This window comes from Triturus cristatus, chromosome 7 (genome assembly GCF_964204655.1).
Source record: "Triturus cristatus chromosome 7, aTriCri1.1, whole genome shotgun sequence".
Taxonomy (NCBI): domain Eukaryota; kingdom Metazoa; phylum Chordata; class Amphibia; order Caudata; family Salamandridae; genus Triturus; species Triturus cristatus.
The window spans coordinates 1,244,956,273-1,245,100,451 of NC_140590.1; positions in this window are offsets into that span (position 1 = coordinate 1,244,956,273).

Sequence of the window (144,179 nt, forward strand, 5' to 3'; positions counted from 1 at the left end):
TCCTGTGCCTTTGGCCTGTGGTCCTCCTGAGGGTCTTCTCCTGCTTCAGTCGACTCCCCTGCTTGCTCAAGACCTGCTTCAACTCTCCTGCTGTTGGTGAGTCCCTTCGACCTTGCTGGTCCCAATGTTACTCCTTTCTTGTTCTCCACGTCAGTTGCGGCTACCAAGGCTTGTTGGTGCTCCTGCCGGACACCATCCACCTCGTCACCGACACCCGACATGGGACAGCTCGTGCACGGCTCTGGGTCTTCCTCAGCATCGCCTGGTCCCCACAGCTGCGGCAAGTTCATCGTCAACTCATCTGAACCATCCGACATCGGTGGGCATTGCTCTTCCGTGCCTCCTGGTCACTCCTGAGTGCCATAAACCCTATCCCCTCTGCCTGCAGGTTCTTCACTTCCAGAATCCACCCTTGGATTCCACCGAACGTCTTCACCTTCTTCCCCAGAGGCACTTTTCTCCAAGTCTTCCATTGTCATCTACAGAGGTTTCCCTGGTGTAGGTAACCTGGTCTCCAGGGCATCCATGGGTGGGGTGGCTCTCCAACCTCCCATCCTGTGGTCCTCTGGAAAGGGTCCTTCAGCTGCAAAACTGCAACTGCGACTTCTCCATTGACTTTCATTGGGCACATAGCCCCCCCTGGGGTTCCTTGGTACTTACCTTGGGTGGTTCCTTGTGTCCCCAGCTCCTCTGGGTCTTCTGGTGCAAGTCCCGTCCTCCTTTGCAGTTCGCATTCCACTTTCTTAATATATGGTTTGGTCTCCCCCTAGAGACCACTGTTTTTTGTGCTACTTACCTTATTGCAATTGAAGTATTTTTGTGTAGTGTGTTAATATCTCCGGGTAGGAGATATACCAATGTGTTAGTGAGTGTTGTGTAATAAATATAAGGATTTTTATATGAACACTGTGTGGTTCTTTTTCTTTTAACCTACATTACATGATTAAACTGGTAAAACAAGCTGCTTAACACTCCTTCAAGATAATCCTGAAGTCTGCTCTCCACTGCTACCACTTTGAGAGTTTTCTATGGCTATCAAAGACCACTAAAATCACTATAAGGGTTGCCTGGATTAGTGCAAGGTGAATCACTTAAATAAGTGTGCACCATATACTGAGCCAGCTTCCTACACTCCCTATGCCACTTTTTTCCCAGGAAAAGCTGTTGTTACTGACCTGAGCAGCATTCTTATCAAAGGTGGTGACTCCTTTTTACGTTGGAGAACACATCACTCTTTGTCCATCTTTGTTCAGCCTCATCCCCTGAAAGAGGAAGGAAGAGAGACTCCATTGCTAGACCCCAAGACAGCACTAGGCTTTTACATCAATGGTACCAAGGAACACCAGGTGGAAAATCAGCTGGTGACATTTTCTGGTGTAAAGAAGGTCGGTGGTGCCGAAACAGACCATCTCTCAATGGATAGTTCTCTGTATCAGAAAGCTGTAATTTCGGCACTTATTCCATCAAAGATAGATTACTGTAGTGCACTCTTTTTTAATATTCAATCTACATTTTTAAATAAATTACAGGTCCTTCAAAATACTGCTGCACGCCTTCTGCTTGTCATCCCTAAATATCAATCGGTGTGGCATGCTCTGCCAGTATTGCATTGGCTGCCAGTTACAAGGTGAATTGAATTTAAGTCCCTCTGCATTGCTTCTAAAGCACTAGATGGATTTGGCCCTGACTATTTTAAACATAGATTTATGTGGTATGTTCCAGAAAGGCAGCTTTGCTCGTCCTCATCTTTTAATCTTGTAACTCCAAGGGCAAAAATTGCTTCTTGGGGGGGAAGACGCTTTGTGGCAGGCACAGTCAGGCTATGGAATTCTTTGCCTTTGGCACTTAAGAAAGAAAATAATCTTCTCGTTTTTTGCATGCGTTTAAAAATCTGGCTGTTTAAAAAATAAAATGAGGTTCTCAACTGGGTTGTTTTCATTTCTTTTAATTCTGCTCTCTTTAAAAATCGGAATATTCGCGCCTAGACACCCTGGGGTATTAGTGCACGTTATAAATCATAATTTAATTTCATTTTATTTCTGTATTAAGAGCTGCTACACATTGGCAAAGCAACAGCTACACTGGTATGCCTAGAGCCAGTCCTGGAATTTTGTTTTCAGGCTGTTATGAGGTTACCATCACTGCACCTGTTTAAAAAAAACAATACTGCCTTGACAGCCAGGTCTGACAGAAAGGGCATTTTGCCCATTCAGCCCTGCAGGACTTTTTGATTAGAGCCATTCCACAGACCCACTACCTACGGAGATATTGCTTTGGTATCTATTCACATGGTGAGGAGTCTGCAGTCAGAAGTATGCATCAGAATACGTTTTGTACTTTAGTAATGCTTTTTATGGTGGATACTCTATCTAACCACAGTTTCTTCTTTGCCCTCTCACCTCCCCATTCTGTGGACTGGTCTTCTTTTCCATCTAAAAGGGTTCTAATGTAGGAATCTGCACACTGTTTGTTTCAATCTGCTGTTGAGCTCTGTCTTTGAGAGCACAGACAGGCATTTGAAAGAAACTGTCATCAGTGCACATTGGTCCTGCTTATCTGCAGCTCCGTTCATCATTTCTAGAGTGGAAAAATGTCAGTGCAGAGCTGCCAGGCACTGCTTTTTTGAGCTTCTGGAACCAGTCTGTCATTTGGGGATATTCGCAACGTGAGAAATCTGTGGTTAGATAGAGTATTCACCAGAAAGAGCATCGCCTAACATAAATAACTTGTTAGTTTGGAATGCATGTGGATCAATAGATGAACACGAAGACTGAAATTGAGAAACTGAAGCATATAGGCCTGATGTAAAAAGAAGGGATTAAAAACACTGTAAACCCATCAGGATGTATTAAAATACCTACACAGGTTCAAACCATAAAGTGGCACCAAGAGCGGCATCAACAACCAAAGCAGCTTTGGAAGATGTTTCTTTCAGCCATATCTCAATGTCTAGCTTTTGAAGAAGGGCTCTTTGCAGTCAGCTACAAAACACCTCTAATCTACCATCCTGCTGCTTTTGTCTCTGCTATTCTCCATCAGTGATCCAAAATCCCACCTATAGCTGGTGGACAGGTGTCAGGTGGCGAGAACCGGTAGTACGTTTCCCAGGACGCCCGGCAGAACACGCCCCACGTGTTCGGCGCCGAGCGCGACAGCGGTTAAAAACCGCCAACAAACACCAAACGGTGCCGATGATTCCAGCCAGTCCTGTTCGTGCTCTTGTTTCGGAAACAACGTTCCAGCCTTGCGTCCTCGGCTTTACCCTCGTCCTTGTATCCAGACTCTCCGTCTCCAGCAGGTTACCTCGCCGCCTTCCCTGAAGCTAAGAAGACCGCGGCGAGCTCCCAAGCTTCAACGTTCCAGACTCCAGGGAAACCCCATCAGCGCTCCTCTGCCCAAGGATTACCGGGTCCAGAGTGGTAGCGCGAAGGTGAAAACCTCGCCGGTGAGCCCCGACGCGGGTACGCGTCGGAACAACCTGCCACGTTCCTGTTTTCTTCCCTCATCCATTCCACGCGCTCTTCTGCCCACGGAGTTCCGGGTACAGAGTAGTAGCGCGGACTGGTGCGCTCCTCTGCCCACGGAGAACCGGGTCCAGAGTAGAAGCGCGAACTGGGGCGCTCCTCAACCCATGGAGTTCGGGGTTTAGAGTAGCAGCGCCCGTTCCTTTTTTCAGCACTGCACAACTGTGAGTACTGTTCTTTCCTTTAGCCTTCAGGGAGGCGATTTCCTCGTTCTTTTGGGAGTGACCCTGATCCAGGACGCGCTCTGGGGGGCATCAAGCACTGCTGTTCAAGTGCTGACTTTTGCTCCCTGGGGGGAGCAGCGTCCCTCTGCCCGTCCGGTACAATCCCAAGGGTTCGCCCGGGTGCTGCGGTGATACGTCAGTGCTAACCTCAACTGAGCGTCACGCAGGCCAGAGGACCCTCAAACCCCGGGTTGGAAAGGGACAGGTGAGAAACCACTGCAAAGTGGGAGGGGGGAGGCAACAAGTGGGTCCCTACTGACGGGTGTCTGACGGTGTGCTTATTTCGTTCCAGATCCCTTTCCCAGCTGCTCCTTCCCTTCCTTCCCTCGTCCACCTGTCTCCATAGTCTGTGTGTGTTACACGTTCTCCGGACTGGGGACGGATGGGAGGTGGACCCCATTAACTTCAGCGTCATCCTGAGGAGAGAATTCCCCGGCCATCGTGACTGAATCATCGGCCCACGAATTACCGCTCCTCCCGATCACGCTGTCATAAGGGATGACCACCTTAGAGGACGTAGTGGCGGCCCTGGCTCTTGTCCAGGGTGAACTAGCCGACTCACGTCAAGAAACCGCTGCCCTACACTCCCGGATGGACAGTATCCAACGGAATCCCTTTGATGCCGGGAGTATCGGTCCAGCCTCCACGCCCCAGGTAGTGGTAGAGATGCCCGCACATGTTCCCCTGGCCCCTCCTGAACGGTTCCATGGGGATATGCAGAAAGTACAGGTCTTCATGACTCAGGTCCTCCTCAACTTCCATTGTAAACCCAAGCTGTTCGCTACTAACCAGGCTAGGGTAGCGTTCCTCATCTCGTACCTGTCAGGAGAAGCGGCCCAATGGGCGGTTCCTATCGTCAGGAGGGACGATGCCCTGCTCTATGAATGGGATACGTTCCGCGAAGAGTTTGAGAAAACCTTCGACCGAAGAGCCGATACCTTCTCCGCGGATCGCGATCTTCTCGACCTCAAACAGAGCAGTTCCGATTTTCTCGGATACCTCAACAGTTTCAGGAGGCTGGTAGCGGAAACTGACTGGCCTGAAGCAAAACAGTCAGCCATCTTTTACCGGGGGATGACAGAAGAATTGAAGGACGTCATTGCACAAATAGATCCCCAACCACGCTCCTGTGCCGCGATGATGGAACTTGCCTCACGGTTGGAATACCGCCTCCGAGAAAGGAAAGGAGACCACAGGAGAAAGGAAAGGCCCCCTCCGTCCTCGGATCCGGCACGAGCACCTGATCACGGGCCGGCCCGAACCCATGGAGATAGGGGCAGTGAGAGCGTCCCTCACCTCGAGTGAGAAGGATTACCGCCGGAAGCAGGGCCTCTGTCTGTACTGCGGCAAGAAAGGCCATTATCTCAGAGAATGTCCCGTTCGTCCTAAGGTCGGGAGGCCTCGCGCAGGCCAAGCCGCGGCAGTGACGGGAGAAGTGGAGGCAGGAAACGCCCGGGCTTGAAGGACCTCGAAGGGAAGCCTTCAAGCCACCACTCCATCCCTTCGGTGGAAGCCGATGCTGAGGCAGAGCCGGACCACTTCTTCCTCACGCTTCAAGTCGTGATAGACCATACCACTCGGACCATTCGGGCCATGATTGATTCTGGGGCCACTGGATGCTTTTTGGACGAGACCGAAGCCCAGAAGCTGGGGGTCACTCTTCTCCCCAAACACACGCCTGAACTCGTCTATGCTGTAGATGGGAAAGAGTTGGACTCGGGGCCCATCCGTTATGTTACCCCAGCCCTCTGGATGACCATCGGGAAGACCCACGGCGAATGGTTGGCCTTAAACATCATCAAAGCTCCCCGGTGCAAACTCATACTGGGGCTACCCTGGTTAAGAAAACACGAACCTACCATAGAGTGGTCCGCGAACACCATTTCCTTTTGCTCCACCTTTTGCCGTCAACACTGTACGGTGCCTGACTCGCCTCCACCCGCTCTGTTGGTCTCTCAGCAACATATCGCCACGGCGGCGGAGAAAGACGTAGTGCTCCTGGCTTGGTATAGCGCCTATGCGGACGTTTTCGACAAATGGAAGGCCGAAGAGCTGCCACCCCATCGGGCATATGACTGCCGCATCGACCTGGAACCTGGAGCTGTCATCCCCTGTTGCCGTGTCTATGCTCTCACGGGACCCGAAATGAGCCACCTCCGAGAGTATCTGGACACATACCTCGCGTTGGGTTTCATTCGCCCCTCTCGATCGCCCGCAGCCTCTCCGCTCTTCTTCATCCCAAAGGCCAACGGTGAGTTGCGTTGCTGCATTGACTATCGCGCGCTCAACGCAGTGACAATAAAGAACCAATACCCCTTGCCGTTGATCCCGGTGCTGCTCGAGCAGGTCAGGGAGGCAGCCCTGTACACCAAGCTGGACCTCCGTGGGGCATATCACCTGGTTCGGATGAGAGAAGGAGACAAATGGAAGACGGCATTCAAGACGCGGTAAGGGTTATTCGAGTACCTCGTGATGCCCTTTGGGCTCTGCAACGCCCCTGCCGCCTTCCAGTTCTTCCTCAACGAGGCCTTAAGAGACTACCTGGATAAGTCCGTCATTGTCTACATCGACGATATCCTTATCTATTCGGCCAACGCGAAAGAACACGTCGTCCACGTGAAACAGGTCTTGCAAGCCCTCCGCGCGCACCGTTTATACTGCAAGCTCACGAAGTGTGAATTCCACGTGACGACAGTGGAATTCCTGGGTGTTCTCCTGACTCCCGCCGGACAAGTCATGTCGGATCGGAAGGTGCAAGCAGTGGTGAAGTGGCCGCCACCTACAACTGTCAAGGAAGTGCAAAGCTTCCTCGGCTTCTCCAACTTCTACCGGCGCTTCATCCATCATTTCTCCCAACTGGTGGCACCTCTTACGAAACTGACTCGCAAAGGCGTTCCGTTTTCCTGGCAACCCGAGACACAGAGAGCGTTCGAGCAGCTCAAGACCGCATTCACCACCGCTCCGGTCCTACGCCATGCCAAACCTGAACTCCCGTTCATAGTGGAGGCGGACGCTTCTGACATCGCAGTCGGGGCGGTTCTGTCACAGCGGCATCCAGACACTGGCCACCTCCATCCAGTGGCCTACTTGTCCAGGAAACTCAACCCCGCCGAAAAGAACTACACGATCGCCGAAAAGGAACTGCTAGCAATTCGTGAAGCCTTCCTGGAATGGAGACACTGGCTGAAGGGGGCACAACACCAGGTCACGGTCTATACCGACCATCGCAACCTCCAGTTCTTGCGGTCTGCTAGGCATCTCACCCCCAGACAACAACGGTGGATGCTCTTCTTCGCGGAGTATCACTTCCTCGTCACGTTCCGACCAGGAACCCAGAACCAAAAGGCGGATACATTATCCCGCCAGGGTATGACCTGTCTCCCTTTGGCAGACGCCGAACGTGCCATCATTACCCCCGACAACGTGGTGGGGAGAGTGGAAACCGGATCGTTCCTCGACGGAGTGAAACGGGGTATTAAATCGTTCGCCTGGTCGTCATGGTTGCGCAGCCACAAGGAGTGGCGTTTGTTGCAAGGCATCCCCTTGTGCGGCTCCCGAGTTCTGGTCCCTACACTCCGCCTCCGAAAGCTCGTGTTCATCTGGTGTCACGACGCCCCCAGCGCCGGTCACATGGGTGGCTCCAAGACCCTGGAAAAAGTACTGCGACAGTTCTGGTGGCCGTCGGTTCGACCGGATGTCCTACGATGGGTCAAGCACTGCACCGTCTGCGCTCAGATGAAAACCGACCACTGCAAGCAACAAGGCCTCCTACGTCCACTACCGACCCCTATGACTCCGTGGGAAAAGATCTCCGTCGATTTCATAGTGGGACTGCCGAAAGATCAGAACTGCACGGCTATAGTGGTCATCATCGATTACCTCACCAAAATGGGGCATTTCATCCCATGCAGACAGATACCCACAGCGGGGGCCTTGGCGAAACTCATGTTGAAGGACATCGTAAGGCTACACGGCCTTCCATTGGAGATCGTGTCGGACAGGGGATCCCAATTCACAGCCCGCTTTTGGAAGGTCTGGTGCACCGAGCTGGGGATTCAAGCGTCCCTGTCCACCAGCTTCCATCCCCAATCTGATGGTCAAACCGAGCGCCTCAACCAAACCCTGAAGCAGTACCTCCGTTGCTATGTGAACAAAGCCTCGGAAGCCTGGGTGGAGTGGTTATGGGTGGCTGAGATAGCTTATAACAGCACCGTTCATGCATCCACAAAACACACTCCCTTCTACCTCTCCTCTGGGTTTCACCCCCGTTTCACCCCTTTTTTGCTCCCTCGCTCTGGCGTCACTCTGCCCGATCTCCAACACCGACTCGCGCAGATACGCTCGACCCTCACAACGGCCCGCGAAAACCTCCGCATAGCAAAGGACAGGTACAAAGCGCAGGCCGACAAACACCGTAGGCCCAATCCCGTGTACCGTAAGGGGGATAAAGTATGGTTGTCCACAAAACACATCACCTTCAAGAAACCCAGTGTGTTCAATCCCAAGTTTATAGGCCCCTATACGGTGGTTCGCCACGTCAACCCCGTGGCCGTACAGCTCCGCCTCCCACCACACATGCACGTACACCCCGTGTTCCACGTCTCGTTGCTCAAACCCTCCTTTTGTCCTGTGAAACGTGTTCCTCCTCCGGTTTGGGTGCAGCATGAGCGGGAGTACGTGGTGGAGAAGGTGCTGGACTCCAAGCTGGTGCGGGGCAGGGTGTGGTACCTCCTGGCGTGGAAGGGGTATGGGCCGGAGGAGCATTCCTGGGAGCCTGCGTCGGCGATCCACGCCCCCCGCCTGGTGGCTGCCTTCCACCGCCGCTGCCCCGGGAAGCCCGGTGCTCCTCGCGGCGCTTGACTCGGTGGGGAGGGGGGTGTACTGTCAGGTGGCGAGAACCGGTAGTACACCGCTCGCATCCCCGCCACGCGGGGGAACTACGTTTCCCAGGACGCCCGGCAGAACACGCCCCACGTGTTCGGCGCCGAGCGCGACAGCGGTTAAAAACCGCCAACAAACACCAAACGGTGCCGATGATTGCAGCCAGTCCTGTTCGTGCTCTTGTTTCAGAAACAACGTTCCAGCCTTGCGTCCTCGGCTTTACCCTCGTCCTTGTATCCAGACTCTCCATCTCCAGCAGGTTACCTCGCCGCCTTCCCTGAAGCTAAGAAGACCGCGGCGAGCTCCCAAGCTTCAACGTTCCAGACTCCAGGGAAACCCCATCAGCGCTCCTCTGCCCAAGGATTACCGGGTCCAGAGTGGTAGCGCGAAGGTGAAAACCTCGCCGGTGAGCCCCGACGCGGGTACGCGTCGGAACAACCTGCCACGTTCCTGTTTTCTTCCCTCATCCATTCCACGCGTTCCTCTGCCCACGGAGTTCCGGGTACAGAGTAGTAGCGCGGACTGGTGCGCTCCTCTGCCCACGGAGAACCGGGTCCAGAGTAGAAGCGCGAACTGGGGCGCTCCTCAACCCATGGAGTTCCGGGTTTAGAGTAGCAGCGCCCGTTCCTTTTTTCAGCACTGCACAACTGTGAGTACTGTTCTTTCCTTTAGCCTTCAGGGAGGCGATTTCCTCGTTATTTTGGGAGTGACCCTGATCCAGGACGCGCTCTGGGGGGCATCAAGCACTGCCGTTCAAGTGCTGACTTTTGCTCCCTGGGGGGAGCAGCGTCCCTCTGCCCGTCCGGTACAATCCCAAGGGTTCGCCCGGGCGCTGCGTTGATACGTCAGTGCTAACCTCAACTGAGCGTCACGCAGGCCAGGCCAGAGGACCCTCAAACCCCGGGTTGGAAAGGGACAGGTGAGAAACCACTGCAAAGTGGGAGGGGGGAGGCAACAAGTGGGTCCCTACTGACGGGTGTCTGACGGTGTGCTTATTTTGTTCCAGATCCCTTTCCCAGCTGCTCCTTCCCTTCCTTCCCTCGCCCACCTGTCTCCATAGTCTGTGTGTGTTACACGTTCTCCGGACTGGGGACGGATGGGAGGTGGACCCCATTAACTTCAGCGTCATCCTGAGGAGAGAATTCCCCGGCCATCGTGACTGAATCATCGGCCCACGAATTACCGCTCCTCCCGATCACGCTGTCATAAGGGATGACCACCTTAGAGGACGTAGTGGCGGCCCTGGCTCTTGTCCAGGGTGAACTAGCCGCCTCACGTCAAGAAACCGCTGCCCTACACTCCCGGATGGACCGTATCCAACGGAATCCCTTTGATGCCGGGAGTATCGGTCCAGCCTCCACGCCCCAGGTAGTGGTAGAGATGCCCGCACATGTTCCCCTGGCCCCTCCTGAACGGTTCCATGGGGATATGCAGAAAGTACAGGTCTTCATGACTCAGGTCCTCCTCAACTTCCATTGTAAACCCAAGCTGTTCGCTACTAACCAGGCTAGGGTAGCGTTCCTCATCTCGTACCTGTCAGGAGAAGCGGCCCAATGGGCGGTTCCTATCGTCAGGAGGGACGACGCCCTGCTCTATGAATGGGATACGTTCCGCGAAGAGTTTGAGAAAACCTTCGACCGAAGAGCCGATACCTTCTCCGCGGATCGCGATCTTCTCGACCTCAAACAGAGCAGTTCCGATTTTCTCGGATACCTCAACAGTTTCAGGAGGCTGGTAGCGGAAACTGACTGGCCTGAAGCAAAACAGTCAGCCATCTTTTACCGGGGGTTGACAGAAGAATTGAAGGACGTCATTGCACAAATAGATCCCCAACCACGCTCCTGTGCCGCGATGATGGAACTTGCCTCACGGTTGGATTACCGCCTCCGAGAAAGGAAAGGAGACCACAGGAGAAAGGAAAGGCCCCCTCCGTCCTCGGATCCGGCACGAGCACCTGATCACGGGCCGGCCCGAACCCATGGAGATAGGGGCAGTGAGAGCGTCCCTCACCTCGAGTGAGAAGGATTACCGCCGGAAGCAGGGCCTCTGTCTGTACTGCGGCAAGAAAGGCCATTATCTCAGAGAATGTCCCGTTTGTCCTAAGGTCGGGAGGCCTCGCGCAGGCCAAGCCGCGGCAGTGACGGGAGAAGTGGAGGCGGGAAACGCCCGGGCTTGAAGGACCTCGAAGGGAAGCCTTCAAGCCACCACTCCATCCCTTCGGTGGAAGCCGATGCTGAGGCAGAGCCGGACCACTTCTTCCTCACGCTTCAAGTCGTGATAAACCATACCACTCGGACCATTCGGGCCATGATTGATTCTGGGGCCACTGGATGCTTTTTGGACGAGACCGAAGCCCAGAAGCTGGGGGTCACTCTTCTCCCCAAACACACGCCTGAACTCGTCTATGCTGTAGATGGGAAAGAGTTGGACTCGGGGCCCATCCGTTATGTTACCCCAGCCCTCTGGATGACCATCGGGAAGACCCACGGCGAATGGTTGGCCTTAAACATCATCAAAGCTCCCCGGTGCAAACTCATACTGGGGCTACCCTGGTTAAGAAAACACGAACCTACCATAGAGTGGTCCGCGAACACCATTTCCTTTTGCTCCACCTTTTGCCGTCAACACTGTACGGTGCCTGACTCGCCTCCACCCGCTCTGTTGGTCTCTCAGCAACATATCGCCACGGCGGCGGAGAAAGACGTAGTGCTCCCGGCTTGGTATAGCGCCTATGCGGACGTTTTCGACAAATGGAAGGCCGAAGAGCTGCCACCCCATCGGGCATATGACTGCCGCATCGACCTGGAACCTGGAGCTGTCATCCCCTGTTGCCGTGTCTATGCTCTCACGGGACCCGAAATGAGCCACCTCCGAGAGTATCTGGACACATACCTCGCGTTGGGTTTCATTCGCCCCTCTCGATCGCCCGCAGCCTCTCCGCTCTTCTTCATCCCAAAGGCCAACGGTGAGTTGCGTTGCTGCATTGACTATCGTGCGCTCAACGCAGTGACAATAAAGAACCAATACCCCTTGCCGTTGATCCCGGTGCTGCTCGAGCAGGTCAGGGAGGCAGCCCTGTACACCAAGCTGGACCTCCGTGGGGCATATCACCTGGTTCGGATGAGACAAGGAGACAAATGGAAGACAGCATTCAAGACGCGGTATGGGTTATTCGAGTACCTCGTGATGCCCTTTGGGCTCTGCAACGCCCCTGCCGCCTTCCAGTTCTTCCTCAACGAGGCCTTAAGAGACTACCTGGATAAGTCCGTCATTGTCTACATCGACGATATCCTTATCTATTCGGCCAACGCGAAAGAACACGTCGTCCACGTGAAACAGGTCTTGCAAGCCCTCCGCGCGCACCGTTTATACTGCAAGCTCACGAAGTGTGAATTCCACGTGACGACAGTGGAATTCCTGGGTGTTCTCCTGACTCCCGCCGGACAAGTCATGTCGGATCGGAAGGTGCAAGCAGTGGTGAAGTGGCCGCCACCTACAACTGTCAAGGAAGTGCAAAGCTTCCTCGGCTTCTCCAACTTCTACCGGCGCTTCATCCATCATTTCTCCCAACTGGTGGCACCTCTTACGAAACTGACTCGCAAAGGCGTTCCGTTTTCCTGGCAACCCGAGACACAGAGAGCGTTCGAGCAGCTCAAGACCGCATTCACCACCGCTCCGGTCCTACGCCATGCCAAACCTGAACTCCCGTTCATAGTGGAGGCGGACGCTTCTGACATCGCAGTCGGGGCGGTTCTGTCACAGCGGCATCCAGACACTGGCCACCTCCATCCAGTGGCCTACTTGTCCAGGAAACTCAACCCCGCCGAAAAGAACTACACGATCGCCGAAAAGGAACTGCTAGCAATTCGTGAAGCCTTCCTGGAATGGAGACACTGGCTGAAGGGGGCACAACACCAGGTCACGGTCTATACCGACCATCGCAACCTCCAGTTCTTGCGGTCTGCTAGGCATCTCACCCCCAGACAACAACGGTGGATGCTCTTCTTCGCGGAGTATCACTTCCTCGTCACGTTCCGACCAGGAACCCAGAACCAAAAGGCGGATACATTATCCCGCCAGGGTATGACCTGTCTCCCTTTGGCAGACGCCGAACGTGCCATCATTACCCCCGACAACGTGGTGGGGAGAGTGGAAACCGGATCGTTCCTCGACGGAGTGAAACGGGGTATTAAATCGTTCGCCTGGTCGTCATGGTTGCGCAGCCACAAGGAGTGGCGTTTGTTGCAAGGCATCCCCTTGTGCGGCTCCCGAGTTCTGGTCCCTACACTCCGCCTCCGAAAGCTCGTGTTCAGCTGGTGTCACGACGCCCCCAGCGCCGGTCACATGGGTGGCTCCAAGACCCTGGAAAAAGTACTGCGACAGTTCTGGTGGCCGTCGGTTCGACCGGATGTCCTACGATGGGTCAAGCACTGCACCGTCTGCGCTCAGATGAAAACCGACCACTGCAAGCAACAAGGCCTCCTACGTCCACTACCGACCCCTATGACTCCGTGGGAAAAGATCTCCGTTGATTTCATAGTGGGACTGCCGAAAGATCAGAACTGCACGGCTATAGTGGTCGTCATCGATTACCTCACCAAAATGGGGCATTTCATCCCATGCAGACAGATACCCACAGCGGGGGCCTTGGCGAAACTCATGTTGAAGGACATCGTAAGGCTACACGGCCTTCCATTGGAGATCGTGTCGGACAGGGGATCCCAATTCACAGCCCGCTTTTGGAAGGTCTGGTGCACCGAGCTGGGGATTCAAGCGTCCCTGTCCACCAGCTTCCATCCCCAATCTGATGGTCAAACCGAGTACCTCAACCAAACCCTGAAGCAGTACCTCCGTTGCTATGTGAACAAAGCCTCGGAAGCCTGGGTGGAGTGGTTATGGGTGGCTGAGATAGCTTATAACAGCACCGTTCATGCATCCACAAAACACACTCCCTTCTACCTCTCCTCTGGGTTTCACCCCCGTTTCACCCCTTTTTTGCTCCCTCGCTCTGGCGTCACTCTGCCCGATCTCCAACACCGACTCGCGCAGATACGCTCGACCCTCACAACGGCCCGCGAAAACCTCCGCATAGCAAAGGACAGGTACAAAGCGCAGGCCGACAAACACCGTAGGCCCAATCCCGTGTACCGTAAGGGGGATAAAGTATGGTTGTCCACAAAACACATCACCTTCAAGAAACCCAGTGTGTTCAATCCCAAGTTTATAGGCCCCTATACGGTGGTTCGCCACGTCAACCCCGTGGCCGTACAGCTCCGCCTCCCACCACACATGCACGTACACCCCGTGTTCCACGTCTTGTTGCTCAAACCCTCCTTTTGTCCTGTGAAACGTGTTCCTCCTCCGGTTTGGGTGCAGCATGAGCGGGAGTACGTGGTGGAGAAGGTGCTGGACTCCAAGCTGGTGCGGGGCAGGGTGTGGTACCTCCTGGCGTGGAAGGGGTATGGGCCGGAGGAGCATTCCTGGGAGCCTGCGTCGGCGATCCACGCCCCCCGCCTGGTGGCTGCCTTCCACCGCCGCTGCCCCGGGAAGCCCGGTGCTCCTCGCGGCGCTTGACTCGGTGGGGAGGGGGGTGTACTGTCAGGTGGCGAGAACCGGTAGTACACCGCTCGCATCCCCGCCACGCGGGGGAACTACGTTTCCCAGGACGCCCGGCAGAACACGCCCCACGTGTTCGGCGCCGAGCGCGACAGCGGTTAAAAACCGCCAACAAACACCAAACGGTGCCGATGATTCCAGCCAGTCCTGTTCGTGCTCTTGTTTCGGAAACAACGTTCCAGCCTTGCGTCCTCGGCTTTACCCTCGTCCTTGTATCCAGACTCTCCATCTCCAGCAGGTTACCTCGCCGCCTTCCCTGAAGCTAAGAAGACCGCGGCGAGCTCCCAAGCTTCAACGTTCCAGACTCCAGGGAAACCCCATCAGCACTCCTCTGCCCAAGGATTACCGGGTCCAGAGTGGTAGCGCGAAGGTGAAAACCTCGCCGGTGAGCCCCGACGCGGGTACGCGTCGGAACAACCTGCCACGTTCCTGTTTTCTTCCCTCATCCATTCCACGCGCTCCTCTGCCCACGGAGTTCCGGGTACAGAGTAGTAGCGCGGACTGGTGCGCTCCTCTGCCCACGGAGAACCGGGTCCAGAGTAGAAGCGCGAACTGGGGCGCTCCTCAACCCATGGAGTTCCGGGTTTAGAGTAGCAGCGCCCGTTCCTTTTTTCAGCACTGCACAACTGTGAGTACTGTTCTTTCCTTTAGCCTTCAGGGAGGCGATTTCCTCGTTCTTTTGGGAGTGACCCTGATCCAGGACGCGCTCTGGGGGGCATCAAGCACTGCCGTTCAAGTGCTGACTTTTGCTCCCTGGGGGGAGCAGCGTCCCTCTGCCCGTCCGGTACAATCCCAAGGGTTCGCCCGGGCGCTGCGGTGATACGTCAGTGCTAACCTCAACTGAGCGTCACGCAGGTCAGGCCAGAGGACCCTCAAACCCCGGGTTGGAAAGGGACAGGTGAGAAACCACTGCAAAGTGGGAGGGGGGAGGCAACAAGTGGGTCCCTACTGACGGGTGTCTGACGGTGTGCTTATTTCGTTCCAGATCCCTTTCCCAGCTGCTCCTTCCCTTCCTTCCCTCGCCCACCTGTCTCCATAGTCCGTGTGTGTTACACGTTCTCCGGACTGGGGACGGATGGGAGGTGGACCCCATTAACTTCAGCGTCATCCTGAGGAGAGAATTCCCCGGCCATCGTGACAACAGGGTTCCCATCATAGGGGCAGTTCTCGGAGCTGTGGCAGTCAAAGCCTTCCTGCAACAAGTCCGTGACATTAGGGTTTGATCCTGATGTTTTGAGCTCACTCCAGATTGCGCTATGGACTCAGTAGCTGGGTCCACAACCTACATATGTGGAGATTGAGCAGAACCAGATGAGTGGCTTTGGCCTCTCTGTAGAGGTTATGAAGATCATCTTAGAGGGACGCTGTCTTCGCATAAAGTCTATTTACTGTGCCCGAGGTTTGTGGCCTGGAGCCAGGACCATCGGCACGATCTGTGGCAAACTAAACTATCTGATATACTTCTTATCCTGTCTTTGACACAGCAAAGTCTTGCTCTGCATGCGGTTCGAGGTTATCTGTTGGCCCTCTTGCCCTTTCTACGGTGTTCTGATCAGCCCTATCTATTAAAATCATTCGTTGCGATCTGTGTCTTGAAAGGGCTAACATATATTTTCTCCTACGCCTTTTATTTTGCCATAGTGGGACCTAATTGTTGCTTTAATTTTCTTAATGTGGACACGTTTCGAGCATAAATTCATTGAGAATTCTGTCCCTTAAGACTATCTTCCTTATTGTGATTGCTTCCATGTGGGGTGTCAGTGCACTGCAGGCACTATCACTACAACCACCATACACCACATTCTTTCCAGAACACTTGGTACTTCGTACCCAGACATCCTTTCTGCCTGTGGTGGTGGTCTCCATTCCATGTGGGGCAGTCTATCACCTCCTCCACCACAACCCTGTCAAGATGAGGAGAGGTTTTATCAATCGGACCCTAACAGAGCCCTTAGCTTTTAGATCGAGTGAACTAGGGAGCACTCAGTGGATGTCCCAATCTTTGTAGAGTTTTCTGATGCAAAAAAGGGGAAGAGGGTCCCTATATAGACCTTATCCAGATTAATTGTCCTCTGCTTAAAAATGTTCTATTCCTTTGCTAAAAGAAACAGCCTCCTGACGGCCTTTGAGCTCATTCTACTAGAACTAAGGCCACCGCTTTGCCTTTAGCCAGGAGTGTTCCAATACTGGACGTTTCCCAGCAGTTTCATGGACATCTGTCCACACTGTCCAGATCTTTGCTGCCTTGAGTTGCAGGTTCACAGAAAGGGCTGTTTAGCCCATTCGGTCTTATAGGATTTCCTAGTGTGAAGTCCATTCCTCAGACCCTCCACCTTTATGGGGGTACTGCTTTGGTATCCATTCAAACTGTGAGGCATTTGCAGTTAGAAGTAATTATCATAACAATAAATTACTCACCTTTGATAAAGCTCTTTGTGGTGAATGCTCTGTCTAACCCAGAATCCAGCAGAAAGAGCATTACCAAAGGTCACTTGTTCTTCTAAATCCATCTTTTGAATCAGCACATAAGGCATTATTTCCTGATTTAATCTGAATGAATTTGCCCACAATTGAAGGAAGAAATGTCTTTGTGATAAGGTGGACCTTCCACAGCTCTAGAACATATATATGCAGATGCTGCTGTGATGTGGACCCATGCCCCCCGCGCCGTCATGTGGCCCAGATTGGCACCTTTGCTCTGTGAGGTGTCCATGACTATGGTAGCCTATGCCTGTGGAGGGCTGAAGGGAGGACTCTTCACAAGGTTGAAGGGGTCCAGCTGTTACTGCATTATCTGGATGAACAGACTGGAAGGCCTGCACCTAAACTGAGAGGCTCCTTTGATGCTGAAGCCCCCTTTTCTCCACCACTGACAGGCTCTCCCACTGGCAGGTATGTGGCACCAACTGGATGCATGAGACCATGAGACCAAGCTAACATAAGACATGCAGAGCCCAGATCTGTGTCTGTGCCCAAAAATTCAGAATCATCTATCAAATATCGACAACCCTCTGAGGAAGAGGAAAATCATTTATGGGGGTATTGTCCAGCTCTGCTCCTACAAATGTTAAGCTCTGCATTGGAGTGATGTGAGAATTCATCCACTGAAGGTGTTCCTCGACCTGCGCCGGGGACTTTTACTGGCCAGTCACCTGAGTATGGAAAAACATGGACACCGCAGTGAAGCCACCAGAGCTGCATGGAACAGTAGTCAGAATGGTAAAACTGTGAACTGATAGCGCTGGAATCTCATGGTGAGGCTTGGTTAAAGTATGTAGACCAGGAGAATTGGAGCAGTAAAAATCATTCTTGGAAGTCTAGGAACGCCAACCAATCCCCTGCATTCAGGGCGAACAACACTTGGCTGAGTGACAGCATCTTGAATTATGTCCTGCCTATTGAACAAGTTTGTAAGACAGAGATGGAGGAGGGGTCTTGCACCTCTTCTTTCTTATGGAACAAGAAGTAAAGTAAGTATAAACCAATGCCACTTTCTTCTAGTGGCACCAACTCAGTGGCCCCTTTATTCATCAGTACAAGGACTTTAAACTCCCACATAGAGGTGTGTGTGCCAGAGAGCATGTTGTGGTGGAAGACGGTTGGTCTAAAGGGAACAACAGGAAGGGTAAGGCATTGCCCTTGCATTTTAGGGAGGAGTAAAAGAGATTTTGAGGCAGCGGAGAGGGCAAAGGGTGGCAAAGGTTTGAACTGATGCTGCTTTTGATGAAGTTCCCATCTCTGCCACAAAAACAGTAGTATGGCTGGTGGGTTGTCAGGAGCACCTGGGAAGGTTGCCTCTCCTGGATTGTCCTGCAGTAGCCTTGAAACTTCCTCTATCCTTACCAAAATTGTCTCTCTAGAGAGACCAGGCCCTGCTAGTCAGCTATAGCTCTTTCAGAAAAGCCTATGGAACATATCCATTGTGACAGCCGTACCTATGGAATGAGCAACACTATCTGCAGGATTCAGGCCCTACTTCAAGGTCTGTTTGGAGCCATCCAAACCATCATTTACCAGGTCCATGAATTACTTTTTCAAAAGGTCGGCCAGGCTGGTCACAGTACGGTTTGGCAAATCCCCTAAGGCAAGAACAAAAGACAGGCTGTATTAGCTTTGAGAAGGGTGAGGCTGTCAGAAGCAAAAAACATTCAACGCTTAAATCTGTTTTGTCGACTATTGGAAGGAGTCTCGGGGTAGACATTTGGATTTTGCTTCAAAGACGAATCCTGGAAGGCCTGTAGTGTCTGGCTATTCTCTATTGACTGCTGGGCCCAAAAAAGATTGTTATCCCATGCTGCCATGATACAATTTAAGAAACATTAAGCAAGCCTCTGTCGGTGAAAGGGAAGGATGTAGGTGCTCAGTCACAATGTTAACCTTCACCTCTGCAGAGGGCAAGGACAATTTCTAAGGCTCAGCTGCTTGTTGTGCCACAGTTTTAAATGAGGGAACGTCTGAAGCAGGTCCAGAGGAGTAAGGGTTGCTCACTTCTGCCAACATACCAAGCCCACTTTCGTCAAAGTCCAGACACAAGCTAGTTTCAGTGTTAGAGTGGAGAGGAAGGTTATCTGCCTCCCAATTGTCATCATCTGTGCAGCCATAATCCTTGTTGGGCATTCTAACTTCTGAGGAAGAGTCTGCCATTGAAATATGCCTTTACTTTATCCTTTGCCACACAGATAATCTTAGCTGAGTTTTAGTGATATGTCTGTATCAGCACCGAAGAAGGCTTGAATGAAACAGGATACCTCTGGGTGTGTGGTGTCAATAGACATTTGAGTTAGAGTCGTTGGAGTGAACAAGTGTGCTTTATGGTGCTCAGCCTTGGAGAGTGGTCAAGAGGGTATATTGGGTGCCATAAACAAGACCAGCTTTGCTGGATGGAAAGACTCGACCTGGGCAGAGTCAGACGATGGCGCTGAGAACTCTGGTTTCAGCTTTTACAATGTCAGGATCTCCTCTGACCATGATGAAGGCTCCAGCATTGAGACTGAACAGCCCCAGGAGCAGAACGAATTTCCTGAGGAAGAAGAGGACTTCTACTTGGCCTACCAAACTTTTCGGGGACTAGTGAGAGGACAAAAATGGGTGACACTTGGAGCAGTTCTATAGTGTCTGTATATCTCTATAAGAAAGAAGAATGCTTCTTCCTGGGCGCATTTGTTTGGGAGTATGTGGTGCGTTCTTGTAGGAGAACTTACCATGTCAGGAGACTTATACGAGGTGGATCGTGTTGGGGGATCTCTGCAGCCCATAGCCAATAATAGCTGGGCCTCCCACTCCCGAAGGCTTTAGTGTGCTTCCATCGCAGATGCTCTGAGCCTAAATTCCCCCTGCATTACCAAGCCAATAAGGATATTTTAATGCAGCATCAGGATTTAAACCCTGAAAGTTTTAGGCGAGGCATTTCATCTTGTTTCTACCCAAATATTGTCAATGTAGCAACAAGAGTGCTCCAGAGTCGCATCCTTGAGGCGTGGAAAACAGGAACTGACGCAGGGTTGCCGCTTGCTCTGACATCATACTTGTAGTCAGGCGCGCAACACCCATTGGGCTCACTGGGCTTCAGCCCCCTCCCCCCCGCCCCCTGTCATGTGTGTCAGCCCGGCTGAGACAGCCTCGCGGGCTGGCGTCCGTCAAATTGCAGCCGGACCCGAGTACTTCACAGGTCTTAAAAGACCATTTACTCGTTAATGTGGCTTTTGTTGTGTTTTCACCCCTTCTGTAGTGTCCCAGCATGGACACGTTCTAGTGTTCCAGCATGTATGTATTCCACTGTACACCCACCCACCACAGACGTCACTGGGTCAGGTGACGCTGTTAATAAAAAGGCCGAGCGCACGTGCTCGTGGCCATTAACCCACTACCCCAACCACGTGTCTGCATCTGTTATTCACCTAGCATGAGGGCCTAGGGCCCAACATTACACTGGCGATGAGGCGGGTACTCTACCCCGCGTGTGCAGCCTCGCTCTGCGCACCGAAAAAAAACAAGGATGGAGAGAGGATTGCCCCCAGTGAGGACACCCCCCCCTGTGAGAAGGCGCGACGCGCCGAGAAGCCTGCAGGGCGAGGCAGAGCCCGCAGCGTGTCCGGTGGTGACTGGGAGCCCACCCCGCACCTACAGAGCCAGCAGCGCCGGAGAGAGCGGCGATCATCGCAGCGGAGCCCACCCGCATCTGCCATGAGGCTGGGACCCTGCAGGTGGAGGTCGGGTGCCCACCCCGACCCCGTCAAGCCTGCCGCCGTGCCTAGTGGTGAAGAGTGGTCCGAGCGGAGCCCACCCGCGTCGGCCACGACCTCCCCAGCTGGAGAGAACCATGCGGAGCCCACCTGCGGAAAGAAAGAGGCCCACCGGAGGATGGTGAGGAGCGGCGCGGCGCGAGGGAGAAGCCTAAACGGAAGACAGCGGGTGCCCACCCCGCTCCTCCATCCCCGCCACCAAGCGTAGCCAGCCGGGAGAATAGTGAGGTCTGCGGGAGCCAACCCCGCATCCGGCCGTGGAGAGGAGGTCCGGGCGAGTGAAGCGGACGGGAGCCTACCCCGCCGCGATAGCGAAAACAGTAGTGGCACCAGCAGCCCCCCCCCGCGGTCCGTGAAGTTAAGAGACCGGCTGCGGGGGCGGGACAGGTCCAGGTCAAAGGCGCATCGAAGCGCGAGGGCAAAATAGGCGCGAGGCGCCCCCCAAGAAGCGGACGCGACGAGCAAAGGTCCACGCCCCTACCGGCACACGTGCGAGGAAGTTAATCTCTGCCACTGTCCTGCAAAAGCTACGGCGTAAACACCGGAGGCGGAGCCCACCCGCAAAGGAGCAGCGAGACAAATGGAGCCAGCGGGTGCCTACCCCGCATAGGGACAAGCATGTCGACCCCCCCCCCTGCCGCGCGAGGCAGGGCGGGCGATTCGAGGATAAGGGATGGCCGCTGCCGGCCACGAAGACATGCCCCCACCTCACAGGACCCCCAGCGGCATTCAAGAATGAAGGTACGCGGCCAGCGCCGCAGAAATAAACTTAAACGGTGTGCGCGATGCCACCATGCCCCACAAAAGTCCCGAAGGTGTCGGGAAAACCCAGCGTGACCTCAGAGCAGTTTTTCCCCAATCCGCACACCAGAGGGATGCCTGACGTTCAGGGCAGCTCCCTGTCAATGCCTGTGCCCTCCTGCCTCCAAAAGAAATAAATACATGTAAAAATACTTACCTGCTGGTGTCCTGCACTCCACTAGTCTGCCTGGCTCCAGCTCTCCTACACAGCCCGGTGAACCCTGAAAAGGAAAGTGAACAGGGAAGAAAGTTCTGGCAGCAAAGAGGGATGCTGCTGAATGGAAGTGAAAAGCAACACTGCCATCTAGTGGCCGGTTCCAGCAACTGCAATGGAAGGAATGCAAACAGCATGGTGAAAGTCTGCAAACAAGGGGAAGACATGGAGGAAGACGACAGTGTGCCAGAGGGACGCAGTGCCATCCCACAGCGACAAGGAAAAGGGAAAAGGTGTCAAGCCTCATCCACCCCAGCGAGGACTGCGCTGTCGCCGCATCAAGTGGAGCGAACCCTCAAACGAACAAAAGGACTCAGCGCAGATGTACCCCGGACGCGGAAGGTACACAGCAGCGCCTACAGGAGAAGTGCCACTGAAGAGGATGAGCGCAGCAAGTATCCGACACTGGTGGGCAAGGATGCAGAGGCACACCCAGTGGCGCCAAGAAGCCACCACATCACCAGAACACGGCGCAAGGAGCAACGCGACACTGAAGATGTACCGCGACGGTACGAAGAGAAGCGTGCACCAGCGCCTGACAATTCAGCGAACACAGGTAGTCACACGACGTGGCGCACCTCGTAAACACAGGTAGTCACACGACGTGACGCACCTCATGAAGCCGACCAGCCAAATGGTCGCACCACAAAGGCCAAGCCGACCAGCCACATGGTCGCACCACAAAGCCAACCCGCCAGGGGTTGCACAAGGAGGTGACCGACGCACGGGTCAGCGAATCTACGACCAGCCAAATGGTCGCACCACAAAGCCAACCCGCCAGGGGTTGCACAAGGAGGTGACCGACGCACGGGTCAGTGAGTCTACGAAACAAAGGTCTGACGGAAGACCGAAGGTATCCTGCCAGTGATCGGCAGCGCGGACTGTCCAGTGGTCCAAGAAGCTCAAGAAGATCGAAGAGGACCAAGAGTATGGCCCCACGAACTTCAACAACCAAAGTAACTGGTGAAAAGGAGAAGACGAAGAGAAGGTCACAACCCTAACTCGGAATGCTGAGGAAGATGGAGAGAGTGCCCTCGGACGAGGACAAGACCAGGGGGAACACGTGCAGAGTGCGCGCGCTGCATGGAGAAGCCTGGCCAGACCAAGTGAGAACAGAAATGGTCCAGAGTGGGTCGTGAAGCGAAGGGATGAAGATATCGGAGTGGCACGTTTGCCACTACAAGAAAAGAAGGAAGATGACATCAAAGTGGCACGTCTGCCACTAAAAGAAAAGGGGAAAGGAATAGATCTGAGTGGCACGGTTGCCACTGCAACAAAAGAAGAAGTCAGAGTGACATGACACCCTCACGGAGAAAGGAATCGAGGAAAGAGAGAAGGGTGTGGCAAGACTACTCACACCTCAAGGACAAGGATGGTGACAAGCGGCAGAACACAGTGCGCAAGTCCTGAAGAACACCCGTGGTACGGTGAGAAGACCATCTGTTTTACGATGCTTTCAGCACACCTGGGATCTGCAGAGGTGAGCAGGCCGGACCATTCGGAACACCCACCTTTGGGGTTACACGGACACTGGACAACGCCAGCCGTGGTGACTCAGGGGCAAAGGCCTCAGGGATGCCAGTGAGAGAGAGTATCCCCGCAACGAGAGATGGTCATCAGCCGCCCTTCAGCAAAGGTCCCAGGAGGATGAAGACATTGCGTGCAAAAGGACAGGAGCCAACAGCTACCCTCCAGGTCTGACTGCGGAATCTGAGGTGAGACTTGTCGTCTCCTCCGCACCCGCACTTATCGGCATGGGAGTAACACGATACAGGACACTCAACCCAGAACAGATCTGATGAAGAGGGCCTCAGGGATATCCCGTGGCAGGGGAACACCTGCGAGAGAGGCATCATGGTGAGAGGGGTGTCTTGCAACCAATCCGTCTTTTACAAAACAGAACACACGCCACAGATAAGGAAAAGGACAGGACTGAAAGATGAACGGCAACATCTAGCGGTGAACCACAAGAACTCAACTGCGTTTGTCGCCATAGAAATAGAGTGTAGGAAAGACTGCGAGGACAACTTCAAGGCAGAGTCGTCAACAGACTATATCCATCGAGCACCCATGACTGGTGCCACAGTGAACTGGTGATCGTCCGCGACAGGAAGACCATCGTCCGCGACAGGAAGAACATCGTCTGCGACTCCAAGGAGCTGAAGCGTGAGCGATTCTGCAGAAGTTTGGTCACTGTATTACAACTGTGTATATCTTTCTTTTCTCCCCCAGGTTGAACTTTGACTTTGGGTTTTTGTTATTAAAAATTGGGAGGGATGTAGTGTCTCAGCATGGACACGTTCTAGTGTTCCAGCATGTATGTATTCCACTGTACACCCACCCACCACAGACGTCACTGGGTCAGGTGACGCTGTTAATAAAAAGGCCGAGCGCACGTGCTCGTGGCCATTAACCCACTACCCAAACCATGTGTCTGCGTCTGTTATTCACCTAGCATGAGGGCCTAGGACCCAACATTACACCTTCTTACAGCCACTCTGCCTATGGCTGGAAGACTTAGCCCCCCCCCCGAAATCTTTTTCAGTGCCCCCCCCCCCCCCCCGCAATTTGGCTCTAGTTGCCCGCCTGCTTGTAGTGAGCCATCCGGCCACTGCAACATAATGTATCCATCTCATCCCTCTTCCCGGGCGCGGACCGGAGGCTATAAATAAAACGGGTGACAACACAACATCTCGTGGCTGTCGTCACCCACCACTGTTAGCAGGTGTTTGTTTCTGTTTATTTCCAAGTGTAGGCCCCGTACACTGGCACTGCCCTTTTCCCCTCCCGATACCTGCCCACTCCACAATACTGACCGGTGGGTGTGGCAGCTGATACCATATGATGCCACTTGGTGGCGCTAGAGCTCCATTACGTGGGAAAGGTATTCCAAACCAGTTTTATGCCTGCAAGTATTTTCACAAGGTGAGGAATCTGTTGATATATCCGTCAGAAGCCCATACCACTAAGAAGAAAGCGGATAAAACGACTAAACAAGGAGATGTCCCATTTCAGAACACCCTTATGTAGAGTACATAATTGCTTGTTAATTCTTCTGCTTCTTATATGGAATGGACTAAGGGTTGCCACAGTGCCGTTTTGTTACTGGCGTGCCCAATATTTTAATGTCTCAGAAAGTACAAAAATTAGGAAAAACACCGAACGGCAATATTTTTTTGCCATATCAATACATACTTTAAACAATATATCTAAAATGAAAATACTTTTAAATGTGCTCGACAGCTGCTGTTTTGATCCCTGACGGACAATCTAATCAAAGTCAGAAAGGCCATGTTAAAAATGAATACAGACGATTTTCTATAACATCCTTTTTAAGTATCCCGCCTGGATCTTAAAAGGTGAACAAATGCCGTTTTTTTCTCAGGGAAATGAGGCAACCTTGGATGAACTTGCCATTCTAATCAGTGCTTATAACTATTACTGAAGATCTCCTAGTTCTGGTACTAGGTCTTCAGGAGAATCCAGTGGTGGCTGGGAACTCTTGATGGTGAGGCATAGGGTACTTGCTTGCAATTTTTAAGCACAAACTCTACCCACAGTATTGGAGCGCTGCACTTTTCCATTATATTACACAAGACAAGACAAGGCATATTATAAAAAAATAAACTCAACAATTAAACTACAATCAACTTTCCTCAGCAGATCTTCAAAACCGTGGCCCGACTCCTTGAAATCCACACCCCATGAAGAGCTATGCGATGCATGCTGGTTGGGCAAAGTGAAATGAAAACACCATGCATCTCAGCCAATGAAAGCACTGCTCTCATGCTCTTTATTATATGAACCAGCATAGAGCAGTGCGAGGATTGGCTGGGACAGGTGACCACAATGCTCCATCTGAGACCGATGAGGCTGTGATGCTGCTTCCCCAGCTCCCTGACAGCTATGTCTGGGGGAGCATAAACTGTGCATGTCGGGTTGGCCATAAGCAAAATACTGGGCAACCTGACATGCACAGTTCAGTCAAACAGCACTAGCTGCCGGTCGCACTAAAGCCAGACCTACTGTTTGCCAGGAGAGGCAGCTCCATGTGGTGGCATACATACAGTTTGTATGTATGGTGTGATGCATCACTGCATGTAAGTAATGGCTGCAGTTGGGGGTCAACACGCTCCTCTATGTAAAAACCACTGTGGGGGAATCATTTTTAATGTCGTAAGAAACTCTCCCTCCTTCCCACAGAGAAAAGAAATAGGTGTTTTAATGTCATAATACCCAGGATCATACCCAGGGGATTCGTTTTAGGGAGTGTTTGGGGGTGCAATACCCCCCAAATAAATGCATTCTTGGCTTGGTAGTTTGGTCAGGAGCAGTGAGTAGGGTCTGCTATCTTTGGGTTGGTTTTTCTCATCGTCACCTAAGAATGAAAGACGAAACAGAGAGAGAGAGAGAGAGAGGCACTATCCAGTTGGAGGCTACATTTCAAAATGCAAGACCAGATAATCTGAAATCAAATCCAGCTTCCTTGCTTCTCCAGATTGTACTACCCTAGGCAAATATTGTATTTCACAGAATCTCCTTTTTTGTTCTCACATATGATTGCACATTTAAATACATGAGTTCAGCATGTGCGCTGTACAATTGATGGAGCAGGGTTTTTACTTTAAAACCGAATACCTGTTTCATTTTCGCATGTTATAACTAAAAGTACTACTGATTAATTATTAAGTATTAAAAGTTTGTCAAATATTGTCTAATCAACCTTATTAACAAGAGAATTACACGTGGGAATGCTATTGCATGGCTACAATAATAAATGAACTAAGTTGGTGGGCAAACTGACAGAAATCGATGTTGCTTATGTGATGTTATTGTGTTTGCGCTTTAAATTAATATGCATTAATGGCTTTTTGATGGCTAGATAAATACACACACATAAGGGTATTAGCAGGGGAATAACACTGTATAATAATTTCCGTGCAGTAATTCTGTTTTATGTTTATTTTTGCTTAAGATGACTGATGTGGCCTACTACAAAATGGCTACCACCCGCAGCCTGCATTCAAGTAAATGGAAATTTTACAAAAAGGCTTCTTACTGCCTGTGACCTTGCACCTCCGATGAACTGAAAAGCCATGAGCATGATGACAAGTCCGGGAAATCTGCCAAGTGCCCCTGGAAGAAGGAGATGTTGCAAATTTGAAATATTAAACTACATGAACTTATTATGATCCCACCATTTGATACAAATACACCCAGTAGAAACATCCGTAGATGTATCGAAATTAGTCATGAACATTCAATTTGTCTATTCATTATTTGGGACAATCTATGTGTGAGAAAATCTCGCACAATATCGAAAATGTACCAAGATGACATTACTTCCGCCATTCATCCGTTCTGAACAAAAAATTGTAACTTTATAGAATATAAATTTTAGTATAAATATTAGTAGACTAGAGAGGTCTAGCGCCACTTCTTCCCGAGCTGATGATCCGAGGTCCCTATGCTGACGGAGAGGACGGTGACTCTACATGACTGCAGAAAACTCTGTTTCTTCTACTGAGGACCGGTTCTGACTTAGGATCTGACATTTAGACAGAATAGGTAAATATGAGAGAAATGAATTTGCATTCAATTGGCTTTTCCTACAATTTTAGATAAATGAACAATCTGTTTGAATTTCTGTCTCGGGTGGTTATTTCTTGTCATGTTTATTGAATTTATTTGCATATTGTGTGAAATGTTCTCGCTAGATTTATAAGCAACTAGCTGGGCACATTGACCTCAAGGTATATGCAGATTGGTTAGGTATATTGAAAAGTGTTTCCCCTATGCAAGGCACGGATAAGGTGGTTTAGGTTTGAATGTTGGTGTAATGGGCCCCACCAGCGTGTGATGTGTGTATGTGCGTGTGACTGTGAAATCACATTTGCAGTTAGAAGTAATTATCATAACAATAAATGACTCACCTTTGATAAAGCTCTTTCTGGTGAATGCTCTGTCTAACCCAGAATCCAGCAGAAAGAGCATTACCAAAGGTCACTTGTTCTTCTAAATCCATCTTTTGAATCAGCACATAAGGCGTAATTTCCTGATTTAATCTGAATGAATTTGCCCACAATTGAAGGAAGAAATGTCTTTGTGGTAAGGTGGACCTTCCACAGCTCTAGAACATATATATGCAGATGCTGCTGTGATGTGGACCAATGCCCCCCGCGCCGTCATGTGGCCCAGATTGGCACCTTGGCTCTGTGAGGTGTCCATGACTATGGTAGCCTATGCCTGTGGGGGGCTGAAGGGATGACTCTTCACAAGGTTGAAGGGGTCCAGCTGTTACTGCATTATCTGGATGAACAGACTGGAAGGCCTGCACCTAAGCTGGGAGGCTCCTTTAATGCTGAAGCCACCCTTTTCTCCACCACTGACAGGCTCTCCCACTGGCAGGCATGTGGCACCAACTGGATACATGAGACCATGAGACCAAGCTAACAGAAGACATGCAGAGCCCAAATCTGTGTCTGTACCAAAAAAGTCAGAATTATCTATCAAATATCGACAACCCTCTGAGGAAGAGGAAAATCATTTATGGGGGTATTGTCCAGCTCTGCTCCTACAAATGTTAAGCTCTGCATTGGAGTGATGTGAGAATTCATCCACTGAAGGTGTTCCTCGACCTGCGCCGGGGACTTTTACTGGCCAGTCACCCGAGTATGGAAAAACATGGACACCGCAGTGAAGCCACCAGAGCTGCATGGAACAGTAGTCTGAATGGTAAAACTGTGAACTGATAGCGCTGGAATCTCATGGTGAGGCTTGGTTAAAGTATGTAGACCAGGAGAATTGGAGCATGTAAAAAAAATTCTTGGAGGTCTAGGAACGCCAACCAATCCCCTGCATTCAGGGCGAACAACACTTGGCTGAGTGACAGCATCTTGAATTATGTCCTGCCTATTGAACAAGTTTGTAAGACAGAGATGGGGGAGGGATCTTGCACCTCTATCTTTCTTATGGAACCAGAAGTAAAGTAAGCATAAACCAATGCCACTTTCTTCTAGTGGCACCAACTCAGTGGCCCCTTTATTCATCAGTACAAGGACTTTAAACTCACAAATAGAGGTGTGTGTGCCAGGGAGCATGTTGTGGTGGAAGAAGGTTGGTCTAAAGGGAACAACAGGAAGGGTAAGGCATGGCCCTTGCATTTTAGGGAGGAGTAAAAGAGATTTTGAGGCAGCGGAGAGGGCAAAGGGTGGCAAAGGTTTGAACTGATGCTGCTTTTGATGAAGTCCCCATCTCCACCACAAAAACAGCAGTATGGCTGGTGGGTTGTCAGGAGCACCTGGGAAGGTTGCCTCTCCTGGATTGTCCTGCAATATCCTTGAAACTTCCTCTATCCTTACCAAAATTGTCTCTCTAGAGACACCAGGCCCAGCTAGTCAGCTATAGCTCTTTCAGAGAAGCCTATGGAACATATCCATTGTGACAGCCGTACCAATGGAATGAGCAACACTATCTGCAGAATGAATTCAGGCCCCACTTCAAGGTCTGTTTGGAGCCATCCAAACCATCATTTACCAGGTCCATAAATGACTTTTTCAAATGGTCTGCCAGGCTGGTCACAGTACGTTTTGGCAAATCCCCTAAGGCAAGAACATAATAGCACAAAAGACAGGCTGTATTAGCTTTGAGAAGGGTGAGGCTGTCAGAAGCAAAAAACATTCAACGCTTAAAGCTGTTTCGTCGACTATTGGGAGGAGTCTTGGGGTAGACATTTGGATTTTGCTTCAAAGACGAATCCTGGAAGGCCTGTAGTGTCTGGCTATTCTCTATTGACTGCTGGTCCCATGCTGCCATGAGACAATTTAAGAAAAATGAAGCAAGCCTCTGTCAGTGAAAGGGAAGGATGTAGGTGCTCAGTCACCTCTGCAGAGGGCAAGGACAATTTCTAAGGCTCGGCTGCTTGTTGTACCACAGTTTTAAATGAGGAAACGTCTGAAGCAGGTCCAGAGGAGTAAGGGTTGTTCACTTCTGCCAACATACCAAGCCCACTTTCGTCAAAGTCCAGACACAAGTTAGTTTCAGTGTTAGAGTGGAGAGGAAGGTTATCTGCCTCCCAATTGTCATCATCTGTGCAGCCATAATCCTTGTTGGGCATTCTAACTTCTGAGGAAGAGTCTGCCATTGAAATATGCCTTTACTTTCTCCTTTGCCACACAGATAATCTTAGCTGAGTGTTAGAGATATGTCTGTTACAGCACCGAAGGAGGCTTAAATGAAAGAGGAAGCCTCTGGGTGTGTGGTGTCAACAGACATTTGAGTTAGAGTCGTTGGAGTGAACAAGTGTGCTTAAGGTGCTCAGCCTTGGAGAGTGGTCAAGAGGGTATATTGGGTGCCATAAACAAGTCCAGCTTTGCTGGATGGAAAGCCTCGACCTGGGCAGGGTCAGACGATGGCGCTGAGAACTCTGGTTTCAGCTTTTACAATGTCAGGATCTCCTCTGACCATGATGAAGGCTCCAGCATTGAGACTGAACAGTCCCAGGAGAGGACGAATTTCCTGAGGAAGAAGAAGACTTCTACTTGGACTACCAAACTTTTCGGGGACTAGTGAGAGGACAAAATTGGGTGACACTTGGAGCAGTTCTACTGTGTCTGTATATCTCTCTTTAAGAAAGAAGAATGCTTCTTCGCTGGGCGCATTTGTTTGGGAGTATGTGGTGCGTTCTTGTAGGAGAACTTACCATGTCAGGAGACTTATATGAAGTGGATCGTGTTGGGGCATGTCTGCAGCCCATAGCCAATAATAGCTGGGATTCCCACTCCCGAAGGCTTTAGTGTGCTTCCATCGCAGATGCTCTAAGCCTAAATTCCCCCTGCATTACCAAGCCAATAAGGATATTTTAGTGCAGCATCAGGATTTAAAACCTGAAAGTTTTAGGCGAGGAATTTCATCTTGTTTCTACCTAAATGTTGTCAGTGTAGCAACAAGAGTGCTCCAGAGCCGCTTTCCGTGAGGCGTGGAAAACAGGAACTGACGCCGGGTTGCCGCTTGCTCTGACATCATACTTGTAGTGAGCCATCCGGCCACTGCAACATAATGTATCCATCTCATCCTTCTTCCCGGGCGCGGACCGGAGGCTATAAATAAAAGGGGTGACAACAGCTCGTGGCTGTCGTCACCCACCACTGTTAGCAAGTGTGTGTTTCTGTTTATTTCCAAGTGTAGACCCCGTACACTGCCACTGCCCTTTTCCCCTCCCGATACCTGCGCTAGAGCTCCATTACTTGGGAAAGGTATTCCAAACCAGTTTTATGCTTGCAAGTATATTCACAAGGTGAGGAATCTGTTGATATATCCGTCAGAAGCCCATACCACTAAGGAGAAAGCGGATACAACGACTAAACAAGGAGATGTCCCCATTTCAGAACACCCTTATGTAGAGAGGATACTTACTTGTTAATTCCTCTGCTTCTTATATGGAATGGACTCAGGGTTGCCACAGTGCCGTTTTGTTACTGGCGTGCCCAATATTTTAATGTCTCAGAAAGTACAAAAATTAGGAAAACCACCTAACGGCAATATTTTTTTGCCATATCAATACATACTTTAAACAATATATATAAAATGAAAATACTTTTAAATGTGCTCTACAGCTGCTGTTTTCATACCTGACTGACAATCTAATCAAAGTCAGAAAGGCCATGTTAAAAATTAATACAGACGATTTTCTATAACATCATTAGGTCTCGCTGAGAAATTTTGTATGTGAGTTTTCAAAGTGCTGCTGTCTAGCCTAGTGTTTGCGTGCACGTGAGCGTGCACGCACGCAGCCGCCATGCGCTAGGCCAGCCAGAAGCACTCAGGAACGCCTTTCTGCCTTACATACTGTTTCATCTTCAAACCCAGACCAAGCCACAGGAGTACTCGTGCATCCCTTGCGTGTTTTAGCGCGTCATCGCGATCACTTTTGCTTACACAGCGATCGTGATGGCGATGACTTTCGTGGCCAATGCTTGTTTAGTTTTATTTATTCCAGTTCGCATGTCGCCCCTTTCTTCCTTTGCCCAACGCCTGACCCAGCGCTTGGGCGCTGGTCTGGCGAGACCTTAAGTGAGGGCTTCAAAAAATGCTACCACCGGCTACAGCTTGCAGTGCATGTGCTTGGGCGCGCGCATGCTGTGGCCGGCGGTAGCATTTTTCCCACCAGCTTTTTAGATAGCTTGCTAGAACGCGCAACAAGCACGTGCCCTTGCGCTCGCATCCCTTGCATGTTTTAGCGCGTCATCGCGATCACTTTCGCTTTCACAGCGATCGCGATCGTGATGACTTTCGTGGCCAATGCTCGTTTCCTCCAGTTTCCTCCTTTTTAGTTTTATTTATTCCAGTTCGCGTGTCGCCTCTTTCTTCCTTTGCCCATCCAACCTCTGTTTTTGTTCTTCCTTTTTCGTTATATCTCCTGCCCCCTTTCCACCTAGTGTGCTTCCTTTCCCTCCCTTGTTCCTCCCCTCCTTCCCGTGTGCACCATGCAGTCCTTCCGCGTCTCACCTCTTTCCCCACATTTCTACCTGCACCGCCTCTAATCCTATAACCATCCTCCCCACTTTGCTGTCTCTTTCTACACGTGGTCTGTCTCATTTCCCTCATTCTCTGACTGCCTTTGTCCCAGTACCTCCTGATGCACACCACCACACTTCCCTCTCTTAACCTATCTCTCACGCTCCTTCTCTCCTACATCACTCCCCCTCATTATACCATGCCATTGCACCTACTCCTCTACCCCCATCTCAGCCTACGTCTCACTTCTTCCACATCATTACTTCCCCAGGCCTCCCTTTGCTCCCTCTCACCACCTTTACGCATCTTCAGGTGCACACTCTTAAGTGTGCACACACCCTTTTCATGCCCTGTACTCCCTTTCCTTGTGTCCCCTCTAGAGCAGCACTCTCTTTTAATGTTCTGTCCTCCATTTTCTTCCTTCCCATCACTTCTCTTTACCACCCATTTCTTACAATATCCCACCCTTGAGCCCCCTCCCTCACTTTCTTTTCTTCCCTTATTACGCTTCCACATTTCATTCTTTCACCTCTTCCCTCTGCGCCTCACGGCCTTCCTCTTCTCCTCTCCACTATTCCCTCGGAAGCCTTTTCTCTCCCTTCTCCTATGCTCGCTCCCCCACACTTCTCCCGCCTGCCACGCCCTTCACTTCACCAGCCTCCGTCTCATCCTCTCATCCATATCTCATTGTTTTCGTCTCCACCGCCATCGTCTCATCTGTATCTCGTTATCTTCTCCACTCTCGCCTCATTGTCCTTATTTTCCCTCCCTCTGCTTATCTGTCCTCATCTCCTTCTATTCTCCCTCAGCCCTCTTTCTCATCTTCCGATGTTCTTTTCTCGCCTTGCAGCGTCCTTCTACCACTCTACCTGCGTAAAACCCTTCTCTTCTCCACACCTCTTTTATTCTCTCCCTGCTCGCTTCTAGCACGTTTTCCGTCCCCACCGCCACATATTCATCTACTCTCCCCCCTCTCCATCCTCCCTTCTCAACTCTTTCTGGCTTCACCCCGACCTCGCACCTTTTTTCCTTCAGGACAGTCTGGATGCTTCACAGTTCATCTGGCCTCGCTAACCCCCCCCCCCTCCCCAACCTCCTCATCTCTTTCTTGCCCCCTCTCCAGCCTCCCTCTCCTCTGGTCTCGCTTAACCCCCGCCCTCCTTATCTATTTCTTGCCCCTCTCTTCTCCAGCCTCCCTCTTCTCTAGTCTCATTCCACTCCCATCTATTTTTAGTTTCTTTCTTCCACCTACATCCTCACCCTTATCTCAGCCACTCCTCGCTCTTCTCTCCACCTTCCATCCTTTTCTCCTGGTCCTTCTCTCCCACTCTTTATTCTCACACCTCCCCATCTCTTTCCTGCCCCCTCCCCATGCTTTCCATTTCTATTTTCTTTTCTATCCTTCCACAACTTCTGCTCTTTCTGTACTCGCCCCTCACGATCCTGCCTCATCTTATCACCTTTTAGGTCTCCACCCTCCATCTTCCTCTTTTCCCATCGATGTTCACTCGTCTCCCCCTGCCCTTCTATCATCTTTAGATCCCATTTCATCTCCTCTAGTATGACCCCACTCTCCTTCCCCCATCTAGTCCCCTCCTAAATCCGACACCTTCCTACTGCTGTCCTCACTTCACTTCCCCTTCACTTTCTCTTCTCTCACATTCTATCCCCACTGAACCTCCTGTTCTCTTTATCTCTCTCTTTGCCTTCCTGGCACACTTCTCACTCATTTTACATCCCCTTTCCTCTTCTTTCCTCCTTCCATTCTCCTTCCCTACCTCTGCCCTCCCCAATCCCCCCAACCACAACCACACACACACAACCACAACCACACACACAATAACACAAACACACAACCGCACACACCACCACACACAACCACAACTACACACACAACCACAACACACAACCACAACCACATGCACAGAACCACACACACAACCACACACACAACCACAAACACACACACAAAACCACAAACACAACCACAACCACTCACACACACACAAAACCACAAACAAACAACCACAACCACTCACACACACAACCACAACCACACACACAACCACACACACAACCATACACACACACACAACCACAACCACACACAACCACACAACCACACACACAACCACACACACACAACCACACACACACACCCCCCACACACACAACCACACACACACAACCAGACACACACACAACCACACACACAATAACACAAACACACAACCACAACCACACACACACAACCACACACACACAACCACCACACACAACCACCCACACACACACAACACACACACACACAACACACACACACAACCACAAACAGTTTTTTGGGCTGTCAGCATAAATACGCTGTCACCAAACACGATGAACACCTCGGGAAAGTTTGGGAAGTGACGTGTTGCCGTGCATTGGAACACCCTTTGCAAAGCTGAACTGGTCACCTTTTTGTTGCTTATTGCTATATCTGGGTGTTGAACTGGTACTAATGAGGTTGAACCAATGCCCATACAGTGTTACCAAGTTTAACAAGCATTGGAATAGCCAATAGGTCTCGCCTTTAGGACCTTATGAGTGTTTAGCCATGTAACAGTTAATGTTGTTGCACAAAGGATATTGTGCTGCATAACTAAATACTTATAAGGTCCCAAAAGCGAGACCTATTGGCTATGCCAATGCTTGTTTTTAAGTATCCCGTCTGGATCTTAAAAGGTGAACAAATGCCGGTATTTTTCTCAGGGAAATGAGGCAACCTTAGATGAACTTGCCATTCTATTCAGTGCTTATAACTATTACAGAAGATCTCCTAGTTCTAGCACTAGGTCTTCAGGAGAATCCAGTGTCGGCTGGTAACTCTTGAAAATGGGGAGGCATAGGGTACTTGCTTGCAATTTTTAAGCACAAACTCTACTAACAGTATTGGAGTGCTGCACTTTACCATTACATGACACAAGACAAGGCATATTATAAAAAAAATAAACATAAAAAATATAAAAATTGGTCTTGGCAGTTCAACCATGTTAGGAAACGTCTGGCGGTGGTTTCATCAAAGAACAAATCCGGATGGCAACAAGGAGCATGACAGGGGCCTTAACCAGCAAGAAATGAATCTGGTAGTCAACCTTACAAACCACATTCTAATACCGGCACAGATCAGAGTCCTAAAAAAAAGACCAATTTTTGAGATTCACAAGCACTATCTCAAATGAAAAACTTGTCTTCCTTGATCTAAACATATATGCAAAAGAGGGAAAACTAACAACTACTACTAATTTCAAAGAAATCTCCCAAAACTGCCTACTATTGTACAATAGCTTCCATCCTCGACATCTCCGCGATAACCTCCGTTATGGGCAATTCCTACGCCTACGAAGGAACTGCACGGAAATCGAAGATTTAAAAAAAAATCAAACGATCTGAAAAAGAAAATGGAAAAACGCCAATATCCTAAAAAGGTGATTGATAATGCATACAAAAGGGCACGCAACAGTTGCAGAGACAGCCTTTTGGAACCCAAAATCCATAAGGAGGAAGAGAACTGCCCAGTATTTATAACAACTTTCAACACAAACTCCAATGGTATCACAAAAATAGTAAACAAACACTGGCAAATCCTCAACAGTGGAAGCATCAATCTACCAAAACCGATCTTCTCTCATAGAAGAGGTAAGAGTATCCGTGATTTGGTGGTACACACCAGACCAAAAGAAAGAAGAGAAGAACAGACAATGCAAACCACTTTAATGCCCCCAATCTCTGGGCATCATTCATGTGGAATGTGCAATGTGTGCAAACTAAGAAAAGCAAATAAATCTTGTTCCATGATGGAACCAAATGGGACCAAAGAAGATTCACAACATGCAATGCAAAAAATGTGGTTTATCTGATCACGTGCCCGTGTCTTTTGGAATACGTAGGAATGACCACACGCCCTGTCAAGGTAAGGATAGGGAACACAAAAGTAACATTAAATGCAAAAAGAGTACCACTAAAATGGCAGCCCATTTTTGGGAAAAAGGCCATAAGTGGGAAGATCTCTCATGGACAGTAATCGAACAAATCCAAAACGAAAGGTATTTGTTCGAAAAAGAACAACGGTGGGTGTTTCGCTTGAGGACTCATGAGAAAGGCCTGAACGATGAGATTCCTTGGAACTAGCTCTGATGTATACAAAATCTAACACAGGAATCCCCTGGCAACTAATGATCAACCAAAAAGTTGCCAGACTCATAAGGAGTATACAGTACTACAATCACCCCCATAACTAATACTGAACAAATAGGAGGTTTATGCCCTTGGAAACTGGGTTTCTTCCTTTTTCTTTCTTTTTTAGAGAAATTATAATTTTTGAAACCTGAGTGTACACACACTCTATTTTTAAATATACATGTTTTTTTCTTTTCAATCCTTATTCTCTGACAGGAAAATTTTTCCAGTTAATATTTTTCCAGCCTCCAGCGTTCTACTGCTGGTGTTTATTCTTTACCTTTTTTTTTTTCTCCATTAGGTTTTCCATTTTTCATAAGTTTGGCCCCCGTGTTTTTTCAAAAACCCCTCATACATGAATGCACGTCTGCGATGACTCCATCAGTGCATCTCTAGCGCAACAATTTGTTTTCCTTTTTTGTTTAATGATTCCTTTGAATTCAACCTCCATTTTGCTGCCTTTAGAAAATCCTCCAAAATAAGCCTCAAAACAAACAAATATATGCTTGCTTTTTCAACCGATTCAGTGTTAGTCGTTCCAACAGGAAGTGGATCAAAATGAACCCTGTTTTGGGTCCATTTACCGGCGGCCATCTTTAAAATTTCAAGGTCTAGTGTTTCCAGCCACACCTGTTTCCTATCAAGCATGCCTCCTTGCACTTTAAAAGACCGGGTTCTGGCAAAACTCAGTTAGGCACCGACGAGCCACGAGAAGGTACTTCCTTTGGTGATCGCGCTCCTTCCAGCATGTAAGTAGGACAATGGTATGTCCTTAAAAAAGCCAAAGAGACCACGCTTGTTTGTTTAAAAACCACTTTGGCGTAAAAACTTTGTTTCTCCTTCTGTTCTTTTAAAATACCCTCAGTGTCTATTTGAAGGCACCCTACACCGCTCGTGTGAGCTCATGGAGCGATAACGATTAAATTATAAAGTATGTATTATTATGGCACGTCCTTTTGAGAGCATGAATACCATTTAAAAAAAAAAGACACACCATGAGATCACAGTTTAAAAGGATGAGTGCACAGACTTTTACCAAACATCTCCCATTTTTTCCAAGGCTCGTCATGGGAATATGAATGCGAGTGCTCGTTTGCTGTGAACATTAATCTGTAACCTTTTGGGGCACAATAGGAGTGTACAAATACTTCCTTTATGTATGAATGTATTGTAACATAAGATGTAACTTGCTAGGAGATACATATGTGTGAAGAAGACGGGGACGAAAACGATCGGAAGCCCGCAACAGAGAGCGGCGGACGGAAAGAGGTTGGCGGTCTAGCTGCAGCCAAGGCCGGCCGGAAAGAGCGCCTGGAGCAGTGTGGCGGCAAGCAGAGAGGAGATGAGCAGTGTGGTGGCAAGCGGAGAGGAGAGGAGCAGTGTGGCGGCAAACGGAGAGGAGAGGACCAGAGAGACAGCGAAGGAGGACGAGAAGAAGAAGGAGGAGGAGAGCAAGAGAGTTGTGTTGTACAACGCGAGCAAGCCTGGCGGCCAGCAAGGGAAGGAGGATGCCCCGGGTTCCTTCGCCATGGCCCTGGATACGGGTCGTGGCTCAAGGCAAGTTCCTTTGCAAGGGTCACTCTGGTGGGGGTGGTGAAGAGGCACCGGGGATTGAGATACACATGTGTTTTCTTTTTTTTTTCCTATAACACACCACGTCGATTCTTTTTCCCTCACGCTTCCCTTGCCCTCACTACCCAGCCGGCATCTGGTGATGGTGGCACGATTTTAGAAAACAGGGAGAACATAATAAGTTATCCTGGCCATATTTCTGTTTCCTTCCCCCCTGAGCTATGGACTGTGGGAGTGTTCGGTGAACACCCAGAACCCCAAGCCTGAAGCGGAGTGCATTAAGAACTGGAAACAGTGTTTTGCGAAACTGACGATCTAATATCCTGCATGACAACTGTACCTATTCATACTGAAGCCAAGAAGGGAAATGTCGCTAGCCATTATCGCTGAAATCAAGAGAGGAATAGCACTAAAATAAACACCTTGCTACTGAAAAACCTTACGCATTGTCTTGATCCCTTCTGCACAAACACCACAATATGTATGAAATAATGTTGAATAAATGTGATACTGGACACTAGAAATCACAAGGAGTGTTCTTTCAGATAATTTATGAGTAGAGGATATTTACCAAATGGTACCATTACCTACAACAGAGTTGCACAAGAGAAATATATCACAAAAAAGCTTAAAGCTTTCCACGGGATGGTGATGTGAATAGATAAAGATAAATGATGAAAGCCATGATTTATCCAAAAGATTTTTCTTTTCAGGTTCTTAAGATACACAATTGGTATATTTTTCTACTCCCATAACAGGGAACAAAGGACATTGTTTGTGACCATCAGGCATATGTACATTTATTCTATCACCCATTGAGGTGTAACAGGGATCGTGTTTTTTGGTCCTGAGGAAGAAAGCCAAGGGGATGGCTTCTGAAACATGTCGACCTTGTAGGAGGTGACTCATTATAGTACACCATCTACACCTCCCCACTTTTACTATTCTCAGCCAGGGAAGACAATAAAGTATTTTCATTCCACTAGCCAGAGAATTTTTAACCATCTCACATTTTCTCTTCACGATCCCACGCACTACACATACTCACCAATCACTGAATAAAGTGCTCCTGCATCTACGTAAGTCGTAGCACGCCCCGTCCCATAGAAGGGCGGGAAGACCTCAATGATGAAGCATGACACTGAATCAGGTTTCAGTGTGTGAGGGGTATTTTACAATTTTTTGAAACATCCCCCTTCCCACAAATTGAGAGAAGGAGCTCTGATCCTTTTGCACCATTTTTCATGTATGGCTAAACACTTCAAATAAATATAAAAATAGCAGCACACACACGGGTGCATAAATATTCACATAATACATGGTAGAATCCCTATGTTGGATAACAGTATCAAGAGGAGGACGATTCTACCTTTTTCCTCTTAACTCCCTCCTTTGATTTTTTGGTCCGTCTTATTGCAGCCGTACCCGAGTACTTCCCAGCTCTTTAAAATACCAAAATACCATTTACTTGTTAACAAGGCTTTGTTGTGTTTTCACCCCTTCTTAGAGCCCCTGCATCTCCACTCTGCCTATTGCTGGAAGAATTAGCCCCCCCACCTCCTCCGAAATTTTTATTAGCCCCCCGCCCTCCCCCACCCGAAATTGGGCATCAAGTTGCGCATCTGCTTGAGGTTATCGTTTCTCTACACACCGGCGGGGCTCCGTTTTCCTTCGGTGCCTGCACTTTTAGGTACTTCATCATTTGGTATCTTCTGCCCTCTGCTGGCGAGTGGAGGAGTGCAACCATAGTTAGCCATAAACTGTTTTTCTGTGTTTCAAGATGACGATTTTGAGGAGAAAGGTAAATAAAGAAAGAGCAGATAGAGACATTTTTGCATGAATGAGAGTCAAATGATCAAGATATGGCTTCTAAATAGTTTAGAATCAAGTTGGTGCATCAAGTTCTTGCAGATGATAACATTGTCTTAAAATAGTGATCTCGTCATCATAGCCCTACTTTCATTCCTCTTTCCTCACCTTGTTTCAACAAGCATTGCCATAGCCAATAAGTCGTGCTTTTGGACTTTTTTTTTTTTTCATAGCCTTTTACATAGCACGAACTTGACCCGATTCGGGTATAAGAGCGCTTTACATAGCACCAGTTGCGTTACATTAGGACACATTCATTTTTGCTAGGCACGGGGAGATAAGGGGGCATATGTATGAAAGGAAAAATTAGTCGCAAACGCTGCGAATCGCAAAAAACAGCGTTTGCGACTGATTTTTCGCTATTTCATATGTATGACACACTTACAAATTGAAAAATAAGAAATTGCTAAATTAGCGATTTCTTAGGCTGCGAAACAAGAAAACAGCGAATTTCCTAGCGAATACTTAATTTGCGATTCCTTAGCGTTGCGAATATCGCTAACAAAAAATCGCTAGCTAAGAAATTGCAAACACATGTATGAAATTGTCGCAAATTGCGATTTTACAAAATTCGCAATTTAAGAAATCGCTATTAACACCAATTGCTTGCAGGTGGTAAACTGGTGCAAGGTACAAAAACCAGCCCACAATGCAACAAACACACCCACAATGGCTGCAATGTACGTGATAGCCAGGAGGCTGCGTATTCGGGCCCTTGCTCACAGGAGAATGAGACAGGAACGTATCTTCAGGCTGGGCATCACCCTGTTCCAGAACACTGAAGAGGAGATCTATGACAAGTACAGACTGCACCCACAGACCATAATGGACCTGATTGAGGAGCTGAAACCCCACTTGGAGCACCCTACTCGCAGGACACAAACAACTCCCACACATGTGCAGGTCCTGTGCTCCCTGCACCTCCTGGCGTCAGGGAGTTTTCAACGGGTCATAGCGGAGGTTGGTGGGGTGTCACAGAGTGCACTTTCGCGCTTCTTCCATGCCTTCCTAGATGCAATGCTACTGAGGCTCTCACATCACATTTACTTCCCCACCATCCAACAGGCATTACAGCAAACGATACTGGACTTCTACCAGATTGCACGTTTCCCCCACGTCATTGGCTGCATTGACGGGACCCATGTGGCCATCACACCCCCAGCAGAAACTGAATATGTCTACAGGAATCGGAAATGCTACCATTCCCTCAACATACAGATTGTGTGCAACGCTAAGTATCACATCACAGACATCGTAGCCAAATACCCCGGCAGTACACATGACTCCTTCATCTTCCGACACAGTGGAATACACAGACGTCTGAGTGCTGGAGAGTTTGGGGAGGGGTACCTGCTCGGTAAATACATTGCACACATCAATACATCCACTACATCCACTTGAGGGGGGGGGACATTGACTCACCTATTGTGTTTTTTTCCATGCAGGTGACAGTGCCTATGCAGTGCGCGACTTCATCCTGACCCCATACCTGGATCCTGCAAATGCAAGTGAGAGGAGCTACAACAGGGCACACAGATCTACACGCTGTGTCATTGAGCGAACCTTCGGAATCCTGAAGAGCCGCTTCAGGTGCCTGCATAAAAGTGGAGGCGCACTGCAATACAGCCCTGAGACCTGCTGTAAAATCGTGGCAAGCTGTGCAATGCTACATAACATGGCAATGAGGAAAGGCACCAGAATTGATGTGACCGATACAGACACATCGGATGACTAGCGCCCTGCTCCCCCTGCCAGACCAGCACCAGGAGTTGGGGCAGCTGCTGGACGCCAGAGACGGACTGAGATCACACGAAACTACTTTTAGGTGAGTATTGAGGAAATGAGACTACAAAGCCTGATGATGTGTCAAGTGTTTAATCACACTTCATATGAAAGAAATTGTAATTGTCCCCAGCACATGTTGTACACACAGTGCAGAGAAGGCACAAGTAATAGGGCAAACAGCCTTTTCGGGTAAATGCACCCGTGTTGCAGTCAGTGTCCCCGCAGATGATCACCTCCGTCGGTGCCGTCCAGGGTGAGTGCCCCCCATGGTGCGCCCTTGGCCTGCTACCTGTCTGCCACTGCGGCGTCTTTCACCTGGCAAGGTTGGAGTGATGCTGCTGCGACTCGATGTGTCCTCACTCTCAGCAGAGGCCATTAGTGCGCTGCCACCAGCATTGGCTGTCTGCAGCTGTTCCACAGCAGTGGTTACCTGCTCTAGCCCTCGTGCAATGTCCTGGCAGCAATGTGCCATGTCCACCTGCATGGTTACGCTTCTGCGTGTGAGTGCGCTGGTGGTGGTGCAGAGGCGGTTGACTGCCTTTGTATAATTGTGTAGCCGTGCATCGGCACGTCGTCCAGCCCTGTCATTGGCAGCTTGGGTGTCCCTCAAAGTGGCACAGAGCTCATGTATTGCCGCTACCATGTTGCGATTGTCCTGATGTATGCGGCCTAGCTGGCGATTTATTGACCGCATTGCCTTGCTTTGCAGGCGCTGTTCCTGCAGCATGCACTGTTCCAAGCCGGAGAACACGAACCCTTCTCCTTCTGTTGCAGTGCTGCTCCTGGGCCTTGACCTGGATATGGCTTGTTCCCTTTGCCTTGGTGTTGCTGCGTCATGACGGGGCATGGCTGTCACACCCTGACTCCCCTCTCTCCTGTCCGTGTCATCGCCTGTTGCTGGGACTTCGTCCTCAAATGGAGGCAGTGGGGGCACATGTGCGCGCTTCCTGCGCTGAATTGGCTGCTGCTCTGTGTCATCGCTGGAGTCTGCATGGTCTGCAGGCTCCTCTCCCTCTGCACTGTCTTCTTGTGGCATGCCGTGTGCTGTGGATGTAAAGGGAACTACATGAGTTTGTGTTACTGTCTGCATGTGGCACTCAATAAAGTTACAATTCTTTGACGGCTAACCTCTGACACATTTCCATTCAATGATCCCCAAAACACATATGTTGCATTTAATTGTGATGGTGTCATGGACACACAGTCAGACACAGTACTACGAGTCCCATGATGCATTGCTGGGTGTGCTGTAAGACCTGGGCTGGATTGGCATGTTGGGAGTTTACTATGCGCATTTGGGGGAGTGTGCAAGGGATGGGGAGGAGTGCAGGGTGATTTGGCATGCATCTTACCTTGTCTGCTGGATGAGGGGTCGGAGCTGTCTATTGCCGCCAAACCACCAACGCTCTCAGGCAGGAGGGTAGACTCCACGAGCTCCTCATGGGGGGTTGGCTGCTCTGCAGTGGATGGTCCTCCTCCAGTCTGATTGGCATCCTTGAGTCTGGCTGCCACCCTCTCCTTGGACCTCTGGCGCATATCATACCACCGCTTGCGCAGCTCCTCGATGGTGCATGTGGTGACTCCAACAGCATTCACCTTGCTCTGTATTTCGAGCCAGATTTTCCTCTTCCTGGCCTCTGGGACTTTGAGTGCCTTCTTCCCAAAGAGGAGCTCATGGCTGCAGACCATCTCCTCAATGAGGACCTCCTGCTCCTTTTCTGAAAACTTGTGTTTTCTCTTTCTTTTTTCTGCATCTTTGCCCTGCTGGTTTTGTTTGGGATCCATTGCTGGTTGCTGTCTCCAGGAAAGCCTCCTCACACTCCACAAGCAGCCTCTGGGTGTGGCTCAGGTGAGCAGGTGCAGGCAATCACTACAGTTTCCTGTTGTGATGTCATCAGCCTGCACCAGGCTTGCAGATTCCCGTTTTTGCGATTTCTTAATTAGCGAATTTCGCTATTAAGAAATCGCAATACGGGATTCTGCGAATTATTTGCGATTTTTAAGTAATCGCAAATGATTAGCGATTTATTTTATACATCCCGTTTAGCGAATCTGAATTTGCGAATCGCAAAATCTCGCAAATTAGGATTCGCTAAAGGGGAGTTTGATACATATACCCCTAAGTGATTTGCCCAGAATCACAGGATGTTCAGCGTCATTGCCGAGACTCGAACCAGTTCCCCATATTCGAGGTCGACCGCCCTAGCCGTTAGGCCAACTCCTCTCCCCTTATAAGTGTTGAGCCATGCAGCCCATTATCCTGGGCCCGAATACTGGGTAAGGGCCAAGCTCATAACTTTAAGACTTCGTTGCACTTTTAAGCAGAGATCTCACAGCTCCTGTTTATTCTGTGTCACTTAAATGTGAATGAATGGCTGCCATAGACACACAAGTCACCATAGGGTTCTCAGATAGGCAACTGCAGTGTTCGTGAGCATTGCTCATTGGATCATGGAAGCAGAGGCATGGTCTTTGGACCGTTATCTAATGGTGATCCCCTGTTGGGGTTCACCTTTTTGCATCCCATGTGTCTTTGCATCTGTGTTTCAGACCTGGACAGGGCGCACTTCTACTTTAGACAGACCCTCCAGGATTTCGCGATTTGCTAAAAAATCGCGAAATCTGCAGTTTTGTAAAAATGCAGCGATTTTTACAAAACTGCCAGCAAAATCCAAGAAATCCGACCCCTTCTATTGGCCCGGTGGCTTCTCGCCACGGAGTCAATAGAAGGAGGGTCCTCGGGGTCCTCACAGGAGGCAGGCGAAAGTGGAGTGCTTATTTACACCCCTCACCTGCCCTGCTGCTGCTTCTTTCTGCTTGTTTCATCTGGCGCGCTGAGGGGTTCCCAGGTAGGTCTCCTGACCTGTGCTGCTGCTGCCTTGTTGTTGTTGGGCCCGCCGCGTGCCCAGTGTACGGCGGGCCCAGGGGCATTCTTCCTGGGCCCGCCGCACACGGGGCATGCGGCGGGCCATGGGGGGCAATTTTTTTTATTCATGGAATGGCAAATGTTGGGCGCACCGCGTTCCCGGTGTGCAGCAGGCCCAGGGGGCATTCTTCTGGGGCCCGCCACATGTGTGGCGGGCCCTGGGGGGCAATTGTTTTTTATTAATGCAATGGCAAATGTTGGGTTCCCCACGTGCCCGGTGTGCGGCGGGTCCCGGGGGGCGTTCCTTTTGGGCCCACCACACATGGGGCACGCAGCGGGCCCTGGGGGCCATAATTATTTTGATAAAGCAAATGTTGGGCCCGCCGTGTGCCCGGTGTGCGGCGGGCCCCGGGGGGGCATTCTTTTTGGGCCCACCGCACACGAGGCACGCGGCAGGCCCTGGGGGCCATAATTATTTTGATAAAGCAAATGTTGGGCCCGCCGTGTGCCCGGTGTGCGGCGGGCCCCGGGGGGCATTCTTTTTGGGCCCGCCGCACACTGGGCACGCGGCAGGCCCTGGGGGCCATAATTTTGTTTTATTAAGCAAATGTTTCAGCCCGCCGCGTGCATTGTTTTTGTGCCCACTGGTCATGCGGGCCCAGGGGGCATATGGGGGTGATGTGGTTTTTAAAGAGGCGTAGTGGGGGAGGTGGCAGTGTTGTGGGACAGGTGCCATGGAAAGGGCTAGCCAAGCCTGCTGTAACTTTTTTCTTCTTTTTGTAGAGTCCCGGAGGAAAGAATCTGTTGTTTCGAGAGCCTGTGCACAGCATAGGTAAGTTTGCCGCGTGCCCGATGTGCGGCGGGCCCAGGAGGGCATTGTTTTTGGGCCCGCTGGTCATGGGGGCCCAGGGGGCATATGGGGGTGCTCTGGTTTTTAAAGAGGCGTAGTGGGGGAGGTGGCAGTGTTGTGGCACAGGTGCCATGGGAAGGGCTAGCCAAGCCTGCTGTAACTTTTTTCTTCTTTCTGTAGAGTCCCGGAGGAAAGAATCTGTTGTTTCAAGAGCCGGTGCACAGCACAGGTAAGCTTTGTCCCCGCCATGTGCCCGATGTGCGGCGGGCCCAGGGGGGCATTGTTTTGGGCCCGCTGGTCATGCGGGCCCAGGGGGCATATGGGGGTGCTGTGGTTTTTAAAGAGGCGTAGTGGGGGAGGTGGCAGTGTTGTGGGACAGGTGCCATGGGAAGGGCTAGCCAAGCCTGCTGTACATTTTTTCTTCTTTTTGTAGAGTCTCGGAGGAAAGAATCTGTTGTTTCAAGAGCCGGTGCACAGCACAGGTAGGTTTTGTCCCCACCACGTGCCCGATGTGCGGCGGGCCCAGGGGGGCATTGTTTTTGGGCCCGCTGGTCATGCGGGCCAAGGGGGCATATGGGGGTGCTATGGTTTTTAAAGAGGTGTAGTGGGGGAGGTGGCAGTGTTGTGGGACAGGTGCCATGGAAAGGGCTAGCCAAGCCTGCTGTAACTTTTTTCTTCTTTTTGTAGAGTCCCGGAGGAAAGAATCTGTTGTTTCGAGAGCCTGTGCACAGCATAGGTAAGTTTGCCGCGTGCCCGATGTGCGGCGGGCCCAGGAGGGCATTGTTTTTGGGCCCGCTGGTCATGGGGGCCCAGGGGGCATATGGGGGTGCTCTGGTTTTTAAAGAGGCGTAGTGGGGGAGGTGGCAGTGTTGTGGCACAGGTGCCATGGGAAGGGCTAGCCAAACCTGCTGTAACTTTTTTCTTCTTTTTGTAGAGTCCCGGAGGAAAGAATCTGCTGGTTCAAGGGCCATTGGGCCGTCTGGCAACTAATATATGCTTTCTGCTGCACAGCACGGGTAAGTTTTGGTTTCTGTACACATTGGGGAGATGAATACTACATATGCTAAAACGCAGAAGCTTGAGTTCACCACCCATATTTGTGAAGTCCTACTTGCGATGGGTGGGAGCGCTGTGCATGGTTTGGTGATGGGATTCTGTGTGATCATGTGGGTTTCATAATTGCAATTTTGTTTTTTGTATTTCTTGGGGGTTGTTTGGGACTGTCTTGGGATTTTCCCTAGACACCTGTTAAGCACTGTTTCCCGCGCCCCCCGAGTGTAAACGCCTGGCTTATGTGCTCCTACAAAGTACACTTGCACAAATTTGTTTTGAACGGTTAGGTTTCACTTTCTTTGCAGGTGGCTCATCCTTCCCCTTTTTTCGTTTTTCTCCAAATGTGATTTTTTATTGGCAGGCACATTGGGGCATGGTTGTTTTTTGGGGGGAAACACTTTTGCCTTATGTTTTTTATGTTTACCTCGCACCCCCACTGCCCTCCACAGATGACTCAAAGTTGCCTAACGGGACCACACAAGTGTGCCATTCCACTTCAAAGGACCTCTGCCTACCTGTATGTTAACGCGCCATGTATTCAGCTTTGCTTCAGAGTTACATGCATTTTTAATCATTGCTTCCCAACGTTTTCTTAACTTTCCATTCAACAATTGCAATCCCCTTTTCCCCTTTGAAACACATCTAGTAACACCAAATATATTTGTAGGTGAGTTACGTGAGTGCGCCACAAGCCTGAGATCTTGTGGATTCCAAGGTAGCAACAAGCCACCACAACAAAAGCACGATGGAGAAGTTTATGCAGCCTGTGAAGACTGTGAAGCACCGATCACATCTACCTACCCATATAACCGCAGCAGATTGGGCCAGAGAGTACAGCACCGTCATGCATGCTGATGGTGGCGTACTGTTTTGCAGTGTGTGCAATGTGGCGGTGGATCACATCCGGAAACACACAGTGGATATGCATGTGCGGTCCCAAAAACACTTGAAGCGCTGTTCAGATGAGCCAGACCCTCACTCTTTGCCAAAACGTGCCCGTCAGATGACTGTGAACTCACTTTTCACAAAGAGTACAGCTGCCGGTGCCTCAAACCAGGAAATTATAAGTGAGTGGGTCAATGTCTGCACAGCGCTGAACATGTTGCGCAAGTTTCTCCACAAGCGAGTACGAAATGGTGGAGCGATACCTGGAAGTCATCAGCTTCAAGAACGTTATCTCCCAGAGAGATATATAGGAGCCAAGAACGAGCTGAAAGAACACTTGCAAGATCAGAAGATCAGTGTTATATTTGATGAAACACCTGATGTCGAAGGGCGGTGTGTATTGAATGTGTTATTTGCAGTGGTCTCTGCGCAGGGTGGCCGTCAGATCCACACCCACCTAGCAGACACAGTGTTCCTCTCACAGTGCAACCAGGGGACTGTAGCGCAAGCAGTTGTGAAGGTGCTCACAGAGTACACCATAGACTTTCAGAACGTTATTTCCTTTAACACTGACAATGCGGCATACATGCTCAAGGCATACAACACTGTTTTGAAAAATCTGTATACAAACCCCATACATATCACCTGCTTGGCACACATAATGAACCTTATTGGAGAGTCATTTAGGAAGCCTTTTGTGGAGCTAAATGCTTTCCTTCTGTACTTCTCGCGCATCCTTTACATGGCCGGTAGCAGAAAGAGAAGGTACCTGCACCATCTTGCTGAGAACCATGAAACCACGGATGGCACCTGACCCTTGCAGTACTCGGTGGAATTCTTGGTTTGCTGCTGTTCAGTACCACTGCAAGCATTTTGAGGCATATGCAACTCAGCAAGTCTCCCCCAGATTCCCTAGATAATCTGCAAAGGATTTTGAACAGCGACCAAAGAAACTGCATTAAAGTGCAATTGTACATTGTGGCCGAAAAATGCCAAATCATTTTACATCTGATGGACTTATTCCAGAGTCAGACACCAGTGACAATGAAGGTGTATGATTATTTGGACGACCTTCACATGGACCTAACAAAAATTCAGTCCTCACTCTGGAGTCACTACAACCATTTCTACAGACCACTGCAGGGGCTAAATTAACTCTGACACAGAAAAAAAAGTTAACAGCCCAGCTTAATGAAGCGTTTGAAAATTCTCTGGAAAAGGTGGGCAAATACATGGGGGAGGCCCAACCAGGCATTGGATTCTTGAAACAAGTGCGCCTTTTCAATCCTGCACGACTCTGCATCTTGCCTAAGGACAAGAGTGCATATTCTGCCATCCCTGGTTTGAGCGAAGTTCCTGATCAGGAGCTTCGCCTCTAGTTTGAACATGTAGACCCAGAAGCAATACAGGCATCTGTTTCTGGGGTGATTCACACTGACTTCTCTTGGCGTGGGATGGCTGACCGCATTCCAGTCCTTTCACAGCTTGCAGCTGTGTACAAGGACTGTGTGACCAGTTCTGCAGATGCAGAAAGGAGCAACAGCATCTACAAAATTATTTTGTCAGCCAGTATAATTTGCCCCTCTCAGAGCAGTCCATGCGGGCATTATTGTTTTTGCATTATAATCAGCAGCACAATACTGGGCTAGATTTGGACTGCTCAGAAGAACTGCAAGATTAACACGACAAGCATACAGGTTCCGTGGGCATTTATTCATTAACATGTTTATGTCCTATATGTAGCCTTGAACCCAAACAAAGCGTCTACATTGTAAATTAACCAAATATACATAGCTTCATGTTGTTAAATACTTTAAAAAACTAAGATATCTGTGTTCGTTGTAGGAAAAACAGCCAACGAAAATGTCCACAAAATTGCCGCTACATTTCCATATTTGTGCCTCTAAATTTCCATATTTCTGCCACTAAATTTGCTAATCCATGCCGCTATATCCTGGGGGGTCTGTTTAGAGTGTCCCTACAGGAGCTCACAGCATGTCCAGTTATCAGAGATGGTCTGCCGAAGCTAGAGCTCGCAGGATTTTCTGAGGACTTGTTAGGACCAGCTCTGTCTTGCTGGATGCATCCTCAATGCACAGAGGGGGTGATGCAACACTTTCAGGGTTTTTGTATAAGGGGAAGCAGCGCCCCGAATATTGGAGAACAAGGAATGCAGTAATTCCAGTTTATGAAAAAATTACTGAGGCAAAGAAGTGTCACATCAAAATAACTTATTGAAAATGAGTGCAGGTCCAGGCATTGATTGTTTACCAGTAGAGTTTTATGAGACATATTTGGAACAACTGGTCCCCTACTTGGTACAATTATACCAAACATTTTGGAAAGCAGGCTCCCTCCCACCTACAATGAGTAACATTTTTGCAAACATAATCCTACAGTACATACCACGATTAATACATTCAGACCAATGCGGTTTTGTGCCTGGACGGAGCACTGCTCTTAATATTAGACGGTTATATCAAGTCCAGACACTAGCAACGGCAGATACCGCTACAGAGGGGTGTGTGTCCCTGGATTGGAGACAAGCATTTGGCACTCTGCATCGGAGTTTCATGCTGAGAACCTTGGCGAGGTTTGGAATCCCAGACCAATATGTAAGGTGGGTGGGATTACTATACATGAATCTGACAGCACGTGCCCCCACTGGCGCACACATTTCACAGCCATACAAAGTAGCAAGAGTAACTTGGCAAGGATGCCCATTATCGCCCTTGCTTTTTATTCTGGCGCTTCAAACACTGGCCATGAAGATATGGCAGTTGCAATAGACAAGGGGATTAGAATTGGGGCGGACACTCATATCATTTCTGCATATGCAGATGATATAATACTCTACCTCAGCAATCTCAATGGAAATGATGAGCGGATCCCTACAATCTTTCACAAATTCCAGGCCCTGTCAGGATTATCCATCAACGAAACCAAATCTGACGCATACTTCTTTACTGACACAACACAAATAGACCCAATAAGCTTTGGTACCTGGACATTTCCAACAGCACCGGTTACTTTCAGATACCTTGGAATACATATTTACAGGGAAGCGTGGGATTTACTAGATGGTAATTTGGATAGGGCCATCACAGCGCTAAAAGCTCAGGTAACATTCTGGATCTCCCTGCCCTTGTTGGTGGCCGGCAGAGTGGCTATCTTTAAAATGGTAATGCTTCCTAGACTATTATACTTTTCTGCAAACCTGCCAATACTGATCCCGAAGCACATGTTTAACACAATAGATACACTACTAGTGGAACTGATATGGGGAACGGACAAGGGAGGGCTTGGAGTTCCAGATTTTAAAGCATACTATTACGCAAGCCAACTACAATGGCTTTTGTACTGGATCGTGGGCCGGCATTTACAAGAAATAGGTATGTCGAGACGGGCCTGGGAGAGAGGGGCACTTCACACATTGTTATTACTGAAAAGTAGACCCCCATTACCAGCGCCTCCACTGCTACAGGTGGCGTTGACATAATGGAGGAAAGCGATCTGTTACACTAAAGGGTTGCTCCCATACGCCCCAAATATAGGATTACTGGGACTCCCTGCCCCGTCTAGGAAAACCACCTCAAAATGTATATCCAAATGGACAGAGGAAGAAGTTAATACAGTTGGGATGTTGTTTGCCGGTAATATGCTAATGAATCACAATGAGTTTGTGAGGGAAAAGGGAGTACCCAATACTTTATATTTGTTTTATGGGAGCATTGCTAATTATATTTAAAAAATACCTGTGCCCCAGATGGTAAAGAACCCCCGACTCATGAGCTGGTACACATGCAATATCTGATGGGAAATGGGAGACATTTGACCAGGTGGCTGTATAGGGTATACGTACACATGCTGCAACACCAATACAGGCACTCAGTGACAAGTGGAACGCCAATTTAGGCCGTATATTAACGGACAAGGAATGGGGGTGATCCTAGAGCATCCAAAGAAGATATCCCGCAACCCCAAGTTTAAGTTCATACAGACCATGGTAGTACACAGAGCGTATTTGACCCCTCATAGACTGTTCAAGATGTTCCCAGCCACAGCAGACACATGTCCTCGATGCCCTGCATCGCATGCGGACTTACAGCACATGTTGTGGTCTTGCCCACAATTGATGCACTTCTTGACTAAAGTGCACACACTACTACGTGAGGGGGCCCAAGTGCCGGCAGGAGACACACTTGAATATTGCATTTTAGGGCTAGGCTCCAAACAAAGGAAAAAAGGAACACACAATAGGTTTGACAACATGGCATTGATCCTGGCCAAGAGGTAAATAATGATGAGATGGAAATCGGTGAAGGCACCGAGAGTACAGAGCTGGTATGATAAGGTCATTAGATTGGGTAGGGCTGAAAGCATCGCAATTAAACGGGAAGAAAACAGAGGGTTGACGTTGGAATGGAACACGATATTAGAGGGGTTTATTGCCACAGATCTCTCAATACAACAAGACGAGTAAATTTATGCTCTGAATAGCATCTCTAGCGGTAAAGCCATAATGGGACCCTGACTGCGCCAAATGGTGACAAGTGGTGTGGGACCGAGGAGCCTCTCAAACAGAACTACTAGTGAATTTAGAGCAGGCGAGCTGACGTAAGCTATGGGGTAATGATTGAATGAGTCAGGGAGGGAAGGTTTAGGGTGGGACGTTCTTGTTATTTTATTAGTCAGGGGGGGGGGATAGGAATTCATGGCAGATAGTGTCTTTATTATATGCGCAAACCGGTTTATTAAAACTGTTGATATTGTAATGCACGTCAAATGTACATCAAATGTGTCACGGCTGTACTGCCTTTGTTTTCATTTAAGGATCATATGCACTGACACCATGACTGTTTATTATATGGTTTTTTTTCTTTGTCTTAAGAAAAATCAATAAAATATGTTTTTAAAAAAGAAAATGAGTGCCGGAAGATAAGTGCTATCCTCAGTATTTTTGGACTAGGGTTGAGAATAGTAGGTGCGACATTCATGCAGCACTTATTTCGGAGAAGGGGAGGTGGCTATATGGGTAGTGTATTTACCATAGACTGTGCACACTCTTAAAAAATATTTTATTTGTGCTAGAGGGCAGTTCTTTTTTTTGCACAGTGCACAGAGCAAACTGAATTATTTGCAGGTGCCAACATGGCAAAGCCAGTACATTTAAAGTGTATACTTGAGCGAAGTGACGTATTGCATGACGGAGTTCAGGCCAGGTGGCTTAATTCTGTTCATAGCACCAAACGCTGTAATGACCGGCCTGGTTCGAGTTTCGGTATCCGCTCACCATCCTGCAATTGTGAGTATATCACTTAATCACATATGGCTTAAACAAAAACAATTGAATGTAACAAATGTGTCTCTGTGCCTAAATAAGTATGTAATAAACCCAATTCCGAAAAGGGTAAAAGCAGGGAGCATGCTATGAGAAGGATCCCCACCTCCCTTACCTTACTGTTAATGTATCTGTGAAGGAAAGTTCCTCAAACAGCGAGGCATCCTCCCTCTACATGGCCACAGGCCCTGGCTTGAGAATCGATATAAAAGAAACTGATCTCTGCTGAGCTGGGCAGGGAGTCGAGGGGGTCGGCTCCAGAAAACACTGAACTGTGCAGCCCCGGTGATCTGTCCGCCCCAGCCCGGGTGGAAAACAAGCGATGGGGCAATGAGCAATTGAGTGAGAGGGAAAGACGGCACAGCCTCCAAAATACATTTAAAGAAACATTTGAAAAACACAGTGTGAAAGCAAGTTGGGGTGGGCATCCAGGGACATGGGAAGAGGTGGGTGAGACAAACGTACCCACCAAACACAGGCAAACAGGAACATGGAGTAACACAAGCAGGAAAGAAAGAAAATAATAATCCCAGAAACATGCACAAAAACAATCAAAGCGTAAAGACACAGTACTTGGGCAGTGCTCTGTGGGAGGAAACAAAACACAAAAAGGAGGAGAAAGAAGAAGGATTCACTATCAGCAAGGAAGCATTTTTAAAGACAGTGGAAGGAACAAATAAAACATTAATGGATGGGCTGTAAGTCCACAAGTAGATACAACAGGTCTCGTAGCTCGACCTAAAAAGGCTCTAAAGAGTTTAAGTATGCTCCACCAACAGTACTGCCTATGGTTCAGGTACCTACAGACTTTGTCATTCAAGTGATTTACAAAAGATTATTACTTTTTGCTTAGAATATTAATCTGGTGTGCCTCAACAGCTTAGAATTACTCACAGATAGTGTCACAGGAAGTTACAGCTCTTCCTCCAATCATTTCAACTTCTGGTACTCAGTTTGCCTTCCAAGTTCTAACCCACTGGCTGTGCCATTGAGTGCAAGTGAACCAGTTCCTTCCACCTTAGAGGATACTTAATGGCCAGTCAGTTTTTTGACCAGAGTGTTTGGTCACTCAGATGAAGTGATAATAATGATAATGAAGTTTCAAGAGAATAGCGCTATTGATGACGCTCAAGACGATGACAATAATCAAGTTTCTGATGACCGTAATGCTGAGTAATCCCATGGAAGGGCAGATTCTTTCAATTCTACAGATTTGTGTCCTTTTGCTTAACATGGTAGTTCTGCCCACAATTAAAATGTAAAGGACCATCTCCCATGTATTACTGTTTTCATTTTCTTTCACAAGAAGGTCCTCAAGAATCCAGCTTGGCAATGACATTACCAGAAAATACTATTTCCTATATGCACCTATGGATTCTTTGGGCATCAGTGGCTGCTGCGTCAGTGAAGGTGGCTATTTCTCTGGCGCTATTAGGCCGTTACAAGAGCCAAATGTGGTCTGACAGTGCCCAATATCTGGGCCTCGTTGCTGAGGATGAAAGACAGAGTAAGCTAAAGTCATCCTATGGGATGATGAGAAAGCATTGATGGAGGTAACGGATGCTTCTGTGCAGGTTCCCAGTGATGGCACTAGTGAGCTGGCAGGAAGAGCTGTACTCGGATGGAAGGGGTGGTTATGTGGCACGTGGAAGTACAAAACAGAAGTTTGGATATACTTTTCGATAGAGAGTCTCTCTTCGGCCGTCATGAATAATGAGCCCTTCAAAATATTAAATCTGATACTTAAATCCTTGGGCATACTGCCTTTGTCTTCTGGTACATACCAACCATCCAATGCAAAAATGCCAACCGCAATAGTTTGTACTACAGGTGCCAATACTTTTCACCCCTCCAGTAGTCCAAAACTAACACAAAATCACCTTGCTCATCACTGTCCAAGAAACGATGTGCAAATCAGCCAAAATTGCAAAACAGCAGATATCGGAGACTTCTCGCGGGCACTTGCTACTCTACTCTTCCATCTTTTCCGTAGCGGATGTATGATGTTTGCCTACACTTATGTCAAGTGAATCTTAGCCTGATTTGCAGGGTTCGTAGTTTGGAATTTGTGGTGTGCCCCCTAGGTGTTACACTAAGAAATTAACCCCATCTCCATCTCGATTATCTTCTGGCAGAAATCTTTTCTATACTAAAAGGGGGCTTTTAAACACCTCCTCAGTTCCCTGCAAAAAAGAGGGTTCCACTCTAGATACTTTCTTTTCAGGAATACATCGAGGATTGATGTAGTATTTGAGACCTACATGAACTCAATAGGTATCTCTAAAAACAATCCTTCCAGCTGGTAGCTCTTCACAAAGGACTCTAGCTTCTTCAAGATGAAGAGTTTATGGCAACACTGTATCTAGAACTTGCACATTTCCACATTCCACCAATCCGAAACATTGAAGCCGACTATGGCCCTTTTTGCAAGCAAGAACAAGAAGGGATGCTAACCCATTTCCACCATTTTTCCTCATCTCCAGGATGATTGCAAGAATCAAGGACAAGCCATGGTGCATCACCCTGACAGCTACTGTTTGTCAAGTCAATATTGGTGCACAGGTCTCCTTTACCGGTTGCACCCAACGCACATTTCCATGGAGGCGCATCCTACGCTGCAGTCCACATTGGCAGGTCAAGTCCTGGATCATTATCCCCAAAATTTGATCTTGACAGCTTGTATGAGCATCTTGAGTTTATCCACATAGATATTCTGAATGACTGTTGGATGATACTTAGCCAACCTAGGGTTCCACCGATCACAAAGATGTATGAAGTCAAATGAAAAGGATTCTGCTCATGGTGTGTAGCACAAAGACTAAATCCAATTACATCTTAACCCTTCACAATATATCTACCCTTGCTTGCAAAGTCTACACAAAAGCACAGTTCTATCAGAGTGCCCAACATGGTGATTTCAAGTTTTCACTTTTCCGGTGATTCAGCATCCCTGTTTTCCAATAGCATTGTGAAAAAGTTTCTAAAAGGTTTCTCTGACTTTTTCCTCCAGTCCATTGACAACCCATTATATGGGAACTTAACACAGTTCTGTTGCAGCTGATGAAAAGTATTTTTGAGCCTATTAATAAGGCTAACATATTATGTATACTGGCTTTATTGCTGGCACTCACATCACCCAGAAGAGTCAGAGTTTCAAGCACCAACTATCTGACAGCCCTTCCGTATGTCTATATAGCAAGGTTATTCTCCGAACAACCTTAAATTAGGACCTTAGTTCCCAAGTGACTTTTATCTATATGAACTATATATACTGAAATCTTTTGTTATCAAATGATCTCTTGCAACAGAGAGAACTCTTCTGCCCTTAGATATCAGATGTCTGAAATTGTATAATCACAGGACACAGCATTTTAATTGGCCAGATCAGTTGTTTTTCTCCTTCGGAAATCCTAACAAAGGTTGCCCACTACACATGATAGGACTAGTGGCAGCCATCACATATAGTGACACTAAGGCAAATTGCCTAGTGCAAGGCAAGATCATTGCGCAAGCCACAAGAGTGGCCGGGATAGTGGCACTGTAAACCAGAGTTCCACTGATAGATATTTGCATGGCAGCCAACCGGGAAATCTGCCCTACTTTCACAAGTACTCCTGCTTGGACACAGAATACGCGATTGATTGACCAGTGGACAGCTAGTTCTTATAATCTTTTTACTTAATGGGAGCATGTTTTTCCTTACTCCTCTTTTTCATGTCATTGCTTATACTGGAACTGCTTGCTACGCTGGTTCACTCATGTGAATTTATGAGAAGAAACAAGCTATGTGCCTGTAACTGCAGTTCTACAGCATTAGTATCTTTCATAGATCCACATGTGGCCTCTAGCATTCCCCATGTTTGAGGCTCACCTGATCAAAATATGACATGTTTGTACTTCACAATTTGAGGTGTGATAGCCTCTGGGAGCCTTGGCTGAAGTTTGATTGCTTTGATTGGTCTACTAAATGGATATTGTTTATGGATGTTTTCCCTATTATTTTCCATTGGCCGGTTGATATATTTTTAACTATCTATTATTGAAGGGTACCAAAGGCTTCCACCACTACAATGAGGAATGAAACATAACACATGAACAAAGCATGGAATCCATAAAATATACCAATGCCTGAGAACTGTAGTTACAGTTAAGAGTCTGATAGGTCTTATCTGTTCTTTCACTCCATTTGCAAGCTTGGCACATTCTTGACAAAATACCATTGTTTTGACAGCATTAATGAAAGCTCCATTTGAACCTGTTCATAGAGCCACACTAAAGCATATTTCATGTAAGATGACCTATATATAGGCCATCACATCAGTTTGAAAAGTCATAAGCTTTCAGCTTTTTAAATTAAGAAACCTCACCTGCACTTTTTCAATAATAGGGTAGTTCTCAGGACTAATCTGGATTCCTAACAATAGTTCCTTCAGTGTTTGATCTGAATGAGGAGATAGGCCTATCTACCTTTTTACTGCATACAGGTATGGCAGTAGAGAACTGTTTGCATTCCTTGGATGTGAAGGGGTGCGTAAAGGTTTATCTAGATAAAACAAAGGACTTCAGGAAATTAGTTCAGTTATTTGTTGCTTTTGGCAATAACAAGGGTGAAGCATTATCTGCACAAGGTATTTTCCAATGCGTAGTGTCTCGTATTGCCAAAGCGACCATAATGTGCACATCAACACCCTGAAAGCTCGTTCCTCCTGAGAAATAAAGCTTCAAAGGCTCTCTTCAACAGAGTATCTTTGGAAAACATTTGTAGGGCAGCAACAGAGAGAATAAAGCACCCTTTTTTTATCAAGTATTATTGTTTGGATGTGCAGCCGAGAAGTGAATCAATGGTGGGACAGGCGCGGTTAAATAATTGGTTTGCTTAAGATGAGCCTCCTTCTCTCGTACCACTTAAATGCTTGTTAACGCTATTTTAGTCCTATTCAAGCATGTGAATCCAACATTGATCCAATGCCGGAGAAGAAAAAAGTGACATATCTATAACTTCAGTTCATATTTTTGTGTTTTTAAAATCCTTATGTGACCCACCCGCCTTCCTTTTCATGAAGCTCCAGGCAATTGGCCTAGAGGTCAGAAAATTTGACAGGTGGAGCCACTGAGGAGAAGTGAGCAGTCTGTTGCTCTACCTCATTGGCTGAAGTTTGGGTCATCTAATGAGGTTGATTGACTATTGCAAGTCTATGGCTGTTTCAGTGGTAATGAGTGTTTAGTAGAACACTGATATTGTAACGTCTACCTAGGATTCCGAGCCTGATGCAGGGGAATGTTCAAGCATGTGAATATATTAACTATACAATTGCTGAAGCATAGTTACAAGGAACTATTGTTTCTCCTATCTGTGCTTTTTCCCCCCCTGGGTCTCAGCCCCTGTGGTCATCAGTCCCAGCTTGACACCTGTTGACAGGTTTATGGAGTCGGGATTCCAAAGTGGGCAGAATCTCCTCATCTTCATACTTGACAAGATGTTCACAAACAGCACCAGGCACGAGCTCCTGTCAGAAGAGACTCTTGGCAGGAATGCTGGCATTTCTCTTATGCCACCTGCACAATTTTTTTAGTGCAGGCAAAGCAAACTCTTTCCACCGACTAAAATCAATCTCGCTGGAATAAATTGTGTAATGTGGAATAAGCTTTTCATAAAAGGAAAGCAGTGTTTAAAATTGTCTCTCAACACGTTTTATCCGAAAAAATCCCGTTGTAACGTTCATTGCAAATCGCGTTTCTGTTAACCCTGAATCGCCAGGGGTTAAATATTGTTACCTACGGTTCAGACAGTCGAAGCTTCCAGGCGATTTACATGACTCCCTTAAAAGAAGTAAAAAAAAAAAAATCTACAAGCCCTTGTTATGCTTTCGAGTTGTGGAGGTTATGCTTGTGGTGTTTGGCGACGCTTGCAAACCCCAGAACTTGCTAGGACGAAAAGGGACAACCTGTCTTTACCGGCTAAAACTGGTTTGCAGTTTACATGTAGAGGGGGTGCATTTGACTGTCATTAGGTCTTATCAGAAATGTCCCTCTTTGGCATTTTTTTTCTTGATTTGCATGGTTAACGATTTCAGAGACGTCTCAAAGTTTAGTGTCCTCCACAGTCAAGAGACCTCTGTGATAAATAATGAATGTTTCCAATTTCCTGGGTCCTTCTTTAAACCAATGCAAATATTCTACATTTTTTTTTTCAAAAACGAAGTATATTCAAAGAAATCTGTTTACACAACACATAGTATTAATAAATTACGTTCAGCATTAATACCAGTTATTGAAGCTGGAACACTTTATTTAAGCTGCATGTATACTGTTGCATCACGTACTTCCACCCTCCTGCTGCAGTGCACCGCATGCCCCTTTATATGGAGAATCACTGCCAGACATGCTCTTGGGAGGAAAGGTAATGTCACCCTTTACCTGCCAGGCAGTGTTCAGCCTTCTTTGCTGACCCCCACCCTATAGACATATTTGATTTGGTAGGATAGGCGCATAGTTGTGAAATCTGGACTTGTTTGTTTTTGCAATATTTTTATGTATTGCAGCGCGGTTAGCCCATGGCTAGTATAGACAACAGATAGAAAAGATAGATAAGATACTTTATTTGCATAATTAATTAAAATCATTGCAACAATATACATTAATAAAAGCATGGGTAAATGAGCGAGGTTTCAGATTGGCCAAGTTTAGCATACGCCTGGGTTCCCATGTAAAATTAAAAGGAAAAAAAGGTTAGAAAAAAAGGAGTGTTCAGTCACGTCAGTAGTCTGTTATGTATTTTTTTTTTTTGCATATTTATATAGCGCGAACTCGACCCGAGGGTATTGGAGAGCTTTACATGAGCACCGTATTTACATTACACATTCAGGGACAGGGAGAGATTAAGTGATTTGCCCAGAATCACAGGATATGGACGCGACCTCGAGGCTCGAATCCTGGTTTCCTGCACCAGAGGCGGCAGCGCAGCCGACGGACCACATCCTCTCCCCTGGCTCCAGGTCTCTGGCTTGGTTGAGGTCAGGAGCCAGTTGTATTTACAAAGAATCTCTAATCCAGAATGGAGTAAAATGTAAGTTCTGAGTGCAGTATAGCAAACAGAGCAGTCTACATCGGAACTGGTCTTTCTTGAACTTAAACAAATCTAGGTCATTTTGTAGTAACCCCATAGCTGTTGAATCTTTTCCACCCACAGTGCTGAGCCCCTTTATGATGCGTGGAGCAGTTCACACGTAAGCCTTCATAGCTTTTTTCCACAAAAAGATATGCTAGACACATTTGCATCCTTTCCCCCCACATATTGGGTATTCTAAAGGTACCCCGGGTTTGTAGGATTCTCTGCAAGGGATGTGAGAAAAGAGCCATTTTTTGGGGGGGGGGAACATGGCGAAAAGGTGCCATGCATTTAGGAAAGACTTGCTGTGCTCAGAGCACCATTATCTCAGCTTTCAAGACCAAGCACTGGTGTAAAAGAAGAGCAATTTTTAACCACAGTTATTGCATTTCTGTAGATTTTTCATGGTTGTCTAAAAAAACAAAGTAATCTTTTAAATAAAAAAATAATGAACATTAATTGAAAAGATAGCAATGGGTATAATGATTTCATCTGTAATGTTTTGTCCCAATGGCTAAAAGTAACATGTCATTGTGTCAGATTCTTCTGGCTGTTAATGTACATAGTGTTTGTTGTTCAAAAACACAATATCCAGAAGCAACAACTGAGCAGCAGCTTGTAATGATTTTTCATTGCGTACCGAATATGCAGCAGTTCATATGGTAAAATCTAATGAATGAAAAATGGGTAGGAAGGAAGCCTGATTTTTTTTTAATGTGTACAAGATACTGGGTTCAGGAATAGGGTATTTCTACACCTCTGAAATATGGGTTACCCCTACTATTATGTTTCAGTGGGCAAATTGCAAAATGTGATCTTTCTTACACCCTGGCTTACATTTAGTAGCCAATATTGCAGAACTTAAATCTATAATAACAAATGTTATATTATTCTGTGCTCACACACTTCTCCTGAAAACAAAATGCTGCCCACTTGTGTGGCTTAGCCTAGCACCCAGACTCCCCAAAACGCAATGTGGCAACATTAGCATTTCCTGTCAAACAAATGACCTGTTTTGGGGATGGGTTAACTGTGATTTTTTAGGCCCGGGCTTGCCGGAACCCAGGAAAACCACTAAATGTAGAAATGTTTTAAAACTAGACACCTAGGGAAGTCTAGGGTGGTGTGCTTTTCATGGATCCCATAAGGTTTTCTTATCCATGATGCCCTTCAAACCTCAAATCTTGGCAGAAATGAGCATTTTCCGCACTTGAGAGAAAGTTCTTGAATCTGTGAAGAGCCACAAATTTCCCATCACCCAGCGTTCCCACACTCGTGCCGATAAAAAAAGTATTCCTCCTGTGTAGGTGGATTAAGCGCTTGTAACAGGAAAGGCACCAAGAGCAACACGGGTAGATCAAATATTTCCACTCAAACTGGCCCATTTTTGCAATGTGGATTGCTGTGGATTTTGGGCCTGCGCTCAGCCACCGTCCAGGGAAAACCTATATACCCTACGAAGGGTCAGAGCTTTGCAGATCCAGCACTAAACGTTCATATTAGTGTGAGCCTATCTTATTTCAGTCCCTGTGCGTTGCGTCTGGGATGTGACCCATATACATCCCACAAGGTGATTATGACTCAACACTTCAAAGAAAAAACAAAAGTGACCCCACACCGAGCACAAACAAATATATATCTCTCTATAGTATTTCTAGATATCCTAGTGTGTCATATAACAACAAAGAACATGGTATTTCAATAAATAGCTTCCCAGAAAAACAAGTTAGACAATCGCAAAACTTGATCATAGACAATTTATTCTTTTTTTCATTCGGAGACACTTTATTCTTTTAAAACATCATGAAATTGCTTGCCGCCCAGAGATTTCTGAATACTGGATCCCCCAAGGTAGTTGAATGGTGGTCTGACTTGTGTGAATCCCCTTAGTTTTTCATATTCACAATGCCATTCAAACATTAAAACATTTGGAAAAACATGCATTTTCCAAAACTTTCATACCATCTTGCTTTTCCACACTTTCCCAATAAAAACTGTATTCCACTTGTGTGGATGGGCCCAGCACTCACAACAGGGAAGCCCCCAAAATGCAGCATGTACAGATCACATTATTCCACTTAAAACGGACCCTTTTTTTGCAATGTGGGCAGCTGTGGAATTTGGGCCTGGGCTCAGCAGCCACCAAATAAACCTCTCAAACCAAGGCATTTCTGAAAACTAGTTTGAGTCCAGGGTGGTCTGACTTGTGTGGATCCTCTTACATTTTCTTGCCCACAATGCCCTCCAAACCTCAAACTTTGACAGGAAAAGCACACATTTCCCTCATATTTCTGTGAGAGAAAGTTACAGCCTCTATGAAGGTCCACAAGTTTCCACCCACCCAGCATTCCAACATTCGTCCCTATAAAAATGTTGCCCCACTTCTTATATCATGTGCGAGTTTTACAATTTGCATTATATGGTTGAAGAACCTGCTCTTTTTTATCCACTTCATCCTTGTACTTTTAATTACATATACAGGTGGACTGTGAACATCTGCCAACTGACCCTAAACTATGACCAAAGAAGTGCTCTCAACGTGAAGTGTAGTGAGCACACGTACTTCCCGCCTGTCTGAGAATTTGACAGTGAGCAGTTTGTTGCAGTGCAACACACTGCTCTGGCCTTTTCAAACAAGCTCCTGAGGGAATGTTTGTGGTGCTTGTTGGACTTGGCCTCTCTGCAGCGTCATCCCCTTCACCCCTCCTGTCTTCTGAATCTGCTTTTATTGGCTTTCACAACTCTGTGCACTTCTCCACGGCTAACGTGCTAACGTGCTTGTGCTCTCCCACTAAACATGGTACAATTGCCCTATATCTGATTAGTACATGTAATTTGCTTGTAAGTCCCTTGTGTATGGCACCACAGGCATCCAGGGTCAGTATATTAAATGCTGCTAGTGGGCACAGCACAAAATTGAGTACTTTCTAATGGTCAATTAGTAAGTGCTACCTAATTGGGTAAATGCCTAGTGCTCATTCTACACAACAGATGCATAATGGACCGCAAAGAAGTGTCTCCAGCGCCCTTCTGTGTATTTAATTTCAGCATTGTAGTTGTTTCACATGCGTCTTCATCCAGAAATCTGTTATAACATGAATCCTCCAATGGAGAAGACAACAAGACTACAAATAGGTAAATCTCCACCAAACAAGGGTCGTTCCTCTTAACAACATGAAGTTAGTACTTATTTGTTTGGTTGATAAGTCCTCATATTTCTTATTATAAAGAAACAAGGGAACCCAAATAAGGTCTGCCAGGGACCTTGAGAATTAAGCTATTTTTAAGAACAGTGGTCCCTAGAGAAACAACAGTAAAAAGGGGGGGGAAATGAACATAGACCCAGTCAGTACTATATTTGTATAACTTGTCCAGCCGGACAGAGGTCAGATATTTAATATTTTAAATTCGAAAAGGAACAATACAGACAAGACAATTTGTAAGTGGGACACAGGCCTGCATCCAACTAAACCAAGAGGGACAAACAGTGAAGAACACCTGATACACCTTACACACTGCTCTAAATTATCATTTAATGTGTAAAGGTGTTCTCTTGCAATTTGTTTGTTACATTGAAAATTGTGTGTTTAACAAACCTACAGCTTTGCCAGAGCCTTTTGTGTTCTTCATTGTTTGTCCCTCTTGGTTTAGTTGGATGCAGGCTTGTGTTCCACTTTGTGTTAACCTCCTTTGTTATTTCAGGTCCAGCCCCGGGGAGGTGGTGGTGCCTGGGGCTGAAAATAGCTGGGGAAGGGGGCAATGTGCCACCCCTTTCAGTTAAAATGTTGCCATGCCACAGGGAGGTGGTGATCCCCAGGGCCGAATATGGCCCGGTTTGGGGGTAGCTCTGCCGCCTCCTCTATTGAAAGATTCTATTCACCCTGAGGAGGTCGTGGTCCTGGGGAAATTTAAGGGTAATGGGAGGTCTGGGCGGTCCTCCTCTGTTTTGCAACCAAGCCTCAGGTAGGTGGCGATTCCCGGGGCCATACAAAGGCCTACGTAGGGGACCCGTGCGGCCCCCTCCTTATATTGTCACATTCACCTGGCCCCAGGGAGGTGGCGGTCCCCGGTGCCCATATCGGCAACGGGGAGAAAGGGCCCCCCTGTGTTCCCACCCTATAATATATATATACAAATATGAAGTTGGGACCTGGCACACCAGGGTCCTGAAATGCAAACAAGCTCAAGAGATCACACTTTTTCTCTCTGGAATTCATGAATCTTCGTGGTTTTTGCAGCACAGTTGTTGTTTTTTAATTCTTCTTCGACCAAGTGGGCTCCTTAGGGGACCCCAGCACCAGGCCTAGGAGTCAGGGTATCCCTACCCTGCCCCCTTCTATTTGTTTGGGACTCAGGTGGGTTTGCATCCCTAGATATAGAAATTTGTTTTTTCTTTAATATCTGAAAAAAAACTGAATGGATTTACACCAAATCACAACAAGCATTTGCAATGCTATTGGACTCACCTTTGGCGCCTTCTAATATTTAGTCATGCAGTATGTTATCTTTAGCTGGGGACTACTAGCAGTTTCACCAGGATGGCTGGGTCCAATAATCTCAAAGAGAGGGAGAAGAATGTGAGGAAATGGAAACCAAGCTGGGGGGGGGGGGCATAGGTTGCAGTGTAGTTAATGCTGCATGTGGGAGGAAACGAAAGACGAGCAGGCAAGAAAGATCAATAGGAAAGAAAGGCAGGTGGCTGCCATGTTTAAAGGTAAAGCCGATGTAGAAGCTGCAAAGACGGCAATGTTTGCAGCTTGTACATTGGCTGATTGTACAGGCATTTATTTTAGACAGTCCCTTTTCCCTCGCAAAAGATAAATACATGAAAACATGTGAACGACAAAGAGCTGATTGGGTGATATTAATTTACAGTATTCTGTAAAGCAAGTAGCGTTTGCCTTTTGTTAAGCTGAGAATAAAAGCAAGTGAATTATATGAAATCAAATCAGAAAACTGTGCTTTTCTAAAGTCTTACATTTCCTACATCAAGTTTTACTCTGACTCCAGCTAAAAGAGTGAAGGGATCAACGCTGAGCCCTAAGGAGAGGCAGTACACAGCAAGAAAGCGAGCAATTCCCTTGTGCTTTTTGCAGGGCACTTCCAAGGACTAAGTTAACAGAGCTACAGCAAACCCTTAAAAGGCAGCTGTGCTGCTAGAAGTAATTTATTTGGACAGATTTGGCGTGAGAGCAGCAGCAAGGCTACATCATAATGAACTCCGCTGGGATAGCAGGACAGGGCAGGGAACGATAAGAGCTGAGGCATTCTGCATTGCGTATTTAATGGGGAGATCAACAGGGATGGCTGGCTCGGTTATCCCCTCACCAACTCATTCCACAAATGAAGTACAGCAGTATATAAAATACAGGCCATTGAAGAGCGGCACCTACAGCAGATGCGAGTCACATTAAGTAACACAATACTTAGCTTTAAACATGGCGGCCGCCAGACTTTCATTTCTATTTAGTGTAGTTCCTACTAATCTCTAGGATCTGTGCATTGTTTGGACAACATAAACTAAGGGCTTGGTGCCTAGACTGTTTCCAGACACCCCCTCAGGAAATGTTGGCCTATAGACCAGCTAGTTCACAGTGCCAGGGTAAGCCCCCCTAACCTACCAGGAAGTGAACAGTTTCTGGCAAACACTGAACATGACAACCCTTATCACTCAAAGATCGTGGAAACAGTACAGAACCTTTTGCTCAGTCACTCGTGCTCACTTATTCTCAGAGAATACACAGTGGGACAGTTTTAATATATTTATTGAACCAACTTTATTCTTATATAAAATACATGTGCTGCAATGATTAGGAGACAGAAGCAAATAAAGGAGATTATAAACACCAAGAGAGTGAACAGTAGATGCATTTCTACAATTATGTGAACCCTACACTAAGTGTACCTTGAGTATGTATGCGTGTAGAGTGAAGAATCCCCCCCAAGGGACGATCCAACCCCATTACCTGATAGGAGAGAGTGAAGGACCTTGTCTTGGTCTCAAGTTGGACTTCCCTCGCGGAATGTCAGACCGGTGCATGGTGATTTCTCAGCATGCAAGGACCTTCAGTGTCAGAAGAAGTGCCACTTTTGTAGCATTTGCAGCAAGCCGAGGTTTAACGTCATATATTTAAAGCTAAAGCATGGAGTGCCAAGATTGGTACAAAAGTAAATAAATAGAAAAGAAAGGCGGACGGCTGCCATGTTCAAAGCTAAGGCTGATGTAGAAGCTCCAAAGCTAGGAATGTTTGCAGCTTTTATGTTGGTTTTAGCTTTGAATATGGCAGGCACCCACCTTTCTTTTCTATTTATTTACTTTTGTAGCATTTGCAACAATGTGTGCTTTAACTTTATATCTGTAAAGCTAAAGCGCGGCGTGCCACGAATGGTACAAACGTGCCATGAATAGTAAACAAATAAAGGTAGGCAGCTGTCATTTTTAAACTAAACCCAATGTAGAAGCTCCAAAAGCAAATAATAAATAGAACAGAAAGGCGGGCATCCGCCATGTTTAAGAAGCCAACCTACAAGCTGCAAAAAGTGTGCAAACATAAATCACAAAGCCGTCTGAGAAAGGATACTGTAATAGCCCAATACTCCAGGGGAGGAATAAGACACGAGAGGGTGAGACATATACCCACAAAAAAACATACAGAAGAATGTTTTTCAGAAGGACACAGATTTTAACCAATCAATCAATCAGGGGGTTTATAGAGCGTGCTACTCACACGTGAGGGTCTCAAGGCACTGGGGGGGGGGGGGGGGGTTAGGCAGCTACGGCTTAGTCGAAGAGCAAGGTCTTGAGGTCCTTTCTGAAAATGTGCAGGTTTGGGAAGCATCTGATGCTGACTGGGAGCTCGGTCCAGGTCTTGGACCAATTGGAAGTGAGGGCGTGGCCAAAGCCCATAGGAGTGGATACAGCATACCTCACAGAGCAGAGCCTGTGCTCTAGCTAGGCTCAACCTAAAAAGGGCACTTTCTGGACCAAGGACTAACTCTCTGTCAAATTTGGTGTAATTCTGTCCAGTAGTTCGGGCTGTAGTCGTTTCTAAAATCTCTATGGGAATTAACATGGGGAACGTACTTTTTTTACCCCTTCTTTTTCTCAGCCTCCGCTTGACGGATCACCCTGAACCTTTTCATGCACAACGAGAATCAGGAGGCCCCTTTTCGGGGGTGATTTTGTGAAGATTTATCAAACGGGGCCACAGTTATAAGCAAGTCAAAAAACTATTTTTCTATGGAACCTAGGTCCTAACCAGCAGCAGTACCTGGTATTGTGAAGTGGTGGAGCGGGGGGTGGAGGGGGGAATACAAACAAAAGAAAAAAAATAATAAATATTAAAAATTACACTTGCTTGACCAGACGGCTGCCTTGCTCCCGATCCTCGCGTCCTTGTAAGGAGCCTGCTGGACACTGTGCCGGCTCCCAACTCCCATTCCCAGCGCTGCTTACATGCTGGAAATGTTATTCCCAGCATGTGAGCAGCGCTTAGATTGATCTGAGCCCCTTGGTTCGGCGCTCAGACATGGACTGGGAGCCTGTGTTGTTTTCTCCACCCAGCTATTCAACAGTGGAGAAAGGCTAAGTGCGCATAATAGTTTGGCCAGCCCCAAAATGCCAGCCGAACCATTAAGCGCACTTGGCAGTGCCTAGCACTCCCATCTCCTCCTCAGTGCTGCAACTGCAGCATCAGGATAAATGGCTACACCCCTCCCTCGGCTAGCAGCCTGAAGGACAACAAATAAAATGATAAGAATAATGTTTTATTAGCATTTTATTCTTTTGATTGCCTCTGCTGGCTTTCAGCAAGGAGGTGCGACGCTCCTCCGCCATAACTGAGGAGCCACCCCTGGTCCTAAATACCTACTGGGGACTGCCAGTAGGAAATATATATATAACAACAGAATCCCAAGTGCTCTCGTGCACAGACAGGGACACGGACTCAGCATATAGCTGGTGCCAAATTCTTGCTATTATTGATATCGAACGGTGCTGCCTCTGATGCGTTTCGGACACAAAAACGTGTCCTTGATCACATATACATATATATATATATATATACATGTTCACAAATTCTTTCCTCACGGGAAAGAGGTTGAGCCGCACTCGAAACTTTTGATTTGCATATTTATAGTAAAACAGCATGAGGCGCAGTCCTGACGCGTTTCGTTCCTGCCTGGAACTTTTTCAAAGGTAGGCCAGCACCATAACACGCCGATTTTCTTCACAGGCTGATATCCTCATTTCAAATGCACATCCTCTGGTTGACAGCTTTTCTAGTTGCATTGTGGAGTCTGTGGTCCAATTGGCAGTGTAGGATTTCTTCCCTCTGGTGGGCGGTGCTTATTCGTGCTGTTGAGAGTAACAAACTCAATTTAAATTATTTATTTATTTCCGCAATCAGTTTCCCCGTGTCAAGCCCACTTTTCAAGCCTGACTCGGGTCCAATACCGAAGACAGTGTTCGGCGGCACCGCATTTCCCTTTTCGTTTTCACGGGCTACAGAGTTGGTTCAGTGTCGGGAAATGATGGCGCTCTTGTGGTGGTGCGTCGCTCTTCGGCAGAACCAAGCCGATGCTATGTTCACAAATTCTTCCCTCACGGGAAAGAGGTTGAGCCGCACTCGAAACTTTTGATTTGCATATTTATAGTAAAACAGCATGAGGCGCAGTCCTGACGCGTTTCGTTCCTGCCTGGAACTTTTTCAAAGGTAAGCCAGCACCATAACACGCCGATTTTCTCCACAGGCTGATATCCTCATTTCAAATGCACATCCTCTGGTTGACAGCTTTTCTAGTTGCATTGTGGAGTCTGTGATCCAATTGGCAGTGTAGGATTTCTTCCCTCTGGTGGGCGGTGCTTATTCGTGCTGTTGATAGTAACAAACTCAATTTAAATTATTTATTTATTTCCGCAATCAGTTTCCCCGTGTCAAGCCCACTTTTCAAGCCTGACTCGGGTCCAATACCGAAGACAGTCTTCGGCGGCACCGCATTTCCCTTTTCATTTTCACGGGCTACAGAGTTGGTTCAGTGTCGGGAAATGATGGCGCTCTTGTGGTGGTGCGTCGCTCTTCGGCAGAACCAAGCCGATGCTATGTTCACAAATTCTTCCCTCACGGGAAAGAGGTTGAGCCGCACTCGAAACTTTTGATTTGCATATTTATAGTAAAACAGCATGAGGCGCAGTCCTGATGCGTTTCGTTCCTGCCTGGAACTTTTACAAAGGTAAGCCAGCACCATAACACGCCAATTTTCTCCACAGGCTGATATCCTCATTTCAAATGCACATCCTCTGGTTGACAGCTTTTCTAGTTGCATTGTGGAGTCTGTGGTCCAATTGGCAGTGTAGGATTTCTTCCCTCTGGTGGGCGGTGCTTATTTGTGCTGTTGAGAGTAACAAACTCAATTTAAATTATTTATTTATTTCCGCAATCAGTTTCCCCGTGTCAAGCCCACTTTTCAAGCCTGACTCGGGTCCAATACCGAAGACAGTCTTCGGCGGCACCGCATTTCCCTTTTCGTTTTCACGGGCTACAGAGTTGGTTCAGTGTCGGGAAATGATGACGCTCTTGTGGCGGTGCGTCGCTCTTCGGCAGAACCAAGCCGATGCTATGTTCACAAATTCTTCCCTCACGGGGAAGAGGTTGAGCCGCACTCGAAACTTTTGATTTGCATATTTATAGTAAAACAGCATGAGGCGCAGTCCTGACGCGTTTCGTTCCTGCCTGGAACTTTTTCAAAGGTAAGCCAGCACCATAACACGCATATGTATATATATATTCACTGAAAAACCCATAGGTTTCAGGCAAGTTATATTTAGAAACTAGCATTTAAAAAACCTTAGAAATTCACTGAAAAAAAACATGGGTTTTAGGGAAAGTTATAGTTAGTTGGACATTTCACTCGAACAAAACCATAGAAATTCCCCCGTTATAGTTAATTCAGCTAACTATAACTCGCGCCCCGCAATCCACTGCTGATGACGGACCCCCAAATTTGCATATTAGTGCCCCGGGGAGGTGGCGTTCCCCGTGGCGTGTGAGGGGGTTCGAGCCCCCCACACAGGTATTTAAAAAAAAAAAAGAAGTCCCGGGGTGGCGGTCCCGGGGTTGTGGGGGGGGCAGTGTACCCCCCGCAAATAATTAATCAAAGCCCCGGGGGTGGCGGTCCCCAGGGCCCCCATACATTAAAAAAAGAAGCCCCGGGGTGGCGGACCCCTGGGCTGCAGGGGGCGCCGTGTGCTCACCACAAATATTTGATCAAAGCCCAGGAGTGGCGGTCCCCAAGGCTGTGGGGGTCCCCCTAGGCCCCCGCAATTCCTTTTTTAGCATGCCCCAGGACTTGGCCCACCCGGGGGCTAAATAATAACGAAGTGTGGGAGCCCACGCTTCGTCTTTTTTATTTTCACGGCTGGATCCGTGCATCTTGCCGATTTAAAAAAAAAAATGCTTTTTGGGGCCCTGTGGGTCCTTGTGGGACCCCCTAAGCAGGCCTAGGGGGTCAGGGTGTTTCTACCCTGCCCCCTTTTCTTAATTTGCACAGTAGTTTTTCTGTTTTCTTGTGCCTCGGTTACCGAGGCACAAGATGCCTGCCAACACTTCCTGGTTTGTAGTGTTGACAGCCAATTAGCATAAAGCTCATGGACGGGAGGTTGCGCGGATGCACCGCGGCCATAGATATCGAAACTTTTATTTTTGGATTTTCTCAGCAACTACTGAACGGATTTACACCATTTAAAAAAAGGTCTCTTTCTGAACCAAGGTCTACCTTTTTGCAAATGTGGTGTAATTCCGTTCTGCAGTTTCGGCTGTAACCATGTCTAAAGTTTCCTATGGGAAATTGATTTTTGACCTCTATTTTTTGAATTTCTCGGGAACTACTGAACAGATTTACACCATTTAACAAAAAGGTCTCTTTCTGAACCAAGGGCCACCTTTTTGCCAAATTTGGTGTAATTCCGTTCAGCAGTTCGGGCTGTAGTCGTGTCTAAAGTTTCCTATGGGAAATAACATGTAGTAAACATGTTTTGGGACCCCCCTTTTTTCTCAGCCCCTGCTTGCCGAATCACCCCGAACCTTTCAGGATAGGAGCTGACCGGAGCGCCCAACGAGTTTTGAAAATGTCGCGAAGATTCATCATCCAGCGCCAAAGTTATTGGGGAAAAGAAACGCTTTTCCTATGGAAAATAGGTCCTAATTATAACTACCTACTGGCGACTGCCAGTAGGTAATATGCATGTATGTATATATACATGCGGCCTCAGGCTTTTGAGCAACTTAGGGTACATATATATACATGTATATATATATACATGTATATATCACAAAAAGGATTAGCCAAGCCTGATTCCAAAGCAAAGAGCCCTTTATTTCCGCTCTGCCACAAATATCCTTACGCGTTTCAGCTTGAAAAGCCTTGCTCACAGGTGGGTGACATCAAATACAATTGCAAGTGCTCAATTAAATCATGTGACTTTGTTGCTTGCACTACACATTCCGGGAAACACCCATTACAACGACTCCGTTTTCACGCGCTGCCATCGCAACACGGCTTTTACATCGCAGGGGGCTTGACACCGCATGCATTTAGATCGCATGCTAGTAATGCGCATGCACATTTACATCGCTACCGTTTAAAACGCAAGCAATTGCAACGCGTGACACGTTCCTTGACAAAACACAATTGGTGGTGGCAGCAGCGCTTGTTCGGCATGCAAAAAATGGAATGTTATTGACACGCATCTAAGCCATCTAAGTCAGATTCATTGACACGATTCAAAGGCATTTAGTTGTAGTTACAGACAGAAATGTCTTCATTAAGCCAGTCAGGGATGCACAAAAAGAATCCTCGCATGTGTAAATGGATGTACTATTGCATATTTCTGGATCAGTGTGGAGAAATGCCCAGTAGTAAGTTCCACCCCAAGACCTGAGGTGTGGACAGAACAAGGATTCACTAGCTTTTTAACTTTTTGAATGCCCACAAACGTGCTCATTTGTGAACATTCGCAAACTTTGATCGCACCTTTGTCACCCTGGGAATCGTTAGAGGTTGACTCCAGCAAAGAGTTGGGGGTAATTGTCCTTCGAGGATGGAAAGGCAAATGGATCACCTCCAAACGTGGAGACGATGTTCCCTGTGTAGAACAAAAAAATAGAAATGCGACGACATGGGCCATTAATTGGCAACATTGGCTAAAGTAGGGGAACGATTTTACGACCCCCCCCGCACCCACATATACACATTGGATAAAGTAGGGGGAGGCTTTTACGACCCCCCCCCCAAGAAAGAAAAGATGCTCAACAATATATTTAGACACGTTTACGCACGAATGGCGGGTTTTAAGACCCCCCCCCCCAGAAAGATGCTCGACAATATATTTAGACACGTTTACGCACAAATGGCAAATTAGGACTTTTACACCTTCCAAATACCACCTTGCTGCACCTTAATGGAGTGGATGTGTAAAAGTGTGACAGGATGCATGATGGGTAGGTGGATGGAGAAAAGTGGGATGGATGGGTAAATGCATGATGGATGGGTGGATGGATGGATGGATGGGTGGATGGATGGATGGGTGGATGGATGGGTAAATGCATGATGGATGGGTGGATGGAGAAAAGTGGGATGGATGGGTAAATGCATGATGGATGGGTGGATGGATGGATGGGTGGGTGGGGGATGGATGGATGGGGGGATGGATGGATGGGTAAATGCATGATGGATGGATGGGTGGATGTGTAAAATTGTGACAGGAGGGCTGGATGGATGGATGGATGGGTGAGTGGGTGGATGGATGGATGGGTGAATGGGGGCATGATGGATAGATGGATGGGTAAATGCATGATGGATGGGTGGATGGAGAAAAGTAGGATGGATGGGTAAATGCATGATGGATGGGTGGATGGATGGATGCATGGATGGATGGATGGATGGGTGGATGGGTGGATGGGTGGATGGATGAATGGGTAAATACATGATGGATGGATGGGTGGGTGGATGAATGGATGTGTAAAATCGTGACAGGATGCTGGATGGATGGATGGAAGGAGAAAAGTGGGGATGGGGGCATGATGGATGGCTGGGTGGATGGATGGATGGGTAAATACATGATGGGTGGATGGATGGGTGGGTTTATCCACTCATTCCTTCATTCAACCATGCAGACTAAAAATCAAACTTCTACTTACCAGGTGTCCCCTCATGCAGCCAATCAGTTACTCATATATGAACTGATTCTTACAGTAACCTATTGACCCACTCAAACAACCACTCATGACAGCCAGTCAATAATGCACTTCCATTACCACAAAACAAGTCGTTTTAACGTTTTTTTCACGTTGGCAATGTTTGGACATGAGTGAGATGCCTCTATTCCCACACATCATTTGCCCCATGTTGCAATATTTGCATTGATTAAGTGGAAGACCACAATAAAATACTACAAATTAGGTAACAAAATGCAAACTTGGTCAGAAATGGAACATCAGATATATCTTGTCCACATGCAAAAAAAAGTTAACATGAAAGAATTACACCTGTGATTGCAGATTTATGATTCTCACAACGGGCACAATGTAGTGATGTCCCATAACAAATGCCAGTGTTTGCTGGATGTTTTGCAAATATACACAGGGGAAAGGACAAACAGAGCACAGGGAGGTAAATGGTACATTAAGGGTGTTGCATCCAGTGGGAAAAGTACTCTTGGACAACACATGGACAAACGGAAAAAAACACAATAGGCCAATTTTGGGTTTTTTATTCAGAGTACATTGAATTAATATCACACAAAAAGATACATGAAATGTATTTTATAACATAAAGCAGATGATACAATGTCACATTTAATAAGGTTATGCATGCTATTGATGTCGTGCACAGAATGTGTGGTTTACCCTAATAAGAGTCGGCCGCTGTGTCTGCAGTTTAATACATTAAACAATTTATGGACACATTTAGGTACACTCCATGAATAGTTGGTCTTAGATTTGATGTGATAAATAGTAAAATACAAACATTGTTAGGAAAACGAATTCAGTATATGTGCAATGGAAGATAGGTAGTCATAAGCCACAGACAAGCTAAAAAGTTTTAGGGCTGCCAATAGCCTAGCCGACATCTCCTTTGTGCGGTGGGAAATACGGGGATTTAGAGTACCTTCTAACGATTGTGACATGCGCATTTCCTGGTAACTTTGCTCCCTTTGCAAAATCTCTAAAAGATTGTAGAAATTAGGGTGCGGTTTGCCAATACTGTTGTTTAAAGAGTTGTGCCATCCCTCTATTGCATTGTTTGTCTTTGCTCCTCCCTCTAAGCAGGTCGAGTAGCAGTTCCACCAGGCCACAAGAAAACTTGGTTTCCTCCGGCAACCAGACCTGCTTAGATGGCCAATCCATGTGTCTTCAAAATAATTTAAAATTGGTGCCAATTTGTCTTCATTTGCCATAAAGTACTCGGACTCGGTAATAGATATGTAGTACTCGTCTACACTGTTAGGAGGAACAAAGCAAAGTGAAGTTAGTTTTTTAAGCTCAAACTGTAGTTTGCTGTCAGCTGCATAATCCTTAATTAGGGATGTTTTTTTAATTTTGCGCCAAAACGCCTGAGAAAAGTGGAAAAAACATCCTTGGATTTGAGTATCCATGTACAATTTGGTTATACTACTCATCATTGGTAATTCAAAGTCCATGATTACTTTCCTCGGATTTGTCTTTGGAATTTTCAATTTTAGTTGAGACAAAAATTCAGTATATGTTGAGGATTGTTTGTCTGGAAGTAAACTGTACACTAAAGGAACTACTGTGTTGTTAACGTAGCCGTGAATGGTGTAGATTTGGGTGAAAGGGGTGGGCGTACTTTTAAAGGTACCATCCATCATCCAAACATCACTGTTCTCCAACCTATTTAGATTACGGGAGTACTAAATATCAAAATACGCTTGTGAGCATTTTCATTATCATTCAAGATGAACGGTTCATTTGAAACAGTAACATAGAGTTCACGAGGAATTGTTATATCAGAAAAGGTTTGTGGTGTAACGCGTTTAGGGTTATTTGCCTGTTTCTTACGTTGGATAATTTGACGCAAGTTGGGAATAGTGGGCATACTACTAGCAACATGCTCAGGGATGTGTTGGGATACCTCCCTTAAAATAGCACCGCACGGGTCATTGGAGTTGCCTGCAATCAGTTTCATTTCATTTAGTGATTCTCTCACTTCAATAGCAGTTGCAGAGGCAGAGTGGTTATGGTCTGTGCTTCTTAAAACAGAGTCACCCAGAGTAACTGCTCGGCCTCTGCAATGGCTGGAGTAGTATTGCACACACCTCTAATGACCCCGTGGCTCCGAATGTCTCTCCTTACAATATATATAACCACTGTGTTTTAGTAGACGGTTTCCTCTGCTGGAGGTGATGTATTTGGCCATCTTCGGATCAGACATTTACTCTAAAAAAAAAGATTAATATAGAAACATCATTTTCAAGTCCCAAGCATATACAAAATGTGCAGTTGGAAGTTGTAAAAGGTGTACACGGTTATAGGTACCTTACTCCAATATAAGGGAAAAAGAAGAAATTTTGTTGCACCAATAACCATACATATTTTCAGGGACAATACAAATGGGGGAAATATTACTTGCATCTGCACCTACCAAATTTGCCTACAAACACAAATGGTTCACTCACAAACTATCTATGTTACCTGTTTTAGATGTAGTGCGACTGTTCTTTGGCACTTAGCAACGACACCCGAAAAACTGTCTTGCCTTGCTATTCCGTTACCTTTGGGATCCCTTACCTTTGAGACTCTGTAACAGCAACATAAAAATAGTGTTTGCGGTGGGATTATTAGTTGGGTGTTTAAACTACACGTGTACTACGCAAGACAGCACAGAAATTAAATGCTATGGGGCTATGCAACACATTACTTCCAGAGATAATTGTCTGGTGTAATAGCCCATACGAAATACCATTCATGTACCTGTATTGTTGTGGTAAACTTGGAATTCGTTCGTTTTAAGTGTTCCGACCTTTCAATATCCCGGGAAGGCTTGTCAATGGTGATGGCCTATTTTAAGATAGAAAATTGGTATTATTCAGTCGTAGGGTATATCCCTAAAACTATTAAAATACAACAGTTTCACCATACAATACACTACAACTATTTCGGGGACAGACTTTAGCGTGCAATTTATTCACAAATGCCGGACTGTGCGCTCAATTGAAGCTGTTCATCCATCCATCCGTCCATTCATCCACATCATGTCGCATCATGCGCTATCATGCCAGCCTTTCCCTCCATCCATCCATCCATCCACTCACCCACCCATCCACCCATCCATTCACCCACCCACCCATCGATCCATCCATCCATCCATCCACCCACCCATCCATCCATCCATCCATCCACCAACCCACACATCCATCCATAGAACATGCATTGTGCTGTAAGGCTACAGAGTATTTCGGAATGCCGGGAACACAAAGCACGTCTTTTACTCAACAATGAAAATGTCTCCAGAAGCGCAAGGAGACAATGGAGGAGATGTTGAGAATAATTGGAATGCTACACTTCAACTAGCTACTTCAACACTAGCACCCAGAGCAGAACACGGGTTCACGTCACACAAACAATAAAAGAATCCGGTCGAAAATCGGATTCCGCAAAGAAAACACTGTGCCTCAGATATGTAATTGGCAGCAAAAGAAACGCACATAGCTGACAATAAAAATGCACTTTAGAGACTTTACTCGCATTGTAAACACTTACCTATTCGTAGCAAAACGTCAGGGAGACGCGTACGGTGACCGTCACTAATCAAACAAGTTTACAAATTGGCAGCAGTATGCCTCTGAAAGTCACGTCCTTGAGGAGAGAAATACAAAATTCAAGAAACAATACAAATGATTTGTGACAGCCTGCACCTCCATAAATAATCCCACACTCCAGCAGGGAAAACAAATAAACAAGATTCATATTGATCATCGTGGGACAGGGAGTTAATTAACAATGGAGAAACATATTTCATGAATGTGATTTTACATTTAAACACTGTTATTCACAAATGAGGATTGCTGGATGAAGGACACATTGAAAAAACAAATAAGGCTCGTAGGACTTGGAATATTTGGCGGGAATAAAGTGACATTTTCATTGCATACCTTCTCTAAATATGTTTATGCATTGTTAAGTACGTTCCTGGTTCACGTGGAGGACCGGAGTTGGCACTAGCAAAACAGCAGTGAATACAGTTTGCATAACAGTGCATATCCGAGCATATGGGGCAAACATGTACTAAAGACGTCACTCCGCTGCCACCAAGTGGACGTTACTCAAATAGTCCTGGGGGCGCAGTGTTTGAAAGTTTATACAGCTTTTGAAGCACCTGCTGCAGCGTTTCTTTCCGCCGGCTATTACCAGGCCTCACAGAAATGGCAAGAAAACGTGTGTGATTAATTATCATCCTGGAAAGAGATCAGTGTTTTGTATAGTTGAGGTTGTGACCTCTGTGAAGTTAGTGCAGAGGGTTAATATGCCTGCTGCAAAGAACATGTACCAAGTAGGTTACAGAGTGCATACGATGTAAACAGATCAGCAGATTACTGGTTTCAAAAGAGACATCCTTTTGTTACTTGCAATTTATACCTTAAAGTCCTGATATAGAATAGTGAGCTATTAACTTTCATCCCAGAACTGCATACACACCGCAAAATATACATTAGAACATTGATTAATGTTGCGAAAAGGGTAAATTTGGCTAGAAATCGATTCTTATTATTAAAGAAAACTCCCAACTATGCTGTTTCTTTTTCGACTCTGCATTTATGCTTCTCCACACCAAGCACTCTGAAACTACTGCCTACCAGTATGGATGACATGTGACTCCTACACTTTCAGTCCTTTGGCTTATGTATCTTTTCCTATACACGCGCAAACAAAAATTGTCGCACAGGGCGCCACTAGCCCTAAAGCCGGCCCTGTTCATAAGCACGAACGAAACGTGGAGATGGCAATTACTCCTAACACTGAAAATTTGCCATTACCCTTTGGAAACGGACGGGTTTACAAAACCATTGCTGGCAACCTGGGGGGGGCGAGATTCGCCTCGGGTGAACCGCACGCTCTATCAGACACTGTCGCATTGATACAACTTACCAATTCACAGGGAGTAATCAGGGGTACGCGTACGGTGAAGGTCGCAATCTACGCTGTAGGCCTCAGCAACTCGTGTCCTGGAGGAGGAGAAAATCCCATTAGTTTCTGTCCAAAGCTTGCAAAGAGCGAGTTAAATGCACAGTTACTGCATTGCACTTACTGGATATGGCGGATGTCTGGGCACAGGAACATAGGCCTCACGTCTGGTCAGCTGCACAATTGAGGGGGAAATGGCAGGAGGCACGCTGGCTGACACCTTTTATATCCCACACATACGTTTTTACAAGGATGACGGTAAATTATTACATTAGGTATGGTTTAAAATGTACGTGTTTTGTGGGAAGAAATACACAGCAAACAAAAAACAAAACAAGGGGAATAGAAATAAAAGAATTGCCGTCATGGGTAAAGGGGGGGCGGCAGGGGGGGGGCAGGGTAGAGGCGGCATCACCAATGACGCGATGTTATGACGTCCGATGTTACGACGTCCGATGTTACCGTTGGCGATGTTTCCTACTTGCCTATAGGCAGCAACGCATTCGCGTTGCAACGGCGCACAAAGTTCAAAATGCCGATGTGTTGGATTGCGCGATGTATTCGCAGCATGGTTAACGCACGCGATGGGATCGTGCGCGATGTATCGTCATACATCCCACATTCCAGAATGCACCAGTGTTGATTTTAGCGCACATAGGCGTGTAACATCTTGCTGCATAGCGTTCTTAGCCTTCGTTGCACTAATAAAAATAGCTTCTGGGAATAAAGTAACAAGTGCAGTGAAAAAATGTGTCCCCAAGTGGCAAAAATAACTTTGTATGGGCAAGTTGTTTAAAAAACATGTAACAACAACAAAAAAAATCATGACAACATTGACACTTTTCAAGAACAGGTAGGAAGAGAACTTTTGGACCTTCGAAGTAACAACTGGCCCAAACGAATCTCACATTATCTCAGAAAAAGACGATGGATGAACTCGCTGCAGATACAAGTATTTTAGTGAGACCCGCTGATAAAGGCGGGAATATCGTCATCCTCCCTAGAGAGATGTATATTAATGAAGCTGAGAACCAACTAAAAAATACCAGAACTTACAGAAAATCTAATCGAGTGGAGTATAATGGTAGTATTGAGTCCATTTGGGAAAAATTGACGGAATAGAAAGATAGGGGTTTGATAGAATGGGAGGAGTTTTGTTTTCTGAAAAAAGATCATCCTATACTCCCCATTCTTTATTTACTCCCTAAAATTCATAAATGCAGAATAAATCCTCCTGGCAGACCAATAATATCATTGAGAGGAAGTATTTTGGTGTAAAAGGCCTGGATCACCTCTCTGCAGCGCAGCCCTGTGGCACTTACTGGAGGTACCTGGTGGGCTAGTTGGCCCCAGGGACCCTCAGGATTGAAGAGGAATTAAATACCCAACTTAAAACGCGCCACGAGGCGTGTTTGCACACATGTCACCTCAGGCCCCGCCCCCTCCCTTCACCACTGTGCAAACGCATCCTGTGGCGCGTTTTAAGTTGGGGGATTAAGTCCCCTTCACTCCTGAGGGTCCCTGGGGTCCAACTAGCCCACCAGGCACCTCCAGTAAACACCACAGAGCTGCGTTGCAGAGAGGTGTAAAAAGGGGCGTGGCCTGGCCCACCTCTCTGCAACACAGCGCAGTGGCACTTACTGGAGGTACCTGGTGGGCTAGTTGGCCCCCAGGGACCCTCAGGATTGTAGGGGAGTTAATTCCCCAACTTAAAACGCGACGCAGGGTGCTTTTGCATAGTGTTGCTAGGAGGGGCGAGGCCTTCGGCGCGATGCCGGCTTTTTTTCAATTTTCTTTTATAGAAGGGGGGCTGTGTGGCCCCCCTTCCTTTCCTGTTTTTTGGGCCGCGGGACCCCATCCCTTAGGGCCTGACCCCTAATTTCTCTATTTTATTATTTTAATATGGAAGGGGGCTGTGCGTCCCCCTTCCCAAGGCCATTTTCGGCCCCGGGGACCCCATCTCCCATGGCATGGCCACTATATATGTTTTTAAAAACAATTATTTACCAAGGAGGGGGGCTGGGTGGCCCCCCTCCTGAGGCTTCTTCTGGCCCCGGGGACCCCATCCCCGGGGCCTGGACAATGCTTTTTTAAAAAATTTCGGAGGGGGCCGCGTGGCCCCCCTCCTCAGGCCAATTATGGCCCCAGGGACCCCATCCCCCAGGGCCGGCCTTTTTTTGTAGGAGAGAGAGGCTGCGTGGCCCCCCTCCCGGGCCACTTGTAGCCCTGGGGATCCCATCCCCCGGGGCTGTTCCTCTCCTTTAGGGACCGTGGTGGGAGCCCCAATGCCACCATGGTCCCAGCCAGCTCCCCGCCTCCTGCGGGAGCCAGCATTGCTTTTCCACATGGGGAGCTGCTAACATGCAGTTCCCCGTGTGGAAAAGCAATCTGCTTTGCTTCATTGAAGCAAAAACAGGTTTTCCTGCTCTCGCTTCAATGAAGCAAAGCAGTTTGCAATGACAGGGCGGGAGCCGCGAGGCTCCCGCACTGTCATTGCAAACAGCAGTGGGAACCCCGGGACACCCCGGGACACTGCAGGAGCCGTCCGGGGGGGTGGCTGTCCCCAGGGCCATCACAGACTCCAGGAGGGGGGCATTGCGGCCCCCTCCGACCATTGGCAAAGCCCCGAGGAGGTGGTGGTCCCCGGGGCTCAGAGGTCCGTCACGGACCCCAAATTTGAATAATTAGTGCCCCGGGGAGGTGGTGGTCCCCAGGGCGTGGGGGGGGCTCGAGCACCCCCACACAGGTTTTTAAAAATTTTTTAAAGAAAAAGCCCCGGGGGTGGCAGTCCCCGGGGCTGCGGGGGGTCGTGTGCCCCCTGCAAATAATTCATGAAAGCCCTGGGGGTGGCGGTCCCTGTGGCTTGCCACACATTTTAAAATTAGCCCCAGGGGGTGGTGGTCCCCGGGGCTGGGTGGGCTGTGTGCCCCCCGCAACTATTTATTCAAGCCCCGGGGAGGTGGCGGTCCCTGGGGCAGTGTGGGGGGGATTGGGGCCCCCCCATACATTTTGTTTACTGCCCCCGGGACCTGGCCCACCCGGGGGCCTCAATTAAATGAAGCGCGGGAGCCAGCGCTTCATTTTTTTTTTTTTTTTTAAATCTCAGCGGGATTCGCGGACCCTGCGCAAATTTCGCCGAAAGTTTTCAAAAAATGATTTTTTTGGCCCTGGGGGTCATAGTGGGACCCCCTGAGCAGGCCTAGGGGGTCAGGGTGTTTCTACCCTGCCCCCTTTTCTTGTTTTTTGCGCTAGTTTTACTGTTTTCTTGTGCCTCAGTTCGAGGCACAAGATGGCTGCCAACACTTCCTGGTTTGGAGTGTTAACAGCCAATTAGAATGCAGCTCGTGATTGGCAGGGTGCGCGGATCCACCGCGGCCCTAGATATCGAAACTTTTATTTTTTCATTTTCTCAGCAACTACTGAACGGATTTACACCATTTAAAGAAAAGGACGCTTTCTGAACCAAGCACTACCTTTTTGCAAATTTGGTGTAATTCCGTTCAGCAGTTTTGGCTGTAACCGTGTCTAAAGTTTCCTATGGTAAATTGATTTTTTGACCTCTATTCTTTTAATTTCTCAGGAACTACTGAACTGATTTACACCATTTAAAAAAAATCTCTTTCTGACCGAAGAGCTACCTTTTGGCCAAATTTGGTGTAATTCCGTTCAGCATTTCTGGCAGTAGTCGTGTTTAAAATTTCCTATGGGAAATAACATGGAGAAAACATGGGCTAGGAGCTGACCGGAGCGGGCCATAAGTTTTGAAATTTTCGCAAAGATTTGTCAACCGGCGCCAAAGTTATTGGGAAAACAAAAAAACGAGTTTCCTATGGAAACTAGGTCCTAACTATAACTACCTACTGGCGACTGCCAGTAGAAGATATATATATATATATATATATATATATATATATATATGCAAAAAAGAAGCAGAGAACTCTGGGTAGTTCTCAAGTTTAGGTGGAAAGCAGCTACCCAGAGTTCTCTGCTTCTTTTTTGCATAATTTATTCGTCACTCTATGCCTGAAAGGGTTTTTCTTTGATATATATATATATATATATATATACACACACACACACACAACCACACACACACACACGTATATATTACCCAGTGGTGGTTGCCACTGGGTAGTTATAGTTAGGTCAGCGTTGACATAGGAAATGCCTTTATTGTGTTGCTGATATCTTTGTCATTGTTTAACGTCTCGCCACTAAACTATCCAGAAAAGTGCTCTTTTGTGCCTAGTTTGTGCATGGAAAGTTTTGGATTGATCTGTCAAGAGGGGGCTGAGAAATAAGGGCGGACCAAAATGAAAACACCCCAAGCATTTTCCAAAGACTTTTGTACAAAGCACTACCACAAAAACTGCTAAACGGAATTACACCAAATTTGACAGGAAGGTAGATCTTGGTCCACAGATTGTGCTTTTTGTAATTCAGTGTGAATTTGTCCGTAGTTTTTGAGAGATTACGGTTTAAATATATTTGCATATATCGACGGTTGGGTCCGAGGGCACCAATTTAAAAATAGAGCGCTCTGATTGGCCCACTGAGATTTTTTTCCCTGGGCCATCTTGTTCATGCGGGAGTCATACTCCCACGGGAGCAAGGGCTCTGATTGGCTGCCAGTAACATGAGAAAAATGTTGCTGGCAGCCGTTACAGGGCTAGTGGACTTAGCCCCCTGTCTTGATGTTTTAAAGAGAATTGGTGTGAGAGGGTAGGGATACCCCCTCCTATGCCCCATGGGGGGGACCCAGAGCGACTCCCCCCCTAGGGCTAACCTAGTATAAAAATCAGCACATTTTGCAGTTATTCTGCTGATATCCTGTGGGTTCACAGCAGCAAACAAAATAACAGCCGAAGGCCTGCATTTTCTAAATTTAGCCAAGCCATTATAGGCCCCTGAGAGCCCATCACCCGGGGCTGCATTCCATAAGGGGAAAGGGTGCATGTCCCCCTCACCTTTTAAAAAAGGTACTGTCCTGCGGATGGTGTCCCCAGGTCCTAATTAGGTTCAGGGAGGAGGGCCTAGAGCCCCCCTCCCTTTATTAAGAAAACAAAATCTTTTTTTTGTGTGTATTGTTATGCAGTTCAAAACACTGAAAATGCTTTGGCCAAGGTCTCCTGCTTTCAGTAATAACTTAGTGGGAGTCCCGAGTTTAAATGCTAGCAATGTCCACCGGCCTCCCCCCTGACAGCCCAGCATCAACAGTGATCTTGAAAAGGTGATTTTAAAAACCTCTGGAGCAGCGTAATTTTGATCCCTTCATAAGATACTGTAGGAGTGCATCATAATGATGCGTAGTCAGCACTCAAATATATTCTTTGTGATTAACGTTTCTAAAAAAGTAGGGTTTTGCATATTTAAAGTACTTCATGTGAAAATGAATGAGACTTATAACTGTGTGTATAGAAACGTGATTAATAAAGGTCTTTGTAACATTTACATATTAACATATTAAGAGAAGTTTAATGTTTAGACGTGTCTCACTGTGAAGCTAATGAAACAGAATGTGTATGTGTAGACTAATGTTTAAACATTTATAAATGTTACAAGAAATGACATTAATGTTGGTGTATTTGAAATTTTTTCGTAACTCTTTGCAATTTATTCATGCATTAAAAGGTAGCATTTGCTATATGTATAGAAATGTGCATGTATTTGTAACCTTGTGCACTATTAAATTGACATAAGTTGGGCCTTGAGAACTGTTTCCGTACAAGCACATGAGTCTGACATGTAATTCATATTTAACTTTCAACGTAGAGTATATTTCCTAGTATTTTTTGTTTCCACTGCAGGTGCGGACAAAGCCTTATTAGCTAGAAAAGAAGGGTTTTTGTTTTAGTTAGATAGAAAGGTATGAGAAGATGGATCTTGGCAAGGAGAAATGAAATAACGATCAAGGAGGCAAGTTCTCATGGAGGAGGATAAGAATGGGCAAGGACTAATAAAGTAGCAACTTATTGATGTGGGAAAGGTGATGCCAGTAAATAATTTATGCTGAAATCCTGGCAAGTTACTGGAGAAGCATGTGACTTACCTTGAGTGCAACTAATGTATTATGCTGTAAAGTAGTGAGGGATGGAGAGACATTTTAGGATTTCATGAGGTACAGACCTCTGCTTCTGTTTCTGCTTTGAGTGGCTTCATGCTACTTGACCTTTGGTTGGAGTTTCCTCTGCTGGAGACTCTGACAGCTTACACCTTTCTAATTTCACCTTTATTTAGTGCCACCTAGTTTAGGGTTGTCCCTTTTAAGGCTATGTAGGGAGAGATGGCGTGCTCATGCTTACCTTTGAGAATCATTTGATGCAATTTAATGCTCAATTCTTTTTCCTGATTACTTGCATTGTAATTATAGAACTAATTGTCTGCTTTTTGTTATATAGGGTAAATCTCTTTAGGAGATTTGGAGTCATTTTGTTCATTCTGTATTTCTATATGAGAATGCTGAGTTTGATTTATAGCAATCTGTTTCTAAATTTATAATTAAATCTTACTAATCTCAGATTTAATTGTCGGAAGGATTATTGTGACTAAATTGATTAAACAGTATTGAAATGTAATTGTGATTGTTTCCTCCCTTTTACCTCTCAAACTGCTAAAAAAAAAGACAATCTGGTTAAGTGAGGATGTTTAGGTGGGTCCCAGCTCCCTCACCTCCATTCCTTTAACCTCTGGTAAGCTCTGCCTAACTCGGTAAGGGGCAGAGTGTCTGGAAAGGCCAAAGGAAGCCCTGGTTTATGGCACGATTTTAACCAAGTTCACAGAATGGTATGGTATCAAAATAATGTGGCCTAAATGTTATCGAACAAAAATATTCTGTCCTAAACACCGTTCACAAAAATATTATCCCATTGTAGTTACTAATTGAAAATCAACAGAGTTGACTTTATTTTTGTCAGAGGGTATTGTTATTACAATGGGAGAACTGTAGGTGAAACAACTTGATAATGTGATCAGAGAAAAGATTTGGGCCAACTTAAAGGGCTGTAAAAGTACAAAAATGTCCTGTTCTGGTGAGAGAAGGGAGCTGGGAGAAAGCAAGCCCATTCATTAAGAAAACGACCCAAAGAACTCTGACTTCAGCTAGGATCCAGTTGGGCAGAGTAAAACAAATAAGAACCCTAGTACAAAGTCAATTTTAATAATTCTCTGTCCACTACCTCCGAGACTGAGGGGTGGAAGCCTCCCAGTGAGGGCCAGCCAAAGAGGGGCGCAACCAGACATACACTGACTGCAGAACAAAAGCATAGTCAATAGGACCCACGTAGATGGTGGCACCCCTTGCCAACACCTGACTGTGGGTAGCCTCCTGCTCTTTCTGGGATCTGTAGGATGCTAGCACAATGACATCCTGGATAATGACAAGTGAGACAAAAGTGGTTTAGTTGGGTATTTTTTATGCTTGCTGATCAAAACTTTTTTGTACAAAAAGGACTGGACATCTGGCATGGACTTTGTTGTGCATTTCTCGATTGAATGAATAAGGTTTGAGGTTGTTTTCATTCTTGGGTCTAATTACAAGAGTGTTGAGGATAATAGAGCATATACTGCAAACCCATGTAGAAAGAGCTAACCTTACAGTCTAAAATGGGCACTATGCCCGGTGCCAATTTTTAGATAACCCCCCACACCCCCATTTCCCAGCAGAGCCCCAGCTTACCCCTCAGTGTTATATGTGCGTTTTTATGTCAGGGCTCAGTCCTCAACAAATTGTGATGGATTATGAAATGGGAACATGAGGTTTGTCCCGTAAATGGTCGGAATAAAGTTTGGGAATATATATCTGGTAAATACTTTTCAAAGTCCAAGAAGCTTCCCTGGCTTACAAACACTTCAAGTCGAATTTCATGTTTTTGGAACCATGCAACAAGAGAAGACAGACTAATGGACATTGAATGAACATGAAGCAGAGCTTGTGGATCCGAGAAGAAAGAAAGCTGCAGCTCGTAACCAGAATGCACCATGCTGCCCTTGCTCCTTTGGTCTTGCCAAGGTGAATATTCGTTGGGAGCCACTCTGTGCTCTACCTGTTCCACTCTCTTTCTCATAGTTATCATTAGCATACAGTTTATACCCTGAGCCTCGCCAGACTTTCTCCCCATGTCTGATCCTGACGTTGGGTGCCCCCACTTGGTGTTATTCATATGCATCTTATCCCCCTATTTGTGCCTTCTCCCCATGAGGTTGCACTGTATCCCACCATATTTCCTAGTCTGCTGCGCTGCTTGCTCTCCAAGGATTCAACTAAGCTCAACAATTCTGGCCTACCATTAAAATGGTGTACTTGTGCAGACACCCTGTCCCCCAGACACACTCCGGGTTGTGGTTCGTGGACCCAACTTATGCCCCATCCAGCCAAGGTCTATGCAGGTAAGAATGGTGGGCCAGGTTGGGGGGGGGGGGATTCAACACAGACGACCACAAGGGAAAATTAAATAAACAAATATTTTTCCCTCATCCTCATCTGTCAACTTGGCTGCCCTCATCAGCACACCACTTTTTTTAACCCTGAACCTGAAGATGACTGGGGCATAAGTACAAGGATTTAACTCCACCGCAGCGTCCATTTTTTTATGGTACCGCTGCTTTTTTTATCGCCATATTTACAAGTTGCTGCAAAGCCCAGTTACTGATAGTTTTACAGATTTAGCAGCAATTTCTCACAGCACCAATTCGGTTAGTGTGACTTACCAAAAATGAGATTCAAGGTAGGCGTTAACGTGCAAAAACTCCTACAAAAACACACAACGCGATATTTACAAGGATTTCCTTCTACATCGCTAAAAATGATAAACTGTCGCTAAGTCACATTAGCGGAAGTTTCTTACCACTAGGAATTACCTGGTCTTAACCATGATGCTAACACACCTGTATAATAGGGGCCTCATTTATGAGGTTTTAGCAGAGGGCAGCTTCGCAAGAAATCTTGCTGCGCTGCCCTGCGTCAAAAGAAAAGGGCAGGAATGTGCCCTACCTATAAGATAAGGTGCATTCCTGCCCTTTTCCCCAGCGTTGGCACACAATGGGCTATCATGCGCCAACGCAGGCACCCTTGCACTATGGTGCAAGGGTGGGTGCCTTCGTTGGGGGGCTAGTTGATTTTGTGCAGGAAGGGAAACCTTCCTGCACAAAATCAATCACAAGAGGCGATTTCCTCTTTCTATGTGTGCTGCAGAATGCAGCACAAATATAAAAAGGAAATAACAAGGAAAAATTAAAACATTTCTCCTCGTTGCGCCTCCCTAATCCAACACCTGAGGTGGCGTTAGATTCTGATGCATTCCCAGGTTTACAATTTCTCGTAAATCTGGGAATGCTTCAGATTCCACGGGTGTTGCATGGGAACACCCACAGCAACATCCATGGAACGCCTCTTTAACACAGTGTTCTACGTGAAAGGGGCACATATTGATATACTTGTTCAATGGTTACGTGCAACCTCACAACACATCTACTAACTTCTGTATAGGGTTCCTACAGTGGACACTGTGCACCACCATGTGTGGTAAAACATCTCACAGGGTCACATACATCCACTTTCATGTCTATGCCTCACACATTGAAACAGCAAGTTCCCAATCAGAATTGTTAGAGGTAATCTATGATGAAAGATCTGAGGCAGGTGTTGTGCAAAAATTGGTAGCTCGCACTTTGTCTTGTTTCAACACACCGGGATGAGGCATAATTACTATATTTATGGTGCATCCATGTGCGTGCCCTTGTGCTGGTGCCAAATCTGGGCAGTGCCAGTGCTGGCACACTTTATGCCTTGTAGTAAGGGTGACTGCACTGCATGGTTATTTATTCTGTTTATGAAGGGACACCTTACAGCACAAAAATAATCTAGAAAGGGGATTTGCCTCATCCTTTTGTGCTGCAGCATGACACCTTGGAGGTGATGAAGGGCTGGTGTTGATGATCCGTCACCTCTGCAATCAGGATCTCATTCTCCTCCAGACTAAATCTGCGTTTTCTCTTCCTCTTCCCCTGGGGCTCTATTGCTGCTAGACGCTGAAAAGTGACGTTAAGCTGACTAGCATAATCTTTATTACCGCTATTTGGCCGGCCGGCACTTTTTTCACGCTAACGTGAATTTTTTTATCGCCTTGACGCTAGTGTTAGCATAATTTTTTGCAGCTTCTTGCTGGTCATAACGCCATGTGGCGACGTATTGTAAATATGTCGCAAAGATAGTGTTAGGATTTGGTGATTGGCAGCAGTAAAGCAATTGCCACTAAACAGCGTGAAAACTGCTTAGCGGCAATTCTTGTAAATATGCCCCCATCCCCAAACATTCATCAACAACCTAACAGCCCACAGCTGCGCAATTACCACATCCTCCTTACCCCCTGATATACCTCCTACTTCCAACCAGGGGTGTGGCCTAGTGAGAATTGGGATGTGAATCTGAAATTGCCCACCTAAAAAAAAAACACTATCCCACATGGTGGAGGGTTGAGAAGACCAAGGTTTGGGGTGAACTGTTCATATAAGTAACATGGTAAATACTAATTTCCATTATATGACCCTCTGTCTATAGCGGCACTGTGGGTGAAAAACAGTGAGTAACAATGATACCTCGAGCAGTTACCAGTGGGCAGACTATTTGCAAGCATTCGCTCCATCACCTTTTCGGTGTTTTATGGCGACTAGTATGACTGAAAACATGAGAATGGCACAGATTTCCAAGCTACTACTGCCAATGTTTATGAATTGTAGTTGTAACTGTGTGTGTGTGTATGTATGTGTGTGTGTGTGCATGTGCATGTATGTGTGTCTATCACAGGAAAAACAGGTACACTCATCAAGTTCAATAACACCAAAGCATGGCTTATCAGTGGGTGGACACTCAACCACACATTTTGGCATGATCTGCCTTGATCACAGTAAGAAGCCATTTTGAAAACGTGCATATAACGTCAGGCAAGCGGGCACATTACTTTCTTAGTTCATAAATATTAAGAAATATTCTTGTTACTGAATACAACTGTCCTTCAGACATACTTTCACTATATAAAATATACAAAATAGATCATATAAACAAATATCTGAGATCATTAATATCAATATCAACCCACATTATATCACGTGAATTGTGTCTGTCAATATAAATTGGCATTTGTCTGTTGTCAACAGCCTGAATAAACATAAAAAAGGGCCATGTGCTCTAAACGGAAAATGTGACCCAAAATTTAAATATACAACGCAGAGAAAGGATTAAATATATTTGCAAACACATATGAATATGCAATGTTAAGAAAAGCAGAAATATATTACATTTGTTTGCACACTCAGAAAGTGATTTTGCTATTAGGAAATTGGGTTACTGGTTGAGGGGGTTGAAACCCCAATCAAGCAGCAACCACAATCTCTGTCACTGTGAAACACGAGGAAACCACAAATTAACCTGTGCTTAACCCTCTGGTAGCTTGTCCCAAAGCAGTTAGGCAGTGGTGGTTCCGACGCGGCTGCGAGGAGATGCGTGGCGCTGCATCGGTTCTGCTCACCAGACCACAACTGGGCTAGCAGAGCAACCTCTGGCCCACGTCCAAGGTTTCAGGACTGAAGTGCCACCTCTTGGGGATAATCTCTCATAGCAGACAGAGTGCAGGTGGTGGGTTCAAGGTGGTTGGAGCCTTTTCTGTCCCTAGGGCTCTTATCAGGAGACTAGCCAACTAACCCTTGGAGTCACTCTGGTGGTACTGGGCTCAAGATGCAGGTCCAGTCCTTTCACCCAGACAGCAGGGCAACAGAGTAGCAGTCCTTCTTGCAGAGCAGCACAGCAGTCTCTCTGAGTCTTCTTTAGGTCCAGAGGTGTACTTAAGTATTGGGTTTGCGGGTCCAATATGTATTCCTGGTGCCAGCTTTGAAGTAGAAGAGGGTTAACATCCCACGTGCTCCCAATAGAAAGTCAGCACTCATTTATTTATTTTTATTTATTCGAAAAGTTTTATATAGCACTGGCAAGACCCGAAGATATCAGAGCGCTTTACATGAGGAAGAACATTGTTTTAGAACATAGTTACAAAGTTACATCAGTTGCTGGAGCATAGCTACATGAGTTACATAGGTTACAAAAGCATAGCATAATCATAGGGGGTAGAAAATACAACGGGAGACGAGGAAAAACAGTGTCCGATGTCCGGCTGTGTAGGTGACGGCCGAGGGGTGAACCAGAGCCAAACTCCTCTATAGCTGCATAGGACAGCTCCACCGGTCATCGGCCAAAGGTTGCTCGGCCACAGCAGTACATACAGAAGCTTCTAGATTCCGCCTAGGGGTTGACACCACACATGCACCCACACCCTGCCAGATTATTCTACCGAGCACAGCTCTGTTCACATAGACCTCAGTTTACATGCTCATTAAATGCAATAAGGTAATCTGATGTTATCCTATGGGCGAGGGAGGCCTTGCAGTAGAAAAAACAAATGTAACCGTTTTTCACTACCAGGACAAGTAAAACTTAAAAGTACATTTCCAACGTTTTAAATTCACAGCACCCGGCCCCCGGTGCGTTTAGGGCCCGTCCTAGGGGTGGTCAAATAATATTGTTTCTCAAGACACCTTTTCCAGTTTGTTTAAGGCTGTCCTTAAGACATTATTACTATAACCCCTTTGTCTTAGATGTTCTGTAATTGTAACTTGTTCTTTTCTTAATAAGTCCTTGTTATTCCATATCTTCCTTGCCATTAAGAATTCACAGTTTAGAATATTGTATTTCAGTGGTTCCAGATGAAAACGTAAAGCATGTAGAGTGCTTTTCCCTGATGTAGGTTTGCGATAAATTGATGGACATATTTTCAAATTGTTAATACTAACTCTTACATTCAGGAATTCTAGTTCTTTATCACTGATTGTAGCTGTGAAATGTGAATTAAGGTCATTACTATTGATGTTGCATACAAAGATGAGAGTCCCCACCCTGGATCTGGAAAGGGTCCATAGTTATACCTTTAAAAGTGGATGCCATGGCCCTCAGAAGCAATACCCCAACCCCTTTTCTATCCGATCTCATGATCTCTAGAAAGAAAGCTGCTTTAGGGCTTGGGTATGAATTTTCGAATTACCAAGGGAATATTTAGGGACTGCTTGCATGATTTGTGTGTCCTTATAACCTAACTTCAGAACTCTGGCACACTCGCGTTGCCCATCCTTGACTGAGACGGCATCTCATATATGTAGACTAGAGAGCGCAGTGTGTCCTTTACTCTTGTGGATACCTAGGCTGTTCTTGGAATCCATTTGTGCCTGGGGTGCGAGGAGTGCTGTGCTCAGGCAATGCTTTAAATGGACAGCCACTGAAAGGGAGAGTGCCTGAACTTCTCATCACTGGTGCAATTCATTTAACGGGAGGGTACCAGACTTTTCGGGGGCAAGTAGGTACTCTGGGACACTGAGTACCTGCACCAAAGAATTTCCATTGCATATTTTCCCAGGGTTTTTGTGGTCTGAAATAGCAGCAAACTAAGAGAGGGAGGCCAGCTTTTTCTAACACAGTTAAGAAAAATCTGGCCTTCAAAATGTGTTTTATGCAACAATACAAGCCTACATAGGTCACTGTCATTGGTGTAACGCAGGCCCCTGGAGCCCCTGTGTTGCAGGGGGTTCCCAACCATGGAGGGGCCCCATCCCTGAGGCCCCCTCAGCCCAAGGCCAATGAATATCAATGAGTTATGGGAGACACATTCTGCGGGGGTCCCCATCGGTGTGCCACTAGTCGCCGCTTTAGCGTGCTGGAAGGTCATTGTATGATGGACGCAGCATTAATTATGACACATAATAGTTGTCTCAGGAAGGGGCACACAGATAACGCAGAGAGGGACGCCGTGTCTCAGATTAGTCGTACATTTCAGGTAAACAAAGTAAAAAAATAAAATAGCAGGACACAGCAGGAACACATAATTAGCGGCCAGAGGTAATTTCTACTCTTAACTGAATCTCAAACGAATGACCGGTTCCAGCAGGGCCCTTTTAAAACACCATTGTGTGCTTAGGAGCTCAATTTCGCCCCGTGAGAGTTGTTTGATTTAGTTCTTTCCCTGGAGATAAATGTGCGTCACTGCAGTCATCCGGTTTGCTCAGGACCTGATGCAAACTCTGGCACCGTTTGTAAAGTTAGCGCAAAGAAGCTGGGGATAGGAGACTCCTGGAGGACAGTAGGGTGAACAGAGGTGATATGAAGGGTGAAGGGGATGATGAAGAAGAGAGGGTGCTTTCCAACCCAGGCATGCGAGGAGCCCTGTGCCCAGCGCCCCCTCCGCACAGGGCGCTCTGTGTGTTCACGCAGGAGCCTTATCCAATCCACACACACACACGGATAAACCAGATAAAACCTGCTGTCTTCCTTATGTTTGCTCCAGAAGGGTCACCTGCGGGGTGAATTTATTTACTTACCTCGCTTCTTTGAGTCGGCCTTTCTAAGCACGTTTCTCTATTCATGCACAGTGCAAGCTGTGCTCTTCCACACAAGCTGCTTAAATCACGGGCAACCAAAGTGGAAGTCGGGGGAATTCTGGGAAATCGAAAGAGGCCAGGCCAACCACGCAACGCGAGTCGCAACGCGAGTCACGATTTATGTGTGGAGAGAACAATAATTTGTGGACTCTGGAAATCTTTTTCAGAGGCGAGGGTTGGAATAACAACCCTGCAGTCCCCTGTTGTGTAACTTCTATTCATTTTCACATTTAATTTTGGACAACGCTGCTTGGTGATTAGTTGGACACACTTGCAGGGCTACCCAAAACCACTCGTATCAACTGGCACACCCGAAAATAGGCGGCTGCCCCTCAAGTAACTTTTATTTTAAATCCCCAAAAAGTGACAAAGGGCTCTCTGTTTTCAGATGCAAAATGAACGAGGTTCTCATTGTAACAAAGAACGATATCCGAGCGCATTTTATTCATGGAAGATGACCAGGAGATCAAAAGAGCAACAGGTATATTAAACAAGAACCGCAAAGCACTTCCTCGTGAGCGTTAATTCTCGAAACTGCATGGGGTAGCGGAAGTGGCACACCCATTGTCGTTAAAGATATCAAAGGAAGTGACATCATAGGGCCTTTAGTTCTGAATCTTCACATGCAGTGAAGTCACATGATCTTAACCCTGACGAAATAGCAATAATTGACATCATCGAAGTTCCATAATAACTGTATGAGTAATAAATACACCAACAAAGACAAATATCTGGTTTATGTACCACTTACATTAGGGTACTGGCAAGCTATGCCAGGGAAACATTACATTACTCATTTGTGTTACACGAAAAATTACGCGCTTGTCTGAAGAGCATATAGTGTCACAAAACCTAGAACAGCACTGGGTTTAATATACAGCATAATGAGAAATGTATTGATAAAATATAAGGGGAGAGATTAGTTCATTTAAAAAACGTTAGGAGGTGTGTCCAAATATATTAATTGATATAGACTTTTTATTAAATATTGTGAGAAAGTGGCTCTGTAAATGCTGTTCCCAAATAGGTACAGGGTGTACAGAGTCCACAGTCCCCAGAGGTTTGGCAGAGGCTAAAGTTAGATATAACCTTACTCTCTAAAGTGGTAGCTTGGTCGAGCAGTAAGGCAGTATCAGAGGACAGTGTAAAGCATTTGTTGTGCACACTCAGTCAGCAAATGGTCTCACACACTCAATAACTGAACTCTAGGCCAATGGTTTATATGTAAGAAATATATGCTTGTTTTATTTTAGAACCAACAATTGGAAATAAAATATACTTTCTCAGAATCAGATGCTTTATATAAATACTTTTGCAATATGCAATTGACATTTGTAAACAGTTACAAGTGGTTGCAATAGGCAACACTATTTTAAACAATAATGCATTGAGTTCAATGGAAGTTTCATGTTATTTGCCACAGATTACTTTTAGGATTACTTTTGGAATTCCAGGACTGGATCCTAGATTCAGTCCTGGGTCAGTACTTAGAATCAAGTGATGAAAGCCGACTTAATTACTGTGATGATTTTTAAACAATATTTAGCTATTTTAAAAGTTGACAGAAAATATTTCATAGAAAACAGTCCATGATTCCCTATGGAAGAAAATTCAAGTTACAGGTATAGTACGTTCTCGTTACTTTTGTAATCCAGTACTGGGTACCTAGACTCAATACTGGGATATTTATCCAAAACAGGTAAGCAATTACGTTTTCAGAAGTTATACGATTTTTAAAGAATATTTAAAGTTTGCAGAAATTGACACTTAGAAGAAATTTCAAGAAAAAGCCAGTCAATGTTACCCTATGAAGAAAATAGAGTTATCGGTTTAAAGGTAAGTACTCGACTGGCAGAGTTGAAGTTCTGGGCATAGACTCAGGGGTCACCCAGGGTCAGGTAGATACAGTTGGTTCGCCCACAGCGACACTAGGGCGGCCGGGTGCAGAGAGAGTTAGGCCCAATGTTATCCTATGAGGGATAGGGGGGCCTTGGTTGGTGGCTGCTGACTAGCAAGCCACGCGGCTGTGGGAGCTGGGCTCCTGGTCACTTACTCAGGGCAAGTGGGAAAGTAGGTAGGTGTAGAGGTTGCACTGCCAGGGCCAGTGGGCGGCTGGGTGCAGGGTGCTTTTGAGCCTTCGGGCGCTCAATTGATTTCAATGGGAAATCTCTGGTTTAGAAAAAGACTGCAAGCTCGGGGACGAGGATCCTTCAGGTATCACCACCACTTCGAGAGGTAAGTTGGGTAGTTGGAGGATAGGTAGCTACCCCGGGATTGGGCACAGGTGGCCGCGGGGCGCCGCGTGCAGGGGTGCTTTTTGGTGTCGGGAAATCTTACCCACTGTTGATCGCGGTAGGGGGGGCACTTTGTTCTGAGGCTGCAGGCTTCTTCATGAGTGTCGAGGGAGGTCCTTGGGTGCCGGACTCGGGGTCACAGTCGCCGTGGGGTCGTCCTCGTGGTCTTTCTTCACTCCGGCACAGGCCAGGCTTGGCGGGTGCAGAGTGTGAAGGGTTCGCGGTTCCGGGCTGCTGCCAGGGATTAGAAGTTGGTTTTGAGTAGAGCCTCTACTCATGGGAGTCCCAGGGGCTTAGAGCCAAAAGGTAGCCAGGTCCTCCGGGGTTTGTGAGGTTGCTGGCCACAAGAGATGCCGGGTTGGAGCAGGAGTAGGTTCGAGGGTCGACAGGCCGGTAGGGCTGGGGCCAAAGCAGTTGGTGTCTTCTTCCTCTTAGCAGCTGCAGGGCAGGTCTTCTTTCTTCTTGCTCTTCTTTGTATTTTGGAATCTGGAATCTGGGGAAGGAAGGTTCAGGGTGCCCCTAAATACTTGCTTTAGGGGCGTTACAGGTAGGTGAAGGGCAGGGGCCAATGGGTCCCTGTCCTGGGGTGGGTACACCCCCTATCCTGCCTCTCTCCTGTGGGAGGGGGGCAGTAGCCTAGTCCTGATTGGGCAGGGCTTCCCATCTTCAAGATGGCAAGAGCCCGGAGATGTGCTTCACCTCGCCTCCCCCACCTGAGGGGTGGGGTTGGCAGGCTGGCACATCCCCTGTCCTTATTTGGGGTTTGCAGCCAAGCTTCCCGCCAGAGTGGGGGGTTGCAGTGGCCTGGGGAAGCTCACAGAGGCGGCATTCCTTTGAAGCTTCCCCCTGCCCATCCTGGGGGAGGAGATTTAGCACCTCGCCCAGGATGTGCATTGTTGCAGACCCAGGAGAGCAGGGGCTCTCCTACCCAGGGGTCCAGCAACATGTCTGCTGTGTGGCAGCCTAGGCAGCCTCAGAACAGACGTGGATTGTAGGTTTAGGTTTCAGGGGGCCTCTCTAAGATGCCCTCTGCGGTGCTTGGTACATTAAATCACAAACTGGCATCAGTGTGGATTTAATGTGCTGAGCAGTTTGATACCAAACTGCTCAGTCTTCAGTGCTGTCATTATGGTGCTGTGGAGTTCGTGTTTGACAAGCTCCCAGCACCATATACTCTTAGATGGCAGCACTGCATACAGGACCCAGGAATGGACCTGGGTACTGTATGGGGCACAGGGCTCCTGCCTCTGTGCCCACACCACTTGCATAGGGCACCCAGCTAGAGTGGTGGCTGATGTATGCCAGGGCAGTGTAGGTTGTGGGCATAGCACACAGGGATGTGTGCCATGCCGACTCTCTGTTTTGTCTTGTATCCAGACACTCAGCCTGCAAGAGCAGTGTGTGTGTGTGTTAGGGTACAGGGCCTCTAAGGGTGGCACAATGAGTGCTGCAGCCCTTAGAGGCCTTCCCTGGTCACAAGGCCCTGGGTACCCAGGGTACCATTTACCAGGGGCTGACATGTGGCCAGGGTTTGCCAATTTGGGTTTTGGCTGTTAGGCAGTTTTTAGGGAAGGAACACAGGCCCTGGGCACCTGATTGACAGGAGCCCAGGGCACAACAAGGAAAAGTGCATCAGCTATTTGGCAAAAAGGGGGGGTTACTGCAACAGAAACCCACTTTCTTACAAATATGAACTATGTTCATCGTTTAAATTATTCTGTATTGCTTATACATTTTAATTTATGATAATTTGCAAGGTAGTATCGCTAGTGCGAACCACATCTTTCAAACATAATTTTTCCTGTATTCATATTAATAAAACATAGAAACAACTTGTTTAAAAATGTGTTTGTTTCTTAGTTCATTATTTAATCTAAAAAGTACACATTGGACTGTTCAGTTTATTTATGTTATACAATCTAAAGCGTAATGTCAAGACAGTGTTTACTTTCTCTTCTTTCGGTCGCGGCTGGTGTGCTTTGAAAGTGGAGGGCGTAATTCTTTTCCTGGTTTGTACCAAGTGAGTCCAACCTCTTCAATAGAGGATTTGACCAGGGAATTTTCCTCCTGAGATTTTTGTTTTTCAAAAAAAGAGATCGAATAGTGCATTTTAAAGCACGTTTTTCATATACATTTGCTTTAAAAGCCTTAGGCTCTGAGAAGGTGCAAATGAAATATTCAATTAAGTTTACACAAAAAGTGGTAATGGAATGCTTGAATTGATCTCAGCCACTGATAATTACTCGGGGCTGCATCCCACTCTATTGCTATTTTGCACCTTGTCATTTCATTGGGATCCAGCTATATGCAAATCAGTCTTGACCCTGCTCTAGTCAAGACAGTCCAGCCCGAACTGCCAAGCCAGGTCCTTTCTGAACCAGCACACAAGCAGCCCAGCACCAATTTCGTCCTAGATATGAACTCAACAGCTGAGAACAGCTTGGTTCCACTGACACAGTGTGCACAGGACCAACATCTGGGCATACCTGTCACACTTAGGATGACACACTGAAAAGTATACAACAAAACAGATGGATGGATGCATGATTTCATCTCAACCACTGGTAATTATTAGGGCAGCATCCCAAACCATTGTTATTTTGCACATCATTCCACCTCTGTTTGGACCCAGCTATATGCAAATCAGTTGTAACCTGCTCCAATAGGAAACATCCAGCCTGAATTGCCAGGTCCTCCCTGAACAAGAACACAAGCAAGCCAGGACTGGTTTTTCCCAAGTTATGGGCTCATTAGCCGGGAACAACTAGGTTCCAAGTACAGTGTACATGGGACTTGTGTCGCCCTAAGTGCGAAACATGCCCTAGGTTGCATGTAATCCGTTTCAGGGAGGACCTAGCTTGGCAGTTCGGGCTGGACTGTTCCCATTGGAACAGTGTCAAGACTCATTTGCATATGGCTGGGTCCAAACTGAGGTGGCATGGTGGGCAAAAAACGATGGATTCGGATGAAGCCTAAATGACTGCCAGTGGCTGAGATTAATTCAAGCATCCATCTATCACCTTGTTGTTGCCGTTGACGCCCTAAGTGAGATGGGTATGCCCAAACATGGGTCCCTTACACATTGTACCGCTGAAATCAAACTATACCTGTCTGAAGAGCCCATAATAAAGGAGAAACCTGTCCTAGATTGTTTGTTTTTTGGTTCAGGGAGGCACTTGCTGGGCAGTTCGGGCTGGCCGTTCCCATTGGAGAAAGGCAAATATTGATTTGCAAATGGATGGGTTCAAACTGAGGTGGCATGGTGGGCGAAAAACAATGGATTGGGATAGGGACCAAGTGATTGCCAGTGGCTGAGGTTAATTAAAGCATTCTATCCAAAACCTTGTTGTTATTGCATTCAATATTCAAAATTCTTTAGCAGTGTGCCAAGCTATTAAAACCTGATGTGTGCCATGAGTTGTCTGCATTTTATTACAAAATGTGCAATGGGTGCCCCATACATAAAAATTATCTCCTTTGTGATAGGTGCAGTATTTTGTCATGGGCACTCTCTCAGGACAAAAAATATCACACAATATTGGAGTGCAAGGATTTTGCCTTTAGTGGTGCCCATGTACCGTGGCTGACATCTAGTATGTCACAATTCTTTCATGGTTGCCCCTCCCATATGCCAAGTGTCCTCACTTATGCCAAGTATTACCTCCCATGTGACAGCACCAGAATTCTTCCAGGGGTGCCCTCTATGATAAGTACACTCCAGTACGCCAGCAGCAGCATTTTTTCACGGGTGCCCCATACCAAGAATTACCTCCTGTATGCCATCACCAGTGTTTTGCCATGAGTGTCCCATATTCAAAATGTTACCCTTAGTGTGCCAGTGCCAGTATTTGCCAATGGTATGTCATGCTAAGAAATGAATTTAGTATGCCAGTGGCATCATTTTGTCATAGGTTCCTCTATAAACCAAGATTTACCCTAATTGTGGCAGGGCCAATGGAAGGCTCACAACATAACACCACATTCCCACTCACAGTCAGTCGCTCAATCACATTTTTTGTACAATTTAGCCATTCATTTTCACTCACTCTCTTGCACTCACTCTTATTCTCCCTCACTTATTTTCATGCATGCACACTCGCTGCCACTCACTCATACTTTCTCACTCAATCCTGCTCTGACCCACTCATTCTTGCATATTCTCACTCACTCTGACTCACTAAATATCATTCATTTGCACACGGTCACATTCACTCTTACTGGCTCATACTTTTTCTCTCTCTATCACTTCCACTCACTTGGATTCACTCTAACTCTCTCTCATTCATATTTATTCCCACTCGCTCTAACACACTCATTCTCACTCATGACTACTCTAATTCACAGTCACTCACCTTACTGATTATCACAGTCATAATCACTCCCTCAATCCGCTCATTCTTATTAATCATTTGCACTCGCTCTCACTCACTTGTAGTAACTTTCTCTCACTCATTCTCACTCACTCTGACTCACTCGTGCTCGCTTACTGACACTCAATCTCACTTTTTCTTGCTCACTACTAGTTACAGACTCATACTTTCACTCAGACACACATATTCACACATGCAAACAGACCCACGTGCTCACATGTATACACGACAGGCTCTCTCCCCCACAAACACACTCTCACCCACACATGCACAAAATACATTTAATATCATTTTGTTTTACTTTCTTCAGCTGTCACTCTGGCTCCTTGTGCTTCATGTTTTATTAGATTAAAAGTGAATATTAGACTTTTCTTGATGATTAGTATAGTAAAAAAATGGGCTGAAAACAAGGAGGCTAGAGCCCTGATGCTCATAGGGTTGAGCTGACCCTGTGATCTTGGCACTGATTTTGCCACCTCTGAGGTCACGTGTCTGAAACACGTTGATTTGTTGATCCACATAAAGGTGTTACATTGGGTTTGCATTAAAATAGTAAAGCAAATCCGACACAAAACCTTTGTGAATCTTGGCCTTAGTACTAGAGACCATTAAATGACCCCTGAGGCTTTAAAATTCTCAAGATGCTTGCAAACATCCTCCGCATGTGTGAGTGAAAGGCACGCAGATCTTTCTTACACTGGAGTCTTGTGCCTCAGGCAGAGGTTATTTTCGACCCCCGTGGGCCTCTGCAATATCATTGTTTCACATGAGCCTGTGCCTTTGGCTCTCCGTGGCACATGCTGGCACCAGGGAGTCTGCAGAAATTATCTGTCTTATGTCAGACCTCACCACTTCATCTTCCAAAGGCTGTGGCAGCTTGATTCTCTCAGCCAGAACAATGGGATGCTCTGTGATGCTGTTGACTGTCACTCTGACTGGGGCATGACCTCTACGGGCACCAGCGACCTTTTCTGTAGGACACTTCCTAACATGGTACTTCCTGCAGCGTCTTCCATCACGACTAATGCGCTTCTTTTCACCATCAGTCACCATCCTTCAGGAACTGCCCTCCACTGGTCCTGGTGCTCGTGCCACCTTCCCAGCCTCTCTTCAGAAGTTTGCTAATTTTTTTACAGGTGGTGAATATTCACGTTGTGGGTGCAGTCTTGCACTGCCATACCCTAGCACAGGTTGCCTCAGTGTAACAAACACTCTCATCTTTTTTTTTTTTTTTTTTTAAATAAGAAACTAAAAAAAATATTTGTTGTATATGTCTGTGTGTATATGAGTGAGACAGTGTGTGCCTACATTCACTTAAAACCCACAGTAGTACATATATGTTGATAAATTAAAATCGAAAAACTACTGAAATGTGCTAATTATGGTTAACACCACAATCCAATCTAGCACAACAGCTGTGCAAACCCTAAATTAGACACCTTCATCAAGGCCTTGCATTCAACCCACCTTGGGTGGCCAGCTCCCACTGTGCATGTCCTTTGGTCGAAGGTCAGGTCCTGTGGGTGGCCAATCCACTGCAGGTGGCGTTACACAGCTTAGTTGTTTATAAAGACAAGCTCTTTTTTGAGTTGTTGGTATCTCTCAAAAGAACTGCGTTCCGGAGTCTTGTTTTTTTCAGATTTTCTCTTACATCCAGCCAATCAGAACCGTTGAGTCCACCAACCTGAATTCAAATTTGTGGACCTGAAATAGACAACAGGAAAAAAAACTCCTTCATCCAGTCAAAGTATCTATTTTTAGGTCTCGCCTGAGCCAGCTCATGCGCTGGTCTGGTGAGACATTTAGTGAGTGGGGGCTTTAGAAATGCGACCACAAGCTTTTGCTTGTGGCCTAAAGCTTGCTGTTACGTGCGCGGGCACGCGCACAGCCGCCATCTGGCTTTCCTCTTGCTTGCTCTCCAGACCAGCGCATGCCCCTCCCCCACCACAGAGCGCGTCTCACGGCCGCAGGTCTGTATTCCAACACTGCTTGCTCTTTCACTGTCCCACTTTCACTTTCGTGGCCGCGCGGCCAATGCTTGTTTCCATTTGTGTTCGTGCGGCCCACAACAGCGCCTACCACGGCGCACTTTTTCATATTTATGCTTATGTGCTCCATTGCATTTCCCTGGCTGCAGTCTCCAGAGTCCTTGAATTCTCAGCACACCCACTGGTGCAGGTTATGCCCGGGCGCCGCAACACATGTTTTAGCACAGCGCTCTCTTTCTTCATATCCCCTTCTTCCCCCCCATGTCGATCTCTTCCTCTCCCTGACCCTGTTATTCCCATGTTTTTAATCAATGATTGTCTTTGCCTGTGCCTCTAAATCAGGTCTGCGGTGATCCGGGCTGATCCTTCGGTAAGTGCTGGCGTGTTTGCTGCCCCTCCTGCCCCGTTTGTCTGCAGGGGTACTTAATCTACCCGTGGTGATCCCCGAGGGCAAGGTCAACAGTCCCTGCCCAGTGGTGTAAAAACGGTTGTGTCTCTCCCCTTCAGGCAAGTACGAGAACCATTCATTGTTTTGCGTAACCCGACATGGAGACAACGCAGTACACAAAGATATACCCATATGAGTTAACAAAACACACCCATCCCCTTTCAACACACATACAGCTTTCCAGCAGAACCCCAAGCCACCTGGCTCTTCCCACCCTAAGATTGTGATTCTCAGTTTCATTGTGAGGCTGACAAGGTATAATACTGAGCCACACCGCTACCCTCTAAGCACTTCACAGCAGCATATATTATTAATACACTTAACCAAATTCCTGCACTCGCATCCACAGTGTTTATGGAACTTCGTTTACGTTCTGCTCCTTACTGAGGTCCATAGCGGACGTTAGCCGTACAGGGATCTGGTGACTGGCATTCTCAGAATCTTGTTTTAGTTAAGTAGTTCACTCCTTTCCAACGTCATAATATAACGAATAACTAAAACTATCTTTTTCACATTTAAAACCAATTTCCGGTATTATATCACTAAGAAATGTCAGCAAATTACACAATTATTCTGTGCTCGCTACTTGGTATGTGACGTTTTGTTGTTGAAGCCTGTTCCAAATTTGAATAAAGTGATAGGAATTGGTGTCCTTTGTTTATGTCTACTTTCCGTTGCTACTTTCCAAGCACTCACATGAGGACTTTGTAAATAATAAGTACAGCTGACTTCGAATTGGGTTTTCAGTCTTCTGCAAGAGGCGGGGTTTGGCTCTTGTTAATGTGACATGATTTCGTTCCAGTGTGAACAGAGGATTGGCAACCCTTTTCTCTGTTGTTCCTTGCTGTCCGTCTAGTTCTCCTCTGCATCATGACTCCCACTATTCATGGAGTGCATCACGGCTGCGACCGAACTGGTAATGCCCCAACTACTTCATTCTTACCTTGAATGTGTGACTCAACTTGGTTGTACATTTCTTTTAATCTCACACGGCCCCTAACCCCACACGTGGGCCGCAGCTTCTATTTGTAATCACTTGTTCCTTATTTTCCAATGGAGCACCATACGAATGTAAAGTTTTGCAGAGCGTTTTGTTTTAATCCATCCACTATCTCACTCAGCTCACAATTTACTTAATATAGTGGTGTTAAATCTTCCCAAGGGCATTTGTACCAACTTACATTACAGCACATCTGTTTCATTGATTTATAACTTTAAAAATACAGCTTTGTTGTAACTCAGCTGAAATGCGACAGCCACAGCTAATTATTGAAGTCACCCTATTGTAATGTTTCTGTGATTTCATTTGCCAAACTTTCTTCTCCTGTAAGCCATCTGCCCAACACACCCATCCCCCCAGCCCAACACACCCATCCCCCCAACCCTTATATCCCATTCACCTTTTTTAGGTCTCGCCTAGCAAAAGCAGTGCATGCGCTCCGCTCGCTATTGCGAGTACCTTTTTCGATTGATTCTGCCGAGGGCTTGCATGCACGCGTCTGCATGTACAAACATGGCTGCTCTTGCCATTTGTCCATAGCAAACAGCATACGTGTGTCAGTAGTCTGTAGAGACTGTGGACAGCCCAATGCCATTTTGCATTTTGGTGTGCTACCAACGAAAATGGTGTTTCCTGTACAGCGTGGAAGGTGTCCTAGCAACGAAATTTTTTGTTATTTATTTATTCTTAACCGGCACGTTTCTTAAAAATGCCGCTTACAATGAGTTTGTATTTATTTTGTTGAAACATACGCCGCGTAACTTGGTGCACATTTTTGTGTGTTTTTGTTGTTAAAAAGGCTGCTTTCAGTACGCAGCTTGTTGGGGTGTGATGACTTTGAAAGTACGCAGCTTGCCGGGGTTTGAAGAGTTTGGAAGTATGCAGCTTGCCGCATTTTGGTGTTATAGCAATGGGAATGCTGTTTCCTGTACGGAGCTTCTCGTAGTTTGATGACTGTATTTATTTTGTTGAAACGCGCGCCGTGTAACTTGGCATTGGCATACTACTCACTCTCTACTACTCACTCTCTACTACTCTCTACTCACTCTCTACTACTCTCTACTCTCACTCTCTTCTACTCTCTACTCTCTACTACTCACTCTCTTCTTCTCTCTACTACTCACTCTCTACTACTCACTCTCTACTACTCTCTACTACTCACTCTCTACTACTCTCTACTACTCACTCTACTACTCTCTACTACTCACTCTCTACTACTCACTCTCTATTACTCTCTACTACTCACTCTCTACTACTCACTCTCTACTACTCTCTGCGCTCACTCTCTACTACTCTCTACTACTCACTCTCTACTACTCACTCTCTACTACTCTCTACTCACTCTCTACTACTCACTCTCAACCTCTCTACCTCTCTCTCTACCTATCTACCTCACTCTCTACCTCTCTACACCTCTCTACCTCTACCTCTCTACCTCTCTCTACCTCTACCTCTCTCTACCTCTCTATGTGCACACATATGCACATATATATATGTATATATATGCATATGCATTTATATATATGTATGTGTATATATATACATACATATATAAACATATATATACATCTGCATATCTATATAAATACAAATATAAATGCATGCATACATATACATATATGCATACATATGCATGTTATGTACATGAAAGTTTGAAAAACACTAATAAAAGCAAAGCTAAAAAGCAACCTAATTACAAACATGTTGGAAAGGCGTCCGCCGGAGGGGGGTTCGGTACACGTCTTGCCCACCCCGGTGACCCACCTCTCCCCAGTAGGCCGAGCCAGGCGCACACACTCTGAACGCACACTACGAACAGAAGGACACCACACGTATTCTTTGTAGGACGATAGGTTCTTTTATCGAAGGTTTCAAGGTATCTTTATGATCCAAGGAGTAAGTAGTACATCAGCGGCACAAGATACTACAAATCGGTGGTAGGGGAATGGGGGTAGCGGGACAGTCTTTGAAGGTAGTGTCTCTGCCAAGTATCCTGCGGATAGCTCACAATCCTCGAGCTGGAGGGTGTTGTTTCTCTGGGCGATCTCTTGCCAATTCGGACTCGAGGGGAGCGCCGCGAGTCACTCAGCAGGCACAGGTAGTCGGAGTTCGGGAGCCGCGATCTCGTCAACAGGGCTCAGATGGTTCAATGGCTGGGGGCCGCGAGTCACTCAGCAGGCCCAGGTGGTTCGGAGTTCGGGAGCCGCGATCTCGTCAGCAGGGCTCAGATGGTTCAATGGCCGGGGGCCGCGAGTCACTCAGCAGGCCCAGGTGGTTCGGAGTTCGGGAGCCGCGATCTCGTCTGCAGGGCTCAGATGGTTCAATGGCTGGGGGCCGCGAGTCACTCAGCAGGCCTAGGTAGTTCGGTATTCGGGGGCCGCGACTGCGTCAGCAGGCTTCGATGGTTCCTGGTCTTCTCTGCCATTCGTCCCTCCGGCACCCCCTGTTATACTCCCCCTGCCCTTTGAAGTCCGGAGTCCTCGCAGAGAGGGGTCTTTGGTGACTGAGGGGGTTCGGCGGGATTTCCTGCCGCTCGTTTCTTTGGTCTTTTCAGGTGGGTCTGGGAGGGTCCCCAGACGCTCGGCAGGTGAGGCGCCTGCTCCCCAGGGGCCTGGTGGCCGATCGAGCCCTCCCGGGGGAAGGTGATCCGAGGTGCGGCTGGGCTGGCGCCTCTTGGTCTGGCTCGGGGGTTCCCGCTCCCTCGGTCGGGCATGCGTGGTAGGGTGTCGAGTCTGTCGGGGACTCTGGCCGGCCCTCGGGTCTGTATGGCTGGGGCGGCCGGAGTCGGAGATGCCGTGTCTTGGGGGTGGTTGCAGGTTGGCGGGATGATCGGGAGGGCATACGCCGTGAGGCCGGCGTCACACGCGTCCCCCCCAGCTGAAAGGCGCGGAGAACTACCCATCCACTGGGGGGTTCTCCTCGCCGAAGCGAAAGAACCGGGACAGGCCGTCGGCGTTGGCATGATCCGTCCCGGGGCGATGCTCGACAGTGAAGTCCATCCCTTGGAGGGAGATTGACCATCGTAATAGCTTGGGGTTCTCTCCCCTCATCTGCTTCAGCCACCGCAAGGGCCGGTGGTCCGTCTGCACTCGGAAGTGGGTTCCGAACAGATAGGGCCGTAGTTTCTTGAGGGCCCAGACTACGGCGAAGGTCTCTCGTTCTATGGTACTCCAACGTTGTTCTCGAGGCAGCAGCCTTCGACTGATGAAGGCTATGGGCTGATCTATGCCCTTGTCGTTGAACTGCGAGAGGACGGCTCCGATGCCGTGTTCGGATGCGTCGGTCTGGACCACAAACTCTTGAGAGTAGTCGGGGGCCTTGAGTACTGGGGCGGTGCACATGGCGGTTTTCAAGGCGTCGAACGCCTGCTGGCACGGGGGGGTCCACTGCACTCTCTTCGGGAGCTTTTTGGAGGTCAACTCTGTGAGAGGCCCCGCGAGGCTACCATAGTTTTTAATGAACCGCCGGTAGTATCCTGTGAGGCCCAGGAAGGCCCGGACTTCCGTCTGAGTGGTGGGGGGCTCCCAGGACTTGATGGCGTCGATCTTTGGTTGGAGGGGGGCGACCTGCCCGCTGCCCACCTGATGCCCCAGGTAGACCACGGAGCCTTGTCCGAGCTGGCATTTGCTGGCCTTCACTGTGAGGCCGGCTTGGCGCAGTGCCATCAGTACTTGTCGGAGGTGCTGGAGATGCTCGTGCCATTGAGAGCTGAATACGGCTATGTCGTCAAGGTACGCTGCGCTGAACTCCTCGAGTCCGGCCAGTACCTTGTTTACCAACCGCTGGAAAGTGGCCGGGGCATTTTTCATCCCGAACGGCATGACCCTGAAGCGGTAGTGTCCATCGGGTGTGGAGAAGGCGGAGCGTTCTTTTGCTCCCTCCGTGAGCGCAATCTGCCAGTAACCGCAGGTTAGGTCGAAGGTGCTGAGGAAACGTGCGGCCCCAAGGCGGTCGATGAGCTCGTCGGCGCGGGGAATAGGGTGAGCGTCCGCCCGGGTGACCGCATTGAGCCCCCGGTAGTCCACAAAGAATCTTAGTTCGGGGGCGACCCCAGGGGCGGCCGCTTTCGGGACCAGGACTACCGGGCTGGCCCAGGGGCTATCGGAGGGTTCGATCACTCCAAGGGTTAACATCTTCTGTACTTCGGTCTGGATACAGGTGCGGACCCGGTCAGGCACCCGGTAGGCTCGGTGTCTCACAGGGGGGCTGTCGCCGGTGTCTACGTCGTGGACACACCAGTCGGTGACCCTTGGGATGAGGGAGAAGAGGTCTGCGAATTGTCTGAGCAGCTGGCGACAGTCGTCGGTCTGTTGGGGAGTGAGGGTGGTGGACAGCTTCACTCCCTCCACGGAACCATCCAGTTCTTTCGCGCACAGGGGGTCGGGCAGAGGTTCAGTGTCTTCTTCCGCCCCATCATCGGTGGCCAGTAGCAAACTCAACTCCGTTCTCACAAAGTGGGGCTTGAGACGGTTCACATGGAGAACCCGGAGGGGGTTCCGTGGGGACTGTACATCGATCAAGTACGTGACCTGACTCTTCCGCTCGATCACCTTGAAGGGGCCAGTCCATTTGTCCTGTAGGGCGCAGGGCTTCACCGGGGCCATGACCCAAACCTGCTGGCCCGGCTGGAACTCGACCAGAGTTGCGTTCTGGTCATACCAGCGCTTCATCTCTTCTTGACTGGCCTCGAGGTTAGCCTCAGCGAGCTCTCTGAACTTCCGGGTCTGGTTGCGGAGCGCCAGGATGTAGCGGAACACATCAGGGGGGGTCCCCCGGGGGCTTGTCTCCCAGCCCTCTTTGACCAGGCTCAGGGGCCCCCGGACGGGGTGTCCGTATAGCAGTTCGAATGGGCTGAACCCCAGGTACTTTTGGGGAACTTCCCGGTACGCGAACAGGAGGCAAGGGAGGAGGACGTCCCATCTCCGGCGCAGGGGCTCCTCGAGGCCCAGGATCATCCCCTTCAGGGTTCGGTTGAAGCGTTCCACCAGGCCGTTGCCCTGCGGGTGGTAGGGGGTCGTGAACTTATAGGTTACTCCGCACTGCTGCCACAGGGACTTCATGTAGCGGGATATGAAGTTAGTGCCGCGATCACTCACAACCTCGCAAGGGAATCCGACACGGGAGAAGAGCCCCATGAGAGCCCGGCCCACCACGGGAGCCGTCACGGTGCGGAGGGGAATGGCCTCGGGGTAGCGGCTGGCATGGTCCACCAGGACGAGGATGAATCTGTGGCCCTGGGCGGTCTTCGGATCCAGGGGTCCCACGATGTCGATGCCGACCCGCTCAAACGGGGTACTCACAACGGGGAAAGGTTGTAATGGAGCCTTGCGCTTTCCGCCACTCTTCCCACTGCCCTGGCACGTGAGGCAGGATTTACAGTGGACTTCTACATTTGCTCGCATGTTGGGCCAATAGAAGTGTGTAACCAATCGCTGGTATGTTTTGTCTTGGCCTAAGTGTCCTGCCAACGGTACATCGTGGGCCAGGCCCAGGAGGAGGCTTCTGAAGCGCAGGGGTACCACCAGTATTCGGGCTGCGCCTAGCTCGGCTGACTTTTGTTCGCTGTAGAGGAGGCCATTGTCCCAATAGACCCAGTGGGTCCCGGTCTGGTCACCGGCGGTCTGGGCTTCTGCTTGTTGTCGGAGTCCCACGAGGGAAGGGCAGGTGGCCTGTTCCTGGCAGAACTCTTCACGGGAGGGCCCTCCCTCACAGCGCCACTGGGCCATCTCGGGCAGTTCTCCGAGCTCAGTCAGTGCTTCAGGGGCGGAAGGTTCCGGCCCTTCTCCTGGGGTAGGGTCTTCTTCTCCCTCCGAAGGAGGGTTGTCCGTTCCCGGTAGGGTGTCCTGGTTCTCGGGGACAGTGTTCGGTGGGAGGGCCTCACCGCCCTCGGAAGGAGGCAATCGCGCGGTCATGGAGCGCGTGGTGGCGCAGACCCATTCGGGTAGGCCCATCATCCCGAGATGGGCTCTTCGTTCCACTTGCCCCCACGGGGAACTCTCAAGGTCGTTGCCCAGGAGGCAGTCTACGGGCTGTGATGTTCGGACGGCTACCTTCAATTCTCCGGAGACTCCCCCCCACTCGAAAGGCACCAGAGCCATCTGGCAGAGGCTCTCGGAGTTGTCGGAGGATATGACCGGACAGAGGGCCCCAGGTAGGATCTGGTCTTCGGAGATTAGGTTGCGGTGGACCGCGGTGACACTTGCTCCGGTATCGCGGAGGCCCTCGACTCGGTGGCCGTTGATGGTCACCTGCTGTCGGTACTTCTTCGTGTTGGCGGGCAAGGGTGTCCCGGGGACCATCTCTTGATCACCAAGGGAGACCAGGGCCATGGCAGCTGGTTCCCACTCTTCCGAGTCCTCTATCTCTTCCCCTAGGGCCACAGAGGCCATCTGCCGGGCCGGGGGGTTGGTCATTGTGGTTCGTTGATACTGGGGACACTGAGGGTCATTGGCGTAGTGTCCGGGCTGTTGGCAGCGGAAGCAGGTGATCCTGGTTCGAGGCCCTAGCCGCCCCGGGGCCCCGGTGCTGGCTGGAGACGGAGCTGGACTTGCCGCTGGTGGACTGCTGGGAGGGCTGTGCGGGGGCCCCCCTGGGAAGTCTCTCGGTCGGCCGTGGTTTCCTCCGCCCCTCTGGCGGGGGGGTCCTTGACTGTGGCGACCGTAGTCTCCCACGGGGCCTCGGGCGGCCCGGGTGTTCACCCAACGGTCAGCCTCGGCGGCCAGCTTCCGAGGGTCGGTGAGCTTACTGTCCAAGAGATGTTGGCGCAGTTCTACAAAGCAATTGGCCGCTAAATGTTCCCAGGCGATCAGATCAAACAGTTCTTCGAAGGTGGAGACCTTGCTGCCCTTGATCCACCCGTCCAAGGCCCGGCTGTAAAAGTTCACGTATTCTACCCATGTGGTGCCCGGTATCTTTTTGCAATCTCGGAACCGTTGCCGGTACATCTCGGGGGTGAGTCCATACCGGCCCACAAGGGCTTCCTTCATGTGGCTGTAGGAGTTCATGACCGTGGAGGGCAGATCCAGCAGGGTATCTCTTCCTTCGCTTAGGAACCGGCCCCACAGGCCAGCCCCCCAATCCTTCTGCGGGACTCGGTGAGAGGTCATGGCGACCTCGTAGGCCTTAAACCACTGCTGGATATCGTCGTTTTTGTAATACTCCTTTACCACATCCTTGGGGATGTGGACTTTGGCTTCCACGGTGGGAGCGGATGGTAGATTCCCGGAAGGTCGTGATTCTTCGCTTTTAGCCCTCAACTCGATCTCTTTCAGGCTGCGTTCATGTTCCAGCTGGAGCTTCTTTTCGTCGTGCTCTCTTTGGCGTCTCTTCTCCTCGAGTTCCCCCTGTAGCCGTAATTGTTCGACGGCTAACTTTTTCTCGGCCAGTTTTATTTCTCCCTCGATTTTCAGTTTGGCCAGTTCAAGTTCGTGGTTGCGGTTTCTCTCTCGGTCTGCTAGTTCCTCGGGGGACAAGTTCCCCTCTGGCCCGTTGTTTCTCACCGGGAGGCTCCGTGGTTCATGGGCGGAGTCTCCTTCCGTTTGGGTCGGGGGCGCCCCCGTCTCGACCCAGGTCTTCAATACTTTCTGGAAGTCTTCCTTTGTGCTTAATCCGGTGGTAGCGATTCCAAGGTCTTTGCAAAATTGTTTTAACTCTCTATGCGTATAATAGTCCAATTGATCCTCTCGGAACGGTGAGCTCATCTCGGTACCTGCGGCACCCAGGGAGGTTTCTCCTTCCATCTCTGTTTGGTAGTGCGTCAGTCGTTCTTTGCACGCTCTCTTTCGGTGTCGGCTCGTATCCCGTCGCTGCCACCAAATGTTGGAAAGGCGTCCGCCGGAGGGGGGTTCGGTACACGTCTTGCCCACCCCGGTGACCCACCTCTCCCCAGTAGGCCGAGCCTGGCGCGCACACTCTGAACGCACACTACGAACAGAAGGACACCCCACGTATTCTTTGTAGGACGATAGGTTCTTTTATCGAAGGTTTCAAGGGATCTTTATGATCCAAGGAGTAAGTAGTACATCAGCGGCACAAGATACTACAAATCGGTGGTAGGGGAATGGGGGTAGCGGGACAGTCTTTGAAGGTAGTGTCTCTGCCAAGTATCCTGCGGATAGCTCACAATCCTCGAGCTGGAGGGTGTTGTTTCTCTGGGCGATCTCTTGCCAATTCGGACTCGAGGGGAGCGCCGCGAGTCACTCAGCAGGCACAGGTAGTCGGAGTTCGGGAGCCGCGATCTCGTCAGCAGGGCTCAGATGGTTCAATGGCTGGGGGCCGCGAGTCACTCAGCAGGCCCAGGTGGTTCGGAGTTCGGGAGCCGCGATCTCGTCAGCAGGGCTCAGATGGTTCAATGGCCGGGGGCCGCGAGTCACTCAGCAGGCCCAGGTGGTTCGGAGTTCGGGAGCCGCGATCTCGTCTGCAGGGCTCAGATGGTTCAATGGCTGGGGGCCGCGAGTCACTCAGCAGGCCTAGGTAGTTCGGTATTCGGGGGCCGCGACCGCGTCAGCAGGCTTCGATGGTTCCAGGTCTTCTCTGCCATTCGTCCCTCCGGCACCCCCTGTTATACTCCCCCTGCCCTTTGAAGTCCGGAGTCCTCGCAGAGAGGGGTCTTTGGTGACTGAGGGGGTTCGGCGGGATTTCCTGCCACTCGTTTCTTTGGTCTTTTCAGGTGGGTCTGGGAGGGTCCCCAGACGCTCGGCAGGCGAGGCGCCTGCTCCCCAGGGGCCTGGTGGCCGATCGAGCCCTCCCGGGGGAAGGTGATCCGAGGTGCGGCTGGGCTGGCGCCTCTTGGTCTGGCTCGGGGGTTCCCGCTCCCTCGGTCGGGCATGCGTGGTAGGGTGTCGAGTCTGTCGGGGACTCTGGCCGGCCCTCGGGTCTGTGTGGCTGGGGCGGCCGGAGTCGGAGATGCAGTGTCTTGGGGGTGGTTGCAGGTTGGCGGGATGATCGGGAGGGCATACGCCGTGAGGCCGGTCTCACAAAACAGGATTGCTTTAACTTAAACAAGGGCGAGACCTATTTCATTTTCAATGCTTGTTTTATACGGTGCAAAATCAGCTCCACCCCATTGGAGCAATTTGCATAAGTATCGGATTACATTACACATGGTCACCTACATTTATCTATGTATTTCAGAGCACTGCCAAAGGCCATTTTGGTAAACAAAGTCCTTCTCCTTTCTGAATGTAAATAGGATTTGAGTGCCCTGAAAAATAAACCTATATAGTTTGCAGGACAAGGAGAAGCAGGAAAAAAATGCAGCTTTGTTCTTAGCTGAAACGCGACAGACGCAAATAATAATTAAACCAACCTTTTCGTTTAATTTTTCAAATTTTATTTGCCAAACTCTCCTTTCATGAAAAGCAAGGGCAGCTATAAAATATTTTAATGAAACTTCAGGCAATTACATTACGAGATTTAAAAGACGAGTCAATAGACAAATGTGAAAATGTACACCAAACCAAACAAAAGACATGCACCAAACTTCTCATTTCATGGCGAGCTGTGCTGGCAAGAGTTTTTGCTGGGACAAATTTAGGTGGAGAATCATTTTTTGGGGAAATATATTAACTGTTTTAAGCAATTGAAAATCGTATTACTGCTCCAGCATTCGGGACATTTTTACACTGGGACATCATTTCACCTAAACTTTTGCGGGCAGGGACTACAACTTTGCCCATCATATTTGACACAGCTATATGTTGTAATTTTGCAAGGGGGTGGTGAGACTGGACGTACACTAATAAAGAGAAGAGCACTAGTCCACGGACACCATCATATAAACTGTACACGTGTATCAACTGATAGGCAAGTATGGATGAAATTAACCGTCTTCCTTAGAGTTACTGTGCTCCCTCTTCTGCCACTGTGCCCCCCGCTGTCACCGCCGTGCCTCCTTCTGCCTCGGTGCCCCCCTCTTTCTCTGCTTTGCCTCCCTCTTCAGCTGCTGTGCCACCCTCTTCTGCTGCTGTGCCACCCTCTTCTGCCGCTGTGCCTCTCCATTGTGCTGCTGTGCCTCTCTTTTGCCGCTGTGCGTCTCTCTTCTGCCGCTGTGCATCTATCCTCTGCCGCTGTGCCTCTCTCTTTTGCCGCTGTGCCTCCCTCTTTTGCCGCTGTGCCTCCCTCTTTTGCCACTGTGCCTCCCTCTTGCGCAACTGTGTCTCATTCTTGCGCCGCCATTGATTACAAACCCCACAGCTGTTGGTGCCTGTGTGAAGGGGAAAGGGAACGGAGTACCTGCACTTCTATATTTCCAGTTTAAAGACTGGGAACAAAAATAGGTTTCGTCTTCAGAATGAAATGCATTTTATTATGTTATGTTACTGGTCCTTTTGTTTTTTTGGTTTTTGAGCTCTGTGCGGCATGGCTCTGAACTGCCTGTAATGTGTTTTGCAGTACTACTCTGTGCTGCCTGTACTGAGGGTTGCTGCATAGTTCTGGTATATACACACCACGTACGTGAGGATTAGTGTGCAAGGGTTTTGGTAGTGCAGTTGTATTGGTTTTAGGTGTGTGTGTGTGTGTGTTCTTCAATACTTGCTCTTTATCATAGGTCATATTTTGTGATGGTTTAAAGTGGTTCCTTCTATGGCGGGCTGTTTTTGACAAGTTGGCGTTCATTATTCACACAGTTCCACCCCACGCAATTCAACTCCACACATTTCCAATCCACACCACATAATGTAACACCAAACCACATAATTCAATTCAACAACACAATTACACAACACACCACATACATTAAATACACTACAGAATTCCACATCATGCCCCAAACGTCAACAGCACATCACATAATTAAACTCCACTGCATACCACTCCATAACACAAAATACTATTCCACATAATTACAGTCCATAGCACACATTCCCACTCCATGCAACTCCAATACACCAAATACCACATAGTTACTAGCCACATAATGCAACTGCATACCATACCACATAATTTTACAACCTAATTCCACACCACACAAGTCCACAACTAACAATTTAAATCCAGCCCACATAATTCTACTAAATAGCGCTAACTCAATCAAATGCAAGGCCTATTGAATTTTCAATGCTTGTTTCAATTTGGGACAGCAAACTACCCTAACGCTTAGGTTTGAGAGAAGTTTGTGGACTTGCAGTCCAAATATCTCTATCTTTTTAACCCTTTCAAGCAGCCCAGCAGCACATCTTTATAATACTAATGTCTCTAAAACTAATGAACACATTTACACTAAACAAAGCAACGGTACTAGCCTGAGTACAGTTCTAGTTTCATGCCAAGTTTGGTGTAATGGAATCAAAAAACCTGCTTTGCATATATTCTTCATTGTATTGTTGACTACTTATTCTATTGTGTTTTTTATTTTAATTATTAAAATCCACAGTATCAAAACATCAATAAATACAAACAGATCTGGTATCAGAGCATAGTAGCAATTAAGTTCATTCAACTATACCAAAATTAATTTCAACAGTTCATAAGATCAATTATCGCCCCCATACATAGATACCTAATTTACGTTTTCTTGGCCCTTTAGCAGAATATAAACTGAACTCCAGATTAAATATGCTATAAAACCAGGCACGCCACATTTCATAAGATAGTGCTTCAGACTGTAGCCATGAAGACGCTAAACATAACCATGCTACAGCCGTAGCAATAAAGAGCGAATACTGGAATTTATACATCAGACTCCCTTGCTCCAGATCTTCACCAATCCCAAGTAGCATCATGGAAGCCATGATTTTGATGATGACACCTTTGACCTCTGTCAAAATCTTCTCAATATGTTCTAAACATGGAGCCAGTTTAGCACATACATAAAATATATGAAGACTATCAGCGTTATCTACACCACACCGAAAGCATTTACCATCGTTCCCACCCCCCCATTTCATCATCTTGGCTGGGGTGTGGTAGAGATTAAACATTGTTTTATAATACTGGGCTTTAAGATTCGCCGATAAAAAGATTTCCCCAGCAATAGCAATTGTCTTCTCTAGAGACACAGTTTGTTATCCCAGACTATTTGTCCATTTAAGGTTATGCTTATCCAAATCGTCCATCCTAGAGCCCCAATTTTTTCCTGGCGCCTAACAGCTCCTACTAGTTTATGAGGTATCATCAATGTGGACTGTTTACCCAGAAAATCACAAATCTGTAAAAATTAGAAAAACTGAATCTTCGGTAGAAGATATTTGTCCGCCAAGTCTGAGAAAAAAGAGTATAGCCCCCCAGCCTCATAAAAATCCCCAATTTGTGTGATACCCTTGCGTCTCCAACGAGCAACCACGTGAACCCAAAAGATTGACGGAAGCATCTCCGCGGTGGTGGTAGGTGTATAAAAAGTTACTCCCTCAATCTGCAGATTTTTTCGAACTATGTTCCAAACCTTAAAAACTGCCCCCAAGATTTGAAAGCGCGTTTTTTTATAACTACCATCCAATTTCTTAAACAAGCAATTCTTAACCTCAGTTCCTAATACCATCTGATAAATTGAAGAAGCCTCAGCTACATTACTCACGTCTTCTCCTGTCAGTAATATCCGTATATTAGATAAAAAACACTCATAATAATAGAGTGTGAAGTCAGGAACCGACCAGCCACCCCTCTCTCTTGGGAGAGTCATAAATCGCGAAGCCCTACGTGGTTTACCCGGAGCCCAAAGGAATTTAACACAAAGTGCTTGCACATCTTGTAGTTGACTATGAGATCATTCCAAAGAGACCGATCTGAAAAAATACAGAACCTTGGGGAGTATATTCATTTTAAGGACGTTGGCTCTACCGACCAGAGAAAGATATAGACACTCCCATCTCTCTAATGATTGTTTCACATTGCCAATGATGGCCCCCCAATTGACCTCACCGAACGCTTTCAAACAAACCCGGATCTTAATTCCCAGATATGTGACCTCCATAACCACTCTAGAGTCATTAGCCATAATGTGGTTCGTGCACAGGATCTGCGTTTTAGATGTGTTCAGCTTATAACAGGAGATAGCTCCAAACTCATGTGCCAGGAGTTCCATTTCAGGTACAGCCGTGACAGGATCCAATGTTACAATAGCTATATATCGTCGGCATATGCAAGGACGCAACAAGGATCTTTCTGAACAAGAAAAGGCTTGATCTGGGTGCTTCTCTCCAGCATAGTTAAAAAGGGGTTGATGTATAGGACAAACAACAGGGGGGAGCAGGGACGCCCCTGTCGTGTACCTCTAGAGATCTTTATAGGGTCCGATACAAGCCCCATTGAGCAGATCCTGGCCACGGGAGATTGAAATAATACCCGTAAAGCCTAAATAAACCCCTGACCAAACCCCATCCGCTGCATAACCCCCCCCCAGAGGAAGTCCCAGGCAACACGATCTAACGCCTTTTCGGCGTCGAGTAGAATCAATCCTAAATCCCTTGACTCCACCTGAGCGATATCAAATAACGTCACGACTCTTCTAATATGGCTCACTATCCCCCTGCCAGGAATAAACCTGTGTTGTTTTGAGGAGACCAGGGAAGAGATGACTTTAGCCAATCGATTTGCCAGAATTTTGACGTAGATTTTCCTGTCACAGTTGACAAGAGAGATCGGGCGATAAGACCCTGGGAAATCTGGTGGCTTTTCTTTCTTCCTAAATATAACGATGTTAGCCTCATCCCACGATTGTGGTACACACCCAGTTTGTGCTGCTTGGAAGACGGCCAGCATATCTGTTTTAAGGTCTTGAAAAAAGGCCCTATAAACTTCCGAGGGAAGCTTATCTGGACCCGCCACTTTGCCTATCATCATGCCTGATCTAACTTCTCCATAGTAATGGGACTGTCCAGCATCTCTTCCTCCTCCTGATCTACCCGCTCCAATAAATGTTGAAGCCCAAAAATTATAAAAGATCCTAAGGATCTCATGGGGATCATATACCATGCCACCTAAAGCATCCTTCATGCCAGCTATACTATGCGTGACCTCCCTTAAGCGTAGCCTTTGAGCTAAGCAACGCCCTATAGCCTCGCCATACGCATAACAATCATTTTTATATACCAGATTTTTAAGTGCGATTTCCTTGCTCCATAATAAATCGATGTTAGCCTTACATCTGGCCACATTGGTTTGTAAATCAGCAATGTTGTTCTTAAGCAAAATCCTCTGTGCGAGACTTTCTTCAGCTGTTTTAAGTTTAGTTTTAGTGGGGGCCCATTCCCAGATTTTATGGCTTTCTCAGGGGGATGGAAGAAACATTCTTTTAATCAATTTTTATAATAACATCTTTGACAGCACCAGGCACCTGGTAGTAGACGCACTAGGTAGTGCTCTGGTTGATATTATAGCGGGTTCAAATGTTGTGTTTGAATTTATTTTGGCGGGGGAATTTTAATATTGCAGTATGTCCCCTCTCCAACCATTGTATGTGTGGGGTCACCAACCGCTTTGGGGATGCGGATCTCCATTTCCCTCATAATAAGTATGGGGAATCCCTGAACAATCTCTTAGCGGCACATGATATGGAAATATTGGTCAATGAGAAGAATGATCTAGGTGAGACTATTCCCACATTTTCAGGGAGGGGGGCAAATACTGTTATTGATTTTATCAGTATGTCATCGAACCTTGTCCCCTGGAGTTTGGCACCTAAGGTCGTGGATATAATGCTTAGCGACCATAACTGTATTACTGTAGAGGTTACTCTATGGAATGAAAAACCTGTACCTGACTCGGGGGTTATAGCTAATATTGAACCACATAGACCAAATGGTACAAGGTTAAGATGGAAAGGGGACAAAGCGGAAATGACGTCTGATCTAATTATGAATAGGTGCTTACTTGAAATTATTGAGATTCTTGAGCAGGCTGACGTCACTGCCGATCCTATTCAACAATTTATTAGAATTAATTCTATCATTGATCAAAAATTTACCAAATCAGCTGAGCGTAAGTCCAATCAGCAAAGGGGATGATTCAACCATGCTTGCACCCTTGCACTTAAAGAGCTTAAAGATGCACTGGCATCCAAACCTAGAGTTAGGAGCCAGGTGTCCCAGCTTAGATTAAATTATAAGATAACAGTTAAGCGAAGGAAGACGGAGTTACAACACAAGGCCTGGGATAAATTGACACAGGCTGCTGAAAGGAAAGACTGTACACTATTTTGGGCCACTGTTAACTGTCCGTTTTTAAAAGATGAGAAGGTACCAGAATTAACATCTACGGTCAGTATGGAAACATGGATCTCCCATTTTTCTACAATTTTTGATTCGGATAAAGCCTTGGGTAATCATAATGACTGTTGGCCCATTGTCCCCTTGGACATTAGCATCACCGAGGTCTTAGATAGCATAGGTGCAAGTAAAGAGGGAAAGGCTCAGGGTCCCGATGGGGTGCCCATCGATGTTTATAAGTTAGTCCCGGAGGTATGGGGACCCATGTTGGTTAAAGTTTTTAATGCAGCAGTTTGTTTTGGGGTACCCCCAACTTGGGAGGAATCAATTATAATACCAATATTTAAGAAAGGAGATCGGGGGGACGTGAAGAACTATCGTCCCATCTCCCTGCTGGATTCCTCTGTGAAAATAATGAGCCGGGTACTTTTGGTCAGGCTGGAAGAATGGGCAGAAACCAATGGCATCCTGGCAAATTGCCAGTATGGGTTTAGAAAGGGACGCGGGAGGATTAAGCAATGTTTAAATCTCGAACTTTTGATCGGGAAATACACCCAGGCTAAGAAGGGCTCTATTTATCTCTGCTTTGCAGATTTGAGTAGTGCTTTTGATATGGTGGACCATGCAATTCTCTGGGCCAAGTTGATTGAAATGGGGGCCCCTGAGGGTATTGTCTTTTTCTTGGCCCGACTCTATGTCAAACTACGTACTAGCGTACGATATGGTTCTAGTGGGGAGTGTGCCACCAAATTTTTGATTTGGCGGGGCATAAGACAGGGGTGTGTTCTTGCCCCCCTGCTCTTTACCCTTTTCATTAATGAAGTGGACTCCGTCCTACAGACGGTAGCGGCAGACGCCCCTAGAGTTAATAATATCAGTGTCCCGGTATTACTCTATGCGGACGATGCCGTGTTACTGTCCAGGACCCCGATAGGCCTTCAACGCTTAATGGATGGGTTCTCACAGTTTATTAAATCCAGAAAATTAGTGATTAATAAAACCAAAACCTATACCATGGAGTGTGGGCTGGGGAAGAGTAAGCCCCACTCTTATTATATAGACGATCATAGGGTCCAACAAGTCGATAATTTTAGTTATCTTGGTATCACTTTTTCCAAGAATTGCAGTTGGGCCAGCGAGCATATAAATGTTAGAGCTAAGATGGTGAGGAGCGCTAATGGGGTCTTTACTTTTGCCACTAAATTAGGGGATAAACGGATAAGCGATATGCTTAAGATCTTTCAGTCACGATGCCTCTCCACAGCCATTTATGGGGCGGGGGTTTGGGGTCTTGCCCCGGCCGGGTGCTTACAGGTGGAGGAGAATGTCTTTTTAAAAAGACTTTTGTGTCTGCCCAAATCTGCTTCTAATGAGTCCATAGAGAACTTGGCATTCCATTTCTGAACGATCGGATTCTCTTGAGGCCACTATTGCTGTGGCGGTCAATTTGGCTGAAAGAAGAGACATCTTTAAACAGAGCCATTATTAATGATTGTCTCACTGTTGATAACCATTTAAAGATCCCATGTATTAAATATATTATCAACAGTTTCCAGGAGATCCATGGCCTTGATATTAAAACTGATAGATATGGGGCTTCAGAAATTCCAAAGTCAGAAATGAAGCATATCTTTTTGATGTGTAAAACTGAGAGGCGGGCCTGTAATACTGGCATTCTATCCACCTGTGTGCGTTACAGCAATATGAATGAAATGGAGGGTTATCAACCTTATTTGACCCAAGTGACCAGAGTTTCTCATCAGTTTGTTTTAACTAGATTAAGAATGGGGATCGTGCATAATCTGGTTACCTTCCCTTCCGTGAACAAGCAGCCTGTTGGTCCCTGTCCGTGTGATAACTACTCAGCACAAAGCACTATGCACTTTCTCTTGCTGTGTCAATTATATGGGAACTTCCGTAAAGCTTTTTTAAAACCCATTTTTGTTAAGTTTGGTGTCAGGACAGTACACGATTCTATGAAATCGCTCTTTAATCTGCACCACCCCGACATCTGTTTTTTTACTGCTACTTTCCTACTAAAAGCTATCAATGTTAGGAAAAGTATGAGTTTTTAAATATTTATTCTGCCCTCGCCTGTATTATATGTTTCTTTTTATATATCAGCTGTCTAATGTGATTGTAATTGTACTGTTATTGTCTTTTATTATATGTGTGCTTTTATGGACATTGCTTTTTTTGTTCCGAATAAAGCCTTATGAAATGAATGAAATGAAGTTTAGTATACAGTTCCTGTACTACAAGTTTAGCTTCCTTTTGTTGATACAGTCCATAGCTCAGGACCTCCCCTCTGAAGCAAGCTTTAAGGGTATCCCACAAAACCCCAACCGATGTAGAATACCGATTATTTTGAAGGAAATCCTTAATCCAGATCTTCATGTGATCCATAAAAGTATTATCAAGAAGAAGCTTCCTATCAAAGGTAAAAGCTCTTGGGGTTATACAAAAGCCCAATGCGGGAATGTCCAAAACTACTAGAGCATGGTCAGAATTAATTCTTGGGAATACTCGTATCTTAGATCCAGTGAATAATAAAGGAGATAGAAAAAAGTAATCGAGACATACTAACTTCCGATGGGGGTGGGAGAAAAACGTGAACCCGGGATCAGGCATACAGAGAGAATCCCAAACATCAACTAAGCCGTGATCCGGCAATAAGTAATATAGGGCCTCATGTAGGTAGCTAAATACCGGTCGGTAATGGCCGAAATTCGGTAAATATCCCGTAACCGACCGGTATTTAGGCATTTGAGATGTAGGAGGCATGATTTAAGGATTCGGTAATTTACCGAATCGGTAAGGGATCGGTAAAATACCGAATCGGTAAAATACAGATTCGGTAAATTACCGAATCCTTAAATCATATGTAGGGAGCACTCAAGTGAGTGAATTTCAGTAGTAAGGATTCGGTATTTAACACCAACCACAGGTTGATGTTAAATAACGAATACCTTTCAAAAAGCTAAATTTGGCTGCTTTAAAAGTGCCATGTGGCAGACATACATGCCCTTAGGGCATGTATGTGAGCCACATGTGCACACATGCACGAATCAGGGGTGCAACAGGGTGTCAATGTGACACCCTGCCACCCATGATTATGCTTCCCCTATTACCGATTCGGTATTTACCGAATCGGTAATAGTAAATGGCTTCCCATTCATTCCTATGGGCCTCCAGGCCCATAGGAATGAATGGGAAGGGATGCATTATTACCGATTCGGTAAATACCTATTCATAAATACCGATATTTACCGAATCGGTAATAATTACCGATTGTTTACCTACATACTATTTACCGATTCATAAATACCGAATCGGTAAAATTCGGTATTTATGAATCGGTAAATAGTATGTTACCTACATATGGCCCATAGTGCATTAAAGAACCTGGGTTTCCTTCCTTTATAGTCTTGTATACCAAGTTGAAGTTCCTTATTAATCAAATTAATATTAAAATCCCCACACAATACCAGAGGAGTAGGTCAAAGTGCAAGTTCTAGATTTAGTTGTTCCAGGATGATGGCCTCGTCGAAATTGGAACCATAATCAGTACACAGCATGAACTTTACTTCCCCTAAAATGCATTCCAAAATAGCCCAGCACCCCAACTTATCCACTAAGACCCGTCCCGATGTTTGTACAGCAGGTTTAGATAAAACCGCACCCCCGAGTCATTAAGGATTGTTGTGAAGCGGCAATAATACGGAGCCCATTTCCGATAACATTTTCCGCTTTCCCCAAGGTACATTTGTTTCTTGTATGCACGCCAAGTCAGGCTGAATCACATGAAGTTCTGCGGCAACCCTTTGTCTCTTGTTATAGTTATTTAGACCACAAACATTTAGAGAACAAATTCAAAGTCCACATCTAGCCATTAAAGAAATAAGGGAGCGAGCCCTTGCACAATTCTGTGAAAAAAAGACATTGAATCTATCAAACTCAAAAACGTAACGATACTGTGGATTATTCTTCTTGTTTTACCCCAGCGTATCCACCCCACCCCTCTCCCCTTAAACCCCTATCTGCCGAAACCCCCCCAACCCCCTCAACCCCCCCATCCCAGCCCTTCAAAGAGGCTTTAGGACCAATGGTCCCTGTGATGACAAGCTCCAGCCACCCGGATGTTCACCCCCGCAACTACACTCACCCTTTGCGTGACACAGAACAACAATAAGACAACAAACACTCCAATATATTCTATAAACTTTACATGTGTCCCCAAATGTATTTTATACATATAAACAGAAGTTCCACATAGGGTGAAATAATACAAGGAAAGAGAAGGAAGTGTCAAGTCCCAACTATAAATCCCGCAATCCCTCTGATAAAGAAAGGTAAGAGGAAAAAAGGCACATAGTTACGAATCCACAAACAGAATAACTTCACTTTAACCATTCCAGCATATGTATCAGAAGCCTGGGCCAGTTAGAAATATTTTACATAGATTGCAGAAACTCTTTTGCTAGCACCTCAACTGCCATCGCCTTTCGACAGTTAAATGACAAAAGTCAGGTCTAACGAAGAACTCCACCCCTTTCCCAGCCCTCTTTTTATCAGGACGTGCCAACAAATATACATCTTCCCGAGCCAAAAAGCTATTGAAAGATATCAAAATTGCTCTAGGTCTATCTGAGGATTGACCAGATCTAGGGCGGAGGACAAACTGGAAGCGATGTGCTCTCTACTTCTCTCTGCCAATCCCACTGTGTCAGCTCCGGGAAGGCCTCTGTAAAAAAGACAATAGTGAACTTGTGAGGATCCTGTCCTTCCTTTCCCTCAGGAATTTGCAAAACTCTGAGATTGTTCCTACGGGATCGATTTTCCAGGTCAGCTAGCTTCCATTGCGTATCATCTTTCAAAGATTGCAGGGACTTAGTCATAGCCTTCTGTCCTACCAATTCGTCTTCGAGACATGAAATTTGAGCTTCCGCTTCATTAAACCTGGATGTAAACTCGGTACAGGTCTTAGCTATGCATCGCACTGAGTTCTGTAATTTTCAACATGAGCTCTGGGCTCTCCTCCCTGTGAGTCATAATAGTTTGATAAATTAGGGCTAGTGAGATATCTTCTGATGAGTTGGCTGGACTTTCTTTATCGGTCCCAGGACTGCGCCCGTTATCAGTGCCTATGTCAGTTGAACAAGAATAGTCCCACGATAAAACATTGCTACCATTACCACCATCCATCAACTTGACACCACCTCTAACATCCGGTCTTTTACAGACTGTCTGAGGGCTACCATCCGATATATCACCAGTGTCCTCCAGATGTACACTACTATGGTCTCTGCCGCCATCACCCTGCGCACCGTTCATGACCTGTGCCTTAAATATTTACTCTAGGTCATCACTTGATGAATTTGAGTGATCTGATAGAGAGTAGAAGTAGTCCCCAGATTCTATCTCCTCAGTGGAGATTTTAAACTTGAGATATCCAACTTTGCACCCATGCCAGATTGCACATGATTATCAGCCATTAAAGCATTTAAGGTGTGACTTGTCTCTGGGGGATCGACGTTAGGAGCACTTTCAGGGGTGACAACACTGTATGAACTATCATGCAATCATTCCCCCCTACAGCGTCTTCAATCGCTTGAGCCACCCCAGATCGAAGTAAGGATCCTGCGTTAGAGCTGGCAGTATCACCGAAGGCAGTGTCTTTCTCCCTCCCTCCATGTTCTGTTGTAGAGTCAGTAGTTTTACTGAACCCGTTGCTACAACAGATGGCCAGCCCTGGGGGGAGTGCGTGCCTTTTCTTTTATTCTTGCCAGCGGACAACAGAAGCGGGATAATACGCTTACCCATATTCTCCACCGTCTTCTCTCCTTTTGCAGCTGAGTCATTTTTGGCAGTTTTACTGCCACTGGCACCGCTAGCTGAGATCTTGAGTCCCCCAGCTCCGGCTCCGACGGTATCCACCTGGGGACGAACCCTCCCTTTAACGGTCTTGGGAGGCATCGTCAACGCATCAGAATCCTCCCATCTCCGGCTTCCGAAGCGTGCAAGAGCCAAGCAGCAATACCAACGCCGGCTCAACAAAGCACTACAGTAGCGCGAATGTAGGCGGCGCAGCCTTGCTGAAATCACCGCAGCCGCGATGCCCAGCAGACCGTAAGGACGATATTCCGACCAGAAATCATGGTCCGGGTCCGGCTCAGTAAGTAACTTTTCCCCCAGCTTCCGTCCCCTTCCAATGAACTCGTCGTTACTGCATCATGCAGGCGTGAGCACCCAGGGGCAGCCAGCTCACACACCCGAGCTTGCGGACGCCATCTTGCCTCGTCCGACTACCTATTCTATTGTATAATCCTTTGCTAAGTTCACACTGTTTTTCACTCCATTGTATCACTGCGCTGTTCACTGTCACAAGCACATAAAGTTCACACTCACGTTTTGGTTACTTATGCATACATTGTATTGTAGTGCTGATATGACTACTTACAAATAAGAATGTACTTTCTTCCTACAAACTTCTTGTGGTCTCCCTTTCTTCCCCTTTCCGATTGATTAATGCTCTCTTTGTATCTGCCCTCTAAATGATTACTGGATGAGACATTGTTTTGTTTACAAGTTTGGTGTAGGACTGTTCAGCTGTAATTTATATAGCGGAGAGCAAATATAACTATGGGAGTTAAAAAAGGAGCTGTCACTTTTTGCAACTTCCCCTTTTATTCTCCTCTGGTCAGATCTCCCCAAAACTTGCCATGTCAAACCAAAATCAGATGATCTGTTTTTTTTTTTTAAGTTTCAAAAGGTAAGTTTATTAAAAGTATGTCACAATGAGTAATACACAATATCATGAATCAAAGCATCAAAGATAAACAAAACATAGTATAATGTGAATGGCAGATAAACATAAAATCATGTAGGAGGAGAGGAATTGAGACAAGGGCAAAGGAAAAATGGAAGATTAAAAACATTTTGAAGCGAAGCAATTGAACTTTGAAGGAAATAGTATGATATATGAAATAAAAAGAACAAATGATAAAAACTGAAGAGTCAAGGGGGTTGTGCTACTTCCTGGATATATGGTATTGGAGCAAAGGATCTTTTGGCACAATCATCTAGAAACTCAGTAACAGGAGACCACAAAAGCAACCTTTTATATTTCAGAGATATGGGAAATACAAAAGTTGTATCGAGCCTGTGGTTGTGGCAAACGGAATACCACCAGGCTAGATATGAGAGTTTAGAGGCATCCTTCCAGTGTTTAGTGATCTGCTGAAAAGCAGTAGCTAACAGAAGGTCAACAATTTGAACCTGGGCTTTTGGCTTGTTCCAGGACGTAGAAAGACTGCCTAGAAAATCATTAACAAATGTGAGAGGGATGGAAGTTCTTAAAATAGTGTTAATTTGGGACCAGATTGATTTCCAAAATTGAAAAACATCCTCAGTACATGACTGATATCAGCTTGCGGAGACAAACAAGACCAACAAGTATCAGGAATATCAGAATGCATTTTATGTAAAGAGACTGGTGTTAGAAGTAATCTATTATAAATAAGAAAGAGAGTTTGTGTGGTGTTCGCAGCTCTGGAAGATTTTCTAATTTTTTACCAGATTTTATCCCAGAGATGTATGGGCCAAATTGTGTCAGAATCTGTCTCCCAGGCAACCCCAATCTTAGTTTTAGCCCTTTGCGAAAGTGGAGATAGTAAACATGAGTATAAGGTAGAGGCCCTAGGTGATTTGCATAGAATATTTGACCAGGAGTGATCTAATGGTGGAGGGAAGTTAGGTATAGACTGAAAATATGAGCAAGAATTCAGAATAGCAGAGCGTAAAACTGAACATTTATTAGAACATGATGGAGGTAGATGAAATAGGGAACTAGCTTTGGAAAAAGTCAAAAAGGAGTCGTTTTCAAATAGTTGATGTACCCAAATAATACCCTTATCCCTCCAAGTTTTCCAATAGACCGGGTTGCCTTTAACACAAATAAAATTATTATGCCAAATAGTGGAACTAAGGAATGTACGAAAATCATGCGGTTCAATAAGGAGGAGTTTATTTAAGCTTTTACATGAATATTTGATAATTGGGGTATGCAGGGTATGCGGTTTCCTCGTAAAAGATAAATATTCTTGAAAAGAGAATGGGGAGAGGAAGGAATTTTCTAGGTCAGTGCATAAGGGGAGGTCTGGAGAGGGAGTTGAGAGCCATTTAGAGATATGTTTTAATAAAAAAGCCTTGTGATATTTAGGAAAATCAGGAAAACGAATCCCTCCTTCGTACGTCGGACGTGACAACTTTAGTAATGACATACAAGGTTTTTTGTTTAACCAAAGAAAGGAAGTGAGAACAGTGTTGATTTTGTGAAACCATTTCATGGGTATGGATATTGGAATGTTAGATAGCAGATAAAGGACAATGGGTGTCAGCATCATTTTAATAGTGTCCAACCGGCCCCACCAAGAAAGATAAAGCGGGTGCCATTTGGTTGTGAGGGAGCTGAGTTTCTCAATACATTTATTGATGTTTAGATCGATTGATGATTTGATGGAGGTGGTAAACCATATACCTAGATATTTTATGTGAGTAGGGTTCCATGTGAAATTGGAGATGGAAAAGTCAGCTTTAAAAGTGTATTTCATCAAAGGCAAAATTTTGCATTTATCGTTGTTTAATTTATAACACGAGACTAAAGAATATGAATCAACGGCTTTTAAGAAAGCCGGTAAGGAATCTTGGGGATTGGAAAAGAATAAAAGAACATCATCAGCATACGCAGCTAATTTTATTTGTAAAGATTTAGATGTATAGCCCATAATGGATGGATTTTGTCTTGTCTGAGACAAAAAGGGTTCTAAGGCTAGATTAAAGAGAAAAGGAGATACAGGACAACCTTGTCTGACTCCTCTATGGAGAGGAAAATAGGAGGAGGTAAGACCATTGGCGAAAATAGCGGCTTTAGGATTTGACTAAAACAAAGAAATCAGGGAAATGATTTTTGGGCCAAAACCAAACCATTTAAGAGTCTGAAAAATTAAAGGCCAAAATACCCTATCAAACGCCTTTTCTGCATCTAAGGCAATGGCAGCAAGGGGACCAGAAAGACTAGAAGATTTGGAAATGATATCAAAGAATAAGCGGGTGTTATCATTGATAGATCTACCTTTAACAAAGCCTGATTGTTCTTTCACTAAAAGATGGGACAAAAGAGAGTCCAACCGAGAGGCTAAGGACTTTGAATTTTTTTAATAATCTATATTAACTAGAGAGATGGGTCGATATTTTTTGCAATAACGCAGATCTTTCCCTTCTTTTGGAATGAGAAAGAGTAAGGCATCCAAAAAAGTGCTAGAGGAGTACCCAGAAGAAACAAAAGAGGAAATTAAAGTATGTAATTTAGGAAGAATAAGTTGGGCAAAATCTAGAAAGAATTCAACGGTAAAACCATCAGGACCTGGAGCTTTGTCTTTTTTAAGGGATTTAAGAGCATTGAGTAAATCAGTCTGAGTTAAATCCAGTTCAAGAGGGTCAAGATGTGAAGAGGGGGGTAATGGTTTTTGGTTCGAGGAAAGGTAAAGGGAAATATCTTCTGTAGGATATGATTCAAGAGTATACAGTTTCTGGTAGAAATAAACAAATTCTTGTAAGATGTCTGCATCTTTGTGTTTAGAGATGTTTGTGTCTGATAAAATAGAATCAATATGAAGCTTATTTTGTTTGGTTTTCAAATAATTGGCTAACAGTTTGCCAGATTTATTTTGGCCGCCATAGAATTTAGCACTGGTCTTTAAGAGGAACAGGGAGGCAGCATCTGTTGTATCTTTGTTATATTGAACTTTGGCATTGATAAGATCAGTTAAACAATCTTTAGATTTGGAAGTGTAGTAAGTGTGTTCTAAAGATTTTATTTTTGAAAGGAGTTCTTTATTTAAGGTCTGAAATGATTTGCGCTTATCAGAAGTATATCTGATAATAAAGTCTCTGGCAGAAGCTTTGAAGGGGTCCCATATTATATGAAAGGGCATATTATCTACATCATTGAGAAGGAAATAATCATTAAAAAAAGAGGTGAAGGAGGTGTTAAAAAGAGGGTCAAGAGGCAGAGAGTTATTGAAGCGCTATCTACGTGGATGATCCGTGTGAGGTAAAATATCTAACAGAATAGAAACTGGGGCATGATCAGAAATAAGTATGGGACCAATATCCGCAGAAATGAGAGATTGGAAGACATTGTGTGATGTAAAAAAGTAATCTATTCTTGATTGTGTTTGGTGTGGTGGGGAAAAAAAGGAGTATTCTTGTAGGGTCGGATTGCAGAGTCTCCATGCGTCAGATAAGTGTAAATGTTTGATGGTTTGCGTGAAAGTTTTATGTGGCTTTGAAGGAATGAATGGGGATATTGACTTCCTATCTAAAAAAGGGTCAAAAACCTGGTTACAATCTCCAGCTAAAATCACATTAGAATCAAAATGTTGAGAAATCATTTGATTCAAATGAGACCAGAAAGGGCATCTCCAGAAGTAGGGGCGTAAACATTGAAAAGAGAAAGAGGAATACCGTCAATTTCTAGCTTGGTATATATCCATCTACCTTCTTCATCTTTCAATTGCGAAACAAGCGAGGCCTTCAAAGATTTATGAACTAGAGTGATAACACCATTGTGTTTACCATCCCCAGGTGAGTAAAAAAGTTCTCCAACCCAGTTTCTCTTGAGCTTTAAAGATTCAGAATCAGTAAGATGAGTTTCTTGCAATAGAGCAATTTTAACATCTAACTTATATAAATACGATAAAACCCTTTGTCTCTTAATAGGAGAGTTCAAACCTTTAACATTCCATGTGCAAATCTTTCAAACCATAACTCAAGAACAGTGAGTATAAAATACATTAAATCAATCTTAATGCAACTGCCAATAAAAGATATATCAAACACATAAGAATACCTGTAATATTTTAAACTTGAAAATTTGAGAACAGATAAGAAAGAAAAAAGATGAAGGAAGAAGAAAAAAGGAAGGGAGGAAAGAGATAGGCTGAGTGGAGACATCCAGTAAATGAATTGCGGACATAACAGCAAAGAAAGCAGTGAACCTAAATAGTGAGTTTGATAGAGAAAAGGAGGGATGAACAGAAGAGAGAAAGAAAGACATAAGAAGAGAGAGAATACATAATACAATAAAGAAGACAAAGTAAACATACACACAAAAATCCCAAACACATAGACGGTGGGGGTAGGTGGAGCCACATGGAAGAGCGCAGACTCCAGACTGCAAGCGAGGACGGGAAGGGGAGGGAGATGGCGGATGATGCAACATATGAGGAATTACAACCTAAGAATGGAACCTGCGAAGAAGAAGAAAAGACAGAAGATAACATATCAACGTAAAACAAAAAGAAGGAATATTATTTATTACAATCAGAAACAAATAGGAACAGATAAAGCCATTAACAGCAACTGAGCAAAAACATGACTACGATGACTATTTGTTGATCGATGAGGACGATGTAGAAGTGTCCATGGAATCCGTATGGCAACAGTTCAGAAAGCTCTTCAATTTTAAAGGATCCTCATAATTAGTAGTTTTGTTATTAAAAGTAACGTTGAAGAGGCACGGGTGGAATAGGCCATAACAAGCTCCAATAGATCTTATTGCTAAAAAGTCTCTACGCCTGTCAACGATGGGTTTAGAGTAATCTTGCGAGAAAAACAAAGTATTGCCAGCCCAAGTAATACGCTTTGCTGATCTAGCTGCTGATAAAATCTTGAGTAAGTGAGTATATTCTAGAAAGTATATGATGACCCCTCTCGGCTTCCTTATGCTGGTAGAAGATGATGTCGAAGCCGGACCCACACAATGAGCTTGCTGGATATTTAATAGAGTATCTTGTGGCAAGTTGAGTACTTCGGGAAGAAATGACTTGAAGAAGTTTATAGGATCAGAGCCTTCCAATCCTTCTGATAATTCATAAATACGGAGGTTATTCCTTCTGTTTTTATTTTCCAAATTTTCAACTTGTTTTTGAAGAAATAGGACTTGGGAATGAAGGAAATCTGTTTTGCTGCTAACAGAAGACAGGGATTCAAGACTCTGTTCTACGGTAGTGACTCTATCTTCCAAGCTTGACCATCTTTCAGTTAGTCTGTATTTGAGAGTTAGTCTCCTTAACGAATGGGCGGAGAGCTCTAATTTCTTCAAGAAATAAGTCTAAAGAAACCAAAGGAGTTTGTTTTGGAGGGGAAGGAGGGTCTTTCTTTAGTCTTTTTCTTGTTGTTTTGTTCAAGCCAGATGACGCAGCAATACTGGGAGCTGTGATGTTCTTAGGTGAAGTGTTCAATGAATAATCCATGGCAGTGTAATGTAGACAAGTTTTAGAGCGAATTGAAGAGATCTGTATTAGAGATGGTAAAAATGACTTTGAGTTGTTTGATCAAGCAGCTGTTTCCAAAGAAAAAGTTAGCATCAATAGTTCCAAAAACGTATAGATATTATAAGTAATTATAACATCAACTTTACTGAGGAGGTCTGTTAGGGCAAAAGGTCAAGGCAACACCCTGTAGATGAATTCCTCCGAGAACCTCAGCAGCTCATAAATGAAAAAAATAGATAGGGAATCAACAATATTGAAGATGCATTATTATGTCCTATGAGTGAAGCAAATGAGGTGTAACCGAAGATTCATCAACAATTCATTTCATGAGGGAACATGAGGAAGAACCTTGGAGGTACTGATATAAAGAAAAGGAAAAATATGGCATATTATTCCTTTAAAGAAAGAGAGGCTTCCAAGCAGATAGCATTATGAACCAATTAGGCTTAGGCATTGTGTTGAAAGCCTTGCAAATACCAGGGTGGAAAAACCAAGGTGCAAAATGGCGGTCTATTTTATGAAGAAGGCACATCAACTCCAACAAAAACATAAACAGACCAAGAGGGAAAATATAAACGGCCTTACAGTTGCACCTTATATCCTCCACAGCGTTTCAATACATGACAGGTGTTCCCGGCGTTGTTACCGAAGTCCGTGTTGCCGGTATAATTAAGTGCGCATGAAGGGTCTCATACAGCGAAGCAAACAAAATGGCGGTCGGTATCACGGGGAGAGCGCCCCGCTACCGCTAAAGTAAATAACTTCGCTTACATTGCTTTTCAAGATTATTGGTGCATTCCAGGCGATTCTGCCTCGTTTCCAACAACAATTCCGAGGCTTTCAGGAACCGCGTAGGAAAAACTCGACCCGCCAAAGCCGCAAACCCCTTCGTCGCCTCGAGAGAATCAGGCGCCGGCAGCCATCCTCCTCGGGCGCTAGCCAGGCCCCCCTGGTTTTATTTTTAAAGCTTTGAGCAAAGATTTGTCAATTATGGTATGCAATGAACATAATGTATGCCGTAATTAACATCGCCCACTAGTCACAAATTTCCATTTGCCAAACACACTGGGAAAAAAGGTTAGCCAAGCAAGAGTTAAAACATTGTGGGTGACAATATTCATGTTTCTCTAGTTTTGCATGTTTGAACCAGATCCGTAACACTGTTGTTAACTGTGGGTTCTTCGTTACACATATATATATATATAAATTCAGTGAAAAAACCATAGGTTTCACACACGTTATAGTTAGGAATTAGCATTTAAAAAACCTTAGAAATTCAGTGAAAAAAACCATAGGTTTCACACATGTTATAGTTAACTGGACATTTTACTCGTAAAAAACCATTGAAATTGCCCCGTTATAGTTAGTTCAGCTAACTATAACTCGCGCGCCCGCAATGCACTGCTGATGACGTCACATATTACATCACTCATGACATGGTCAGTGACATCACTCATGACATCACTGATGACATCTCAAATGACATCACTGATGACATCACTGATGACATCATCCTTGTGATAGAGTGGCAGACCTCCTCTTCCCCTAATATAACCTTTGATACACACAATCAAAAATAGAAATTAAAATTTTTAAAACAATGGACATACCAATACCAGTTACAACAACCTATACAGTAATTCTAAGATCCAAATACACATCCACTCATTCACCAACAGTCCTATACAGTCACTCATACATGTACTCACTCATCATATGTACTCATACACGTATACATCCTGTTACACAATGCCACTCATCCATAGAGGTACTCACACACATAGTTAGTCATGCTAATAAAGAATCAAACATACATTTACTTGCATATACAGTTATACACACACCACCACACTTACTTCTACGGAAACTTACATATACTTAGTCTTTTAAACAATCACTTATAGAAACACATACTTATTCATACAGGAACTCTTTCAATCTCTCACTCTCACATATACTCACATATATACACCAATAGTCACATATACTAGTTTAAAACATATGTAGTTACACATAAAGACACTATTGAGACAGTCATTCACTCACTAACACACCCATACATACACTCATCCACCCATACAGTCCTGCACACATGCTGTCTTCAACACATACAAACAATGAGTCACTCATTCATGCACCCATGCACTACGTAATACCCCTCACCGAACCAGACACTCACACTCATACTGATACTCAAAAAACCAACTAATAACCTATTTAGACACTCATGTAGCTACACACCAACCCATGCAGCCACTTATACACAAAGTGAGAGACTGATACAGATATTTACATATTTAAACATTACTCACTAAGCCATGTATTCACTAAGATACACTTAATCAGTCAGTAATACAATCAATTTTTCAAAAACAATTCATCCATTTAGACACTTATATACCCATTTATTCTTCCATCGACCTTGAGATATACATATATAAAACATATTTAATTTTCAGAAAAACACACATTCACTGGATGATGTCATCAGTGATGTCATCAGTGATGTCATTTGAGATGTCATCAGTGATGTCATGAGTGATGTCACTGACCATGTCATGAGTGATGTAATATGTGACGTCATCAGCAGTGCATTGCGGGCGCGCGAGTTATAGTTAGCTGAACTAACTATAACGGGGCAATTTCAATGGTTTTTAACGAGTAAAATGTCCAGTTAACTATAACATGTGTGAAACCTATGGTTTTTTTCACTGAATTTCTAAGGTTTTTTAAATGCTAATTCCTAACTATAACGTGTGTGAAACCTATGGTTTTTTCACTGAATTTCTAAGGTTTTTTAAATGCTAAGTCCTAACTATAACATGTGTGAAACCCATGGTTTTTTCAGTGAATTTGCAAGGTTTTTTAAATGCTATTTTTTTTTTTTTCTTCTATTTTTTTAAACATATTTTTATTTTAATTTTCTATCCTTTTTTAAAGACTATGGTTAAATTTTTAAAATTCTATAATATGTTTTTTTTAATATATTTTATAAAATAAACATGTAAAATTTATTAGCAATACATTTTTTCCTTTTTTTTAAATTTTTTTTTAGTACGCGTACCGTAAGCTTACGGTAAGCGTACGGTTTACGCAACGTCCGTAATTTATCTACGCTGTTCGCGTAGAGTTACGCAATTTGCGTAGCCGCGCGTCCTCCGCGTGGGACGCGTACGCGTGTACGCTACACGCGCACGTTACGCGGAAGTGTCGGGTAGTGACTGTTATGCGCATGCGCGCAAGCGCGTGTCTTTTTTACGCGCATGCGCACTTTTGCCGTAAGCGTACCGTAAGCGTACCGTAAGCGTACGGTAGGTCATGTGATCATGAAACACAACTTTTGATTGGTTGAAACTACTTTCAGTTCTAGAACTCTCCTACACCACACCCATTCCCCTCATTTCTGCTTGTGATACCTTGGGAGAAGGAGCTGGTTTGTCTTTGGGATACGATGGCAGAACAGCAGAGCTCTTCTGAGAGTGAGGCTAGCACTAGCAGCACTGTCTTGAGGCAGAGATCGAGGAAACAAAAGCCCTCTTATGTATGGGATTATTTTACTTTTCCTGAAGGCCAGCAAAAGGTGAATGCACCCTTAGTAACTTGCAGGCTGTGTCAGCGTGTACTTTCTAGAGGTAATCCTGACAGGAAGTATTCCTTTGGGAATCACACCATGAAGAGACACCTCCAGGATGTACACAGAAGGACACATGGTCATCTTTTTGGAGGTAACTCTTCAGAAAGACAAGCAAGTACATCCACAGCAGCTCAGCCTGGACCATCATCTGCAGGGCTGACTCCTTCTTCTGCAGGTCAGGTGAGCCCTTCATCTGTGGGGGGAGCATCTCCTTCTGCTGGCCCTCTGGAAATTAACCCTCGTTTTCTGAGGGTTGATATTCGATGTGCCTCTTGTCATGATCTAATTTGTCATAGGGAGACCAGTGTTTCCCTAGTGAACAACAAAATAGATCAGCACACTTGTCACAGAGACTAATTTTTCCATGCTTTCTTTCCTCTGTCCCTGCATGAACACAACGGTTCTTTTAAGAGCCAACCTTATCTTTCATCTTTTTTTTACATATGTTTTTAAAAACTTTTTTTTTTTTTTACCGTACGCGTACGGTGCGCGTACTTTTTTTTTATTTTTTAAAAAAAACACTAAAAATCAATTATCACATTACAAGGTCCTTGAGAGACTACAATTATTATTATTGACTTACCATACTCACTCAAAAAAATATTTATTCATTTGTTTTTAAAAAAAATAGTTTTAAAAATGGTTCTAGTTTTCGAAAATTTTCTATATCAATCTGAAAAAAAAGAAAAAAAAAGTATTAATATTTTTAAAACATTTTATAATACAGTACACATATTTACATATTTTTCAAAAAATATTTTTGCCTTATTTTTGCTGTTTTCAGAATATATTGCCTTAGTGATGCTGAATGTATTTGCATTACAGACTGAAACCTGAAAACCCCACTCGCTTGTAAATACTGTGCATGATTATACATGGCAAGCACATGGGTGTGTGCTAAGAGTCTGCTTCTTCCCCCAAAAAATCGCTCCCCCTTTCCATCTAATGCAACTGTGAAATCACCAGAGCAATACGCAATAAATCTTTGCCTATAATTCCTCTCTGCACACAGAGTCATGTTTTCACATTAGTCCCAAAACGAAATTTCTTTGCCAATTTGAAAGCACACTTACTGCTCTTTTTTTTTTTGGGCAAGTGAAAATCACTTTTACAGACTTACACATTATGAAACCACTTTTTTCGATTTTCTTAAATGCACATGTCCAAACTTCTTTTTCAGACCACCTCCATGTGTAACCTGGGTGGCTGCCTACACTCCAGCAAGGGCAACCAGCCTTAGTGATGCTGAATGTATTTGCATTACAGACTGAAACCTGAAAACCCCACTCGCTTGTAAATACTGTGCATGATTATACATGGCAAGCACATGGGTGTGTGCTAAGAGTCTGCTTCTTCCCCCAAAAAATCGCTCCCCCTTTCCATCTAATGCAACTGTGAAATCACCAGAGCAATACGCAATAAATCTCTGCCTATAATTCCTCTCTGCACACAGAGTCATGTTTTCACATTAGTCCCAAAACGAAATTTCTTTGCCAATTTGAAAGCACACTTACTGCTCTTTTTTTGGGGGGCAAGTGAAAATCACTTTTACAGACTGTCACATTATGAAACCACTTTTTTCGATTTTCTTAAATGCACATGTCCAAACTTCTTTTTCAGACCACCTCCATGTGTAACCTGGGTGGCTGCCTACACTCCAGCAAGGGCAACCAGCCTTAGTGATGCTGAATGTATTTGCATTACAGACTGAAACCTGAAAACCCCACTCGCTTGTAAATACTGTGCATGATTATACATGGCAAGCACATGGGTGTGTGCTAAGAGTCTGCTTCTTCCCCCAAAAAATCGCTCCCCCTTTCCATCTAATGCAACTGTGAAATCACCAGAGCAATACGCAATAAATCTCTGCCTATAATTCCTCTCTGCACACAGAGTCATGTTTTCACATTAGTCCCAAAACGAAATTTCTTTGCCAATTTGAAAGCACACTTACTGCTCTTTTTTTTTTTTGGGCAAGTGAAAATCACTTTTACAGACTGACACATTATGAAACCACTTTTTTCGATTTTCTTAAATGCACATGTCCAAACTTCTTTTTCAGACCACCTCCATGTGTAACCTGGGTGGCTGCCTACACTCCAGCAAGGGCAACCAGCCTTAGTGATGCTGAATGTATTTGCATTACTGAGTCCAACCTCAAACCCTTAAACTATTCTTTTTTTTTCCAGTACACCTTAATTTATTGTGAAAACATACTCCATATTATTTTACATGTTCCTCACATTTAAATTTCTCCCAAAACAGAAAATGATAAACGCAACTACAACAAAAAGAATTTCCATTTCTATTATTCATTTCTTAAGTTACCACATACATCCCCTCTCAAACTCTAAACTCACCTTTAAAATTAGTTAGTTGTGAAAGAAATGTGACACTCAAACAGCAGATTATCAGAGCCAGGATCTCTGTTGTGTTCACCTCTCTCCTCTCAGCAGAACCAGATAATGGCAAACTTTCCCTCTATTTTTCCACACATATACATGTAAGTTTCAAATCTCAGTGCTTCCCCCTTTTTTTCAAATGTAATCACACATTTCTATTGGTTGAAAACCAACCCTTTTCCAAAAGTACCCTGCCCCCAACTTGACTTCTGCCTAGTACCCTTCCCCCAACTTGACTTCTGCCTGCTACCATAGCAACAGCTCATGGAACACTGCTGTGTGGAGTTAGGTCAGAAGTTCGCCACACAATGTTTCAATTCCACAGAGCAAGAGTGCTTGACTTTTCAAACCTAACAGCAAATCCATAGTACTGTTCTTTGGTAACACATTTTTTTGTACCAATACAAAACATGCTTCTATTAGTTTACACATACAGCCTAGTTTTTATTCTAGAATGGTATGAAACAGCCAATCAGTTCTTTTTGTTTTGAAAAAAATATGTATGCCTCCATTTCCAAACTGTCTTTCTTTTCATATTGCCATTCTACTGAAAGACACCTCCTGAGTGCATCCAGTTCTCCTTTGAAGATGTTCACAGTGTGGATTGTAGGGCACAGCTATGTCTTCTGGAGTGAAAAGTTTGCAGAGAAAACAGATATGGTGAGAGACCTTGCTTTGCCAAATGTAGACATTAAATGGATTGGTCAGAGAGGGTTAAAGTGGCACCAATTGATGCCATTGATGAAATCCTTCATGCAAATCCAACACCCTGACCTCATAATAGTGCACTGTGGTGGCAATGACCTAGGCACTTTGACTGGGGTAGGTCTGGAAATGCTTATGAAGGACACCTTTGCACAACTGTTTTCACTTTTCCCTAAAACTGCCTTTGTGTTTTCCAACATATGCCAAAGGCAAAAATGGAACTGGTCCAATCATTTCTGTCCGCAGATTGACAAAGCAAGAAAGCACGTCAACAAATCTGTTTCTGCTTTCCTCCGTGACTATGGTATGGGTGCCATTTACCACAACAACTTGCGTTTTGACATGCAAGACATTTATAGAGGAGATGGTGTGCACTTCAATGATAAAGGGAACAGAGTCTTCCTCTTGAACCTTAGACTCTGCATCGGTACTTACTTGTAGGTACCACTAAAAAATCATTTCATAAACACAACGGCTCTTTTTAGAGCCCCCTAATATCTAAACACTTAAATCTGAATTTCATTAATTTTTTTATTTTTTTTCTACCGTACGCTTACCGTAAGCTTACCGTACGCGTACCCCGTGATTTTTTAAAAAAATCAATAAATGTTTTCTTTGTACTTTACAGTCCTTCTTTGACCCCCTCACCAATGTAAGGGGGTCTGTAACTCTCCTCATTGCCCCCTTTTCTTGTTTTCACTCTTTTTTTTCTGAGTGAAACACACAAAATGGCGGCCGCCGCTTCCTGGTTTCGGCCGATTCGAATGTTTACTAAGATCTAACAGCCAATCAGAATCGCGCTCGCGCACGCCACCGTACGCTTACGGTAAGCGTACGGTAAGCGTACCGTAAGCGGGCTCAGATATATATATTGATTTAAAGGCTATTTTCTCAGAATCTACTGAACAGATTTACACCAAACCTACAAAAGGCACTTCCTTGACATAGGGACTACCTCTCTGCCAAATTTCTAGTAATTCTGTTCAGCCGTTCGGGCTGTAGCTCGTTCTAAAGGTCCTATGGAAAAATGCATGGGAAAAACGTGTTTTGGGACCCCCCTTTTATCTCAGCCCCCGCTTGACGTATCCCCCCGAGACTTTCAGGGTAGGAGCGGAGCGTAGCGCCCCACCTATTTTGAGAAATTTGCGAGGATTCATCGACCGGCGCCAAAGTTATTCAAAATAGAATGTTGCGGATTTCCTATGGAAAAGGGGTCCTAACTATAACTACCTAGTAGGTAAAATATATATATATATATATATATATATATATATATATATATATATATATATATATATATATATATATATATATATATATATATATATATATATATATATATAACCAATATACAAAACATAAACACTTGGGGTTTTGTAAAAATGTTTGGAAAACAGACTATGCGGATTTCAAACTGAGTAGTATGTCATCACTTTTTGAATGTCACATGGTGCTGAGAAAAAGAAAAAAATGCAACCAATTGTAAACCTTTGGGTACTTAATGGGCTTCATTTTTACTAACTGACTGTCTGTGAGCAAGGGCGGATGCCCGAAACGCGTCAGATTGGTGAAACTCGGCTCTAAATAAAATAACTGTGCCTTACTTTGGATTTGCGTGGCTTCCATTCTTCGTGGCTACGGATCTCTGTGGAGCTACAATTGTGGAATATATATATATATATATTATCTACTGGCGGTCGCCAGTAGGTAGTTATAAGTAGGACCGTGTTTCCATAGGAAATCCGCAACATTCTATTTTGAATAACTTTGGCGCCGATTGACGAATCCTCGCGAAATTTTCAAAATAGGTGGGGCGCTCCGCTCCGCTCCTACCCTGAAAGTCTCGGGGGGATTCGTCAAGCGGGAGCTGAGAAAAAGAGGGGGTCCCAAAACGTGTTTTCCCCATGCATTTTTCCATAGGACCTTTAGTCCAAGCTACAGCCCGAACGGCTGAACAGAATTACTTGAAATTTGGCAGAGAGGTAGTTCTCAGGTCAGGGATGTGCCTTTTGCAGGTCTGGTGTAAATCTGGTCAGTATTTCCTGAGAAAATAGCATTTAAATCAATATATATATCTATAGGCGCGCTCCGAGCGCGTACGGTAAGCTTACCGTACGCGCAGGCTGACGTGCGCGAGCTTAGTTCTGAATGGTGGTTACATGACTGTAAACATTCGAATCGGTCGAAATCAGGAAGTGTCGGCCGCCATTTTGTGTGTCTCACACTGATAAACAAAGGTGGAGAACGTGAAAAGGGGGCAACGAAGAGAGTTGCAGACCCCCTAGCGTTTGTCAGGGGGTCCAAGAAGGTCCCAAAAGTATGAAAAATACATTTTAAATTATTTTTAAAAAAACGCGGGGTGCGCGTACGGTAAGCTTACCGTACGCGCACGGCAGAAAAAAAACAATAAAAAAAATAGAAGTAAAAATCAAATTTAAGTGTTTAGATATTAGGGGGCTCTAAAAAGAGCCGTTGTGTTTATGAAGTGTTTTGTTTGTGGTACCTACAAGTAAATACCGATGCAGAGTCTAAAGCTCAAGAGGAAGACTCTGTTGCCTTCATCAGTGAAATGTACACCGTCTCCTCTATAAATGCCTTGCATGTTGTAACGCAAGTTGTTGTGGTATATAGAACCCATACCATAGTCTCTGAGGAAAGCAGAAATAGATTTGTTGACGTGCTTTCTTGCTTTGTCAATCTGTGGACAAAATTGGTTGGACCAGTTCCACTTTTGCCTTTGGCATATATTAGAATATACAAAGGCAGATTGAGGAAAAAGCGACATTAATTGCACAAAGGTGTCCTTAACAAGCATTTCCAGACCTACCCCAGTTAAAGTGCCTAGGTCATTTCCACCACAGTGCACAATAATAAGGTTAGGCTGTTGGAGGTGTAGAAAAGATTTCACCAAAGGCATTAATTGGTGCCACTTTAACCCTCTCTGACCAATCCATTTAATGTCTACATTTGGCAAAGCAAGGTCTCTCAGCATACATAGCATTTAAAAAACCTTGCAAATTCACTTAAAAAACCATAGGTTTCACACAGGTTATAGTTAGGTGGACATTTCCCTTGTAAAAAACCAATGAAATTCCCCCATTATAGTTAGATCAGATAACTATAACTCGCGCGGCCGCCACTCTATCACAAGGATGATGTCATCAGTGATGTCATCAGTGATGCCACTAACCATGTCATGAGTGATGTAATATGTGACGTCATCAGCAGTGGATTGCGGTCGCGCGAGTTATAGTTATCTGATCTAACTATAACGGGGGAATTTCATTGGTTTTTTACGAGGGAAATGTCCACCTAACTATAACCTGTGTGAAACCTATGGTTTTTTAAGTGAATATATATATATATATATACATATATTCTACTGGTGGTCGCCAGTAGTAGTCATAGTTAGGATCTAGTTTTCATAGGAAAAGCAATTTTATCTTGCCTATCACTTTGATTTCATTTGACCCATCCTCATAACATTTTCCAAAGTAGGTTCTGTGTGTCATGGAAAGTTTGAGGGTGATTTGTACAATGGGGACCAAGAGTTAGGGGTGCAAAATGAGGGTGCATGTGTAATGTTAATTCCCATAGGAACGTGTTGTCTAACCTACAGTTCGAACCACTGGACACAATTACACCAAATTTGGCAGAAATGTAGATGTTGTTACGCAGATTGTGCTTTTGGTTATTTGGTGCAAATCTGTTCAGTAGTTTTGTGAAATTAAAGCTGAAAATTATAGTGATCTCTCCCCGCAGACATTTCATGGCGATTTCACTATGGTCGCGGATATTTCAGAATGATTTTACTATAAATAGTAATGCGCACACCAGTGGGAATGCTCTGATTGGCTGGACACAACCTGAACAGAAAGTTGGGGCCGCCGTTTTATCAATCGTGAATGGTTTCCGGGCTGAACATTTGTGAGAAAGCTAACATAAAGGGTCAGGGTGGAGGTAATCTGACACCATGTTTGAGAAATTGGACTGTTAGTGACACAAGTTATGTGTACAAAATGGATTTTTGTAATCAAGCGCAACTTTCGCGATTATGATGCAATCACCAGCGAAGCCCACCAGTTACCATTGCGCAGACATCGCAAATATCACAACAACGCCGCAAATTTTGGTGAAAAGATAATAAAAATATATTTGTACACACTTACCGGTCACTGCCACATACTTATGTTCCCACTCACAATCTCACTCAGACACACATACACCAATTCATATACCCACTCACACACTTATACATAGAGTCACATACCAACTCAGATACTCATGCATACTAGTTACCTGAGCAAACTATAACTCACGCCCCTGCAATGCACTGCTTATACCCTCCCATATTACAACACGTATGACATGGTCAGTAACATTACTGATGACATCTCAAATGACATCCCTGTTGACATCACTGATGACATCTGCAATGACATCACTGATTACATCATCCAGTGATTGTGAGTTTTTGCTAAAAGTTACTGAGTTTTAAACATATATAGTACTAACTCACTGAAGAAGTGTCTGTATGGGTAAAGGAGATGATGTGTAAGTGGTGTATCGAAGAGTGTCTGGATATATAAGAGAATGTATACATGACATAATGAGTGTGTGAGTTTTGTATAGGTAAGCAAATGGGTGTGTCTGGCCATGTATGAGTAAGTGAGTAGCTGTGCGAGTATCTGTATAGTTAACTGGGTTGGTGTATATGTAGTTGTAACTGGTTCATCAGAGGGTGCATGAGTGGCTGAAAAGGTATTTGAGCAGATACATAAGTGTCTGTATGGGCTAGTGACAGGGTATATGAGTGGCTGTCTTAGTGCATCTATAGGTGTGTAAATGGGTGCATGGATGAGTGAGTGGGTATATAAGTGGCTGTATGTGTGAGTGTATGGGTGTTTGAGTGGCTGTATGGGTAGGTACGTATGTGTTAGAGTGGTTGTATGGGAAATTAAGTGTTTGTCTAAGTCACTGTTTAGGTGAGTGAGTATATGTATTAATATATGTATAAGTAACTGAGTGTCTTTGTGAGTAATTGTATTGGTGAATTAGTGACTGTGTGGGTGACTGTATGGGTGAGTGAGTAGGTGTTTGGTTAACTGATTTACAGTAGCTGTATGGGAGTATGAATGGGTATGTAAGTGAGTAGGTGCATGAGTGTCTGTATATGTAAGTTAGTGGCTCTGATAGTGACTCTATGGGTGAGTTGATGTGTTACTTGCTGTATAAATGCATGATAAGAAGTGTGTGTTCATATTGGTTCTGTGAATGAGTTTGTTCATGGTTGTGTGGGGGTGGATGTATGACATATTGTATGGGGGTATCAGTGGGTTTCTCAGCGTTTCTCTGGATGATGTCATCAGTGATGTCATTTCAGATGTCATCAGTGATGTAATCAGTTATGTCATTCGAGATGTTATCAGTGATGTCATCAGTGAAGTCACTAACGGTGTTATGAGGGATATAGTATGTGAGGTCATAAGCAGTGCATTGCTGGGATATGAATTATAATTATATTATCTCAGGTAACTATAACTGCTGAACTTCTCCGGTTTTGCATGACTGAAATGTCAGCCTAAATGTAGCACCCCTGTAACCTTTGCGGTTTTTCAGTGAATATATATATATATATATTAAATACCAACTGGCGGTCGCCAGTAGGTAGTTATAGTTAGGACCAATTTTCCATAGGAAATCCGCAACATTCTATTTGGAATAACTTTGGCGCCCGTTGATGAATCTTCGCGAAATTTTCAAAACTTTTGCCCAGCTCCGGTCCACTCCTATCCTGAAAGTCTCGGGATGATTTGTGTAGCAGGGGCTGAGAAAAAAGGGGCACCCCAAAACGTGTTTTCCCGATGCAATTTCCCATAGGAACTTTAGCCGCAGCTACAGCCCGAACTGCTGAACGGAATTACACCAAATTTGGCAGAAAGGTAGACCTTGGTTCAGAGTCGTGCCTTTTGCTTAAATTGTGTAAATCCGTTCAGTAGTTCCTGAGAAAATCAAAATCAAAATCACATATATATCTGGGCGGAGCCTAACCACACATCTCATCGTGAGATCTGATTGGCTGTCAGTACTTCATCCAAGAAGTGTTGGCAGCCATCTTGGGACCAATATACATGATAGCACCTCATTAAAAAGCATTGTAAGGTAATAGAAGGTTTTAAGACTTTAGTTACATTATAAATCATTTGTTGATGCTACCATACTCATTTTAGGAATTGTGGTGTGTTCTAAGGGGATTTTACCATGTGAAAAAGCCTTCTGCTGTGATATCATGAATCATGTTTGAGAGAAAACAATTTTCTCATGCTTTTCCCACAGAGGTTTTGAAGGTGATCTATAAGCTAAACTGAGAGCATATTTTCTGTAAATTCACATTATCTTTCTCAGTCATGTGAGAATGAAGTCTGACATTCTCAGTAAAACATGTATATCCAACAAGGGCAGAGACTGTCAGTTGATTCCTTTGTGCTCTCCTGCAGCTTCCCAGAGTGTTCTAAAGAACAACTAGAGCACTAACAGTCCTACTTATGACAAACGCATTGCACAACTGAAGCCATCTTGATTGGAATAAAGTGGTAACTCTTAAAACATTTAATTTAAAAAGGAACAAAATGAGGGGGTTCATTTTGCCATAGAAAGTATGATTAGTGCTGCAGAAAGGAAAATTAGGGCACATTTTGAGTGACTTCTCAAACCCTCTTCTATTTCATTAAAAAATTCTGACATGCAGACTGAAACATGCACTTTGAATACCAGCAGCAGACTTCCCTGGTGAGCAGTAGCTTTACTACAGTGACCTAATGAGCAACTAGAGTGCTAACATTCTGAATTTATGGCAAATGTGTGACACATCTGAATGCCTTCTTGATGGAATCAAAGTAAAAAACTGAAAGTATTTCCTACTGAGGAGACTGTAGTAAAGGAGGAAATTAGAAAACTTCATAACAAATAAGTCTCCCAAGATGGCCACCAGAGACAAAAGAGCCCAAATGTAGCACAATTATCACCCAGATGTAGCCCAAGTATAGCCTAATGACAGAATGTCCCAGAGTGTTCTAACGAACAACTAGAGTGCTAACAGTCTTAATTATGACAAAAGTATGGCACACCTGAAGCCATCTTGATTGGAATAAAGCGGTAACACTTAAAACATTTAATTTGCAAAGGAACAAAATGACGGGGTTCATTTTACCATAGAAATTATGATTAGTGCTGCAGAAAGAAAAAATATGGCACATTTTGACTTCTCAAATCTTCTTCTGTTTCATAAATAAATTCTGTCATGCAGACTGAAACATGCCCTTTGAATACCAGCAGAAGACTTCCCTGGTGAGCAGTAGCTTTACTACAGTGATCTAATGAGCAACTAGAGTGCTAACATTCAGAATTTATGGCAAATGTGTGACACATCTGAATGCCTTCTTGATGGAACCAAAGTAAAAAACTGAAAGTATTTCCTACTGAGAAGACTTGCAGGAAATTAGGAAACTTCATAACAAATAAATCTCCCAAGATGGCCACCAGAGACAAAAGAGCCCAAATGTAGCCCAAGTATCACACAGACGTAGCCCAAGTATAGACCAATGATTAGTGCTGCAATGACTCA